This window comes from Poeciliopsis prolifica, unplaced genomic scaffold (genome assembly GCF_027474105.1).
Source record: "Poeciliopsis prolifica strain line A6 unplaced genomic scaffold, Auburn_PproV2 SCAFFOLD035, whole genome shotgun sequence".
NCBI lineage: Eukaryota > Metazoa > Chordata > Actinopteri > Cyprinodontiformes > Poeciliidae > Poeciliopsis > Poeciliopsis prolifica.
The window spans coordinates 5,143,147-5,267,046 of record NW_026562410.1 but is presented as its reverse complement, the minus strand read 5'-3'; the positions used below and the strand labels follow the sequence as shown (position 1 = coordinate 5,267,046).

Genomic DNA, 123,900 nt, shown 5'->3' with positions numbered 1-123,900 from the left:
AAAAAAAACAACAGAAAAGCTTTGCATTGATCTCAACATTCTTTTCAATTGTTTTACGGAGAACAGTGTTCTAATTTCAAGTGCACTGAAAGCGCTCCGTCTGAACTTCCAACATACTGGTCAGAACATGCCATTTTACAACCTGTCCTCAGTTTTGGAGGTTTTAAAAATGTACGAGACACTAGCAAGACACTCGTTTCACTTATTTCAGAATTAAAAGGCAGCCATTGGCATAATTTACTTAATCAATTTTAAAATTGGTTAAGATGAGGGGTGGGAGAGGGGACAGTCTGTGCTCTGATCACATGTGCTGAACCTTGTGGCACATAAGCAGGAACTACAACTATCATGACTTTTCTGAGTTAAGCACTGCTGAACTCTGGTTCCTGAAAACACATGACTGGATTTTATGCAAGTAAGTTCAACATTCCACAAGACCAATGAGAAAACTTGGCATGGATATCACATGAAAGAAATTAATGAAAGAACTTGTACTTGGTGTTGATTTAGAGATTATTAGAAATATATAAAAAAAAAATTAAAAAAAGAGAGAAAAGAGAAAACAATAAAAACCTGTGCAAAGCTAAACAAGATAGTTAAATCAACAAATACTAACCGTCTAATCGTATCTTCTGGACACTTAAATTCATATTCACAATTCATTGGACTGCACAGACAGCAAATATATATTGATCCCATTTAGGATTTGTAATGTAATTGTGAAATCTCTTATGTAATTTCTTGAAATATTTCTGGCAATATCCGCACAAAGAAGCAAAGCAGCTTATTGAGGACTGAAATGCACACTGAGTGTGTAAACCGTACTCAACGCTATAAGTCAGTGATGTGAAACTTCCATCGACAACAAATGTCCATTTTTTTCTTTCTTGTCCTTATACTAACCACTGGTCATGTCATGAGCCTGAGGCGATTTACTCTGCAGCACGTAGACCACACATGCATATGCGCATGCACACACTGCGATTGGTGAATTTCAGCAAATTAAAGGAGAGAAAAGAGAGAGTGTTCAGGCGGATCATGAGGTTTGTGGGTTTGCCTGTTTCCAAGGAGGCCATAAGATTTCAATTAGCAGCACAAGCTTCCTCCCTGCACTGGCAATAAAAGGAAGTTAGAGTGGCAGAAAGCTGAGGTTTCACCCACATCAGTGTTGTGAGTTTTAAATCACTTTGTTGGATTCTACAACGGCGTGTTTCTTGTCAACAGAAACCAAAAAAAGGAGGAATTTCTGCTAAAACAAAAAAGCAAAACAAACCAAAATAAAAACCAACAACCCTGAGATTGTGAGGTTAAGCTCAGAAATTTTCTAGAAAACAAAAAAGGAAATTTCAGAGTTTGAAAAGTTGAAAGTTTCCTTGAAAAAGCTAAAAATAAATGTCAGCTCAATCTCAGAAATTTACTAAGAAAAAACTATTGAATTTTCAAAGTTTAAAATGTTGAGTCGTTTCAACTTTGGGAGGTTTTTGAAGTTTGAAAAGTCAAAACATTTATTGAGATCAATATTAAAAATTCTGATTTGTTTTTTCCTCACAAATGTCCTTGTTTTTTTTGGGGGGGGGGACACGTCCCATCGCAGGATTCGCTTGTGCTTTGAAACACTTGCTGTCAGCCTTTCAGATTCAATCATTTACACTTGAACAAAGTACCAGGAATCAGGAGATTAGTGGATTCTGCTGGTTCCACACAATCAGAGAACCAGATGGCCTGGCATGTTCCAACTCTCTATCCTCCAAATCTTACAGGTTAAAAAAAAAAAAAATCGATCTGGTTTTTCCTCAGCCAAACCTTTTTTATTTCACATTATCAGCCTGTAAATCCTGCCGGTCGCCCCGGCAACGTGCCCTGACTCTGTTTTCTGGCTCCGGCTGGTGCAAAACAAACACACACACACACACACACACACACACGCACGCACGCACACACACACAAAAAGGGCTTGCTGTTTAACTGGAGAGGATTTAGGCAGCTGATGTAATGACACACAAATGGTTCCTGACTCAGTGAGTCTGTGATTCATTTAGAGAGAGGGAGACTCGAGGACCATGACTCAGGCTGGGCTGATCGAACAGCAAACTGATTAAATCACATCCTCTTTCCAGACCTGCGTTCCCCTTGGGTCAGCAGCTCCGGCTGGACAAAAAGGAAGGAAGAAAAAAAAGGAAGGAAGGAAGGAAACAAATGGATTATCTTTCCTCATATCAATCTAGGTATAAGTAGACACTTTTTTTTGTTTTTGCCACACAAAAAGCGAGTTTGCGTTGAACCAGCTGTGTAAAGCAACTGCTGAAAAATGATTTCAGGGAAGCCAGCAGCCATTGGGGTTGTCTTATATAAGGAATCCTGGCTAAACAGGATGGAACAGAGTCTTACTCCCACTGCTGGTGGATTTGGGTTAGTGCACACAAAGAAATATTTTATGCTCCCAAAACTCTTCTTTTGTTTTGGCCCGTCCAAAGTTAAATGCACAAAAAAACAACAACAACAACAACAAAAAAAAAACAACCACAAAACCTTACCAAGTAATTCTATGTCCAGTTTCTGGTGCAAATATCTTAGTGCACTTGAAATAAAGAGAAAACTAACTCACGAGTGACTTTTCAACAAGACGAGCTTGTTTGGAGTCAATAATTCCTTAATATTGGTCAAAAAGTATTTGTTCTGTTGGCAGATTATTTCAATTACAACATATGTTCCCTATGCGAACGGAGCAAGTAATTTTTCATCAATATTAAGGAATTATTGATGCTAAACAAATGTTTCATCTTGCTGGAATGTTACTTGTAAGTAGGTTTTGTCTGCAGATGTACTAAGATATTTGCACCAGAAACTAGACTTCCTTTTTTGTTTTTAGAGAACCATCATTTCTGTTCTCAGAAATGATGGTTTCTACAATAAAGGTAAACATAAAGTTTAGCAGAAAGAGAATGTTTTTTTTCTGTGAGGTGGAAAATGTTGTGAAATCATCTTAAAAAGTCCACAGATTCCAACTTGATGACAAGAAAAAGAAATTAGTGTAATTCTTATTATTCGAAGCAAACATTGCAGGAAAATAAATTTAAATTGGGAAGAACCTGAACTGTTTCTTTATGATTGTTATTTAAAAGATTTAGCTGGTCCTTTTGACTTTTTAGCCAAAGTTATTGAGAGCCATTACAGGGAATCCAAAGCTTCATTCACAAGCAAAAAAGGATAAACTGTGGAAGTTGTGGCACGTCTTGCTGCAGCTTTGAGTTACACGCATTGCTTCTGCAACTCAAAAGCGAACACAACCCCGGTTAAACTGTCAGGTTTTTGTGATGGGGCAAAAAAACTGAAACCAAGACCAATCACTATAAATCATTTTCTACATAAAATGTGACATATTCTGCATCTTTCAGAGAGAGTCATCATCTGGTAGTCCATTTACAAATTTAATTATCTAGCATGTTTCCGTCATCTTGCAGTATATAAATCATGCAGTTTTTTTTGTTTCGTTTTTTTTTCTTAAATCCGACAGCATTTAATAAAAAATCAGTTGTTAATTTCAACAAACAGTGCCCAGATTCATATCATCATCATCATCATCATCATCATATCAGACATTATGCTCATCAAAATATGCTATGACTATGCAGCCATTATGCAAATTATTAACAGTTTTCTCATAAAGACATTCTGTTTCTCTTAGAGTTGAACGTCTTGCGTCTTTGACTACCAAGCAGAAGGGAAACCAAAAGTAATGGGTGAAGTCAAACATCTTCAAATTTTGTCTGGCAACAACAACAACAACAAAAATCCCACCGATATCAACATGACGTATCTGTGATCCACATAAATGCTATATCATTTTTTTTGTCCAAGTTATGAAATGTAAAACCAAAAGACCTACATTTCACAGAGACTGAAGACAAATGACGTATGCGCAAAAAAGTATCTGGTGAAAAAAATTATAATAAAAAATAAAGGATACACATGTACTTAGTAAGTGATCAAAGCATCAATTATTTAAAAATCCCCCCCCCCAAAAAAACATAACATAGACAGATTGAAATCCAAGTTATGTTTAAATACAATTGAAATAATAACAAAATCAGGCAATAGAAACATTTTTCCAAATCAGTTTACTATAAAACAAAACAAAAGTTGCATGTCTGTCTAGTGAATTTTTGGTCAAAACATTATTGCTCCTCATTCGGTGAAATTACTGAGGGAAATTTTACTCAAGCAAGATTAGTGAGACTTCACAGTGAAACAAAAAAGTACACCACAGTAAAAACATTCTTAAAAATGCAGTTTGTTTCCAAAAAGTCACTCAAGTAACTGAGTAAATGTGACCACTCACTACCCACTTGTGGTTTGCAATTGTGCAACACTCAGCTGGACTGATGCCGAGATGAAAGGAAATCGGATTTTACATCAGAGTACCGGATGAAATGGGTTGAAAGTAGACACCGTCTGAACCTTTTGTGGATTTTCACTGCGTTTATTCCATTGAAACAGACCGAAACATGAAAAAGTTCAGGGGTTGTAGGATAACATTTGCAGGGTGCTGCAAATGACGGCCAGTCTGCTGAAAGGGAACCGTATGCATGAAGGCCAGTAGGAGGCAGTATGGTATTTTTGGTTGAGTAGCATTAAGTGGCACGGCACTCCGTTTAACAACAAACCTAACAATTTTATTAAAGCGGCAGAGCTTTGAGTAAAGGCTGAAGGGCACTTTATGCTGCATCTGTGTTCTTACAAAACAATTCGCCTGAACCTTACGGAAAAACAGCAAACCTGCTAAATCACACCTCCATATGATTTGTTACATTTGATGAGAAATAGTAACTTCATGCTTAAGCCTCTTCAGCTTCCTATCATGACGGACGAGGCCAGTTGTGTATTTATCCATGTAAGCCTTGGACTCAGAGGCCTGCTGTATCATAACCCACTGATCAATATCACACAGAACTCTGAGTCACTCACACTTGCAGCGTCTTGTACTAAAAGACTTTTTCATGCTACACTTACTGAGCCATAATTGATGTAAAGATTCTGGGCTTGTGTCCCGGAAGAGGATGCATCGAGCCGCTGAGCTGAGGGAAGCTTCCTAATGAAGAAAACCAGTGATAGATGTCATAAAGAAAACGTCCGTGTTCCTCGAAGAGGAGCTCAAAGTAAAACGGAGCCTCTCATCTTTATCTGGTATGGAACAATACAGAATACCAGCGGGAAAAAAAACTCATTCCAGCTGTCAAGCATGGAGCTGGACATGTCATGGTTTGACGATTCTGTGCAGCAATGAAACCTGATCACCTCATTAAAGACATTTAAAGAGATAAAACGTTCATCGTCATCCGTCAGACAATCCACTAATGTACTGGGCAATTGATCGCTGGTTGGTGCCCTTGAAAGAGCTCCATTTGGTTCAACCACTTCTAATTTTCACACTGGCCCTTGTTGTCCTTTACGGGCCGCTTTTCACCTTTTCAAGCTTCTCGCAACAGTGCTCTGCTGTTTTTCTGCTGTCTTTGGGTAGCCATCAACAGAGTCTCTCTTACGCAGCCAGTGGCTCTCTTACGCAGCCAGTGGCTCCACCACCTCGCCAATCAGCGACTGACTACCTCAGCCAGAAAAAGCTCACTTGAGATCCCAGCCAAGCAGGTTCCAAAGAAGGAGCTGGTACTAAGTAATGGTATTAACCTATTGGTAGGCACTGTAGTAGGCGACAAACTACTGTAGGTTTCATAGGAAATGGAGAACGAGTCAATAAAGAATGTGAGAGTATCCGTCTTGGATGAATCCAAGAACCGGATGAGTCCATCTTGGATGGAGTCGAGACCAGTTCTTTCAAGAATGAGACCAAGACCAGACTTTCAGAGACCAAAACTAAAACCAGACCTTTCGAGACCAAGACCAAGGGCAAATGTTTGGAACTTTGTCAAATATTTTAGGACATTTGGTTTTTGTACACCACAACATGCAAACAACATGGGAAAAATGTTTAATTACTCAAGCAAAATTCATTTTGTTACTTTACATGCAAGTAAAGTAACAGAGTTTACAGAGTTTCAATTCTGTAAACTCTGAAAGTGAGGAACGGGTCAAATGTTCCTCACTTTTGTCCAGTCGTTGCTTGTTTTATCTGATCACCCAGTGGACATGCCTCCCCCATGCACAGAGTAAAAAGATCACAGAGTAATGCTCAAGTTGGATTTAAAATTATACACAGATCAAGAAAGACATTACTTTGGTCCAATAAACTGTCAGCAAATGCTCATTTGCAGTTGTTAACTCCACGAGGCAGCAATATTTGTCATGGGGGATTAATATTTTTGTCGAGCATACATTTCATTTATTTTATTTGATAAATAAAACCAGGTGCTGTTTACAATAAAATGACTTGTAGAGCCAAACAAACAAAAAAACTAGATTAATCAATGAAGTGGGAGCACAAAAGCATGCGTCTGCGATGATCTGTCACATAAAATTGAATAAAAAATGTTGAAGTTTGTGGCTATGAGGTGACAAAGTGTCAAAAAGTTAAATCAATAATGATATTTGTTTTTGTGAAGCACCGTATGTTTTAGGCCTCGCAGCTCTCCTTCCCGGATCCTGGGTTTAACGGCAGCAGAGCGGAACGGCAGGGAGCAGCAGCCTGATATGTGGCTCGTTTGTCAGTGACGCAGGAATGCTTCGACCTTCCTGAGACAGGCGGGCTTTGCCAGCTCAGCGCTTTCTCTTTCCACGGCCAAATTACAGTCATCAGCCGCACAAGCGAGCGCAGGTCCCCCCCACTTCCCTAACCACTGCGTTTCACTAGACGCCAGGTTCATTTCTGCTGCGACCTGTTACAGAGGCAGAATGAGAAAAACAACAAGCAGGACGAGTTCGTGAGAAACTCCAGTCCACTGACGCATTGGTAGAAATTGAGAGAGCAAGGCAGCCGACAATGCTCTGAATAAGTGATCATAAAGGCAAGTAACCTCCGTTAGATGACAAGATAAAAAGGAAATCTGCCTCACTTTCAGACCAATTCAAGTTTTTCATGGCAGACTTGGACAGCTGTCTCTTGCCTTTTTATTGTTATGATAGATTTTCATGTCAAAGGAGAAGTCTTTGAAAAACGACTACGCATTAAATGTGTTACGATCCTGCAGAGAGATCAGTCATGTCAGCAAGACGCAGACGACCCTAACTCCACCAAACTGAGTGATGCAAATTTCAGCTTTCACCGTGAATCCAAAGGCATTGACGCGATCAGCAGTGTGCACAGTGATGTTAGGTTATGAAACTACATCCTGTTAACCTGCCTATTGTTGTCCACCTAAACTGACCTGCTTGGCAAAGATCCAGATATCTGGGGAGACCAATGCATTTTTATGCGTTTTGGCCTTGCATTCGCACCTAAAAGCTGTTTATTATTGCTAAAAAAAGATTCTTTATGAAATCTCTGACCAGAACAGAGTTGAGAAAACTCAGTTTTCGTGTTTGTTTGTTTTCAGGGGAAAACAGAGATTTAGGTTCCCGGCATCACAGTCTGCGACAATTAATGTGCTAATATGTCCAGATTCTTGCGTTTGCATGATTCCAAGTTGTTGTATTGTATTTAAATAAATTTATATTCTAAATACACTATTCAAAAGTACTTTGACCTACATGTCTTTCTATGCAAATGAGCCTCCTGGCAGAATGTTTCATTTCTAACAGGAAGGTATCTGATAGACTTTAGTGTTGTGCTACACTGCCCCTTAGGGGTTTGGCGTGTTTAAAACATGGATTGGATTTCTGTGATTTCACATGGAACAAAATTTTTCTAAACCCAACCCCGTGTTTACCATGACCAGCATGGAGGATGCGAGCCTCGTTTTATAGAACAAATGTGAACGTCGCCTTCCGAGAGGCAAATCATGTCGAACTCGAAGAGATGCACTGCAAAAACAAGCATCTTAAGCCACAGCATTTCGTCTGGAGGACAACCTTCACGCCTCACCGGGCTCCGCTGTGTACCCACTACCACAGGCAGGTTTCTGCGAAGACACAGAACCCCATGCTGCACTGCGAGGCCAGAGGAAGAGCATAGCGGTGAAACGTAATAAATGAAGTCACCGGTAAAATAAACAACACTAACCTTAGCAGGCTGCTCGCAGTATTCAGTTCTTTCAATTTTCTGACTCTGCAATATCTCATATTGAAAAAAGAAAATTTAAGAGTTTTAGCGGAATATCAGCATAACGACCAATGAGGGTGGATAAACAGTTTTCCTGTAATGTTAGCTTGTTTCTCCACCATTAGCACAGGTGCAGCAAACTGGCAGTCTTCAGCTCGTGCACACATACACAAGAATGATTGACAGCTCTTAGCGCCTCCTCCTGGCCCTGATTGGTTGTTTCTAACTGGGTGGTGTATTTCTGCAGGTGGCAGTAGGACCAACGAGTCGAACCAGAGGAGTTTTATTTTTTCACAGATTGTCTGTCTCATTATACCGTCAGGACATAGGTACAGTTTCAACAAATATGTAAAAAAAAAAAAGTTACCTACTGCCGCGTTAAAGCCTTGTTTAGTCATTTTTTAATTAAACCTAAGCCCCATCTACAGCCTGTGGACCAGCAGTAAAATGGTGTTGGTGCTAGACTGAGGGGAGCTGTCTGATTTTGAGTTGAACCACTTTCTAATCAAAACAAAGCGAATCTTATTTGCTCATATTATGAACTGAAATGTCAGGGAAAATTCATCTTAAGGGAGCTAATTGCTCCAAATTTTACATCAAAGCTCATTATCTTTAAAGTTAAGAGCGCCGAACAGCTTTACATAACACAGAGGGTAAAAAAATAATAAAATAAAATCATGAGTCCGGGTTTATTTATGAGTTCGGCTTCCTGTGCCACAGCAGAGGTATCCTGCTTACATAAGAGCAAGCCCTGCTGTAGGCCTGAAGTAGGTTTCCCTGCCGCATTAGGGATTCTGCTTGAAGACTACACTTCAGATCTCGGGAGAACGTCGCTCTCAGCTCTCGCTTCCTCAGCGACAGGCTGTGTGAACAGCACCGAGGACAGTCACGACCGGCCTTTCCTGCGCGTCTGCGTCAAGCGACGGCGCACTGATAACGGGAGCGCTTGCGAAAAGCAATGCGAGGCGTCTCCAAGCTGTCAAAGTGATTGTTTTTTTCACGTTTTACTCGCTCCTGCTTGGTTTTATGCACCTTTTTTTTTGGCTCAGATTCACAAGAATTTTCCACAGAAACAAAAGCGGGAAACGCGTCGCCTCAGAAGAGATGCTGGAGATGAACCTGTCTCTGAAGAACCTCAAGCAGAAGAGAATGGTAAGATGGGAATTACTCGACGCTGGAGACCGACGCTAAGAGCAAACCCTTTATCCAAGTAAACAGAGGCAGGGAGAGAACCCCAAAGTTGTCCTCAAGTAATATATTACTGCTTTGACATATTTTTACTCAAGTAAAAGTAAAAAGTAGCCATCCAGGAGATTTGTATTTGGTGTAAGTACTCAAGTACTGAGTAACTGGTCAGATTATCCGTCATTTACTATTGAAAAATGACATCATCAGACGGACCAAAATCTGAGAAATAACAGAATCAGGCAAAATCATTTTTCTTTCAATATAAAACTCACTAAATTTAAACAAAAACTGCAGGTGTGTGTCTGTGTCTGGTGATTTTTTTGGTCAAAACATTTTTGTTTTTCATTCAGTGGGTAGAGAAAATCCAGAAACTTTACTCAGGTAAGACACTTCATAAGAATTTGACTCAAGTAAGAGAAAATAAGTTGTAAAAATACTCCAGGTTGCAGTTTTACTCCTAAAACAGCCCTAACATGGGAGGGGGTGAAGCCGTCTTCAGGGAACCTTGGCTAAAAATGGTCAAAAATTTTACTCTAGTAAAAGTAATAGAGCAAATGTAACTAGTTACTACCCAAGCTTCTTAAGCTGTAAATAAAGTGAGTTTGACAAACTTAACTCAATTACACGGAACAAATTAACAGATTTGTTTATTTTTTTTCAGCTCCATTCTATTTATTTAGTTCTTAGTAAAAAAAAAAAAAAAAAGTTTACCCTGCTTTACTTTTAGTTTTCTTGTTATGGTTTGGTCGAATGTAATTTCTCCACAATCTGACAAATCAAATATTGCAAACAAGCTATTGCAGGGCATGTATGGCTTCCCAACATTGCCATTGTGAACTGTAAGTACCGAGCTAATGGTGCGAGTGACTCTGCTGAGATAGTAACGGAGCTCATTAGGAGTCCAGTGATGATTGTAAACCGGCTCTAATGAATGTGAAGATCCGTGGCTTCTTCATGTGCTTCGGTGTAATCGCCGCCTGTCCTGGAAGCCATTAAAACGACTAGTTTCACGCGCAGGCTCAACCTGTCAGCTCAAACTGGGTTAAAGTGCTGAGGTTTGCGTGAGCCTCACTCCCCAGCCGAGGATTTCTCAGCTATGAGTCACACATGGTTTATTGATGCGTCTGGAGCGAGTGGGAGGGGAAGCCATGTTGGGAGAACCTTTCATTTCCTTCATCATTCATTTAAAAAAGAAAAGAGAGAGAGAGATTTCCGGTGTGACGCGAATGAGCTCTGATCTGTCAGGGACGAGAGGATAAAGCAAAAAAAAAAAGAAAAGAAAAAAGTGGCAATATTTTCCTTTTATGCATTATTCTCCTTTTTCTTGGGAAAAGGTTCCCTCCAACATCATGACCGTTTTCTCTTCTCCTATAGGCTCTTTGCAGCACTTAACAGCATCTGCCATGTATCTGAGCCGCCTTCGCTAGAAAGTCTTGACTATTGCTTAATTTTGATCAGTTTGAACAAAAATAAATAGCAGGATGTAAAGCTCGGAGTGATAACGCCTCTGCTTTCAGGAAGGCTGTAAACACAATCCCGCCAAGGTGCGGTGAGCACGCTGAAAGCACCTCTGGTCTAGCTGCTACTTGTGCACGTGCATCACGTATCTTTTCAATTTCTGGCATGATCACACCCTTCAGCTTTTTACAAAGCCTCCCTGGCTCATTAACTTTGGGGAGAACTTTGCAGAATAGCCTCAGGAGTCTTGGCCACTGAACACTAGTTCAGTTTGAGCAGCATTTTGAAACGCAGCAGACCATCCACAGCGAGATTGCACACGGGCCATACGGTAAACCACAAACACTAGGATTCAAAACACATTTGTGGCTTTTAATAGTTCTGTTTGGGTTTTTTTGCTTGCAGATTTACATATAAAAAACCTCAGGGTGAGCACTAAAGCGTTCTGCTGATGTGCAGTAATTATGAAAAACAAGACGCATCTCTTTTGATGTCGATAGCAGGAGGACCAACGCTAATGTGTTCTTGCGGAAAGCTCAAGATGGCCTTTCTGTGCAGCAAAATGTAATGAATGGTGGAATCTCATTAACCCCTTTGGCACGATTTAATGCAAAAATGATTGAAACTCATTTCAATTTTTCGCCTGTTTTTACATCTGAAAGCCATTACTTATATATTTTATAAAACTATGACTTCCTCCTAATTTCTAATCTTCAATTATTAAACTCAGAATGTAATTAAATAAAACACATTTTAGTCGCAGTTTTTCTGGATTTGTTTTCTAATGGCATCTTACTTTGTTTAACATCTTACTTTGTTTAATACTTTCTATGAAATACCCCAATTACATAGCAGAACTTAAAGGTCACTTTTTGAAACTTTTTGCTTTCTGGCACTGCCACACTAACTGGTCGCTGTGTTTGATACATTCATTTAAGCTTCTAGTTTCTGCATTTTTGCGGTACTTTGTAAACGCAAGCACTTGCTTTTTGGAACCATCACTGACTTTAAAGGCACTTAAAATGTACCTTTTTGGACCCACTCCATCTTAAGTACAGGTTCACATTCTCAGGTGAGAGAGACTCGCCTGGTATAAAGTAAATTTTTTGGTACTGGAATTACACCAAAGATAAATTAGTTTAATCAAAGGACGTCATCAAACCACTAAACTCTGACAACTAAAGTGATAAATTTCATTGTGTCTCAAACTCTCACTTTCATAAAGGGTATCTTTGACAACAAATACAATGCTGATATCACACCTTTTTGTTTGTGTCCTTCTGGTTTTTGTTCACTATTCAGAAAAAGTCGGATAAAGCTGAATGCCATTCACACTGCCAAAGGAATGAGTCACTGACACTGAGTGTCTCCTGTTCCTCTAAGCTGGTGGTGCATCACTGTGACTGCGACGTTGTTAACGAATGTCACGAATGTTGTCATAATAGGATTATCCCCTGTTTCTAAATGGGATCTTCTCTGCGAAACTGGTCATGCTGATTGAATTTAATGTATGCACAAATTCACTCTCCCGCACACCATCACCATGTTCCATGTTTAACAAGGCAGCACCAGACAGGAAAATCTGTAGCAGATTGACAAATGCCTTCCATTTGCGCTGACCTTCTTCGGTTTGTTTTCCAATGAGCAATGCTTGTCGAGTTTCTTCAACTGTCTTTCGTGCTTCTTTTGTAACACCTCGGGATTGCCCCGGACTATAAATCAAAGGCAAATTCCTCCGATGGGAAGTCAATATTTCATAGTTCTGCTGTCTCTCTGTGCTGAATAATTCACCCTTAGGTGTGCAGATCTGATGAGTACGTTTCGCTGAATATTGCCTAACTGTGAAATTGGTTTTATTCAGTTGTTGGCAGGTGATTCTATTAAAATGACCTTTCACCATCACAGTGGTTAAACCCATTGAATTTTAAAATTCACAGACTTAGGTGTGATAGATGTGAGAAGAAGTAAAACTTTGGAAAAAAGGAAGTTAGGCTTGATGCAAAGCGTTTTACAAATGTCTCCAATTAAGATAGTTAATAATACTTTCTAATTATTGTTGAAAAATGTTTTCATACTTTTTTATACTAACTTTGCTAACTTATTGGTAGGCGAGCTTGCCAAGTTTATATGCTATCTTACTTACCAATAGGCTTATTGGTAAACTAGTTTACTAGCTTATCAATGATTTTACTAACTAAGGCCTAACCAATTTATTGTTTTGCTAGCTTACCAATAAGCTAGGTTACTAGTAGTTCTCAATGCTGCATATATATATATATATACATTTTTTTTAAGTATATATAGAGAGAAATGTTTTGCCCCCCCAAAAAAGCTGAATTATGTTGATCATGATTGATTTGCAAAAGCTACAAAAAGGATAAAGCATCCAAGGGGCTGATTGTCTTTAGGCAGTGCATCTTAATAGTAATTCTGCTAACATTAGTTTAATTAATGAGATACTTTACACTCATTCAGAAATGAGGTCCCATTACTGGGACCTGCAGCATAGTGCAAAAACCACTCATTTAAAAACAGAAAATATGGGCAAAAGACGATGTAAAGAAGGCATTACTTATAGCGGCGTCATTTTGAATCGGCGTGGAAAAGCTCAGGTGTGGTTAAACTTTCTCTCTCCTTTACTTGTTTCCCTGCCTCCTACTTCTGCCGTCTCTTCGTCCAACCTCTGGCTGACAAAGCGGGAAAAAGCAATTAGCATCACTGTCACTATCCATCTATTATCCACCGTCCTAATAGAAGATGACAAATTATAGCATGCAATATGGGACGCTATGCCCACCTCCTGCATGCGTGTGTGTGTGTGTGTGGTTGTGTGTGTGTGTGTGTTTGTGTGTGTGTGTGTGTGTGTGTGTGTGTGTGTGTGTGTGTGTGTGTGTGTGTGTGTGTGTGTGTGTGTGTGGGTGTGTGTGTGTGTGTGTGTGTGTGTGGATGGAGCAGAGTTGTTTCCGACCACGACTCAGATACTGTACCCTAAAAAAGCGGGCCTCTGCAATTTGTGCCACGGTTGTTGAAGATATCAGGGGGAATTACAAGGCGCGGAGGGCAACATCCCCTGACATACAGAACCATCAGCATTCTCCAAACTTGACATGAAGCTGAATGAGAAAAAATGTCATGAACGACGCGTGGAGTGATGCTGCCGTGACATTTCTATGAGCTTATAGTCTATCCAGTTGAATCCACCACCAAAACGTAACCTGATCACCAGTTGACAAGAATCTGGAAGATTTTTCCGTGACCGTGTTCACACTGAAAACGACAGCAGCACTTTAATAAGTAACATACACCTGCCGATTTTAAAGAAAACGTCTAATCAAAAGCTGAACCCAATTGTGTGTTGATTTTTCTGAAACTCGACTCAAACAGCAAAAGCGTTGAGTTGAGCAAAAGACAGAATGTGACATGTACTGAATATGCAACCAAAAAAAGTGTAGATTTTTTTAGCTTTGTATGGATTTTTGGAGTCTGAGGAGAGCTGTATTGATGTTTTTCAGTAAATAGAAATATATTTTATTGTCCCAAATGGTGGAAACTTCTGAGCAACAGCAACAAAGTTGAATTTGTTGTAGTCATAAATATTGACTATAAAAATATGTAGAAGCAGAATGAGAAATAAAAATCCGAAATTTCAACACAAATATCAGGTAGCTCTAAAAAATCAAATGCCAAGAAAGTAGCAGTAGGATCTTTTATATTATTCATTTACTGTTTACAAGAGTGTTGCCAACAATGTGAACAATTTTGGCAACAAAAAAAGTGCAACAGTTATATACATAAACATAAAAACTGTGAAACACACAATATGAAATGTAAACTTTTCTCTTTTTTCCCATTGTAAATAATGCGTTGGCTTACTACGTTCCTGCAGGAAACGTGAGTCTGCAGAAATTGTGTTCCTCCAAACTAACGTTTCACTTTTCTCTGTTTTATCTTGAGTCAGACTTCTTTGTATCCTCGCACAATATCTAACAACAGGATAGTTCAGAACCTTCCGGATAAAATGAGTCAGTGTTCATTGTTCATTTCTCAGGAAGTTCTTTTACATTACCATAACAGTGTTCTCACCCGACGGACCATGAACCTGAGAAACCTGCCCTCTCTTCATAGAGAGTTGAATCTTCCTCCAACCATTTCACAGAATTTATTTCATTTTTTTTTCCTGTCACGCCAGTACAGTTTGTTAACACGTGTGCACACTTTTGATAAAAGCCTCTCACTAACCACTAATCAGACTCATTGGTATTTGGACAAACTATCCAAATACCATATCCAAAATGGAAAATAAAATGACTGGAAACTGTTTTGGTTAGTTATATTTTTCAATGCACATTTTTTTTTTTTGTAGTTTTTTATTGGCATGACCTAGTGTTTTAATTGTTCATCCTTGTTTCCTGCAGGGTAGCCTTTGTCTGGTGCGCTACCATGTGCAATAATGTGTAAGTAACGATTGTTATCTGTCATGTTTTAATAGCTCCTCACTTACAGAAGAAACTTTCAATCCAGCTTTCCAGAAGAAAGGTGGATTTAAAGAGTCCAGTTTCCAATCCAGCGTTGAAAGCTGGATTCTTTCAGCGCCAGAACAACAGAAAAAACAGTATTACTTGAGTATGTCTTGAGTCTTTGGCATTTGCAAAAGGTTGGATGGTAAATATATTTGCTTGAGCTTTTGCCAATCTGATTCATAAAGATCACAGGACAATGGGAAATGTTCTCCAGTGCCTTACCAAACAAAATAACAAGGTCCCAGGGTGTTGCATCTCTGAGGTCAATGAAAAGTTTGAATTAAGAAATATAGCGAGGGAGATGGGAGTAGGCTAGCTATGCTAGCTTGACTATGAGAATCTTACCATGTAGATGTGCAGTGGAATTTGGTACGGTTCGGTTAAGTGATGTGCGTTTCTGCACATTTATTGACCGTATTCATGGCAGGTTTGACAAGTAGATAAAGAGAACAAAAGTTCATATGAGTGAACTAAAAACCTCTGAAGTGGTGTCTGACAAAACTCATGATACAAACTTTTGTTTCTGAAGTTCTCCTCAAATGCTAACAGCCCTTGACACGGCTTCTAGAAAGGTAATTAACCTTGCAGTAAGCAGATAGGCTCATCGGGAGGCCATTTATCTTGCTCCCCAACAACACCCAGGTTATCTCAGTGCCTGGCCGCATTATCACACTCGTTTCTGAAAGGCTGGATATGCTGTAGGAGCCGAGAAGGTGGCTACGCAATAGCATCAAACTGAGGCTAAGCTAAACAGCTTTGCTTTTGTCACTGTATCTGAGAGTTACATAACTGGAATTTTAGTGTTCTTTTTTACTTGGGGGACATCTATCCATTATGTCTCTTTTACTTAAAGATACCCACACATCCCTGTCTGGAGCTCAATGGAAGTATAACAATAGCAACAACTACTATTCCAACACCAACTTGTTAGTGCAGGAACATTTTTCTTACAAGCAAACTGTGGCAGTTGTCTGCATGCAATGTTGCGAGTGTGTCTGTGTGAGTATTTGACCCTCATCCAGCAGAGCATTCATGGAGTCAGGCACTGATGTTGGACAAGAAGGATGAAAATACATACCCGTTCATCAATTCATTGTTGAAATCCCCATTTTGTTTCAGGGACTTCATCCTTTAGTGAAGCAAATTATATAAGCACACATCATTTCCTTGAATGATTATCTGTCAGATTTTCCTCTGACAAATAATAAAAACATGACCTTTAAAAATTGACTATTACATCACACCCCCCAAAAAAATGAATACAGAAATGCAGCCTTAATGAAAAGTATGCTTAATGTCTAATTAAAGGTTGTCGATTTTCAAAGGATGATTTATTGAATATGGCAGCAACAATAACACAAATAATAACATGTTGTGCCCTATGCACAGAAAAAAAGATGTCAGATTCCTGAAACTGGAAGTGAGGCTAGAGGTATGACCAACTTTCTGACTGATCTGACTAAAAATGATCAGACTCCTAAATTCACACTCAGTCCATTGAGATCAATTCCCCAAGGATTGATCTCAATGGATTATACACTTTACACATCCCATCCTGATGCATTGCGGCACAACTTTGCTCCCACTAGACACGCACTATTGAAACCAACAAAGAAAATCAAATCACCAAAAAATACAGAAAAAAGACAGTCTTTGAATGCGTGGCAGAAAATGAACTGTTTCATTTCGTCTCGTCGGGAACTGCACAACAAGTGTTTTAATAACAGCATTTATTGTAAAGTAGGAAACTGTCAGGACAACTTCTGAACGCTGCATCTAAAATGCAACGTTCACCGAGAGCTCTTTTTTATTCCCTCTCTTTCTCAAAAAAGAAAAAAGACGTCAGTGGGTGTTAGTTCAGCGTCATGCCCAGGTATGCTGCTCACACAGAGGCACCAAGGTAAATATAGCATCTATCTGATTAATGCACTGAATTATTTGCTCTCTGGAGCACATAAATAGAAATCAATTCAACTCCATATAACTACTCATCCAACTAAACAACTCAGAACCAGTCTTTTTTTAATTGTTCCACAATAACTCGTCTTGATGGGAGTTTTGGCAGAAGATCGTGTCGTCGCATAACGATTACGAAAGAAAAGTTTCTGCATTTTCCCCCCATAAGCAGCAGCTCCAGTTTACTCATCCTAGCGACACGCTGACCAAAACTGATTGGATTTTCCTCCTCATGCTTGGATTTAGGAGGCTGTTAGAGAGGGAAGCATCTGCAACCAAAGCAGCATCAGGCCAGAACAGCTTCAGCAGGATGAAGAACGGGATGCTCCGTGTCCAGATGTCCAGCATCGTCCGGTGGCTGGACTGCAGTGATTCAAATGCATGTGTTTTCAGTGTTTGACAGAAATATGTATTCTGCTTCAGGAAACGTTGGTTGGCACAGATGACTAACAGGAACTCACCAGAATAGTTTAAGATCCCAGTTTATAGCTTTTCTCTATGAAGCACTCATTCATTTCCGCCACAGTTGTTTTTTTTTTTTTTTTTTTTTACCACAAAACGCTATGTATCTATTAAAGGGACAGTATTAAGTTGAATCAAAATCTTGGAGATGAACGTCACAAGTATCAAAAACATACCTGGAGTGTCTCTGTGATTCTTCTCTGCGTGTTTGGGAAATCCTTTAATCTCTTCTAATCAAGTTCCCACCTCACACAGCAGCCATCAGCTTCCTGCCACCTGCTGAGCTCACTATGCAAACTGCTCCTCAGCAGGCAAAAGGTGTTTCTAAAGGGTTAACAGAGGAGCGACGCTGTCGTGACTTCCTGAGGGCGGAGTTTCGGAAAAGTGCCAGAGGATCTTAAAGAGACACAGGTCCAATTTCAAGGCGATAAATAACGAAATCTTTTAGGTCATATTTTATATTTATAGCATTTTTTTTTATTAATAACTGAAGGTAATAGTTTATTGTTTGTGTTATAAAATGGTGCAGTGTGTGTGTGTGTGTGGAAAATACATAATGCAGCCCCTTTAACTTAGGGCCAGGTTATGAAAAAAAAAAAAAGTCTTGAGTCAAGAACTGGTCATTGTTAAATGTCACAGATGGTAGCCTACAACTCAACCTACCAATGGCTGTTCAGCTAATTCTGCTGACCTTAAGCCCAAAGAAGAAATAAATAAAAAGTAGAACCAGAAAAGCAAATTCTTTTACTATTATTATTATTATTATTATTATTATTATTATTATTATTATTATTATTATTATTATTATTATCATCTTGGTCCATAGATTTTCAGGGAAAGTTACAGGAAACTTCTTGCCAACATCCGCACCGTTTCTCTCCTCCTCGAGCTTTGCAACCCGAATCATCTCGCGACTTTTGTCGGCGGGTGTTAAAGTGCATTAAAGGGATGCGGAGCTGCTGATACTGATCTCAGTCTGTCCGCCACAAACTACAGCTCCCTGCCTCCCTCTCTCCTCTCCTCTCCCTCCCGTCGCCACTCACGCTTCCCCCGCAGCCTCTCTCTGTTTTCTTGGACTGCAGCAGAAAAATCCGCTGCATCGCACAGGAACAGAGAGCAGAGATCCCGGCTGCGATGTCTGCTCCCTCCGCATCCGCGTGAGTGAGACGCGAACCGGGGGACGGAGCCGTCGGACTCGTCGGGCTCGCTGCGATGCTTTCTGGCTCCCGCGGAATTGGTAAGTAAAAACGCTTCAGCTTTTTAAAAAAATTTTTATAATCATTATTAATATTATTAATATCCGCATATCCGTTTTCTCTCCCCTCCAAGCTGTATTTTTTGTTCCATAAACACATCCACCTGGATTTAGCCTCTCCTAATTTGAAGCTAACTTCTCATTTGAACGCGGCTGTAAGAATTAGGAGGATAGTGGTTTGTGGTGATTGACGGGAAAGTTGGTTTGAACTTTTCTCGCGCTTTCGTGTTTTTTGTTTGTTTGTTTTTTCCCCACACACTCAGTGTTTTTTTTTTTTTAGGACGTGCCACGCATTTCATCTGTCGGTTATCGAACCCGTCAAAGTTTCCACGAATAATGCTGCTCAATGGGATGGGGGGAGGAGGAGAAAAGGGGGGTTTCGCCGAACCGGTCCACGCACGAGCTTCTCCGTGTCCGGTAACCACCGCAGGACATCAGCTCCGTGTGGTCGTGGTGCGGCGTCCTCGGCGGATTGATTCCCCGGGGCAGCGGGACAGCGACACCCGGAAACTAATTTGTGGGTCGCGCGCGACTCCCGCCGCGGTGATTGATGCTCCCTCGTGGAAGTGACGCGTTCCGCTCGCGCACCGTGGCGCCGCTCCGCGAAGCCCCGCAGTGGAAACGCTGGAAGTGGAACAAAAGAGGCTGGGTGGGAGTGGGGGAGGGGGAGGGAGGAAAGTGACAGAAGACTCCACCAAACTTCTCCGTCAGCTGACCAGGTGTGTGTTTCCCGGCAGGTTCTTGTGGCTGTTCGCCGTTTGAACAGGTGTTTGTCCAGGAATGAGTTTTATGTTTGCTCATGTGAATCAATAAATTAGGATATACGTCCTGATCAGACTTGTCAGACTAATATAACCTTTTAGCAGGTATTAAGCGTACTACAAAATATAAGTATGTTAAGACATCTAATTCATCTCTATAATGTCTTTCACTTGGTGATGGAACTGCTAGCAAGGGACTTTTCAGTCATATTCTAATTTATGGAATGAGTCTGTATTTGCTGAGTATATTTGCTTTGATATAGCAAATATTGAAGACGCAAAAAAAATGTGGGGTCTGGTTGGGGCATTTGGTGAGCAGAGTGACCGTCGATGTCACCGGATTCAATACCATGTGTCTTAAAGCCGAGACGCTGATGTTTGGATATGTAAAATATATATATATATTATCTCTGCATATACATCTATCAACAGTTTGGTTTCTGTCGGTTCTGTAGAGATGCAAGCGAGAACAAAACAAATTTCTCCTTTATATTGACTAATAATTTAATTTGACTTATTTGTCGCTGTAGGAGCCATGGTTTAAAATGCAACAAACTTTGGCTCCTGTGTGCATTATTAAATATTTCATCGTATTTGACGATTGATCTGAATATTAGACCAGGTGGAAAATGTAGAAAAGCGGGTGATTGCATTCTTTTTCCCAGTCTGTCAGCCTGACGTCACAAGTAGCCACATTTCCCACACAGAAAAGTGAAATCACCAAACTGGCGATTAGCTACTTAAACCATTTGAAACACTACGTGTGACTCCCACTTTACAATTATGCATGTTGGTCTGAAATCACTACTGTTGTTCTGGTTTTGCCTTTTGAATGAATGGATGTGCAATTGAAGCAACATAGTTGTGTGTTACTTTTATCTGCATTCATCCTCACAACAGTAAAAATATCATAGTTCACTTGAAAGAAGGCAAAAGTAACTTGCATGTTACTTTTCAGCTAGACATAGGATTTTGTTTTAAGGCAATAATTATAAAATATTACAAGGCAGATTGTTTTCCAGGTTTTCTAACTTAACACCTTCTCGGGTGTTAATGTCCCGAGAAGGTTAATTTTGTTTCAATGTATCAGGCCCAGGAAGAGGTTTTGGTTATAAAATAAGTTTTCTTCTATTCTTTTTATCTCTAGGAGAAAAAAAAGAAAATCTCGATCTTCTAAACCATGATTAAACGAAACTATTATTTTAACTCGGAGCATCAGAAGTACATGCAAAACCTGTGACGTTTGAGTCAAGAAAAAAAAAATAAACTGAAGTGAAACATTCACACAGAAAGCCCAGAGCAGCTGGACAATCTCCTGCAGTGGGTAAACCCTCACAGCCATTATGACACACACGCAATCAAGCAAGTCGCTGTGTGTGTTTGCGTGTGTGTGTGTCCGCATAAACATGGGAGATCCCACACTAAGCACTGGCTTGTTTAGCGGCTCCCTCTGCGTCAGAGCAGCTGTTAATATATGAAATCGTGGGCTGCTGCCCTTCATTTGTACTCAGTGGATCTCTGGAAGGCATGAGGCCCGTGGTTAACGTAGTGTGCATTCATCGCTTTTCATCTAAACCCGCCCGCCGCTGGCACTCTGCTTCTCTTAAGGATGGTTGGGTTTCCAACACGATAACCGCACAGGGTGCTTCGAAACCTGACGAAGCTCAGCTCACGTTGTTTAGAGTTTTGATCTCGTCGAAGGAATCAACCTGCGTTCGCATCAAATGTCCCGAGGTGTTAATAAGTAGGCGTCTCTCCACCCATGTGTGATGTCTTTCGTTTCTGTTCTTTCGTGTTGTTTGAATGTGCTGTACTGAAAAAAATGTTGTTGCAGTTTTTTTAGTTTTTTTTTTATCCACTGTATTTTACAGTGCTTGAAGAAGATTGACCAAATTGTATGAGAATAGTCAAATTAATGAATAATGAAAAAAATGCAAATGCCTGCCACATGTTCACAAAGCTGGATTCGACATGTACATTTTTCAAACGTCTCTTCGTACGCTTCTTTTCAAAATTATCTTCACCTGTTAATGTCAAGAAAGTGAGAATTATGGCTCTTCTCTATTTCACTCTTTGAATCGAATGTAAGGATTTGCTCTTACAGACAGTCGTAAACTGGGAGTCCATCTGGGAGGACCTGACGCGAGAAAGCCTGCAGGTCTCTGTACATGCAACTGCACTTACAGATTTTCATCTAGTGCAGCCCAAGCATATGGAGAATTTCATCTGCGCTAAAGTTACATATTTAACATCACTAGTTTCTTTTGGTTGAGACCGTTTGTTTGCTTAAACCAGAAAAAAGGAAGAATGTAAAACAGATTTAAGGAGAATAAAAGATTTATCGGTTGATCTTTGCTCAATAATTGGCATCAGAAACACAGAAATATACTAATATCAGAAATGTTGGTGCAGCTTCAGAGAATGGATTGCTGTTATGAGACTACTGAACCAAGCCTGGTGGTGGCAGTGTCATGGTGTGGACATATTCTATAAATGAGAATATCATTGGAAAGCCAATTTATTGCATGATCTTTATCACTAAGTGAAATCCATTATCTAGACAAACTACACACAGATTGATGTCTGAAAGCCTTTATTTCTGTTCATTATGATAATTTTCCACTTACAGTCAATGGAAAATTTAAAATAAGTATATTACATAAGACCAGTAAAACAAAAATTTAATTTTTATAACAGAAATGTGCTTTTACTGAAAAGTTTTATACCGGCTTTCTGGTTGTGATTTTCTAAAGTTTAGACTCTGACAAATGAGACTCATCGGTGTGTAATTGATTGATTATGACTATTATTGAACGTGGCTGGAGGCAGAATGACTTTTTTGAAATGTTCAACTTTATCTTCAACTATCACAATTAGGTATTCTTTTGGGCCCACTGACTTCAAAACAAGAGTATGCAACTTTTATAAGAAATAATATTTTTCATGTATTTGTTTAAATTATGACTATGTTGTGACGGTAAACAGTCTGTGAAAGAACGGAGCTACTTCCCTGGCTTTGAATTTACAGAAGTACATCGCTTAGTCAGAAACAACCAATCAGAGCCAGGAGGAGGGTCTTAACGCTGACAAGCTACAGCAAGTTCTGCACAGTGGAGCGTGCCAAGAATGCTAAGGGCAGTTAGCAGGACGGCTAAAAAAATAGGTTTCCTGGATCGGTAATTTGTTCACTTGCTGTGTACACAAAGTTGACTGACAGTGCTAAGACCCTCCTCCTGGCTCTGATAGGCTGTTTTTGACCTGGAGTATTGCATTTCTTAATTAAGATGGGAGGAAGAGAAGTTAGATTTATTTATTTATTTATTTTTCCACAGATCATCTCTCATATCATACTGTCATGACATAGAGGCAGTTTGAACAAGTTGGTAAAAAAAAATATTTTAGCAAAAGTTACATACTGTAGTTTTAAGTGCTGAATAATTGGCAATTAAGCTTTTTAAGCACAAAATTGATTTTTACATATGACCATAAAACATATATACTCATGGGCCAAAGTAAAAGAAAAAAAGTGGATTCACAAATCAAACACTGGCTGCTCGATAATCCAGATCTCAGAATGACGAACCCAAACCGATGCGTCTCCCGTCCTGGAACATGTACCAGGGAACTCTGTGAGTGTACAAATGGCTGCATCTGCTGCATTTCTCTGTGTTATGGAAGTGATTTATGAAGGCATATCCACATAGTGTCAGCAGGCCACGACTGAACAACTACTGGAAAATCGTTTCTCCGCAGCGCAGAGACTGCTGATTCAACATAGTTCTGCTGATTGCTAAAATCCTATCAGAAGAGGGTTATTATAAGGTTAGCATTCGCTTATAATAACCTCAATCACAACAACACGGTGGGAATTGCCATCAAAGTGAAGTGGCCATAAACAATATTAGCTTGACTTTTTATGAGAAAAGACCAAAGAGTTGGGACGGAATAGGGTCGCTTCTCATGGGAAAGTTGGTATACAAAAAAAAAGAACAAATAAATAAAAATAAATAAATAGATTGGACACTTGGTCTGCACTTGCAGCTGTATCTCAAAATGCAGTGAAAGACTTGAAAATGTCATCATTAGCAGGCATTTCCATAAGAAGAAGAACGTCTAGCCCATCGTGAATAGTGAAATGTCAAGAGAAGAGGCGAATCTTTCATACTCTGAGCCTCTATCAAAACTCACACTTTGAAACTCTCGGCGCAGTTGGATAAGAACGTCAAAAGATGAGCAAAGGGGAGAAAAAAAACGTGTGAGAAAGACGAGAGACTGCGAGACTGACAGTCGCAGAGAAGGGATAGGACGGGGGGATTATACACAGACCTGGCTGCCTGTTATGCACCATTATGCATTTCCGCGACATCATTAAAAGTTCTCTTAGAACTGCAGAGCAGCAAGTTGATTTCATATTTTCTCCGTGGCCATATGCCGCAGAAACTCGCAGAGCATATCGTGATGCACACCTCAGAGACAATCCTTTGGTTAGAGATTTGAAGCATTCAGGTAAGAGAACTGCGCTGGTCGATATGAGTTTGCATAAGATTTCAGAAAGGAGAATATTTATGTGACTTCTGTACAAAATAATAATAATTAAAAAAAATTCAATCATCCCTCATACAAAAGGTTTATTCTACTTCACATTTTAAAAAAAGTACAGAAAAATAAACAGAACTGAGAGAAAATGACCAAATTTAATCATATAATCGGCATTGAAATAAAACTTTAGTTGATAGACTGTTCACCTCCATTTGCAGATACAATTCTTAAATCACACATGATAAAACTACAGAAACGTCTCTGATTTTTGTCACCTCGTTGCAGGTTGGTAAACCTGAGTCCATCCTTCAAACGCATGCTGTTGTGCACAAAACAGCCTTTGTTTTCACAAGATTTGCTCGTCATCTCGAGAAAACCATCGAGAAAAATGCGTGAAACGTCCATTGTAGGCTTCCGTAGTTTTTCTGGCTCTTGCTCTTACACACTGGTTGTGATTCAGCAGCGCAAAATGTGATCACATGCAACTTTGTTCCTGGTCTTAAGATTTTGATTTGACCTATATGTAATACAGTGTTTGGATGTGCATATATCAGAGGAAAATACAGTTATTGTTATTGCTAACACAAGTTAGCACAACAGTTAGCAAACCCCACTGGATTCCTGAGCGGTGCAGAACTCCATGTGGTCGGGTGTGATAAATTTTCCAGATGCGGTGCAAGTTCAGACTTCTGTGTAAATGCAGTGTTGCTTTATACTGAAGATGAATCATCGGTTTCCAACAGCGACAGAGTCAATGTTGAACTCGAGTTTAGTGCCGGTCCCATGACAAATAAAAGGAAAAGCACATTTATCCAGCAGCTGATGATAAAGGACTCTAATGCGGATAGAAGAGCAGTGAATATGTCCAATCTTACTATACTCTTATTTAGGAAATGAGAGTATTATTATTAAAAAGTTATTAATTTCAGCAACTCGCCTCACTAAGCAACATAAAAAGACATTACAAACAGGCTGTTTTGAAGCGTTTATTTCTGTTAATTGTGATGATTCCTCATCACAATTAAAGCTGATGAAAGCATGGCATGAAAGGTCCCAACAAAAACCAGTAGAAAGACCTTCATGAATATAGAAATGTGGACTTGTTGAGAAGTTTGCTTAATACCACCTGAATGGTCATTTTCAATAAAAAATAAGTCAATTTTTTTGTTCTTTTTTATAATGGTAATGGATGTTTCCGTAGAGTGGAAACACATCGGCACAATGACTTGGCCAGAAAAAAGTGTCAACTCTAAACAGTCTTTTCCACAAACAGAAAACACACTTTAAGTTCTCGTCCTTGGACAGTATCACTGCTACAAAGAAACATACAACGTGGACCTAGTTACTCATGCACACCAATAAAACCTCGTCAAACACCTCCTGTCTCACTTTCCACTCAAATTCATTTGCTTACCTTGATACACGCTTATAAAAAGCACATTTAAAACCGCTGTTGTCTGAAAACTGCTGAGCACAGAGAATTCTCTCTTTGGCTTCACGCACAGATGCATTCATAGCCTCAAGCGGTTTGAGTCCCATCATCTGGCGACACACAAAGTTAGTTAGGACACTTTTCATTTGGCTGCTGCATTGCGCCACGCCGTCTCAGGGCAGCTCTATGCCGAGCCCCTGGCGCTCGGATGCTCAGTGACGGATCCCAGGCGATATCTTATCTAATCCTGCCGAGCAACAAAGGCAACAAACCCTAACCCAGAAACGCCATTTATCAACCTGCCAAGCTCCAACTGGAAGCTAAACCCACGCTTAGCTCCTGTTTAAGACTTAAGATTCTTCTGGAAACATTGAATTGATTCAGAAGGATTCAGCATTTGGTAAAATACTAATCCATTTTTTTTGCACTATTCCTAAGAAGAGAAATTCCTTGTTTTACCTGCCTTCCACTAATAAAGTAATGCTGATGTTCCAGATTGCATTACGAAGACCTAATGCTTGATTATTTTCTTCCAACTGTAGTGCTCCACTGTGGAAACTAGGAGACACACTGATGTGTCGAGTTGGCAGGTTTTCTAAGAGGCCATGTCACTGTCATGGTTCAGAAATCCCTAAGGAAAACCACTTTTATAGACTGACATGCATTTCCAGTTGCGACATAACCCAGAACAGAATTTTACAGATTGGCATACTTCTGATCATTTCAAAAGAGGTTCTCATATATGCCAACTTGGCAACCTGCAAGACAGAACATCCATATTTTGTTCTGGTCTTCACTGTAGATCTTGTTAAGAATTTTTTTCATTGTAGTTGGTCCGATGAGAAATTAGTCATAAACCATAGTTTAAGTCTTCATTTACAGCTTGATGCTTTAATTAGTCTGTAGAAAAGATTCTAGCCAAACAACTTGAAATGTCTCCTTCAGTGCATTATGAGTCTGGCGGGCTGCCAGGCTGTTGCTTGAACTACAGGAGGCAATATCTCTCTTTCAAATGTACTTTCCTATGTAACTTGTCAATGAGGTGACAGTCATCGTCCAGCCAGCCAAGCGACCAGCGATATTTGTGCATGTGAAGTTTTGGGCTCTCACACATAGACTTGCACAGCGACATGACGCAAGAAAATTGAAAAATGTTCAGCTTGTGTGGGTTTCAGCTTTATTGGGTTTCAATAAATGATTGAAAGCCAATAATCGCTAAGACCGTAACCTTTCATGTCATGTGTCAAGCTCATTAAAGTAGATGCATTAAACTAGGCATGAATTGTGGATGCCATCTTTGAATCGAAATACACCATTTGGAAAGGGGCTCATTTTTGCAACAACAAAAGCATTTATAAGCCTTTATGTAAAACAGTAGGATTTAAAACGAGGACAACACAAGAAGCTTTATTCAATAAATCACATTTTAAGGATATTTAATTTAGCATACTCTTTATTGGCATTTTTTTTTCGTATTTCTTAATTTAGTTCACTTTTAAATGTGACCAGAATTAGATGGCAGGTTTTAAAATCCACTTTATTATAATCCAACTGAAGTATAAATAATAGATGTTCATTTGTTTTAATTGTGCTTTTTGTGTTTGCCATTTTAAGACTATAATTGGTGTTTAAGTATTGTCAATAATTACATTGTCATAATTCACATTTTCTTCCAACTTTCAACACATTTTTTAAAAACACAAAACCATATTGGTCCTCTGGTCGGCTGCCCATGCCGACCAGAGGACCAGAACCCGCTGAGGCTCAGCAACGTGTTAGGGGAAAGCCCTGAACATGAAACTGAAACTTGGAAAAATAAAAAAGTAAGAACCCCATCCAAGGACCCTTCATTTAGAGAGTGAGTTTGATGCGGTTCTTTGTCTGATATGCCTCACCATGTGAGGAATGCCAACTTTGGACAATTTTGTGATCTGGTTGGACAGAGCTGAATTTCTCTGCTGCTGCTCGTCTCACACTTTAAAGCGTCTAATCCCAAAGTGATAGTTCATTACAGTCTGTGATTAGACCCTCTCCCGTCACGCCATCAGCAAACTAATAACGTGTGAACGGAGCTCATCAGCGAGCTGAGCGCAAAGTGCAGCTTATGAGTAATTTTCTGAGTGCTGCAGACCTGGAGACGTTCCAGACGTTCTTCCAAGACACGAGGTGTAATTAGATCAAATTCAGGTCTTGGACCGTGAGTTTTACCGACATGAAAGAAACTTATTAATTACAGAGGTGCCTAGCTTGTTGGCTGTCAGTCACATTTTTGTTTGAAATTGCTTCTCATTTTGATTTGATTCTAATTGTAATGTGACATTGTTACAACTTGTGTACATTTATTTAATCACCAGGCATTTGTATACTGAATTATAAAAATGTCAACGTAAAACCTCACAATGCTGCCAATGAATGTGATGTAAAACTTTTCTGAGCCTTGTTCATCTTGAACTGCATTTTTATTAGTCTTATTTGAATTTTGTCTCGGCAAATTAGTAATATACCATCCAGCCATTCATCCCCACTTGAAAATATAAGGTGCTCACAGAAGAACACAAAGATACACACAAGCAGGCGACCATATTTTCACACATTCAGACACAAGTGCAAATTAGAAAAACCAATTAAGCTAAAAATATGCAGATCATAGAGTTAAGGAAGAACCAAGAGTACAGAGAGAAACAACCTTGGATCCACCTAAGCTCATTTCTTTATGATTTGTAACCCTGTACCTACTGCCAAGCACAGTGAAGGCTGCTTCATATAAGGATCTGTTTTTGCCAGTTCATTGCACAAAATGGGTGAAATATTGAACATGGAGGAGGATGTTCAAATTCTTTAGCTTTGGATCAGCACTCCAAATGTTAAACAGCAAGATCTGGGTATTTCATAACCATTACCACACAATTACCATTACTATTATAACACTATATCGTATCAATAACTATATCATACTATACATTATGGTAATTCCTAACTCTACCCATTGAAAATGCATAGACTTTGCTTAAAGGTTCATTAAAGGAAATTAAATCCATCTATTTAAATGGGCTCTTCTGCTTTTATGAACAGAAGTGTGAAATATTCATTTACGATCCATAAAGTTGTTCTCACACAACCTAAAAAATATATTGGCAATGTATTTTTTTTTTATTTTCACCAAAAAGTCAATGACTCCACACATTATGTTCTCAGTGACTCATTTCCTTTGCTTTTTTGTCCTGTCTCTGTACAATATGAATTGCTGTTAGTCGGCTCTTTCTATAGATTTCAATTTAAGGTTTGGCTTTCTGAGTGTAAAAATGCCCCTGCAGCTATTATAAGAGAGAAATGCTGCAATTACTGATTATAGAAACACCTTAGTCAACCTAAAATGTTTGTTTCTTTCTTTCTCTCCCTACAGATTCGCCCTGCTGAGTTCTGACCGGGCAGAATTCGGATAGGGTCTCTGTCTGAACTCTGTCTGGTAACTCCCATTCAATGGAAGTAGACATGATTGTTTAACCTTTACATACCTGGCTGCTGGTTATTTTCTCAAATCTTAAACAGCATCTCACCCTGTCTTGAGATAAATCATCAGTAATAAGCAAAGAGGTACTTTAAATTTACATTTAGTGCCAACTCTCCCTGTGCCAAGATGGATGAAGCACCTAACAACAGGACTTCCTTGGTCAAAGGTGCCAAGGACATCGCAAAGGAAGCCAAGAGGCATGCTTCCAAAAATTTCAACAAAGCCGTTGATCGTGCCTCTGACGAATACTCTGCCCAACGCAGCTACAACCGCTTTCAAAACGAGGATGAGGACAACTACAACGCTTACAATCAGCCGGACAGCCAATACGGTGACAATGCAGCCAACGACGACGACGGGGCGTCCAGCGACGCAACCGAGGGCCACGACGACGAAGATGAGATCTACGAAGGAGAGTACCAAGGCGTGCCGGCCTCCAACAACGAAAAGCCCCGGGATGACCAGGTGGCTCTGGGCCTAAAGAGCCTCAAGAGCCAAAAGGAGCTGGAAAACGAGAGGCAGGCGGACGAGGAGGAGCTGGCTCAGCAGTACGAGCTGATCATGCAGGAGTGTGGCCACGGGAGGTTCCAGTGGCAGCTTTTCTTCGTGCTCGGACTGGCGCTCATGTCTGACGGTGTGGAAGTGTTTGTGGTGGGGTTCGTCCTGCCCAGCGCCGAGACGGACATGTGCGTCCCCAACTCTGGCGCGGGATGGCTCGGTAAGTGGCCTCACTGAATGAACGTGTGAAACCACTGCAAGCCATTCTTCTTCATGTTACTCAGTGGATTTTAAAACGTCCACTGGTTTGTAAAATTGACTTTTACATAACGTTATAATATTATGCATACCTGGCATTACCAATGACATCACTGATTGTCGGTGATGTCACATTCAACATATTCTAGAGACAACATGAGTGCAATAACAAAGCACTTTATTAACAATCTGCTTTTCTGTAGTACAGACACTTATATCTAGATAATTTTTCTCTGAAACTTTTTAAAACCTGCCAAATGTTGTGAAAAGCTGCCCAAATTTTAACAACCTGCCCAAAACCATCTTTTTCTTTTTTTCAACCAAGCATTTTCAAAAGCCAGTGTTGATGATATGGCAAGTTTGTCAGAAAGAATGAAAACAAAGATCAGGACTTCAGGAATAATGTGTCGTTTCATACTGATGGCATCAAAACTTGACACTTGAGTCTATAATTTGAATAATGTAGAAGCAGCCATGGAGTTGTCATGGCACCAGGTATTTAGATACACGAGTAGGAGGTGTCGTCACTCTGAATGTGTGCCGCTCGTCTTCCTATTTTCTCACTGATATCAGAAATAGCTTCACGCACAATACTTTTTTTCCCTTCAGTTTACACTAATTTTGGAGTCTCTATACAGACAACAAGACAAAAAGTGCAATTTCTGTCGGCGCAGTGTTACAATTTCGAGGTCGTTCAGCGCTCCCCTCTCAAGAGCGGGACGGTTTGTGGTTCACCCGGACTGATCCTGTATTGTGACTCATCTCTCAGTGGGAGCCAGGAGGGAAAGAATAGAAAGAATGAGTCATTTTACCAGCTGGCTTACACACAGCATAAATAATGGATGTGCGTACACGCTCAGTTGTGAAGGATAAACCGAACACAATGGACTCGACTGGCGCTTTTATCACCGATCCTCTGAGAAGGTCAGCGACTCAAGAAGCGGTTGATAAGAGCATCTTCTGTCTGAAAGGAGTAAACAGAAGAACTGATGGATTACAGGGAAAGTCAGAGTTCATCCTGCAGAAGTGGTAGCGTAGAGTCAATGTTTAGCTAATGTCTAAACATTAGCCTACTGTTCATCCCAAGGAAGCATTTTCAAACAATAAGTTCTTGTTGTTATATCTCAGTCCTGTCACACATCCTGAGGAATTGATGCCGAATTATTCCATTTTTTTCCGTCAGATCTGAGAATCTTTGTTTTTTGTGCTGTAAATGTTTGGTTTTCTTTACTACAAAGACGACAGCGTCTGATCTAATAGTTTAGATCTAACTATTTCCTCCAACATTTTTTTCCATTTTTGGATTCAAACTTCATTTACATAATTTTAACTGAGCTTCACTGTTGTTTAGTGCGCTACCAATGCTGCTAAAATGCCTCTGTGTTTAGACAACTTTTTCATGTGAGCTCTTGGTGTAGCCATCTTGTCCAATTCTGTTTTTTTTTCTTTCTTTCTTTTTAAAGAACTATAAAAACGGACAAAAACTTTTTTTTTTTTTGATGAATTGGCAAGAGCGAGAAAAAAGTATTAATTTGTCAAAGGCATTTCTTTCTTACACTGCAAGTTATGGGACAGAGGTGACTACAAACAAAGTAAACAAAATTAATCTAAACATTTCTAATTTTTATGTTTAAAACTCTAACATAGCTTATTAAGTGTTTTTTTTAATTGTGTGCTCATTATTTTATAATTACTCATGTAATCTAGTTGCTTTGCAGAGTAAATAAATCAAAGAGAAAAAAATGATTAAAAAATTTTTTTTGTCCCGTGTAAACATTCGTCTTGATTTATTGTAAGGGATTATTAGCATTCATTCCTAATCGTTTTAAGATATGACTAAGACGCCTCTTCCTCATATTTTAATCTAAGTTGAGATACCATCAGATATCAGACTGTTTTCGTCTCTTCTTCTTGTTCTTGTCTTGTTTCCCCCCTCCATCACCCTCACAGTATAATCCACTTAATGCTCTCTCAGAGCTTCTCCGTCTCTCACAGCCATGCCGGTGATCTGACGATACGGGCTCGGGTTAATCTCTGCAGCATTGTGCTTTACTGCAGTTTAGCCATGGTAGACTGGCTCACGTACCTCCCTGGAGAACAAGGGGAGGGAGGGAGAGGGCTGCCTTCACTCTCCCTCTTTTTATCTGGTGCTCCACGACATATGGCTCGGATGTGGGTGTTTTCCTGCATCGCCATAGTCTGAACCAAGAGGAAGAGCTAACTTTTCTTTTTCTTTCTTTCTTTTTTTTTTTTTTTTTACAGAACTGTACATGTAATGTGGTATTGATTTAAGTGTGCTCTTAACCATAATAGAATATTATAATTTATCTCTGCCTCAGCACAACAAAAAAATGAATTGGGGGTGTATCAATATGAACATTCAACAACCTATATGTAGATAAACAATATTTATTAAGATCTATAAATATTTGTCACATCTTTACGTCCGTGGAATTACTTCCCCCACTTTTATTCTCTATTCTCAGTAATTGTTACATTTGTTGAGCATAAATCCCGCCTCACACCTTTTGGTTTTAGTTGGTCACCTGACGCTAGCTTGGAAAGCAAAGCAGCTCGGTAAATTAGGCTGGCAGCCAGTCAGAAAGATAAAACAATAATGTTCGATGAAATCAGAGTATTTCAATAATGACTGAAACAGAGACTAGATTTAAAAAACGTGTGTTGGATTTATATTTTTGCGTCTTTTCTTCAGGTTTTCCGGTTCTCCAGCGCCCTCCGGTGGCCCCTCTGCTTAGGACATTCGCCATAATCGCTCACTTTTTAAGTAAACCTGGATAAAGTTACACAACAATCTGAAATCATATTCAGGGTTTTGCATATGTGTGGATTAACGCTGCTGTACATGCTATCAATAGTCAAACAGTGCATTGATAGAACTTAGAGGGAGGGAAAACAGTAACTAAACCCCAATGAGGGGAAAAACAAATCGGCAGGTGTTAAAGTAATTAATATCTGAGGACTGTGACTTGCTCCTGAGGGGTGTCTCCTCTCTCTTACCGCCACTCATCTGTCTCACCGCCTGCATCAGCCCACCCATCAGTCAACGTGGTCCTCTGGGGTTCCCCTCAGCGCTCGCTTAATGTCTCGAGCGTTCCAGCTGAGGAAGTAAGCTCTCGACTTGCCTGTGACGCAGGCCGTCTGTTTGTCTGTGTGTCTGTCTGTCTGCCTGTGTTCTCCTCTCATCCATGCCAAGATGCTGTGTGGCTGCGTGGAGAGAAAAACAGAGCAGAAACTGAGGCGTCGGGAGAGACTCGCGCTCACACATAAGAGCTAATTAAAGTGGAAAAAAGTAGCACACAGGGAGACCGCTGAAGTCAGCTTACGAGCCGGCTAAAACAAAAACAAACCAGAGCTGTTGAGTGTTCATAAAGTTAACAAATGCACTCCTCCTCTTGCTTTATGAAAATATAATCAATTTACTATTTTTACTTGCATAGCAATGCTTTTATGAAGTCTTAGCTATGTGGAAACAAAAAGGCATCTTTTCGTCTTATTTCTGCAGTTCTTGCTCTGCTCCATCTCACTGGCCTCAGTTAGATTTTTGAAGGGGCAGTAATGAAGTAACTATGACAACTTCACTTGTTGCATATTAAATACAATTTAAAAGAAGTTTCACTTTCAACGCGTTTGTAATTTAATGCGTTGAAATTGAGCCTCTATCTCTGTAAGAAACTCCAGCTCTTTCTGAAACTCTGCCTTCAGGAAGTCGTCACAACCCTCTATTAACCCTTTAACTGTTTTATTACAAGCATTTCACTGGCATCTTGCACAGCTGATGGTTGCCATGGGAGATCAAAAGATGGCTCAGATATACATGAAAGAATCAAAGCAACAATCCATGTGTGTTTTTGATGAGGAAATAACATCATTGCAAGATGTAAAGCTCAAGAAGTAAATTTTATTTAAATAAAATTTGAAGTAACTGTAAACTGTCCCTTTAAAATCAGAAAGTCACCTGCAGTTTTAAGCTATGTAATTTACTTAAATTCTACATTTATGAACGGACTATTGGTTATCCAGATTATCTGGAAAGGTTAACTGCCTTATAGATGTGATGGACTTTATAAAACAGACAGGGTGAAAGTGTTTGCTTAACTGCGTCAAACACGTGATACTGCCACCGCTACTTTCTCGTTTCTTTAAATTTACCCTTGCAAATCTACATAAAAGCTTTCAAGGTCTGACCCCAGTTTGAACCCTAACAGGAAATCACAAATCCAATCTCAGAAGCCTTTTATGCTGCGTCTCAGATGCCCCATCGCTATAACCACCCCGCCGTCCTCCACCCCGACCCCGCTCCCCCCACACACTCTCATCCTCCCCCCTTCATTACACGTACAAACGCAGCATGAGAGCAGCCATAAAACAAACGAGGTGGTGCTCCGCAGATACCATCTCCTCCCGAACACACACCCGCGTGTATCTACACAAATCACAAGGTGCCAGCCGATTTTTTTTGCTTTTGCTTTTTTTGTGCAGAATGCAGCATTTTCAGACACTTGGTTTGATACCGTATCACACGGCCTCCTCCTCATATCCTGAAGGAGGCTCCTCCGCCGCCGCAGTGCATAGATTCTGTGACTGTCACCTGTAATGAATCACTCGCTCTCGGCGTGCCTGCGCAGCGTGATAAGGCCCCCCTGCTCTCGGTGAATCTGTCCCATCACCAGAGACGCAGCGAGCGCAAAAAGAACAGAAGACCTCCTCTCCCTTGCCAGCTTATTTTCTTTGCTGCCTCATCAAACAATCGCATCTCCGCTTCCTCTAGCATTAGCATTTTTATTAGCACACAACAGAATAAAGTGGGCCATTTACAGGCCTGGCTGCTCTCACCCCTGTCCATGACCACCCTGTAGGGGAAAAAATAAGTAAAAAATGGCTCCTGTGGAGGAGTTGCTGTGCAGAGAAATTGCTCATTTATGAACACTACAGCAGCTGTGTTTCCTTCACAAATGTGCTCAAAATCTTGTCAATATTCCGCTAATGTCAAAAGACAATGCGGTGTTTCCGTTAAATAAGAAACGCAATGAAAATCACACTTTAATAAGTGTGTTCATGCAATAGGTTATTAGAAAACATTCCACTTCCTGTCATCTTCTTCTTCTTTTCCACCAGTAGCAACATGATCACATGACTCATGGGATCCAAAAAAGTGCTTCCATTCTTTAGCTCAACTTTAAGTGTTTCAGTAACAAATATATGAAAGGAAGAATAGAAATGATGGACATTAGTCAAGTCAAGTTACATATCAGCACATTTCAGCAACAAGGCACTTCAGAGTGATTTACTCCATAAAAGCCAGTAATGAAACAAGCGATAAACATCAAGCAAATATACATCAAATATGTTTATCAATGTTCCAGTTATTATGTCTCAAAGCCAAATGGAAACAGGTGGGTTTTTTGTCTAGGTTCATAGGAAGTCAGCATTTCAGCTGTTTTGCAGTTTTCTGGAAGTTTGTTCTAGATTTGTGGTGCATAGAAGCTGAAAGCTGCTTCTCCATGTTTGGTTCTGGTGTTGTAGAGAAGACCAGAAACAGAAGACCAGAGTGGTTTGGAAAGTCCTTTATGAAAATACTCCGTAAACCTTTCAAAGTGTAATAAAAATGTAATAAAGTAACTGGAAAAAAAAGCAAAAAATGTTCTTTTTGAACATTTTTTGCCTATTTTTTGTAAATTTCTATGCTCCAACTGAGTGTGACAGGAAAGCAAAGAAGATAAAGAATCTGAACAAGGGTTAAATTTTTCTCACATTCTTTATTATAATCTAATAAAATGCCAGAACAATTAAAACCTGGCCACTAAAAATCGAACATCTGAAACATGAACGAACGCGTCATCACTGTGCCGTACAGAAGTTATTGCAACACTTTCCTTTGTGTTCCTATTGTGGTTTATCTGAAACCTGATCCTCACACTGCAGAGTTAATCCAAACCCAGACACATCGACTGTCATTAGACTCTGGCAGTGGAATCGCAAAACCCCCAGCGTAGTTAAAACACTGTCGGGGTGATCTACAGCGTCGTGGACTGGAGTCACAATGTGGTTCATTTTAGTGCTGTGAGCCGAGCTCAACTAATCGATCCTCTGTGTGCCATCAGTGTGAACCTCTATAGGCGTAGTCTGCTCTGTGTGTGGCTGGGAGCGACTCAGTTTAGTTTGGTTTGAAAAAAAGATACCAGCATCTCAAATGTTGCAGAGATGTCTTCCTGCGATTAAAATTTCATCTCAATATTCTGTGGTTCTAGAGTGGCAGCCATAAAAGTGACGAAAAGAGCTATTTATTGCTGCTTTTTTAGTTAACCATGTGGCTGTGCCACAGCAACAATAGCTCTATCCAGGTGTAAGTTTAAGTCACTTAAAGAATGGATTGATTTGTGTCACTACACTGCACACCGTAACTACATTTAATCATGATTTTAAATTTATTGCAGCTTATCAATACTTTCATTGAACAAACATTGGAGACAAACAGCAAAGCTATCAGTACGGACAGTTTTAGGTGGCTTTAAACATATTTAATTGGAATTTATCGTGACGGCAATAAATCAGAATTCCTATTTTGATAAGAAATTTATCGCGATACATGATACGATTCCCACCTGCTTTGCTTCTTTGGGTTTTTGCTTCGGCTACTGTTCAGTTTTATTGTTCTGATTAGCTGCCAACTTCACTGCAGAAACACAAAGTCTCACCAAGCATTTTTTTATATCTAATATCTAATGCAAATATCTTAGCAAATTTCAAATAAAAGGAAAACTAACTTACAAATAAGTTTTCAGCAACACATAGGAGCTTCTTTAAATTAAACAATTCATTAATTTTATTGAAAAAAATATGAGTTCCAATGGCAGATTATGTCACTTGCCAGTAGAACTAATACTTTTGAAATATTACTTAAAACAAGCTCCTATATCTGCCTGGAAAGGTTACTTGTAAGTTAGTTTTAGTTTTTCAATTGTCCTGAGATATTAGATGCAAGAACACACATTCTTGGTGAGATTTTGTATTTTTGAGGTTTCTAAAAGCTGAACGTGTAGAGGTGTTAGTAATTAAAAATCTGTCTTTTTGCTCTCTTTCTGCCTCCTCCTCTCTCTGCAGGCAGCATTGTGTATCTGGGTATGATGTTCGGAGCGTTTTTCTGGGGCGGCCTGTCAGACAAGGTGGGCCGCAAACAGTGCCTGCTCATATCCATGTCCGTCAACGGCTTCTTTGCTTTCCTCTCCTCCTTTGTTCAAGGCTACAGTATGTTCCTCCTCTGCCGCATGGTGTCTGGCTTTGGGTGAGTGCACTTAACCTTTACTTTTCATTACTTTCCCCGCTCTTCTTCCCTTCATACTCAGTGTAAATGAGATTCTGAAAGCTCCTGTGAGGATTTCCCCCTTCTATGCAGCCTGATCCTTCCCTCCGCTGCTCGTTGCTCTGCCGTCTCTTCTTCTTTAAGGAAAATGCACAAAACCGACACGTTTGCAGAAACAAACCAAAGGCAATAAGTGAACATCTGCAAGCTGTTGTCAGCTCGGCTGCCAGCTTCCTTGATAAATGGTTTGCCGTTCCTTCGCAGTTAACCAACAGCATGTTCATGCAGTGAATGTGCCTTTGGCGGTATTGACGTGAGCTGATAAGCTGCCGAAAAAGCAAACAGATTTGGTTTTAGCAGACTGGAATGGGTTTGTCAGATTGGTTTGAAAATGTTCTGTTCAGTTTATTTACGTGTGGAGAACAAATGTCATCTTAAAGCACTTCAAAAGTTAAACAGGCTATGTTCGTATTGCGTTAGCTTCTTGGCATGATTGCCGAAGTCATATTTTATGGTTCAGTATTATGTAAAAATCAACTCTTTTTAGATTTACAGCATATAATGATATTCTCTGATCAAAACATACCTGGAGTGTTGCTTAGATTTTTCTGTGCATGTTTGAGAAATCCTTTAATCTCCCATTGCAACCATTCAGCCGTGCAAAACGCCTGGGAGGACCCAGAACCGTCTTTGAGGACGAACCTCCTCCTCTAAGCTCCAGTTTCCAAGTTGCTGAGCACCCTTCCCCCGCTCGGCTCCTTCAGACTAGCCAGCAGTAATTAGCAAACACCTGGTGGAACGTCTGAGCTTATCGTGAGCTAATTTTCAGTCTAACACTGGTAGAAACTTTGCTGAAGAATTAATAGAGAAGCCATGTTGTGACTTCCTGAAGGCGGAGTTTCAGAAAGAGAAGAAGTTTTTAAAGAGACAGAGGCTCAATTTCAAAGTAAAATTTCTTTTAAGTCATGTTTTTATGACAAATGAATGTAACATATTTACTTGCTTGTTCTATAAAATGGAAAACAAACAAACAATGCTGACGTTGGACGCGTTTTGCACCGTTTGGATCTGCGGTGGCCTTTTTTCCGGAGCCGGGGACATGAACGGAAACGCTGAGGCGTGGAGTTTTGGAGGGTGTTGTCTCCAGTTTAACTGGATGCAGCTTGTTTCATTAAGCTTTTCCTTACCTCATTAACTTCGATTCCGTAAACCGCCTCAGCAAAACAGGAGGGAAGACTTAAACAGCCAGATGGAGTAAAAAAAAGAAGCACAGATTATGTTTGTGAAATCATTTGTAATTAGGCTGAAATGAGGGAACAAATTGTCTCTAAAGAATTAACCAATTCTTTAGAGACAATCGTCGGAAAAGTCCACGTTCGCCGAAACCTGCTCTGACATCCACCCCTCCAGACCAGGCCTGATACGTCCAGACACTCCAGCATGTGGAATATTCACATCTACACCTGGAAGAACGTGGAAAAATGTGACTGTCTTCACTTCCCTCACGCTCTCGCGAATTAACGTTCACTTCAAGGATGCAGTTACAGTAGAAATGACAGGAACACAGTTGGTTGCCCAAGCGAGCGAGCTGCAATATAACAGCTGGTTGTAAAGCCCAGATCAGGCCATAAAAATGCAAACTGGCCACGACACAGTGCACTAAAGCAGGTTTAGGCTGTTGGAAAATTTAAGTATTTAAAATTGGACATGTTCTTGTCCAAAAAAAAAAAAAAAAAAAAAAAAAAGGAACACGTCTGATTGGATAGAAGCCGACGAGGGAAAGAAATGTACCTGGGAACAGACTCACAACCCTTTCCAAAAAGAAAACCAACACCAGTAGGACCTTCTTCCACATTTCATCATGTTACAATGATAAACTTCCTTGTTGTTTTTTACATGTTAGAAAGTACATGTGAAAAAGCACTTTTTTATGATTAAGAGTCATAATTGATAGTTGTGAATACAATAAATCATCATCTAGGCTTGGACAACTAACAGAGCACTGTTCAGTTGGTTATCTGAGAATGGAGAGAGCGTGCTACATCTGACAGATGACAGAAAGTCGTAGGAGGAAAATGGTGAAGCATGTTTTACTGATTTATCACTTGAACAAACCTTTTTGTGTGTGATTTGAATTGCGTTTGTAACTTAATGGAAACGTCGCGTTTGCAAAATTATGTTTTTTTTGGCACTACCGGAAAATTGAAAGTTTTGCGCAGAAAGGCAGCAAGTGTTTGAGACGAATGCCGAGTGAAAGCTCCTCATGATGCACAGTGATCATCATACATCTTCTCTAAGATGAAATAACATCATTTGAAATGTCTGCAGCATGTGCAGCTGATGGCGATACAATGACTTTGCAGGATTGGCGGCGCGGTGCCCATCGTGTTCTCGTACTTTGCGGAGGTCTTGGCCAGGGAGAAGCGAGGTGAGCACCTGAGCTGGCTCTGCATGTTCTGGATGATCGGAGGGATTTACGCCTCAGCCATGGCCTGGGCCATCATCCCACACTACGGTGAGTCTCAGCTCTCTCAAACCTGATGTACCAGGATTATCGAAGAGTCACTTTTATGCGTATATTGAAAGTAGAGCTGGACTGTATAGCTGAAAAACTTATAGAAGCATTTCATATCGGTCAATATAGATAATTAGTGATTAGATTTTTGTTTTAAATGTCTGAAATATCTGGTGGTGTGACCTTTTTTATGTTTAAGCAAGTTTGAGGGATGGTGACAAAACCAGAAATTTCTGCTACGCACGTTATTCAACACTTTGCTGCTCGGTAACCAAACAGCAAGTGAGTCAGCCATTGTCGCCAACCTGGCTTAGCTAGCTGTGAAAGGTTGAGCGGTTAAAGACATTTCTCTGCCTGTAAATCTCCCAGAATGCCGTGCAGTTCTGGCTTGGAATTCAATGAAATTATACATAGTTCCCACATGTCTGAAGCAGAAGTAATCCGCCCCATTGAACCGCCATTTTGGTAGGCAAGAGCAGCACAACGTACCCAAGGCTTCGAGACCAATAAGAAAGTATATTGACACTCCTGAAAAATGTGCCAGAGAAAGATCATGTGTCTGTCTGTCTGTCTATCTATCTATCTATCTATCTATCTATCTATCTATCTATCTATCTATCTATCTATCTATCTATCTATCTATCTATCTATCTATCTATCTATCTATCTATCTATCTATCTATCTATCTATCTATCTATCTATCTATCTCTATCTATCTATCTATCTATCTATCTATCTATCTATCTATCTATCTATCTATCTATCTATCTATCTATCTATCTATCTATCTATCTATCTATCTATCTATCTATCTATCTATCTATCTATATCTATCTATCTATCTATCTATCTATCTATCTATCTATCTATCTATCTATCTATCTATCTATCTATCTATCTATCTATCTATCTATCTATCTATCTATCTATCTATCTATCTATCTATCTACTATCTATCTATCTATCTATCTATCTATCTATCTATCTATCTATCTATCTATCTATCTATCTATCTATCTATCTATCTATCTATCTGTGTGTGTGTGTGTGTGTTCTAAGCTCTAACTGAATGTATCTCTGCTTAGACTAAACTTAACCTGGTTTACATCTGATAAGATGACTTAGTTTATTTCTATTTGCTTCATGCCAGAGTACTAAGAGAAGATTTAGAGCTATTTGATAACTTCTTTTCAAAATTCAGAATTTAACTGTGGTCAATATGGTCACAATGAAGCTTGGATTAACAAAAACAAGATGCTAAGACTAAGTTAAAACATACCTGGTGTTACAGGACATTTTGGTTTTTAAAAACTCTAAATTATACAGCATATCACCTGGATTAAAACTGGTAAACGTTTCTAATATGTTCAACATCTTGTCAGACTTAAACATGTTTTTCAAATTTTATTTCATATACTGTTTATCAAATTGTTTACGGTCCCTTCCTCGACTTCAACTGAAGCGAAGAAGCAGTGTGTAAAAGTTCGAGTAAGACTAACACACAAGTCTTTTCTTCTGTAGTGAGCAGCATCATTCTCTGTCTATTGTGTAGCGTCCCCTTGGGTCTCCATCCTACACTGTAGAGATCTTTTACCTGATAATAAAAATCCATTACACTAACCAAGTATGAGGGGTGGAGGTAAAGCTGTGGATGACTTTTTATAGATCTGCAAATGGATGAAATACCTTGAGCAAAATAATACTGCATTAGTTAAGAATCAAGAGACAGAGAGAGAATCTAGACTGTTGGATAAGAGAGCCAGCGTGGCTCGAGCCTGCAGGAATAATATAGGACAGAATGAAATGTTAATGACATTCCTAATGTCTAGGATACAGACAAAAAAACAACAACACACATTCGAATGGGTTTTAATGTCAAACTGAAGTTCATACATTATTATATGACACAAAATATGTGGAGGGCATTGCATATCATTTTCCATTTGCAGGGATTATTTACAAAGCAGGCAGCCTTCAGGGAACAGATAGCAGGTGGCTGTGTAGGTGGAGCACCAGCAGCAGCAGCAGCAAAAGGCAACGCAGCAGACATGAAACACTGACTTGCAAAATATTCAGACCTTGAACTTTTAAAAGGGGCAGAATTATATAAAATCCAACTTTTTTGAGCTTTACGTCGTGTCATAATGTTGTTCCCTCATTAAAAACATACTTGCTGTGATTTTTTCATGCATCTGAGAGAAATCGTTTGATCTCGCATGGCGACCGTTCAGGGTGGACCTGGATGGACCCAGCGCTGCCTTCGAGGACAAAGCTCCTCCTCAAAGTCGCAGTTTTTGAGGAGGAGGAGGATGAAGGGTTACTATGCTTCAAAGTAACCCTCCCCACTCAGCTCCTTTAGACTAGCCAGCAGCAATTAGCAAACACCTGGTAGAACTGCTGAGCTCATTATAGGAGCTACATCTCAGTGCAGCGCTGGCAGAAATGTTGTCAAAGGGTTAATAGAGGAGCCATGTTGTGATGACTTCCTGAAAGCAGAGTTTTGTTAATTAAGTTAAGAAAAAAAAAACATGTGGAACTCATAAGCATCATTCAGGTGCTGTGAAATCTTCAGTTAGAGGAAAATGTTCAATGTCATTTATGCCTAATCAATATTTGTTACGTTGATTTCACGGAGATTTACGGAGCAGAATCAAAAAAAAAAAAAGAAAAGAAAATTATACCTTAGGTGTTTGTTGCTGCAGGGTTACGGATGAGGTGTGCGTCAGCTGATCAGAGCCAAACGAGCAAAATAAAATCAATCCGGTGCAGAGGGCTGAAAACCAAGGAAAAGGAGCACAGGAAAAAAAGATTAGGAGGATGAGAGCCGCAGCGTGTTCCTGATTTATGTGGCCCGTGTCAGAGATAATCGAAAGGTGAGGGTATACTGCAGAGGACTGAAGGGACGTAAAGAGAAAACAAACGAGAGAGAGGCTGTAAAAGGAAAGGAGGGGAAAGTGATGCATGAGGAGGAGTCTTTTCTGTTTTCAGGGCTGCGTTGATAGGATATAATGAACTCTATTCCTGGATCCTCGCCAGCAGCACGCTGACTCCGCCGGGACTATTATATGGATGCGTGACTGTAAAGATGTATTGACATCGCCGTGATTGAGTGGGAAGTGTTAAGTAAAAAACGTCTGAAGAAGTTTTTGTGGGTGGGCTGAAACAATGCCTGAAGACAGTGTTACATAAAAATAGCTCAAAGAGTCGGTGGCAGGTTCTTTTTGCTACTAGGTGTTCTGTTTTCTTCCTTAAAGCCAATTAACTCTAACGTCAACAAGACATGATGAGATCAATGGGAAACAGAGTGAATACAGTTTTACCCAACTCTTGCATGCATAAGCCACGTTGGGAAAGTTTTGTGCCAACAATTTCGAAGAATGAATTTTCTCACATCTGAAAGGAGTTTGATTTCAAATAATTCAAATTTCAAATAATTGCTGTGATAATTTTCAGCAGTTCTGATCCCTGTTTGAACAAACTAGCCAATGCACATGGAGATCAGAACTGCAACAAGATTAAGAGTTTATTCCACTGGTTATAGAATATAAAACTAAACCGAGTCATAATTGAGATTTTTAATTATTTTATTTTTAACATTTATTTAAAAAAATATTTAATGAAGTACTTGATTAACAAGAGAAATAAAGTGTTTAGCAATGGTTACAGTTCACCGCCTGAACTATTTGTGGTTCAGTTTTCATTAAATTAACATTGATTTCTGTATTAATTTGCAGAAAATCCACATATTGTCAGTTCTTTTTGTACAGGCTGGATAAAATATTCAAAACAAAATGCAGCTTGGGAAACTGGAATCCCAAAGCTAATGGTCCGTTTGTTACTGAGCCATAATACATGGAATATTGACCAACATATATGATGTGCAAAGATGTTTATAATGAAGACACTTGACAAAGTAGCAAAATGTAATGTTTGCGACTGGTTTCTGATCGCAGGTTGTTTTTATGACTTTTTACTGTTGTGTTTTTATGATGTAAAGCACTTTGAACTCCCTTGTTGCTGAAATGTGATGCACAAATAAATTTGCTTATTGAGACGCTATTGTTTGGTGGTTGCGAAGTAGCCAAAATAGGAGTGCTATTTATTTTCCTCGGTGCTGATTAGCTCATACTCCAAAGAGCAGTGAAAGGAAAGACTGTCAATATTTTGGGTGTTTCAACAGCTTTGTAAAGGACAGAGGAACTCTTGTGGTAAATAAAAAGGTTCTGATGAGTACATGTAGCAACAAAGACGTAGCCGACGTGTCTGCAACCAAACGTACAGGCTTCGTTTAAAAGCGCGCTGACTTTATTTGTGACGGCGGGAATGCAGAGAGCGCCTGCTGATGGAGGTCAATTGGTCAGACGCCAGTGTTTTAACACATTCTTTTTTTTTCCCTCTCTCGGAGATGCAGTGACGTGTGGGTAATAGGTTCCGCCGCAGTGCTCGCTGCATTGACTAGTGGACAAAGGCCAAATAGTATGCCAGTAAGTTTGAGAGAGAGAGAGAGAGAGAACCACTTTGTCTCTTTTGTTTTTTCTTTTATTATGTTGAAACTCACAGGAAACAAAAGGTTTCAGGAAGTAAAACATTAAATGTTTTGTGTTTAAGAATGTTTTTTTCTACCATTTCTCTGATGAACACCGCAATGATTAGAAATTAATCTCACACTGTGAACAATGGCCAAGGACAGTGTGTGTGTGTGTGTGTGTGTGTGTGTGTGTGTGTGTGTGTGTGTGTGTGTGTGTGTGTGTGTGTGTGTGTGTGTGTGTGTGTGTGTGTGTGTGTGTGCTTTAGCAACGCTCACTTCGGGGACATAAATCTTGCTGAGTTTCGAGATCAGTCAGCCGTTCCCCCCAGTCCATTATAGCTATAATTCCCCTAATGAGGTTTGTATTCTTACAAGCTACAGCAGCCGTCGAGGCTGCGCCTGCACACCGAAACGTTTTACTTATATTGCCTACATGTTTCTGCACTGCAGCTATTTCGGTGATGTACAGGTGGATTAAATCCAGACAGTTATTTTAAAATGAAAAAACTCGATGTGGCGTCCAAACCGTTGGAGGTGGAGGACCCTGAGTCTCCCCATCAGAGGCCACTTTTTTACTGGAAACTGTGTATACAAAAATAAAGTTACTTATTGGAAACAGTTTCCTGCTCATGCTTTTTATTTGTGTCTACTTGAACTTTAACAGAACATAAAACGTGTAATGTTTTGCTTCTTTTTCAGTGAGCAAGGCTACACCCTCAGGCAGAACGGTTATTAAAAATAAAAATATAACTCACTCATGGTGCAGTTTTATGCAAATGTAAATGCTCAAAAAACTAGCTAATAGGAGCTAATCTGCTCTGAAAGTAGGCTGCTTTCAGCATAGATGAAAGCAGCCTTTTTCCAAGGCAAACCTTTTTGCTGTAAACATCTTAAAACATATAATTGTGACATATCAAAGGGTGGTTTAATTATTTGCTGCTGTTGGTGGGACAATGCCTTGTGGGATACCTTCCTGACAAATCTTCACTGTCACATAAACTAAAATAAGTTCAGTTTAAAAACTTATTTTTACCTCAAAAGCTTCTCGACTTATTTAAATCAAGTGATTTTTACAAGTACGTTTAAAAAAAATTGAAGTTGAATCCAGTGAATTTATTTGATAAAAGCCGACATTGTGATTCATTGTGACCCAGAAATTCACTGGCCTTTGACAAAAGTCAAGTTATATTCACTCGTCTTTTTCAATTAAATTCAATGTTTTGATTTACAGTGTACTTGGTTCTTCTGGTCTTTTCTTGCTCAATGAGAGGTTTAAACATTTCACATTGAGTTACCCGCCGCCATTTAAGGATAAATATTACAGTGAACTGATTTTTTTTTAACATCAATATTAAAACCTGTTGTGTTCATGTCAGTATTAATTGGACAGATTTGTGATTGTGATGAAATTGACTGGAACATGTTATTCTTCTCTGCATTTATTTCTCTGTGTGATTCCTGCTAGGAGTTCTGGACATACTGAACCATTTTGGATGAACCACATGATAACCACATGGGTCTGCTTTGAAACCAATATTCACAGGCCTTAGTGAACACCTGAGGTAAAAATAAAGCAATAAAGGAAGTAGCAGAAGCAACTGCGACCCTTGAGTCAGTGCCGCCAACGCAGGTCCAGTTCTGTTGAGATTGAACAGAGCAGATGTTGCTGACCAGAGAGTTAAACTGATTTCCTCAGTGAGTTCGTCTGCTGCTTGGGCATCAAGAGGAGAGACGTGTGCTGCTTCTCTCCAAAACTTAACCTCATCCATGTTCTCTAGAAAAGAAAAACGCTAATTCATTCTGCTGTTTACTAATTTCTTTTACGTGTTCATGATAAAGCAATGAATGACTCGCTAATACCATAGAAATTCTATTCATTTATCTCACCTCAATTTGTTGTGAATTGTGGATCATTAGATGATGGCCTTCGTATCCTGGGTGTGTTTGGGAAAATGGCAAATTGGACTTAGAGACATTTTGTCCTGAACACGTCTTACAAAAATCTGCATGGTACATATAATCAAAAGAGAAAATTAGACTTTATACAACTGACACAGTTTTTCATTTTAGTATTTTTTTTTTTTAGCAATTTGTGCATCCTTTGCAAGAATTCAGAATGGGTTTTGTTGAGCGCAAACATGCGTCTTATATAAGTACAGGACTTGCAGGGCATGAAGGCGGTTCTCCTGACTTGCTGAAAAATGTCCAAATCGTCTAAAGTTCACTGCCTGTTTTTCTAAAATTCAAAATGTTTTCTACGTGCTTATTTAAAGTTCATTTATTGATTTGCTCGGTACAACATGGTGTCATGATAAAGTATCTCTTTCTACAAAAATAACCTCGATAAAGGTAAATAACTCGTTCATGTGTAATTTAGATTGAATGGATATTTTTATAAGCTACTTTCGTTGACGCATATATGCATAAAAAAAACCAGGTTGAAGCAGAAAAAAAATGATAATTTTTTTTCACCATTTATACATTATTTATTTGGTGGAGTCGCATACAGCTCCACATCATCAAAATTACTGGTTTGTTAGTTTGTGCAAACAGCTGCAATAATCACTTCCAAAGCCAACAACAACAGATTGATGACAGTAATAAAACATCTGCATCAGGCCTGATGGTGTGAATCTAAGGAGAAAAAAAACAACTAAATGTGCTCAATGTCTGCATGAATGCAAAGAACGTTGCTGACTTAAAGGTTAATTCATCTGAGGATGTTTCAGAAAGCATCTGTCTGTGTAGGATTCATGTTAAATTTTGCAACATTTAAAAAGAAATAAATGCTTTAACGCTGGCTTTTTTTCTGATATTATCAATTTTACTCTCAAATGACATTCTGCACATGCCTGGCTCTGTGTACAGGGTGGAGCTTCAGCATGGGGTCAGCCTACCAGTTCCACAGCTGGAGAGTGTTTGTGGTGGTCTGTGCGCTGCCATGCGTCTCCGCGGTGGTCGCTCTCACTTTCATGCCCGAGAGCCCCCGCTTCTTCCTGGAGGTAAAACTCACTCAATACCAGCAGCTCCAACATTTCGTTTTAACGTCGACGAGTTTCTATGGAATTAACTTTTTCTTTTCTTTTTTTTTTTTTTTAGCATCAACAACTTTTGTGAAAAGGCTAAATATAATGAATCAATGCCACTGGCAGTTATTGGCTGCGTTTCCATTACAAATTCACACAAAACTGTGTCGATATTACGCTAATGTGAAAACCCGCCACAATTTTACAACTGCAGTATTTCCATAAAGTGAGAAACACAATTAAAATCACACATGAATAAATTTGTTCACTGAGTTAAAAAAAAAAAAAAAAGTTGTCCAACAACTGCTTCCTGTCGTCTTCTTCATCATTTCCACCAGTAGTAACATCCGGTTGTTGGTCACACGACTCGTGTGACGTGAACAAAGTGTTTCCTTTGAAGTTTTGAAAAATATACAAATTTTGATGCCACTGAAAAGCTACCTTATTATCCAAGTGCTAAAACCTTTCATTGAAAACCAGATTTTTTTTCCCAGAAATTTCCATTGTTCCAGTAAGCAAATTTATTTTCGTAACACCAATTGTGCAATTTGGCTGCTACGGAAACACAGTGAATGTCTCCTTATCTTTGACTGCTTTCAGTTCAATCATATTTGTAGCTTATGACTTATGTAACTTTTACAAAAAAATATATTGTTATACATATTTGTTAAAACTTGCACTATGCCAAGACAGTATGGTATGATGCAGGTAATCAGTAAAACATTTTTTACTATTCAGAGTATGTGTGTTTTACCTGCTACATGTGTCCGTCTCCCAGACAGGGAAACACGACGAGGCCTGGATGGTCCTCAAACACATCCACGACACCAACATGCGGGCCCGAGGAGAGCCTGAGAGAGTCTTCACCGTAAGCATGCTCACCGTCCCTGAGCGCTCAGCGTCCACTGCAGCGCTCAGCAGCTGACAGATGGGTGTCGCCCCCTGCAGGTGAACAGGATAAAAATCCCCAAACAGCTGGACGAGCTGGTGGAGATGCAGAACGAGTCGGCCAACCCGGTGCTTAAGGTCCTCTGCAAAATCAAGGCTGAGCTCAGAGGGGTATGAAGCTGTTTTCTTACTTGATCTGATTAATTTTGAACCTTTAGGATGTGAAAGATGTCACATTTTTTTTCTTTTTTGCCCTGGCAGATATGGCTGACTTTTATGAGATGCTTCAGCTACCCAGTGAAAGAAAACACAATGAAGCTGGCAGCAGTCTGGTTCACTTTGTCGTTTGGGTAAGAAACAATCCCCTTCAGTTTTCCGTTGACAGACTTTGTGTTTTTATTGCCTTCACTATGTTTAATGATGCTTTCTACGGCCCTGGAGTTGATACTTAACTGTAGCCATCACTACTTCCCGACCTATTAACAGTTTGTGTGAAGAACTTCACTCTAAGGTAGTGAGTGCATCACTAAAACGCTGACCATGGATGATAAGTCATTTTTACAGAATTTGCCTCTTTTTTTTTCTTTTTTTTGGTCTGTTTACCCACATGCTGTCATTCTCAACAATAAAGAAAATCATGTAGCTGTTCCTTGAGACAATCAACAAATCCATAAAATCAACTTTAAAAATCTGCATTTCGTCGTCTACACAGAATTTTCTGCACGCACAAAGATGAGTGCTACTTGCTGAGTCATGGCACAGGTCCCACTCTGTGCACAAAATGGGCACTGGAGATGTAGGTGTTGTTCATTTAGAGCAGCGTGCCATTGCAGGTTTTACGGGCTGTCGGTGTGGTTCCCCGACGTCATCAAACACCTTCAGGCCGACGAGTACGCCTCCAGAGTGAAGATCCATCACAACGAGCGCATCGAAGACTTCACCTTCAACTTCACACTGGAGAACCAGATCCACAGAAACGGAGTCTTTATGAACGACAGGTACAGATAAGACACGGCCTCATCCACAGGCACTGGGCTGCCCACAGTGTTTGGGCTTTGGTGGCATCACATCAAACCTTCTGCACCACGTGACAAAATCGGCAAATTTAAAGCCAACTCAGGACTTCAGTCAATGCCATGGATATCTCTCAGGGGCCAACATTTATTTATTTATTTATGTTCAGTTAATAATGCAAATGAATTTCTGTTGAAACTTCTTTTGTTTTTTTTTCAACCTGCTCAGCAACAAATTAACAAGGATTTTTAGAAAAAGAATGTGAGTTGTACAGTTTCCTAACCTTTTGGTCAAAATGATCAGTTTTTAGTTTATTCCCCGCAACAACAATGATGACCCTTAACAGTGTGTAGTTCATTTTAGTTATTGGGTGTGATTAATTCTGTTTCTGCGTAAAAAGGCAAAGCGGACAAAAAGAAAAAAAAACTTGTCTAATAAAACAAAAACACCTCTTCTGTACCTAAAATGTTCTTAGATAGAACATTTTAGGTACAGCTTTAAGATATAAATTTGTCAGTTTAAAGCAAAGAGCATTACTATGTGCTATTTTATTCAAATTAATTTGCTATAGAAATTGGGGTGAATGTTAATTTCTAAAGCTTCATGGAATGAAACGTCGATCACCAATTAGCTCCAATCTTACCTAATCAAATACAATGCAACGCTTTGGATGCATCAGTGTAAAGCATGCTGCTGATTCACTCCAGAACAGGGGTGCCCAAAGTGGGACCTGGAGGGCCGACGTCCTGCATGTTCTAGTTCTCTCAACAACACTGTCTGACCTCACAAAAGCAAAGTGCATGTAGACATCATGTTATTCACTGATAGTTGGACAATTTTTTGTCCCCCTTTTTTTTGTGAGAAAATGAGTTTTAAAATACCACAATTGTTTTTAAAAGAGTGAAACAGCTGATTGTTATTTATCTCTTACATATTTTCCAAGTATTTAATGATTTCTGGTGCTAAAATAGCACGTTTTCCCTTCTAATCTCTCTTTACTAGAAGTTTGCGATTTAGAGCGCCGGATAATATCTTCTGTTTCTTGCCGTATTCCCAATGTGAGATATCCATGGCATTGACTGAAGTCCTGAGTTTACAGGCCAGCTTCCTTGAATTCCTGGTTTTCCAGACAGAAAAATAAATGCAGCCGCAGCGTAGCGCACTGCACCGTCGTCAAAGGTGCTTGTCCTGAAGTGGTACAGCGGCGCTATTTGTCATTCCCTCGAACGTCCACAACAGGTAATATTAATCCTGCCTCCTTTATCTTCCCCAAACACCAGGAAATTAAAAGCCTTATCACATTCCTGGTCCATTTCTCTGCCCTCTTCCCTCTCTCTCTATCTGTCTCACACACACACACCTGAACACAAGGTTCATTTACAGAAAGGGCAGAGAGATACGGCAGGGTAAATGCACACCAACACAACCATAGTGGGGAACACTACATGCAGCAGATTGTATTATTTAATAATAATAAGTTGCTTTTAAATATTGACTTATTTATAAAGGTCAATGCATATTAATGGATGTAGAATGTTGTAAATATACTGGATTTAGCAAAATGCTAATTCACCTCCATTATTAGTTAAAAAAACAAACAAAAAAAACATAAGATATAGACATTTATACAATTTCATAAAAATAAGGAAAACAGCTGCAACAAATAAAAGCTATATATAGACTGGAAAATTTGCTACAAGAAGTTTATGCCAAAATAATTTTTTTTAAATCCTAATACATGAAATTAAAAAGATTTAAAGATGCACTAAATAAAGAATTAAGATACAAATTATGTTTGAGTGGAAATGATTCCTGAAATATTAGATATACAGTTAAATCAGTGAGAACATGAAAGTTACATGTGCTGCATAAAATAGCAACGTCTTTTTCTGACAGTGTTTGTTTGTTTTTGCCTAAAGCTTATTTTGGAAAAAAAAAAGAAAATTTTTTTTCAGGAAGTTGACAACTTTGAGGGCATTTCAAAATTATTCACATCTCTTGGAGCTTTACGCATTTTTTAAAGTTCTAATTTATTTACGTTTTTTTTTGTAAATAGAAAAAAAGTATGCATTCAATGTTTTGTGGCGGTCGCGTCACAAAATGTGGGGAAGTTAGAGGAGTAGGAGAACGCCTGCAGTGCATTGCACCACAGTTTCTGTTCTCAGCTAGCATCGCAACAAGCTGTGCTGCCTCTGAGTCACGGGCCGACGTCGATCGACGAGTGGGGAGAAAAACTGTGTTTCTGTGGAGCGATGGCTGAATAAGGACAGAGCAGTTCTGAACATGAAGACCATGTGGAGCCTTTAAAGAAATGCTTGTACTGAAGAAATGCTGTCTGTTGTTCTGGTTCCACTGACAAGTCACGATGCGGTTTTCTGCACCCGCAGCAGATGAGACAGCAGAGAGTGAAACATAGATTAAAGGGGAAGTTGAAGTCCAACTTTCGCTCCACGCAGATTGTGTTCTAGAAATGATTGTTTTTATGCAGTTTATCAAAAGGCAAAATACGTTTTTCATCTTCACAAACATGAACTCACCTTTAAGTTTCAGTTCTTTGTCCAACAAAAACATATAGCAACTGAAATGTCCCTTAAATTTTTGATATTTTAAAATATTTTACAGTTTCCAGGAAGACTAATCTGCCAGTATTAGTCTTTGAGAGGGTGAATCTACATTATTATGCCATTGTCAATATAAAAATGGTCTCAAATATTATTATAATTGCTGGGGCATCATATAATCCAGCGAAATTTGTTATCATAACTTTCAATTTTAAATTCAAAAATAGTTTATTGACCCCAGAAGGAAATCAAATAATACATTTCAGTCTAAATGTCTAAAAAGTAAATTTCTAGAAATTCTATTGAAGCAATTTATTCAGAACTTTGTGTTTGATATCTGCACATTTAGAGAAAAAAGCAACTCTGCATTTCGGTGATGCAAGTGAGACACCAACACGCTTCCTTTCAAGGGGAAATAATTCTGTATCAGCACCGGCTGGCATCCGCAGAATGTCAGATATCGCTCTTTTATTATTTTTATTCCCGCTTTAATGGATTCTACTGTCGTTTTCTATCTTCTCCCAGGTTTCTCAACATGAAGTTCAAGGCGGTGACGTTTATAGACTCGTCTTTTATCAACTGCTATTTCGAGGATGTTTCCTCTGTGGGATCCTCCTTCAAAAACTGCACCTTCGTGGACTCTTTCTTTTACAACACGGGTGAGTTTACTTCTCCAACTTGGGCTGTTCCTCTAACAAGTGCAGTGAGTCAACTGAGATGTTTTACCTTTCTCTTATCTGTCTTTGGCATGTTGGATTCTGAAAAACACACACACACACACGCACGCACGCACGCACACACACACACACACACACACACATCTAGGGAGGCTCCATTGGGGGTTAGTATGCAGGCCTGTCGCAATAAGCAATAAATCAATTTATTGCATAATAAATTAAAGCAAACTCAATAATTTCCATTTGCATGATTTATCAATGTTCTCTTTTTCTACCAAAACTGGATGACAAACGTCTTCAGTCTAAATGAGCCGTTTTCTTTAAAGGACAATTGTGTTTTTCATCTTTCATTTTACTTGTTGTTTCTATTGTTTTGTTGATTTATTTTGGATATTTAAAATGTCTTCCAGTTTCAGTGTTAAATGTTTGTTATAATTTAAAGTTTATTGATCTTTGGAAATGTGTTCTTGCATTATTTATTATATTACTTGAAAAAGGTCTCAAAACAGCGATATTGTAGTTTATCACAACAACTCCTTGGACAATTTATCATCGAGCAAAGTATTGTGACAGGCCTATCGGTATTTTGTCCTTCAAGGAGACATGAAGACAACATTAAACTGAAGTGAAACATTGACGTGTGGAAACATCATCAAACGATGGAAAAACAAGAAAGAAGCCAGACCGTCCCAAATACAAATCCAGACAACACAGACTGATTTTAGCCTCGTTTGTATAACCTCTGTTTGTTTTCACCAAGACAGATTACTCATTGTTCACAGACAACAGATGAAAAACAACATTCTGGCCGTTAATTAATGTCCATTGTCCCTACCAAAGTAAATGAAATTAAAACGATGACACCTTTTTGTGTCATAGTTCTAGATTTTTAAATTTCCCTTTATTTGGGCGGTTAAGATGCAGTTAGTCAGCGTGAGGTGCAGCATCCTGCTGCACTGAGCCCATGCATCTAAACGGTTGTTTACAAAGTTTGAAAAGGACTGGCCTTAGCCGTATTATGAGAAGTCGATTAATCGTTTGCATACCTCGTACCTTTGTCTCAAAGTGGCAACAGAAATGAAACATCCCTGTTAATTCATCACTTAAATTCCATGAAAGTTACCAAAATAAAAGTCAAAAGTGAATTTTTTTCTCTGTTTTTACAAGGTTCTGCCTAGTCACTTAAAAGCTTGCGAAAAACACACACACACGCATACACACACACAAAAAAAACTCTGGACTTGAAGCAAAATGAAAGCAGCAGAGGCATGAAATGATCTGAGAGAAGCGGAGCTGAATCAGACCTTGTGGGAGCACCATGCGAGAAAAACCGTTCCCCCCAGCACTCTGTGAAAGCGCTGAACATGGAAACAGCGAGGCCATGTCAAGTTTGCCGGTAAAGCCCTCTGGGAAATGAAGTCTCATTGCTCCCAGCAATACGTCGGGAAAAAAATATGTGAAGAAAAAAAGACGAAACGAAGAGAGACAGGATAAGATCGGACGGTGTGTATGCATGTGTGTGTGTTTAGTGGTTACAAAGGTGAGAAGCTGGAATGTTTTCTCACCGCAGCAGCAGCTGCTGAATTATAATGATGTGCAATTTTCCAGCAGGCAGGTTTGTTTCATTCCTCATAATGATGACAGGAAAAACACCAGCACATTACGGAAGATCTATAAGGTTCCCTAGATTCTATGTTTTCTGTGAAATTAGGGTATTTTTCCATTGAGTTTACCTTTAAATATGGTTTATTTTAAAAAAATAAAAAATGGAATGTCTCAGTTGGCCTTAGTTGCCTCAGAGACTCGTACGGATAAAAATGTGCACCTTTAATGTACCGTTAAGCTTGGTGGAAATGCATTTTTTTCTGGACTCAATGCTAGAAATTCATGTTGATTTTAATCAATGGACCTTTCAGCTGAACATTTCTGCTGCTTTCTACAGACGTAGATGATGCCAAGTTGACAAATTCAAGAGTGATCAACAGCTCCTTCCACCACAACAAAACCGGTTGTCAGATGACGTTTGACGATGACTACAGCGCCTACTGGGTCTACTTCGTCAACTTCCTGGGAACGCTGGCCGTGTTGCCGGGGAACATCGTGTCCGCTCTCCTCATGGACAAGATAGGACGCCTCAGCATGTTAGGTAGGTCCAGGATCCGCTCTGACCATTGTGCAAAAATGACCCATTGGTCTCTGGACACCAGCCTGGGCGTCTGTAATGGCCTCCAGTGACACAAATATGGGCCATTTGGAAAGGATGTTCTATACGCTGTCCTCCAGGAGGCTCCATGGTGCTATCGGGAATCAGCTGCTTTTTTCTTTGGTTTGGCACCTCCGAGTCCATGATGATCTTCATGCTCTGTCTCTACAACGGTCTCAGTATCTCTGCGTGGAACTCCCTGGATGTAGTCACCACTGAGTTGTACCCGACAGACAGGAGGTGAGTTACACTACTCGACTAAATTTAGCAGTACGACTTGATGAACGAGTGCCAAGCCTTGTTTTGTACATTTTAAGTACGAGTGGTTCACTTACCGACATTCTATGACGGTAACCCTAATTTTCTCTCCTGGTGACCGCAGCATATCAAAAATGACAATATGGAAGACCACACACTTTCTGTCCCCAACCAAGGTACAGCTATTAATGGGAAACAAGAATCAAACTAATGGTTTCAGTCCTGGTTTGTAAAACTTTGTCATCACCAACCTGTATTCTGTGATGTTTTTTTTTTTTTATAGAAGTCTAAAATATTTGAAAAAATTGTTTAATTCAGCTTCACAAACTGAAATACCTTGATGCAGTGCTACTTGACATGTTAATGTCTGGCGTTTTCAAAACAGCCAGATTTGATATTTTCTGACTTCAGATTCTCTTCGTAGGTAGTTGAGGTCGCTGGCCGCTGCCAATAGCGGGGGTCCCACTGTACACCGTCAACTCTCATGGTATTGAGACATAGTGTAACCAGTTGAGAACTCATCAGTTCAGCCACAGAGTATTAGGTTAGCTAATATCACAGAGTGGAGGACAGCCAAGTGTAAGGCGCAGTGAGCAAAAATCAGCAACATCAAAAGTTTCCATGCCAATACCTGCAGACCTCCGAATTATATGTGACTTTCAGATTAGCTCAAGAACAGAGTGTAGAGAGCCAAACTGTTTCATTCAAGCCTTGCATCACCAAGTGCAATGCAAAGTGGCACATCTAGTGTACAGCATAGGACCCTAGAATAGTGGAAACAAGGAAAATTTGTAGCTGCATTACCACACTGTGTGAAGTGTACAATTTGGGGAATGAGGAATTACAATGAAAGGTTATTCTTGAGGGCTTGTCTTGGAGAGTAGTCCCATTAAAGGAGTGCAAGTTGCTTTGCTAGGAAACCACAGAGTGAATCGATTTGTTGTTGCCACATGAGAGATTGAGCCGCTAAAGTTTGTCTCCTTCCTACATCCCCCTGAATGCTGTGTGGATTTGGATTGGAGTTCAGTAAATATTTTATATATCTGAACATTCGATCAGACGTATTAGCTATTGGTCAAGGGTCTATTGCAATATATATTATTATTGATTTATTGTCCAGTCCTGTTGCTCCTAATTTTGTGGAAAAAGATTGGGGATGGTACTTGCAGTACCAACATAACTGTACACCACTGCATAAAGCAAGGTCTATAAGAAAATGTGAGCTTTGGTGTAGAGAAACTACACTTGACAAATAGCTCAACCTTCTGGAGGATCTTTGGGATGAACTCCGAAGGAAACTGTGAGCTTGGGTTACTCACTGACCTCACAAATGCGCTTCTGGAGGAATGGCCAGCTGTTCCGAGCAACACATTGGCACTGAATACTCAACAGATAATTATTAAATACAGTCACATTAAGTGATGTTGGCAAAACAAAAGACACTGGCTACCCTTACGTAAGTCCTCAGTAAGTAGTTGGTACTTAGTATAAATGAGTGACTGATTATTTGATCTTTTTGATTGTAGCTAAGGATGCATATTCTGTTCATGGCTGACTTTGTTTGTCTCTTGATTTTTCAGGGGTACAGGATTTGGCTTCTGTAATGCCATATGTAAGTTGGCAGCAGTTCTTGGCAACCTGATTTTTGGCTCCCTGGTTGGCATCACCAAGGCGATTCCTATTCTCCTGGCGTCAGCTGTTTTGGTTGGTGGCGGACTGGTGGGCCTCCGACTACCAGACACACGTTCCAACGTCCTCATGTGAACGCCGGCCAAGAAAACGGGGTTACCAGGTTTTTACTCAGCCTACTGAACACTTGGTTCTCAGCTATTGTTTATTTAAATGTCACTGAAACAGTTATTGCTGCCATTGCCCAAAAGTATTTCATTTCAAAGAAACAATGCTAAGCATCGCAACTACTCAAAATTACAGGTAATGGTTGTTCAGTTGATTCTGAGTAAAATACCTGCTGAAGACTCGAAAGCAGTTTTACAGAGCTGCAGATGTACAGAGAAAGCTTGTATGGAAAATTGTCGTACAGATGCACCAGATGCCAGTTTTACTTTTTTCCAGAACTGTTGGTGTTTAAAGCAAAAGGCTCAGCAGCTCATTAGCTACAAGCTTTTTCACACATGCAAGCCACAAAGGTGTGTACAAAAGCTGCAAAAGACTTGGGGTTTCAGCAACCTTTCATATCATCCCCAGTATTGCTCAGAAAGAAAGTACATGCAGACACAATTACACGGCTTTTCAGTTAGTGCTGCAAACGATCACCAAAACAACATTATCGTCAAACATTTTGTTACTTTTTAAATAATAATTTTCCACATATTGTTGGAGTTTATTTTTTTTATATAGTATCCTTACAACGACATCAGTAGTAAACATTATATTAATATTGCAAATGTTCATCAACAAACCAAAGAAACTTTATTAGATGTTGGATAGATTAAGAATTGCAAAAGATGACTTACAGTGTCAATCTTCTTACAAAACCTTTCCATTAACAGCTGCTCTGTTTTATTATTAATTTATCATTTATTTGTCATAGCAGGAGCAGCTGTTATGGTCAAAATAAAAGTCAATATAACAAAACTTCTCCAAAGCAATCCTTTATAAGGAACCTCTAGAGTAAATTCCATTATTCAGACATTGAGCCTTTATAGTTTTGCACCGATGTAGCATCTCATCATTTGAAAAGACGTGAAAGTTACAGTATGGTGAAAAGAGGCTTTTCTACATGTCTCCATGTTCTACAGCCTGTAAAGTGTTTACTGACTGCTGCTCTAGTGTGACACCCAGTGGTTGTTTTTTGGAATTGCACATTATGACCTCAGATTTGAAAAAATAAAATAAAATACAAACTAGACCCTGGAAAATTCAACCTGAAGATATGATTTAAAGAAAGTGCACAACTGAAATTCAAAGGTTTTACTATGTTGACGTATTAGAGTCATTGTACATTAAGTTCAGAAATAAAAAAAAAAACAAGGACATTATCGAGTTCAAAAAGTCAAAAAATGAGCAACTTTTGGAAACTTACTGAATTTCAAAAGTTGCAAATGTTTGACTTTTGGATCTTAGAAATTGTTCCTAGAAAATTTCTAGAAAACTGACTCATCTAAAAATTTCTTGGGCAGAATATTTCTTTGCCTTTTCCATTTATTAAGACCCAAATACACCATCTTATTTTGACACGTTTATGGGGTGGGCTTCTCACAATCGTTCCCATTTTGACTTCATTTGCTTTTGTTTTCCTTTATGAATACTGGTGGAATCACTGGTACGCTGAATAACATGGCGTACGTTGAGAATGATAACAATCCTTTTATGCAAATCCAACTGCAAGCTCCTAAACCTCTCATTACAACCCTACATAGTTTTAGCCTTGGGCTTCTTTACTTGTGCTTCTCGTCACCAGTTAGAAACTGAAAACATGTTCTGCATATATTTAGTGATGAACATGTAATGAAAGGTTGATGATCATCAAGTCTTTTGACGCAAATTGCAAGACTGACAAAGTCTTAAGGTAAAAACAAAAATTAAAAAAAAAAAAATAAATAATGAAGTAGTAGTTTAGTCAAAACTGGCAACTTCTGCAGCTACATTTCTAAATAATGAAAAAAGTTTACATTTTCTGCTTTTTACTGTGGAGACTTTTGGGAGTCGAGTCCTTTTTTGTCTGAACGCTTCCTGTCTCTTCCTCTCTTCGTGTCTCTGTGCGCGTAGCGGCGTCAAGCTCGCCACGAAGGGCTTCGCTCTTCTGTAAAGAATCAACGCCGCAGGACGCTTCTGTCGATGTCTGAACTTGTGCTTCTCTTTCTTTCTATCTTTCTCCTGTCGGTTTGCTCACGGTGTCCCTTGGCCCTCTGTGACCTTTGTTTACCTCCTCTGCCTTGCTGCTGCTCCCTGTGAAACTCAAAAGCCTTTCTCTGAACTTGTGCCTCTCTCTCTCTCTCTCTCTCTGTAGCCCAGCTCTTCCAAACCTCTGCTGGACGCTTTTGCTGCTCTTTCTTGCTTTTCCCCCCCCTTTGGTCCCTTATTGATGTGTGTGGGTGTATGTGTGCGAGCGTGAATGTTGTGACACTCAATTTTTGATTTATTTTTGTTTGTACCATTCAAGTGTGCTGCACAAAAGGTTCAGTTAACATCCTTTACCCACAATAAAAGCCATGTCGATGGCGTTAGCTCTCAGAAACGTCTGCAAATTGTATTTGCGAAACGGCCGACTGTTTTAGTCTGCCGCGCAAATTGTTCTTTTTAGATCTCAGCACAATGAGAGCAAATGTTTAAATGTTCTGCGAGTCTCGAGCAAGTAAATAATTTTAGAAATGGTTTTGAAGTTTTAGGAGATAACTGTTACAACTCAATTTGAAACGCTGCTATTGTACTCTTCCTTACAGGATGCCTCCATTTTTATTGAATGGAGGGCCTTTGAGTAAACTGTAATGATCAACAGAGCTTCGGTTGTGCAACAGGATTCAAGGATAAACCATCATATCTGGAAATGTTCAGTAACAACGCATTTCCTAATTTGGTAGAGCTTTCATTCTTAATAGTTTCTGCATTTATTTGTCATTAATAAATCCCACTACAGCACGTTAGGGCCGTGGTAGTCAGGAACCAAAGAAGCACATTTCCTTCAAAGCACTCAGAAATTTTGAGCTTAATGTAAGAAATTGTCGAACATTGCAAAGAAAAACTCAGAAATGTTTGACTTTTTCAAAGTTTTCTCTCTGAATGTTTTTGGAGTAAATTTCCTCCCTCGTCTATAATGGCCCTCGTACATCGAACGATTTTTCTTTCTTTAGACGTTTCACCTGATTTAAAGACTTCTCCTCACTGCGTTTGGCGCTTTTACCCTGGCAGCTCCAACTTGTGCTGAACAAACGTCTCTCAAAAATCCTGCATGTTTGTGACTAAAGTCTCCATGTTGTGTGCGCCCCTCGCCCCGGCTCTCCAGCCATTTTCCCGCATCTTCGTTGTTCCTCTGCGCGGGTCAGGAGACGTGTTTTCCCGGGTCGATGAATGTACCACTTCCTGCGTGTCGTCAGACGTGTCATGGACGGAGGCTCACGGAGCCGCTAGAAATGTACGTCCCGCAAACTGTCCGCCCAGCAGAGGCGCTCGGGTCTGTGTCCAGAGTGTTCTTAGTTCGATGGATTGCCACATTCGGGAACACGTTGCCGGAAACGAGCAACAAAGATTCGAGGACCTTTGCTGTCGAATAATGTGTGAAACAATTTACGTGTCCTTGATATGATTTATTTTGATAAGAAAAGAGAATGAGGCGTTACAGGTGGATTCCACAAACTGAATAAAGAGTTTCATTTGAAGAGTTGTGAGGCTTTTTATTACATTCTTCTAACAAACCACCAGGTGGCACCATGTGAATACAATTAATGGAAATGGCTTCCTCTGTTTGTTGACTATTATGGGCTTGTGCTCTCCACAAGGACTATAACTCAAATTCAAAAATCAAAAAAACTCAAGACTTCAAAGGTGAATCCAACTCAAAATGTCACCTGGTTCATGCAGTCAGGAAGATCAAAACGCAGTTCTCTGTTTTATTCCAGTTTCAGGAAAGCAAGTTACAAGATGCTGCTTTTTCCTGCTCCTGTTCTCTGACTGGAAAGATTGGTAAAACAAAAAACCTTATGATCACCCACATGCATAACAAGCTGCCCAACACCGACCTGTTTATACCGCGAAACACCCAAACTGAAATCAATTAACTAATCAAGTGAACAGCGAACCAGAGAATTTATTTTAAATAACAAACAAAAATTCTAACTATAAATCAATGAGAAAATAAGCAGATGAACAAAGCTGGAGAAATAGCTCCTGCAGACGGTGAGACACAAGGAGAGATTTTCTTGCGCTAGGCCAAATCTTGAACAAGATGGAACATCATGTCTTATTTGGGTCAGAAGAAAAATGGCTGAACTGTTGTTGGTCCAAAGTTTAATATAAAGGTTTAATGTAAATTTTATATCTCATTTGGGAATACAGAGTGTAGAACAGTATGAGAAGATTGTGTATACAGATGCCTCTTGCCAAATGAATAAATTCGGTGTAACATTTTGCCTTGTAACAGAAGCAATTTCTGCCATTTCCCACAGCTTCTGCTTTTACTTTTCTCTGGTAAAAGCAGGGGTTTCGAAATGTTTTGCTCGAACACTTCCAGGGAGGTCTGTTATGTCTGGTTGGGCCGCGTACAGCTGTTCTAGTGGTTCGTAGTAGAATAACTCTGACATATTTTGAAATCACGTCACCGAAACATTCATGAGCTGAACAGGAAGTTTTGTGTTTTGAGGTGAAGACATGAGACAGACATTAACAAGTTTTTTCCTTTGTGGACGACGGTTTCACAAAATGGAATAGTCACAAATAGAGAAATGTTTTAGTCCTGGCTTAGTAAGGTAGGGTAATGAGCCTCACAAACTTAAAGCTTGAAGCACACACATGCTGTAACAGTGCAAAAACACATCATTTCTTCCCCCTCTGAGCAGTGCTTTCAGTCCCACTTACATAAGAGCCATTCTCCTCGGACTGGCCCGTCGATTGGTCAGAAAGAGAGGCAGATGCTCATTCTTTTCTGCGGAGCCAAACTGCCGCGGAGACGGGCGTTAAAAAAAAAACTTATTATGCGCAGTAATGTGTTTGAACAGCACAGCAGTCTGTTTTGATGACACCTTTTGTTCTGCAGCACCAAACCGCCTCGCTTGGAAACTTTGGCTGCTTCGTTTAAAGTACCATATAACATTAAGCAACAACAATTCCTCTGCAGATGATTTAGTGAAACTGACGCGCAGCACAGACCTCAGAAAATAAAATTAAAAAAATAATAACTTGATGGTAAAGAAACACATAGAGTGAGGAAGTCCAAAAAAAGATGTTTGCTTAGTCGGAGATTAAATGATGCAGGGAATGCTAACATGTGAAATGCAAAGAAATGCCAAGAACTGACAGTATTTCCATTAAAATCAGAGGAAAATATGTGAGAGATTGATGGCAAAAGCTTACAAATATTACATGTCAGCCCACAGGTGAGAAAAGAAATGTTTAGTCTGAGACACGAGGAATGTTAGTTTTGAGGACATAAATGCATCGCTGTTTATTTTGCGAGTTTAGGTGGGAACTTGAAGAATCATTACACCAAACAACAGCCAAAGTGATGTTGCATTAAGTGTTTTGTCGAAAAATTCTTCCCGCCGTGTCAGGGAACGGGCCGAAGCTGAACAAGCATTTCCAACTCTCCACCTTTTTCACGTGACGTCACATCACGAGCCAGAAAGTCCAGCGTTTGATCTTATGAGGCAGACCAAACGGCGCGCCGTGAAAACGAGGTGACAGATGGACACGTCCCAAAAGTTTCACACAATTCAGCACACGCAGTAAATTCACTTTCTAACACTCTGAGACCAGGACTGCAACTAACGGTTATTTTAGTAATTGATATTTCTATTAATTAACTGATGAAAACAGAAAACGGCGGCAAATTTTGCATTTTTTTCATTTAACCACTTCAGGCTTTTTTATGCAATATTTGAAGTACGATAAAAGATGCAAATAATTCATTTGCTTTTGTGAATAAGAAAACAAATAACATAGCATTCCTTTCAGCAAATGGCCATTTTTTAAAAGCATGAATAATCAAGTTAACGATTAATCGATTGCTAAGTTAGTTGACGATTATTTCATTAAATGTTTAATCACGATTAAGCTGATTAATCGTTTCAGCCTTATCTGGAACAAAGATCCGTTGTTCCAACCAAACAAGTGGGCCGGGTTCTGACAGTAAACATCAACCGTCTTGAGTGAAATGAACCACATACAACTTCCAATGAAAATCACACATATTGATGAATGAATATAATTTATTTCATCATCAGTGAGCTGTACAACATGTTGGGTGAAATACAGAATAACTTTTAATAAAAGGGGCAAAGGAGAGCATCACAGTAAAAAAATAATAAATACATTTGTAAAGAGCAAAGCAGAAGCCAAATAAGTGCTGGATTTTACTCCGTATTTCATCTTTGCTCGTCTGATGGAAAAAAAACTTATACAAGATGGATCTTCACATTAAACCGGGACATGTCGGTGAAACTTTTGACCAACCCAGTGTTGTTGTTTTTCTTTTTTTTGGGTTTGTTTGTTTTTTTTCTAGTCATTAAAACTGCAGCCACATGACATGTCCAGCAAATATGCGCTGCTGAAGAACAGGATGTATTTTCTGATCATCACACCTACCACAAATCGGAGAGTGAGATAACAAGGGGGGCGTGTCAGTCGTTCCATGTACTCAAAACAAAGATTTGTCCGAGCTGAAGATATTTCGGAAAAATCAAGATTTGATTTTGGCTTCTGTCACAAGAAACAAGGTCCAGGTTTTCAACACGATAAACTGATTTACTATCTCGCCAGTATTCTGCCGCTCTTGGCCTGCTGGCTCTACTTCCAGTAGCAAGCTTCATTTTCAAGGTCACGACTTTCCTAAAAGGACAGTAGCTACTGGCTGCCCTAGAACCTGGTGAATGATGCCACTATATACAGAATGATCCACCTGCAGGAAGCCGCGTTTCACGCCGTGCAGAGAGGACGAAAAACAAATTCAGGAGCCGTACCTCGTCAAAATGAGAAACGTTTCTGTTTAAGGAGATGCAAAACTCGCTGCACAGAGGTTTACTAAAGCCAAAGAGTCGTAAACCTTCGGCCATTGTTCTTAAATCCAAACAAAATACTGTGATCAATCATTTTAAATTACATTTAAGAATGCTTTCAACTATTTTGTAGTATTAACATCAAACTGGTAATAAAGGTGCAGGTTTCATCAAACCAATCTGTCATAAGCATTTCTTGTAAACACAAGTTCTACTTTTGAAACAGCCGTTGCATCAAGGCTAACGCTCCCCTCAACCGAATTGCTTTCTCTTTGGGAAAGCATGAAATTTGTCAGTTTCCTTCAAAACACGTAGGGTGCATTCACACCGGGACTGTTTAGTCCACATTAATTGAACTCCAGCTCATTTGCCCCGAAAGTCCAATTCGTTTGGGAAGGTGTGCAGGGATTAATCAAACTCCGCCTGAAAAAAGTCTCAGTTCTGTTGAAGTGAGCTGCGGCTCGGTTCGAATGCAAGCAGACATGAGATTGCTCCAAAAGCAGGAAATGCGCTATAGCGCAGTGCATTCTGGGTCAATAGAGCCGAAATAAACGGCGAGAGAAACGGCTCATGGTCTTTTGCCAAAGACAAAAGGGACGTCCTTCATTTTTGTTTACGTTTTGCAAAGTTGTGCTTTTGTAATTCCCCTCAGCGGTTCTTGGTGCAGCGCCCCCGCAGGTAAGGAGGTAAACAGCAGGTAAACAAAGGGCTGGGATTGTTTGACACAGTTTAGTGTGAAAGCAAACCGCACCCGTTGAAAATGTAACAAATACAGAAAATTGTTGCCCCCGAGTCTGAAGGACTATCAGGTGGGAAAACGCCATTATTGTCTTTCAGAATGACACACTGAGGTTCGTGCCTTTGAAGGTCAGAGAGAACATTTTGGATCCCGCAGACCTGGACATGAGGATAAAGAAGAAGGGGTCCAGGCAAGCGTGGAGGCAGCAGAGACACACCGCCATGTTGAAATATTCGTACAGACTGTCTGCCCCTCCCGCAGACAGCTGCACATAATGGAGGAAGTGCAGGACGCCAACGGGAAGGAAGCACAGCAGAAAGATGGTGAACACCAGAGAGCTGGACTTGATGTACATCGCCCAGTCGTAGTGCGACCGGTTGAGCGCGTTGAGGATTTTGACGAAGCACACGGTGGTGACCACCATGGGCACCAGAAGGCACAGAACCGCCAGAGTCAGGTTGCAAAAGAGCAAGAACTTGTGAGAGTCATAATTCAGGGGCATCACGTCGTGGCAGGTGGTGCGGTTCAGCTGGGAGACCCAAAATGTCTGTTGGACCAACATCTGGGGGACGACAGAGGCGCCGAAGACCAGCCACAGCGCCAGGACGGCCCAGGCTATGCACCTCTGCTTGGGCAGCGTTTTGTACATGAACGGGTGCACCACCGCCATGTAGCGCTTGACGGCGATGCAAGCCAGAGTCAGGGCCGAGCCGTAGAGGTTACCATAGAAACAGGCGGTGACCGCCTTACAGGCGGCTTCTTCGAGCACCCAGTTGTTTCCGAGGAGATGGTAGTGAGCCTTGAAGAAGAGGGAGACGAGCAGGAATAGGTCGAAAACGGCCAGGCTGCAGTAGAGGACGGCGGACGACACCTTCCTAATCTTGGTGGCGAGCAAACACAGGATGGTGATGTTGGTCGGGATCCCGACGATCACCGCCAGCAAGTAGATGATGGGGATGACTCTGGTGCTCAGGCTTCCTTTGAGGTACTCTATGGCAGAGTCGCTTAAGCCCACCAGAGACGGAGGACCGGTGGAGTTGGGAGGCTGGGTGCCACCGACGTCAGGCTGTGTGGGAAGATGTCCTAAAAGCACTCTGGGCTGAGGGAACACTTTCTTCCTTTCTTTCTTTCCTCCTGCAAGAAATTCAGACATCCTGTCATTTAAAAAAAAAAGCTTGTTTTGACGTGCATTTGCTGTTAACCTTCGGACTACAACAAACAACAGACGGCATGGCAACTATCTCCTCTACGATCCAATGCTTTGAATACACAAAGCGCGGTGGAGGACACTGTTGCTTTCCAAAAGCAAGACTTTGGGATTAAAAAAAATCTGTAAGCTCATCATAAGATGAGCGTTGCGTCTGGCGAACTTTCCACAGCAAAGTGGAAGTTCAAAAAGAAGAACACGAGCCGGAAGGAAGGAAGGGAAAAATGGAAACCAGGGTAAAAACTAACAGAGGGAAACATTACGTCTGCAAGCACAATGACTAACATACCAAAAAAACAAACACACAAAGGACATAAAACAACTGATCAAAACCAGAAACTAGTTCTAACTTAGTGGAATCATAACAATCCAACAAACTATTGATTTCAATTAAATCTATCTGCCACACCTATGTTGCTTGACCTGTTATTTCCATACCAGCTGTTTGAGTGAATTTACTTTACAATTATTACTTAAACGTATTTATTGTTTGTTTTTTTCTGTAATCTTAACTCTTCTTTTTACTCATTTAACTGTTCGCTTTCGCACCTCGGTCCTTCAAACTACGAGCGTTTCCTTTTAATGCCGAGATTGCCTTCAGTTCATGCATTTCTCCTTTTGTTTTTTGTTTTTTTGATCGTTCCTTTCATTTCACATGAAGCGCTTTGTGAATTCAGGTCGCCTGACCCGTCGACAGTGACAGAATCGTCTCTCTCTCTCTCAAACCTCACTTCAAAGCATCTCTTACCATGTTTCTGAAGTGTCCCGTGTATGAACAGGGCAACCAGGAGAAGGAGAATGAAAAGTTTCCTCATGTTGTTTTGCCTTGTAGTGAAATCAAGCTCTTCTCCGAAGTGGATCTGGCAGCTTTTAGTCCGCTGAGTTTCCCCTCTGCGCACTGTCAGCCCGTGTGGGAGTGCTCAAGTGAGAAGCACCACCTCAAACTCACATACCGACAGCCGGGTGAAAAAACAGCATCAGTTAACATGTGGGGTTAGCGTGTAGCGCCGCAGCTGGCTCTAAGTTTCACTTTTACCCCATGTGAACCACCTCTGCCTCAACTTTTTCATTCCTCTTCATTAAACCAACATGTTTGTTTTTTTCTTTACTCTTAATTTTCCTTCTTACTGACCAGCAGCATATTTGAGGAGCAGACTTTTGCAAAGGCAAATGTTTCAATATTCCTCTTGTCACACGGGAAACGACGATTCATGTGAGAGGAAACATGACGCAGGGCAGGAAAGACGGCCAGACAATTATTGAGGAAACGTCTGACCGGGGTTGATAAGCAGCTTTGTTTAGTCTCAACTCGCAGTGCTGGAACTCGGAACGACGCACTTCATTGTCGCAATAAAAGCTTTATCTCTTCTAGTGCCACTGGCTGCTGCTCCTGGAAAAATATCCAAACACGCTGCCGGGGCGAGCAAAGCAACCTTTTATGCTAAATCAGCCATATTGACACCCACCTGAGTGGGCGCGGCGTTGGCAACGTTCGCCCACTTCAAAATGTGAGCAGGAAAACCAACGTCTGAACCGCCGAAACGTCAACATTGATGTCAAACTTCACTCGAACTGAACATTTACAAAACAACCGAGAAAATCAGCGCTGATCCATTTCTGCCCCGCACTCAGCATGACACCCTGACCTATGTGACCTATGTGACCTATGTGACCTATGTGACCTGTGTGACCTGTGTGACCTGTTTGCTGCTTTCCTTGGTGTTTGCGATGCTGTTTGATCGCTAACTTGATCGCTGAATGACCACAAACTGCATCACTGGGTTTTGTATCCTACTTTTTTGTCTATTAAAGTGTTTCATCAATAAAAATGAAAAAAAAAATAATTTCTCCTGCTTTTTAACTACGTTCCAGTTTCTGTTGGTCCGTCACACGCAGCTCCACAGGTGAGGACAAAAAGTGAAAAGGTCTTGGCTCTGTGAATGTTTCGTTTTTCAGTACTTTCTCCGACCAAACGGACGGTTTATTATCTCTAGCTGCAGCCTCCAGCTGTCGGCAGATGTCTCGGTGTTTTCTCCGAATCCGTTTCTCAACTGTTTGTGTGCTCAGTTCACACTCGACCTCCGCAGTCTCTCTCTCTCTCTCTCTCTCTCTTTTTTTTTTCTCAAGAAGCGAGAACGCTTCGCGTCAGTGACGTCAAGCTGCGAAGACCACAGAGACGTTCAAAGCAAAAGTCGACCTGCTCCACGGCGGTTTCCGGCTGGTTGGAAGTAAAAACAAAACATAAATAAATAAATTTCTGCCTCATAAGAGCGGCAGGCTCACAGAGACAATGGAAATCAATAAACGCGTCTCCGCGGCGTCGCATCCGTTGGCCGCCATCTGCTTCCTGTGTCTCTTTACGACCACTGTTTCTGTTGCCCATAAAGTCAAACAGAATTAATAAATCTGTTTTTTTTTTTCTTTTTTCCCCTAAAATAAGAACTTTAAAGGCAGATCCGTTCCCCATGGGTGAAGGATCTCCTAAGAATCTGGGGCTTTGATCCGTTCATTTTCCCAGATAAAATGACGACGCGGCAAAAAACTCCGGTCGATTTGAAAAAGCAGAAAACGAGTCACAGTTTGTTGTTGGTTGTTCATCATGGTAAACAGCCTCATTTGGATCATTTGAAACACGCAACACATTAGTGTCGAATCCATTTAGAATCCATTGAAGCTGCTCCAAAGACTTAATGTTGGCATGTTTTTGGTTATGAAGTGTTTTTATGTTTTCCTGCTGGAAAGTCCAAGTTCAGCCCCTCTGAGAAAACTAAAAGAACCACAAATGTTCTCCAGAGTTAAGCGAGTTTATTATCACCAAGCGTTAAGACAGTGCTTACCATGAAAAAGCTCTTTCTCCAACTCAGCAACAACGTGTTCAGCTGAAGTGTGCAGGTGCTGACATGAGCAAGCCAAACGCCTTTCTGGGGGAAATATTTTGTGCCAGGAGGACAATAAGGCACAACGATGAGACGTCTGTCGAGATGAAACTTTTACACTGCAGAACATTGGACCGAGTGTGAAGCATGGCAGTGGCAGCATGATGCCACCGCCCTGAAGAAGATTCAAATTCTTCAACTTCAAGGAAAGTTTGACCCGTCATCCCCAACGATCCCAACACACGCATTTGGATTAAGCAACTTCTGGAATTGCACTGATCAGCAGTTTGTTTTCAATTCTTAAAGAGACAGTATCGTGTTTTTCCCAGGCCCATTGTGCCATTTTATGACACAATCCAGTAACTATTGTTAAGAATTAAAAAGAGGAAGAACTTGATTTAGCTCTTTAATTAATTCTTTGTCCCGAATTCCTGTGTCTGTGTAAGTGTGCAGAGAGAAAAGAGCAATCATACGACGTCAGACTTCAGATATTCAGAGTTTTATCCAGAGAAATTCAATCCAAGAAGAATGTTACAATAAGCCTCTCACCTAGAGCAAAAGTCCAAGATATTACAAAACAGAGACAAAGAACTGAGTAAAAAAGACAAAAGAATAACAGAAGATGCATCCTCCGGGAAACTCTCACTCAGCACAAAGAGATTCCAACTTCTGCTGTGAAACAAACCATTTTTTATAGAATGTGTATTCTCCTCATTTAAATATATGCATTAGGAGGTGTGTTCTTTTCCTTTGTGTGGGCTGTCTTAATGTTAATTTTATTACCTCTGAGACCCAACCTCCGTACCAGGCTCCGACCTGATTTACAGCGTGGAACTGGAACGTTATCTCTGCCTCAAGATGCTTCAACAAGAAAGTAGTTTGTATTTTTAACCAAGCTTGCACAAAATGTAATGCTAAATAATGACTATAAGTTTGGATCTAAGAAGTAACTAATTCAAAACATGCTTAAAGAAATATAGTTAATTCTAATATAGATAAAATTATTTATATAAAGTTTTAAGATCCTAGTGAACTTTTGAACCATGCTAAGGAATTTGTTAATTGCCTGGCAGACAGACTCTCTGTGTAAAGAGATTCTAGGCCTGTCTTTTCTGTAGAATCCTCCCTAAGAATTTATATAAGTTCAGAGATTCAGCAGTTGTTTAGTTTGGATCTTTATCTAAATTTATGTGAATGTAGAGTGTACTTTAACTTTCTATGGTATATTTCATATGTATCAAAACTATCCTGTGCAGTATTGTGCTAATTTAAAATATTATTTCAACACTATGTTAACATTAGGTGTCATAAAAATGCTATATGTCAAATTTGATGTAAAAGAAATTTGACTTTGTAATTTAATGCCTTGAAATCGTGTCCCTGTCTCTTTAAGAAGCTTCTGCTCTTTGTGAAACTCGCAACATGGCTCCTCTATTAACCCATTAACAACATTTTTACCAGCGTTTCACTGAGAAGCATGATGAGCTCAGCAGGTGCACAGCTCCACCAAGTGTTTGCTAATTGCTGCTGACTAGTCTGAAGGATCTGAGAGGAGGAGGGCTACTTGGAAACTGTAGCTCTGAGGAGGAAAACAACAAACTTAAGTATGGCGTCCTCAGCAGGACAAGATTATAAATAAAACTATTCAAGTGAGTTGAATTTTGGAAGCTTGTGGCTCATGCAGAATTCATATTTAATTATCAACATTGATTGTGAATAAAACATTTAAGCCTTTCTTTGAACTGTTTGCGTATTTGTATCATTTATTTGCTTGTTTCAATATCTGTAGCTTTAGAAGCATTTTGCTTTTTTTTTATCTGTGAAGGTACTATAAGTATAACAATAAGTTATTTATGTAAACCGCTGACTGCTGCCTTATTGAAGAACAATAACAGAGTTCACTTTGTGTTTTTGAAATGATCCGACTTTTTCATGCAGGCGTTTCTCTTCTCTGAACTGGACTGAAATCACCAGGAAGTTCCTAATTCTCTCAGAAGATGGCAATATTTCCCTGTTATGATGAGAAACTGCTTTTTTCCCCCCTTTTGTCATCTTCGCTCCGTCTTTTTATCTCCCACAATCGTGGCTTGAAGAAAGTTATTTACTCTAATGGACGTTTCCTACTGGTTTTCCCCGTGGAAGCTCAGATAAACTCGCCTAACTTACGACTTCCTGCACTTTCCCACTTCAAAGCGAAGCCGTCGCTGCCATTCGTGTCGTCATCCTGACTCAGATCTGGGAAAGTTCCTGGATGAAAACGACTCGCTTGTTTTTCTTTCCACAAGCTGATCTTGTCTTGAAATCCACGCTTTAACGTTCGTGTCTCCACCGACTCACATTCAGGGCATCATGGGAGTCTTCATGAAGCTTCAAGACTCCCTTAAGGACAATGGATCACATTTTGAATCTTAGTGACATGCTTTAGGACTCAAAGGCTGACTCGTCCTCACAAAGCAGCTGTAGTTTTCGTTGTCAATGTGTTTCATTCTGATTATATGCAGACCTGCATAAATGGGATGTATATGGTTTTTACATTATCTTTTTCCCATATAAAACTCTGAAAAGTGTAGCATGCTTGTGTGTTCAGCGTCACGCCGTGGGAGTGTTTTTCTTTAGCAGGACAAAAAGAACGTTTTGCTTGCTCACTGTAATGTGCGTGACCGACTGAGGGAAAGGGAAGGAAGAGATGAGCAGCGTGGCGAAACGCAAGCGTGTGTCATCGTGACGTTTGATCGTTTGCTGCCGTTTCTTCCAGCGACTGTTAAAGGTGAGATTTTTTTTCAAAAGAAAAGAACTTCCAAAAGTATGTGCAATAGAGAAATTCCTTATCTGTCCTCCTTTTCATTAAATACAGATCCTATTCTGTCACGAGTTCATGACACAAATGACCCTGAGCTGGGAAATGAATCGTGCAAAAGACTGAATAACTTTGCAAAAATAATCAGCGAGAGTGTGTGTGTGTGTGCGTGCGTGTGTGTGGGTGTGTGTGTGTGTGTGTGTCAGCATGCAGTGGCTCTCTCTACCTTCAGCATTCAGATACTTTCTGAACTCCTGCTGCAGAAGCTCGACAGGAAACGAGCACAGCTCCTCCACACGGACCAGCGCCACCTTCTGGCCGGCTGCTGACGTCTCTCTCTTCTTCAGCAGGGCGTAGCAATGCTTTCCAGAGCACAGCGCCACCTTCTGGACGCTAATGAGAATGAACCAAATGTTTTTCAGAGAGCAGAGAAACGAAAGAGGACAGAAAAGATAAGAGCTCTTGGAAAAACAGATCATAAGTTTTGAGATTTCTTCATATTGATATATCTGTTAACATTTCCTTAAAGCCAAGACCAAAATCACGCACAAACAACTTTACAGGCTAAGTTGCTGTAGATAAATTTGGGTTCATTAAAAAATATGTAACAATAAATATGTTTTCATTCAAACTTAATGAGTTTGCCCTTTGATCTACTGACGCTGTGACATCAATTTGTATTTAGTCAGTGAAGAGTTCAAATATTCCAGGCTTGTGTTAAAACAGACGAACGATGACAGAAATGAAGAACATCTCTGAATTCTTGAGGGAAATTAATACACAGTTGGACAAGTTAAATGATGACGTCAATGAAATAAGAATGATTTTGAAAGATCGAAACATAATGTCTACTGATGATGATATCGTTCAAGGACTTGACGATCTTCTTCCAGACGACCATTTTGACATCAGCTGCTTAGAACCAAGACTTTGGAGAGCAGCGGAGGACATGGACAAACTCCAACAGCTCAGCTTGATGGACAAATATTCAATTAGAAAAATTGAAATATAACAGGAATTACTTGAAGAGGGCAATTTAAGTTTAAATTCCAGACTTAATAGAGCAGTGAAGGCCGTGCACAAATTGGAAAAGCTGGACAACCAGATAAAAGACGTTCGGAAGGAGGTGATGAAACTCAAGAACGACACAGAGACAGAGAGAGAAAAGGAGGACATGGAAATAAATAAACAGTTGGATAAGTTAATTAATAACGTCTTTGAAGTAAGATACATTTTGAAAGATTAAAACATCATGTCCGCTGACAATTTAGCATAAGGACTTGAGAATCGTCTTTCAGATGACCATTTTCACATGAAATGTTTAAAATCCAGACTTTGGAGAGCAGCGGAGTTTGATGGACATCAAACTGACGTTTGATGGACATCAAACTGACGTTTGATGTCCATCAGTTTGATGGACATCAAATCAGAGGCTCCGATGCTGAGAAAGGTTTCGCCAACTTCAGGTCAAAGTGTCAAAAGCCTGAGCAGCTTAAAATAACTGACAGTTTTTATTTGTGTTTGTTGCATCTCCTGAAAACGTGCAGAATTAGCTCAAATGCTAAAGTTTGCTAAAACGTTGCATATAGCTTGAGTCCACTCCATTTGGTGTGCAAGCATTAACATGTTAAAATAAGCGAAGACGCTTAGGTCAGCTAAAATGCTATAAATGGCGTGTGTGCTATTACTAGCATGTTGACTGACATTGTCTTTCTCTATTCGTTGGACTAACTGTAGCCTTTACATCAAAATTAGATGTAGCGCTGTTGGCGTGAGGAATATGACTCATTCCTTCCAGAATGAAAGTAGCAGCGTATATGCTAAACTCAGCTAACGCACCAAGGTCAGCTTCATTGCTGCCTGAGCTAGCGCTAGCATGTTCACTAACACTGACATTGTGTTAAAGCCAAAATGAGCTGGAGTGCTGAAGTTTGCAGGTTGATCTCTAGTAACAAACTCCATATAATATGGAAACACGAGTGTGTGTGAAGGTTAGCTTCAGTGGTGTCATGTGTATGCGGCCCGTCACTATTGTTCTGACTCACTACATTCGGTATAAAAACTTGAATGTACAACCTCAAGTTATTTATAATTACACTGTGGTGGCAGTGTGTGGAAGATGTTTTTGGACGAGGGCCGAGTGTCTAGCAGGTGACTGGCTGGCTGGTGGACGGTTCGGGTCGCTCTGTGAATGCAAAGCCGTCCCATCTGGCCACATTTCCAGCTCACAGAACTGCTGAGCACTCACTCTAATTAACGGTCCCACTGCTTTTACAGGATGCAACGAGGCGTTGTGTCACCATTAAATATTCAGCCATCACTGATTTGAGGGGAACGCGCATGAGGCAGAGGCCTCAGAGCTGAGCACACACACATCTCCACGAGGCATTGGAGTGGAATGAACGAATCCTTGTCGAAACGACGATCAAATCAACATGCATGTAGTTTTAAGTTTTGCGGCTCGTAGTGCAACGTGCTTTCACGCTCGCTATATGATGACATCACCTGGCCATTACATATCACTGGGCTTGCACACCGCACACTCCACCATATCACTGACTTTGTTGAATTTAGTTTTCAAATGACAAAAACAAATCCCATGTGACTATTTGAGTGAAGGCTAAAAATATTGTGAAGAATGAGGCAACCACTCAAGGCCTGTCATAATAAAAAAATGTTGCTGGACGATAAACTGCCCCAGAAGTTATTGTGATAAACGATAATATTGCTGTTTTGAGACAGTTTTTAAGTGATACAATGATAATGGCATAATAGTAATAATGCAAGAATACCTTCACAAAAGTCAATAAACTTTAAATTGATAAAAAAAAAACAATTTTAGAAAACACAATATGATTAATTTTGTAATTGACAGGGCCCCATTTTATTTAATTTCTATGGAAAAAGAAATTGTGGAGGGCCCCCTGTTGGTCAGGAGCCCTTGGAATTGTCCTAACTGCCCCCCCTGTCCAGCGCCTCTGGGTAGCATAACTTAATTTATCACTCAGTTTTTAACAGTTATATTTATGGGCTGGCTACGCTGACAACATGCTAAACAACGCCAAAACAACAAGTTAATGGTGGGTAACTATGGCAACCAGTGACAGTTTAGAAGCCCACTGATGTTTTCTGATGTCCGGGTTCGCGCGCATCAGCCGCTCTGAATATCAAATGAAACTGTGACATCACAATGTGACATCACAATATAACTCCAAAAGCAGAATTCTGACATCACCAGTGACTACATAAGCTCCTCAGATTGATCTACTTTCATCACAACCTGTTAGCAGCCGTTGTTGATACGTGTCTCTTGAGAATTTATTGAGCAGTTCACAGTAAGACTTTCAACTTTGTTTGGTGCACATTTCTTGTGGAGATTGACATCAAACTTAACACGAAATCTTTACTGAGTTTTTAGAGAAGTGATTTATCTTAGAACCTGAAACAAGCAGAGGTCACAATGCAGTCCATCCAGCCTAGAGTTGAAGAAGTTTCATCCAACAACATTATCGAAAGGGAATTACAGCCACCCAAGCCAACCAAGCACAAGAAGAAGAAGGTGTCATTTGCAGTCTGGTGGGAGCTGTACGCACCTGAGGAGTTAAAGATTTCTGCTGATAATATCAAACAGCAGGACGCTTCACTGGTGGTTGAAAAAGAATCGACTGCCACAGCACAGGAGACAGTGGACCAAAAAGGGGACAGACCAACACCTGAGAGTGAGTCCAATGAGAGGAACCAGGTACCATTTAAAACCTGGTCGGAGGAACACGTCTCCGTTGACCAAGAGATTTCTGCAGGAAACATTGAAAAGCAGAACGACTCACTGGTCAGTGTAGAAGAGTCTACTGCTAGAGTGCAGGAGACAAATGAAATAGAGAAGGAACAGCCCTCTAAGTCTCAGGAACAGCCACCAAAGACCAGGAAGAACAAAAAGAAAAAGATACCTTTTAAAATCTGGTTGGAGAAACAGGCCTCAGCTGATCTAATTATTTCAGCTGAAGGTGCTGCAACGGAAGACGTTTCACCAGCTACCGAAACAGCATCAATCTCCCTACTGCAAGAGACCAATAGATATAGCAGAGAAGGAAGAGTCCTTCAAGTCTTCTGCTCAAAATGTTAATGAGCAATATACTTCTCTGCCTGAAGAAGGTGGTGACCAGGAAGATTCCTTGAAAAAGCAGATTTGTGCCAAGGAAACACCACTGGTCACTGAACCGGAATTAATCCCCAAAGCACAGGAGACACTAGAACCACAAGACGACGAACTTCTTCTTGTGCCACCAATGACCAGGCGCCGCAAGAAGAAAAAGATACCCTTTCATATCTGGTTGGAGAAACAGGCCTCTGCTGATCTCAGGGTTCCATCTGAAAGTTCTGGACCACAAGACGCCAAACAGGAATCGATCACTGAAGTGCAGGAGACAGCAGAGAAGGAAGAGTCCTTTGGCTCTTGGGCTCAAAGTGTTATTGACCAAGACACTTGTCTGCCTGAAGATGGTGGTGACCAGGAAGATTCCTTGAAAAAGGAGATTTGCGGCACGGAAACGCCACTGGTCACTGAACCGGAATTAATCGCCAAAGCAGAGGAGAGACTGGAACAGCAAGACGACAAACTTCTTCTTGTGCCACCAATGACCAGGCGCCACAAGAAGAAAGAGATACCGTTTTATATCTGGTTGGAGAAACATGCGTCTGCTGATCTCAGGGTTCCATCTGAAAGTTCTGGACCGCAAGACGCTTCAACTGTTGCCAACAAGAAATCGATTACTATAGTGCAGGAGACAGCAGAGAAGGAAGAGTCCTTTGGCTCTTGGGCTCAAAGTGTTAATGACCAAGACACTTGTCTGCCTGAAGAAGGTGGTGACCAGGAAGATTCCTTGAAAAAGGAGATTTGCACCAAGGAAACACCACTGGTCACTGAACCGGAATTAATCGCCAAAGCACAGGAGACACTAGAACAGCAAGACGACAAACTTCTTCTTGTGCCACCAATGACCAGGCGCCAAAAGAAGAAAAAGGTACCGTTTCATATCTGGTTGGAGAAACAGGCCTCTGCTGATCTCAGGGTTCCATCTGAAAGTTCTGGACCAAGAGCCAAACAGGAATCGATCACTGAAGTGCAGAGACAGCAGAGAAGGAAGAGTCCTTTGGCTCTGGGCTCAAAGTGTTATTGACCAAGACACTTGTCTGCCTGAAGAAGGTGGTGACCAGGAAGATTCCTTGAAAAAGGAGATTTGCGGCACGGAAACGCCACTGGTCACTGAACCGGAATTAATCGCCAAAGCAGAGGAGAGACTGGAACAGCAAGACGACGAACTTCTTCTTGTGCCACCAACAGGACCAGGAGAAAGAGAAAGATATAGAAAAAAGTCTGACATCTCTCAGGGTTCCATCTGAAAGTTCTGGACCGCAAGACGCTTCAACTGTTGCCAACAAGAAATCGATTACTATAGTGCAGGAGACAGCAGAGAAGGAAGAGTCCTTTGGCTCTTGGGCTCAAAGTGTTAATGACCAAGACACTTGTCTGCCTGAAGAAGGTGGTGACCAGGAAGATTCCTTGAAAAAGGAGATTTGCGGCACGGAAACGCCACTGGTCACTGAACCGGAATTAATCTCCAAAGCACAGGAGACACTAGAACAGCAAGACGATGAACTTCTTCTTGTGACACCAATTACCAGGCGCCACAAGAAGAAAAAGGTACCGTTTCACATCTGGTTGGAGAAACAGGCATCTGCTGACCTCAGGGTTCCATCTGAAAGTTCTGGACCGCAAGACGCTTCAACTGTTGCCAACCAGGAATCGATTACTGTAGTGCAGGAGACAGCAGAGAAGGAAGAGTCCTTTGGCTCTTGGGCTCAAAGTGTTATTGACCAAGACACTTGTCTGCCTGAAGAAGGTGGTGACCAGAAAGATTCCTTGAAAAAGGAGATTTGCGCCAAAGAAACGCCACTGGTCACTGAACCGGAATTAATCGCCAAAGCCGAAGAGAGACTGGAACAGCAAGACGACGAACTTCTTTTTGTGCCACCAACGACCAGGCGCCGCAAGAAGAAAAAGGTACCGTTTCATATCTGGTTGGAGAGACAGGCCTCTGGTGATCTCAGGGTTTCATCTGAAAGTTCTGGACCACAAGACGCTTCAACTGTTGCCAAACAGGAATCGATCTCTGTAGTGCAGGAGACGGCAGAGAAAAAACAGTCCCTTATGTCTTGCTCTGAAAATGTTAGTGAGCAAGACTCTCTCTGCCTCAAGAAGGTGGTGATCAGGAAGATTTCTGAAAAAGAAGTCTTGTAGAGAAGAACCTGTGATTTTAGCTTCCTTGGAAAAGCAGTGTTATTCCAAGGACCCTGTGATTTCCACATCAAGTCAAGCAAAATGTGCGTGTCAGACCACATCTAAGGAACCTGAATTGGGAAGTATTGAACTACAGAGATACTTAATGAGGCAGTTGGATGAAATGTTTGATGTAAATCGTAAATTAAATGCTAAACTCAAATACTATCAAGATCAGTTGAGGAAAGTACACTCTGAGCAAGGACAAAACAGGAAGTCAACTGGGTGGGGCCACAAGTGGGTTGAGTGATTGGCGTGAATCGGGAAAAGAACTACAGTTGTTAATTGGACATTATAGATAATATTTAAAAAGACAAGACATCAGTAGTCATGTTCATCCATTGTCAAATCTTTATTTCCAGTTCTAAACAAAAAAGAAAACCAAATTTATTCATTAGAGGGACAATTTAGAAAAAGAAAATGTAAACAACGTGGAACAAAGAGCCTTTAAGAAGTTTAAACCTATACAAATTGGTAAAAATGCAAGTATATGTAAAAAATTTATATATATAAATATATTGTATATATATATATATATAATATATATAATAATATATATATATATATATATATATATATATATATATATATATTGATAAATTCAACACTCAACACTCAAATAACACAGTTGAGTGTTCCCTTTATTTTTTTGAGCAGTATATATATGGAATATGGACTGGAAACCCCAAGATCAAAGTGGGAAACACCCCCAAAGGTGGTGGAGAACGCCAGAGCTAAGATCCTGTGGGACTTCCAGATCCAGACAGACAAATGGTAAGGGCGAACCAACCAGACATTGTCGTAGTGGATGAACAACAGAGGAAAGCCGTTGTGGTAGATCAGGGGTGCTCAAACTTTTTGAGACCAAGATCTACTTTTTCTCTCACCAGCCAGCTGAGATCTACCTCATGACATGAAGACATACAAATTATAAATGAAACCCTATTGACTAATTTTCTATGCAAATATACATCAGTTTTATCAGAAATGATAAAGTGATAGAAAACCTAATGCAGTTTCTTCCTCAGTGAGATTCTGACACTGGGAGCAGGTTACTGGTTTCTCAGTCAGAAGCTGGTTGCAAACCTGAGGCCAGCAGGTGTCAGTCAGTTCTGGTATATCCGAAATTTGGTTTGATGACGTCAATATGCGAAACTGCAGACTGATAGGAGGAACCAAAGAGCTCTGCAGAGGTACAGGCAAATCTTCTGACTTTGGGATATAATTAATGTTATTTGACATTGTGGTAGAAGCCATTTGTTTGTTAAAACTTAATCAAATATATGTGTCCTATTTGATGTTGGTTGTGACGTTTACCTCAAACGAACGAGGTAATTAGTCCAAGTCTGTCGTTTATTGAACGTTCAGAAACTCCAGCGGCTGTGATGAACCACAGCGAAGGTAAACAAAGGTAAAATAACCCGAACAGGTAATCAACTCAGAACCACTCGCACCTTTTTACTCTCTTTCTCTCTTTATCGTTAAGCACACCCGTTGCCATGGCAACCGCCTGCGCCCCGCAAGCCGAGCAAAGATTATGTTAAAAACGTTCAGTCCGTTACGATATCAGGTTTCAGGCTTTATTATATTTTTAATGAAGCTACAAACGTTTTGGATCTTAGTGAATATTTTGAAAAGTCTGTCAGAAGAGGAAGTGCTGCTCTCAGCGTCCTGCAGAGATCGACTCAAAACCTCCCCGCGATCGACCGGTCGGTCGTGATCGACCGGTAGATTGCGATCGACGTTTTGGGCACCCCTGTGGTAGATGTAGCAATACCAAGTGATTGCAACATCAGGAAAAAGGAGCACGAGAAACTGGAGAAATACCAGGGCCTCAGGGAGGAACTGGAGAGGGCCTGGAAGGTGAAGACCACAGTGGTGCCTGTGGTAATCGGGGCCCTCGGGGCAGTAACCCCCAAACTGGAGCAGTGGCTACAACAGATCCCAGGAACAACATCAGACATCTCAGTCCAGAAATGTGCAGTCCTTGGCACAGCCAAGATACTGCGCAGGACCCTCAAGCTCCCAGGCCTCTGGTAGAGGACCCGAGCTCAGAGGATAAGAACCCGCACTGGGTGCGAAGGGAATTTTTTATATATCCAGATAGGTAGACTTTATTCCTCCAGAGCTGCTTCGAGGGGTAAGAGAGCCGGCGCACGTGCTAGGCTACAAGCTAGCCGTCACAGACCGGGCCTCCCCAGCCTCTTCCTCGCCAATGGAAGTTTGGCGTCATATGTACACAATGCCTGGTGTTCAGCCACACACTCTGTCAGCACGCCCTGCTCTCCTGACTTGGAATATCTGGCGGTGAAATGCAGACCCTTCAATTTGGTGAGAGAACTCTCGTCCGTTGTGATTGTGGCAGTCTACATACCACCGCGGGCTAATGCTAAGTTAGCATTAACGGAGCTGTACTGCCGTGATTGTGACGGGAGACTTTAATCACGTGAAACTGAAGGCTGTGCTTCCCAAAGTCCACAAGTCCATAAACTTTCCCACCAGAGACAATAACATTTTGGATCAGGTCTACTGCAGTACCCCCGGAGCCTAAAAAAATCAAAATCAAATCAAATCAAATTTTATTTGTATAGCACATTTCAGCAAGGCATTTCAAAGTGCTTTACATCATAAACACAAGAACACAAAGTCATGCAACATATAATAGACAATACATTGTTACATATTACATTTCAAAAACAGTTCTAAACAGGTGTGTTTTTAATTGCGATTTAAAGAAAGTCAGGGTTTCCGCTGTTTTACAGTTTTCTGGAAGTTTGTTCCAAAGTTTTGGTGCATAGATGCTGAAAGCTGCTTCTCCTCTCTTGGTTCTGGTTCTGGGGATGCAGAGCAGACCAGAACCAGAAGACCTGAGAGTCTGGAAGGTTGATACAACAACAGCAGATCTTTGATGTATTGTGGTGCTAAACCGTTCAGTGATTTATAAACTACCAACAGTATTTTAAAATCTATTCTTTGAGCTACAGGGAGCCAGTGGAGGGACCTTAAGACTGGTGTTATGTGGTCTATCTTCCTGGTTTAGTGAGAACGCGAGCAGCAGCATTCTGGATCAGCTGCAGCTGTTTGATTGATTTGTTGGACAGGCCTGTGAAGACGCTGTTACAATAATCAATGCGACTAAAGATAAACGCATGGATGAGTTTCTCTAGATCTGGCTGAGACATTAGTCCTCTAATCCTGGAGATGTTCTTCAAGTGATAGAAGGCTGATTTTGTTACTGTCTTTATGTGGCTCTGGAGGTTCAAGTCCGAGTCCATCACTACTCCCAGGTTTCGGGCCTGATCGCTAGTTTTTAGTTGTAATGAAGCTGTGCATTGACTCTAGATCGTTCCTCTTTAGGTCCAAAAATAATGACTTCAGTTTTGTTTTTGTTCAGCTGGAGAAAGTTTTGGCACATCCACACATTTATCTGTTCTAAACATTTATTCAGTGATTGGATGGGTTCAGTCACCTGGTGACATCGTAATGTAGAGCTGTGTGTCATCCGCATAGTTATGGTAGCTAATATATTTCCTGTTATAACCTGAGCTAGTGGGAGAATATAAATATTAAATAAGAGGGATCCTAAGATTGAACCTTGGGGTACCCCACATGTGACCTTTGACCTCTTTGATGAGAAGTTTACAATTGAAACAAAGAAATCCCTGTTCTTTATGTAAGATTCAAACCAGTCGAGCACCGAACCGGAGAGTCCGACCCAACTCTCCAGTCGATTCAGTAATATGTCATGGTTGACAGTGTCAAAAGCTGCACTGAGGTCCAACAGAACCAGCACCGTTCTCCCACAGTCCGTATTTATATGATCATTGAATACTTTTACGAGGGCAGTCTTCGTGCTGTGGTGAGCACGAAAACCAGACTGGAAAGTGTCAAAGCAGTTGGTCATCATGAGGAAACTATTTAATTGTTTACACACAGTTTTTTCAATAACTTTGCTGATGAATGGGAGATTTGAGATTGGCCTGTAATTCTGCAATAGTGATTTGTGACGGGAGACATCTATCGTTACATCTACGGTATTACAAAAGTAGATATATATTTTGAAATGAAGGGCGTGTTCAGTTCAGTTTATACATTACACATTACACCAGGGGTGATCAATACGTGGATTGATCACCCACTTTTTTAACCACTGTTAAAAAAGGTTGTTCTTTTTTAACAGTGGTTTGATGACTGCTGTTTTCAAAGCCTGGGGGAAAACGCCTGATGTGAGCGATGAGTTTACGATTTGGATCAGATCAGTAGCAATAACAGGTAGGACTTTCTTAAGAAAGTGTGGGAAGGACATCCAGACAGCAGGAGCTTGAACTTAATTGACTTATAATTTCTTCTAGGGTTTTATAATTAAGTAGTTGAAAGTTGGTCATTTTTTCTGTATTTGTTTTGTTTTGGTACAGCAATGGTTCTGGCTTTGAAGTTGATGTGCAGATTAATTCTCTGATTTTTTGAATTTTCTCTGAAAAGAAGCTGGAAAACTTGTTCCAGGCAACATTAGATTGGAGTTCAGGTGGAAACGTCACAGGAGGGTTTGTGAGTTTGTCAACTGTTGCAAATAAAGTTCGAGCATTGTTGATGTTTTTGTTTATGACATCTGCAAAGAAAGCCTCCCTTGCATGAGTGATAGTTACGTAGTTTTTCTTTATAGATGTCATTATGAACGTGAAGTTGAGTTTTACGCCGTTTTCGTTCTGCTCTGCGACAGAGTTGTCTTGCAGATCGAACTGTTTGTGCTTTTCTCCATGGAGATTTTTTCATACCAGACACAATCTTTACTTTAATTGGAGCAATGGAATCAATGATATATGAAACTTTAGACTGAAAATCATCTACCAATTTATCTACATCATTACAGCTTAAGAGTGAGGAAGAAGAGTAGATTTGATTAAATGTTTCTGCTGTGTTTTCTGTGAAAGAACGTTTTGTGACAGTAGCTGTTTGTCCAAGTGGGTCAAAGAATAAAGAACCTTCAAAGATAACAGCAAAGTGATCCGACAGGGCGACATCAGTTACAGAGACATTGGAAATATTCACACCCTTACTGATAACCAGGTCCAGTGTGTGTCCTTGAGTGTGTGTTGCTTGTTTGACATGTTGTGTTAAACCAAAATTTTCTAAAATATCAGAGAGATGTGGAGCTGCTACAAGGTTGTAGCAGCTCCACATCTGGGCATGTCTGACCACAACTAAGGGGAGCTGATTCCTGTCTACAAGCCTCTGGCCTGCAGAACTAAGCCGACCACCAGAACAGTTCAGGTCTGGACCGAGGAAGCCTCCTCTGCACTTCAGGACTGCTTTGAGCATACAGACTGCAGAGTCTTCAGGGACGCAGCAGACCTGGAGGAATACTCATCGTCCGTTCTGTCCTATGTTCAGTTCTGCACCGATGCTGTCCTCCCTGTTAAGACCATGAAAGTGTTTCCAAACCAGAAACCATGGCTGGACAGCACAGTACGGGCCCTGCTGAAAGCCCGGGATGCTGCCTACAGATCTGGAGACAGGTTGGCTTATAGCAGGGCCCGGTCGGAACTGAAAAAAAGAAATTAAGCAGGCCAAGCTCCAGTATGAACACCGGATCGAGGAACACTTCATCAACAACAACCCCCGAAGCATGTGGAGAGGCATCAGGACCATGACGGACTACAAACACAGCACTCAGCTGACCAGCCGCGACCCCACCCTGCCTGACACCTTAAACAGCTTCTTTGCCCGCTTTGATACGGCGGGCAGTAGAGAAGCTGTACATCTACCCCGACTGGAGGAGCAGTACCAGCCTCTCGTCCTGCAGCAGCACCAGGTGACGTCCATCCTGAGGAGGATCAACACCCGCAAAGCTACAAGACCGGATAAGGTGTCAGGCCAGACGCTGAAAACGTGCGCCGACCAGCTGGCAGGAGTGTTTCTGGACATTTTCAATCTGTCCCTGCAGCTCACCATGGTTCCTGAGTGTCTCAAGTCTTCCACCATCATCCCTGTACCGAAGAAGACGACCATCACCAGCCTGAACGATTACCGGCCCGTCGCTCTGACCCCGGTGATCATAAAGTGCTTCGAGAGGATTCTTCTGAGGTACATCAGACACTTCATCCCTGCAGACCTGGACAGCCTTCAGTTGCCTACAGAGAACCGGTCAGCAGAGGATGCTGTCTCCATCACTCTGCACACAGCCCTGTCCCATCTGCAGCATCCCAACACTTACGTCAGGATGCTATTTGTAGACTTCAGCTCAGCATTTAACACCATCATCCCAGACAAGCTGGTGCTGAAGCTGCTCCAGGTGGTGCTGCCTGCTTCACTGTGCCACTGGATCAGAGACTTTCTCACCAACAGGCCTCAGGTGGAGAGAATAGGTGGTTCAAAATCGCCCGCACTGGTCCTCAACACAGGAACACCGCAGGGCTGTGTGCTCAGCCCAGCTCTCTTCACCCTGTTTACACACGACTGTGTAACCAGGACGTTAGCCACAGCCCCCTCCCACACATATCATAACCTCGCAGTCACACATACACACCTCCCACCCCCACACAGCCATACTGTTCTACACTTTGCACTTTGTCACATCATCTGCACTTTGCCATAATTGGACCTGCTGCTTCTTCTTTGGTGTGGTTGGAGTTCCTTTTAGATAATTTTAGTTGTTTTTATATTGTTATTGTTGTGTGTTTATTTTATTTATTGTATATATTTGACTTTTTGCACGGGAGTTGCAATGGAAATTTTGTTGAATCCTGTTCAATGACAATAAATGCAATCTATCTATCTATCTATATGGCTGCACAGTGGTGCAGTTGGCAGCACTGTTGCCTTGCAGGAAGAAGGTCCTGGGTTCGATTCCCGGCCCGGGGTCTTTCTGCACGGAGTTCACATGTTCTCCCTGTGGGTGCGTGGGTTCTCTCCGGGTTCTCCGGCTTCCTCCCACAGTCCAAAAACTCTAGGAGGTAATTGGTCTTTCCAAATTCTCCTTAGGCGTGAGTGTGTGTGTGTGTATGGTTGTTTGTCCTGTAAGCTACACGCCACGCAGCAAAATACTTACAGACTGTTGCATTGTGGGTTTTCTCCCACAAACCCGTGTTCCTCGGCAACGCCTCTCCTCCATACTTTAGTAACAGGGTCAGAAGTCACTGGAGGTCATGAGTTAACACTGTCAATCCAACACCTCTGGATAACTTTACACATCCGACTTCCAACTGCACCATGACGCAGAGGCATTTTATCACCGCAAACTGCCCAGGAGGGTATGTTCGCTTGTGTGTGTGTGTGTGTGTGTGTGTGTGTGTGTGTGTGTGTGTCGCCTTTCCTGTCCTCAAGTGGCATTTTTTTATCTTGCATTTTAGGCAATAAATATTTGTTTTTTTTTAAAAAAACCCAAAGAAAACAGTTGAATTATTTGTTTATCTACATGTTCTAAATCATTTTTAATATCGCATACAAAAAACTTGAGAAGTAAAAAAAAATCTGCAACGTTCCAATTTTTTTAAACCAATTAATCAATTAATCGTCAGATTATTTGACGGAATAACTGATCACTGATTCAAGTGTCAATCGCAGCCATACGTGATGCTGGCCTCTTGATTCACAAATTATAAGCAAAAATAAAATAAAGAAGATATGCAGATATGAGCATATTTGGGTGAAATGACATGGTCATATACAAATGATCCAATTTCTGCTGAAGAGGAGACTCCCAGCCGAGTGAAATGAGAAAAGAGTTGCATTCTACGGTCCAATAAAAGGCCGACACCCTCGAGGTGCCGTGAAAAACGTCTTCTGGATTATTTAAAGCAACAGACAGAGCGGATGAAGGTGTTGCTCAATGGAAACAGATGGTTTCTCTCCTCTTTCTGAACACAATCCAACAACGTTAAGAGGGTTTACTTGACCAGTCCTCCCACATAACACACACTCTCGAAAAGGCCTCTTGTTCCCAGGCTCGGTGACAAAAAATTAAAATGCCTTCAATACACAGAAACTATTCGGAGACAATCTCAGCGTTGCGTTGACAGCAAAAACAAACCAACTTTTAATTTTAAGGAAAAATGTTCAGTAGGGAAAACAAATATCTTCTGATGAAGTAATTGGTTTTCAAAAAAAATTTTTTTAAAAAGCTGTCGCTTTAAAAATGTAATCTTTTTTTTTTTTTTTTTAGTAATCTATGACTTCCTGCCTCCACAAGTTAAAAAAAACATAACATTACCCAGATGCCCTTTTGCCTCAGCTGCCCTCTATCAGGCTGGACAATAATCCACATTTACCCTCATCAATGTTAGATTTTTTTATTTTTATTTTTTGTAATATCAAACTGCAGCTCAGTTCACGCTGCAGGTTTTGTTTTTGTCCCGATTTCCAGCTGGACATTTTTCTATTTTTTAAGCGAGTCTGTTGACTTGCCAGTGCGTAAAAGGTTCAGAGTTCACTTTTGTAGATAAAGCCGCTTATTTGAACCTCCTTGTTGCTCTGAGCGTCGTTGGGAAATGACGCTTCTCTGCAGGCAAAGTACCTAAAAAGACAATGAATACCGTGAAGAGAAGCCGACACAATGAGCTGACAGGCAGCTCAGGGAGTGACATCATTTCCTGGACGTGTGTGTGACCTCTTTCCTGTGCGTGTTGATGCCCCCCACCTGCCTCGCTCCCTCCCTCGTCTCTCTCCCCCTTGCTGATATAAAAATGTTCAAAAATCTTCAAAAGTGGAGGTCAGCTCTTCCAGGCCGCAGTGTTCCCGAACTCACTGTGAGCTTCAGGGAGGAGGCAGGATGCAGACGGTGAGAGATAAAGTCACAGGCCCGGTTCCAGTTGAGAGACGAACCAATAAAGGGTTTGCTGCTTTTCCGTCTGCCTCTTCAGAAAGTCCTCGTTCTCTCCTGGTTGCTGTTCAGTCTGATCAGGCCTCGGTTCAATCCAAAGCAGAAAGGGCAGAGGAAAACAACGGGAATTCCCCGACTGGATGAAACGTTAGTTTATGAGCGTCGATGCTGATTTGCAGCAGTTACGTTATGAGTTACATTTTGGCTTCATCAAATATGATGCGACTCCTGCTTGAGGCCTCGCAACGGAGAGACGCCTTCGATCAGGTTTCCTGACCTCCTGGATGACCGGGACATTTTGGTCAGTTCACGGATCCAATTTACTGTCGGAGAACAGCAAGTTGTGCAAAAATGACTGAATGGCTGAACATTCAGAAATTTAGCGGAGGTCGCCTTCAGCTGATCTGTGAAGGTTGCAGGTTCATCCTGAAACAGGTGAAGAGTCCTGACTTTTTATGAGCAGCGCATGCATATGTTTTTCAGCAATCAGACTATTTTGTCCATTTTATGAAAATGGATAAAATAGAGTTTACTGCAGGTAAAACAGACAAAAAACACAATAAATTCTCACTTGAATTTCGATAAATATCGGATATTTCCAAAATGCTTAACGCAGCCGCACACTTGCCCAAACAAACCCCGTATTTGCCACAGGTTCTGTCTGTCGACGCGCCTTTCCGGACTGAGACTAGAACAGCGGACCCTCAACCCCCCCATGAGGCGCCAGTAGAACTTATGAAGTACATAATTCAGAGACTGAGGTCCAGACAAAAGTCAGGGAGCAAAAACAATCTTTAATACATCTGCAGACAGAGAGCAAAAATACACTGCATTAGGCGAAACTCATTCTGCTCTAAATAACTCAGAGTTCCTTTATTCACCTCTCTCTGCTAACAGAGGCGGAGACTCAATCTTCGAAGACCAAACAAAAGAAACAAAGGAAAGCAGACGGAACAGTTCAACCTTATTCACTATCATGTCTACGGGATGCAAAAACTAAACATTCTATTTCCATGCAGGGAAGGCCACAGGAAAAACAGCAAGTTCCCAAATAACCCGTCTGGGAAACTTCAACAGACACATCTTGTTCAATTAGACATCAGCAGGCAGCTGCAGATGTTTTCTGCAGCTGCCTGAAAAAAACATCTCGACTATGTATGATGCAAATAAAAGATTTTCTCTTTAAAGAAAAATCTACTTCACAACTATCTCCCCTTCTAAAAAACCCAAATTTGACTGGATTGTTTGTTGTTATTTTTTTGGAACAGTAGCACGCATCACACTAAAGTCCTTCTAGTCAAAGTGAAGTTAAAGAAATTTCTTAAGATGTTATTGCGTAAGTAATTTTGCATTGGTTGCCAGAACGTTATCAGATAGCAGACTAAATGAGGCTCCGTTGAAAATGATGTTATCTTTCTAGATGCTTCTTGGTAACTGACAGCTTCTTACAGGAATGCAGCGTGTTTCTATTTTTGGGTGACTAAATGCCTCAATAATGAACGCTCTTCGGTGACAGCACAAAATACTTTCCCAAAAGCTCGTTTGTTGATTATGGTCACATTTAGGTTTGTTACTGTATGTTGATGCGACTCTCCTTGCCACATTTATAACATTTCTGAACTTTCTGGGCCAATTCCCTCTGAATTTTGAGAACCTTTCAGTTCCTCAATTTCATTCAGTTCAGTTTAGTTCAGTTTATTTCCAGTTCACAGTATCTGCATCTTTCACCTTGTGGGGGAATTAATCTTTCAGAAATGTTTTGACTTTTCCTATTCATCAGTTCCAGCAACGCCTCACTACTCATTGGACGTTTTGGCGTACATAACGTGATGACATCTTGTAGAGAGCATATGGGCACCACTTCTGCAAAATCTTTACAGCTGCAAAACCAAATATTGACTTGATTACCTTGTCTTAAGTTGTACACTGTGCAGGAGCCTCACTCACATCGGAGTGCTGGATGCTTGAAACAAAAAGTGAAGGCCTTCTTTTTGAAGGATCTGACCGATAAATTCTTGGTCTGCCATGGGGAAACTTCCCAGCCAAATGCTTGAGCATTAATAAATGAAATAAAATAAGACGGTGATGTCACGGTAAAGGAAGCACAACCTATCCTGTCAATGCACAGTGCTTTAAATTTCACAACACCGATCCCAGTGCACAGGCATTATTCGCAACAAGAGGAGAGTCGAAGTTAGCCGCAGAGATTAAAGTTCGTCTCCTCATTTTCATGCCTGCAAAACATGTTTTTAACACACCAGCAAGAACAAAACATGAGGAAACAAAATTCACTGGCAAACTGGTTGAAATCAGGTCCCAGTTGGGTTGATCTAGAGTTTCCATTGTTCTGTTGCGCAGGCAACAGAGAGGCGATGTTTGGATATTTTTCGAAAAATCCCTAGGAAACGCACAAATCAAAAGAAGGGTTGCAAAGCAATAAATTCTGCCTCGAAGCAGAGACCATATGCCTAATGGAGGAACTGGCGATGACTGGGAAAGGGGCCGTCGTGATGAGTAACAGGTGTGGAATATCTAAACGAATGGGAGCCATGAATAACGAGCCCCGGTTTATTGTCGTTTTTCGGACATACAAATGAACTTGAGAGCAAGCAAAAGGGAGACGGGTTAATGAGAAACAGACAACCGGTTGATAGAAGCGTCTGGGAGGAAACGGATTTGCATGAACGTCAGGGAGCTCAGACATCAAACCCCGAGGGAGTCCAGGCTGTCCGTGTAGACGAGGCCGACCGCTCCCAAAACCTCCACCCGTCATCAGAAACTCACTTTCCCCCCCTCACACTGAGAGAAAACAATCAGCAAACACTTTCTGCTGCTCGTCAGTTCTGACTGGTTTCTAGTGACTCCGGGGCCGACTGCCATCTTGGGGGTGGAGTGAACTCTCCTGCAATGTGATCTCACCAAAATTAGACGTGTTTACAGTCTCAGAAATTAGTTTACATAAGCCATAAATAAACACTTTACAATGGACAAAAAAGGAAGAAGTCCAGGAAGTCAATTCCTGTGGAAATGCCTTGAAAAAACACTTTTTTTTTCTTTTTTTTTAAACAGCAAGTGTCCTGAACATTTTGTTTTTGATCCTCATCGTGAGCTAGCAATATGTTCCTAGATATGATTCAGCCAGAAAACTAGATGGGAAGACTCGCGTGAAGAATGATAACAATTAAAACAAATAAAAAATAAAAAGTGGTCCATTTTTTTTCTGCTGCGTATTTAACGGTTTCTCCTGATACGATCTGCTGTCTGCCACAAGCAGAGGAAGCCCTGCGACGTCAGCAGGGACAAACTGAGGCTTGTCTAGTCAACGACGCTGAGAATGAAGTTCTGTTTATGGAACAAAGCCTCCCATCCTTCATTCTCTGAAAAACTCCAGTCGCTTTTACTTTTACCAAAGGAAAGCTAACGTTTGTCAGACTACGGTGAAAGGTTTTTCGCTCCAAGGCCAAGTAAACCTCAGATTGTATGTGAGATAAAAGTCCTTCTGTTGGACGAATCTCTAATCTGGTCCAATTTAGTCACCAAAAGCAAAAACTGAAGATGGAAAAAAAAAACATTTAACTTATTTTCCAGACAATGAGTCACTTTTTTCATAGAAAAGTCCATGACTTCCTTCCTTCCTTTTTTCCTTTCTTTCTTTCTTTTTTCTTTTCTTTACTTCTTTCTTTCTCTCTTTCTTTCCTCTAACGCCATCCTTCATCTGATTTTGGGATGTCTAAACTTTGCAGGACTCCTCTTCAGACTTTGACGTTCCTGATACAAAGGAAGTGAAGGGGAACGTTTCTGTCTCGTACAAATACGGACGATTTGCCTGAAACCTATGGGTGTAGGTTTGGTCTTTGACATGGAGTTGTTGTGGTTTTTGTGTTTTTTGTGTGTGTGTGTTTTTTAGTTAACCACGAAAACTCATTGCAAGTTTAAATAATAACATAATAAAATGAGTTCTGAACTTGTTTTGGCACTTTCCTGTTTTGAAATTTAGTAACGTGATAGACCACATACAGTTAAAATTAAAATAAGGTGTTTTTTGCACAAGATCTTCAGCTTTTATGATCCTGCACTTTGCTCAGCACACATTCCCTCCCTCATTTAGTTTGTTTTGCTCTTGCTTAAAGTTTCACTTTTCACCCTGATAATTATCAAATCAAAATATTAGAGCTCCTTTCTGTGTTTAAATCCAGAATTTCATGAACACGGATGAGAGAGGTGGGTTTTGGCCCGTGTTGTTCCCTGTAGATCAGGCGAAATCTTGGGAATTATTTCAGATTTTAAGGCTCTGTTCATAAGGTGTGGTATTATTTATGTATTTACATGGTCGATCTTTGTAATGGTTTCCTTCTGGTGGCCTGTTACTATGAGACCGGAAAGGTGACATCAGAAGAAAGGAATGAGAGTGACGTGCCGGACATGGGGAGGGGAGGGAGATTTAAGGGGGGAAGGGACGGACGCGTTTGGGACTAAACTTGGGCGGAAACTAAAAAGTCTCCGGGAGTCTGATAAACAGCAGAGGGACGTGGGAGAGAGACGCGCAGAGACACGTCTGGTGGATGTTCCTGTGGGTTTGGATCCTGGGTTTCAGCGACACGATGCTTCCTGGGGCCCTGAGATCTGTGCTGCTGCTCTGCTTGTTTTCTGCTGCTGCTGCAGGCCCTTTCAAAAGAAACGGTGAGGAAAAAACACACACAAAAATACATTTCCGTTTTATCCAAATGAAATGAAGCGTGCGTCAAAAAATACTAATAATAACCTGCTTTTTAAAAAACATAACTCGTGGCTTTTCGCACACAAACAAGCAGGAAGAAGCATTTGATCACATCTTCATGTTGGAGGGAAAAACATGACATTAAATAACGGGGCGGTTCATTGTAAAGTTTATTTCCCCCCAAAAAAACTGAAGCATGTACAGTAAATTAAAGACTACTTTTGAGTGATTATGATTTTTTTTCTGCATTTTTTATTTTTTATTTTTGTGTGTGTGTTAGAAAGTTAGCAGGGCCGGTCCTAGGTTGAACGTGGCCCAAAGTTATCTGCAGCTTTTACAGTCCAAGGTGCCCTTTTCATCCTCGTGAATGGAGTCTCTTTTATGTTTTTGTCAAAAAAAAATCAGTGTAAAAAAAAAAAAGATATAAATACATTTTTTTTCTTTTTTTGTTAAAAAAATTATTTACTGTTTAAGGTTGAGGTCTTAAAAATAATAGTCATACTGAAATTAATTTGCCTTTGGCCCTTCATAATGACTTTGTATTTCTTTGAATTAATTCTTTGAATTGTAAATATTTCAGTTTATAGCCATTTGATCCTCATTTGCTTGTTTGTTTTTTCTTTCGCCAGGCGCTAATCCACGGACCTTTGTCCTTAGTCCAGCAGCCACAGACGAACCGATCGATTATGTTGATGAAGATCAACAATTGGTTCCTTCAAACCGAACCGCAAGGAATGAAACGTTAAAAGGATCCCTCTCTGAGGAGGCGAGACAGTTCCTGACGAGCCCCATTTCCACGGTACTCATGCCTTCGTTCTACACCTTTGTGTGCTGCATCAGCGTTCCCATCAACCTCGCCGCCATCGTGGCCTTCTTTAAGGGCATCCAGCCAAAGAAGCCGGCGGCGATCTACATGCTGAACCTGGCCTCCGCTGACCTGCTCTTCGGTCTCATGCTCCCCTTCAAGATCTCTTACCACTTCATGGGCAACGACTGGATATTCGGCTGGCTCCTGTGCAGGGTGGTCACCGCCAGCTTCTACTGGAACATGTACTGCTCCGTCCTTCTCATAGCCTGCATCAGCGTGGACCGGTTCCTTGCGGTCGTGTACCCCATCGACTCCCTGGCATGGAGGAAGACGGAGAACACCGTCAAAGCCTGCGTGACCGTGTGGGTCCTGTCCTTCGCCGCCTCCGTTCCGCTTGTCGTCTCCGACCAGACGGCTTACGTTGAGGGGCTGAACATCACCACCTGCCACGACGTCCAAACCACAGAGGCGATTTTGTGGTTGAAGATATATTTCATTGCCATCTGTCTCTCCCTGTTTGTTTTGCCTTTTCTTGTCACGGTGGGGTCCTATACCAAAGTCATCTGGACGCTGAGCAGCGTGGCACGCGGGCTTCAAGGACGATCGCGCAAAAAAACAAGAGCGGTGGTGATGATCGTGACGGTCCTAGTGATTTTCGTGCTGTGCTTCATGCCCACCAACTGCTTCCTACTGGCACACTACTTTCTGTTTGAAGGATCCAACAATGCTTCGAAGGCCACCGACAGCTCCTACGGGCTCTATTTGACGTTTTTGTGTTTGGGCAGTCTAAACTGCCTCCTGGATCCCCTCCTCTACTACTTCGGCTCTTCCCAGTGTCAGAGACAGCTGTCCGGCATGCTGTGTCGATCGTCGACTAAGGGTCGAATCACCAATTCGTCATCTGACTCGTACAGATCCAGCACCAGACCCATTCTGAAGTCCGGCCGCACCGAATGCTCCACAATGTCTTCATCGGTGAGCAAAACGAACTCAATGGAAGCAAACCTGAACAGCCAGTACAAGAAACTGTTGGTCTGATCACTGTGGCGCTGGGCACTGGTTAGTACATTTAAACGCAGAACCACAAAGCTGTAAAGTTAAGGCTACTACATAAACTGAGCACTGAGTTGGGATGTTTCAATTGAGATTCACTGAAATTGAAGGTAACCAAACATCCTGCAGTAGTAGAAACACTAGAGATCTCTTGTTTTTGGGGTGGTGAAGTTAAATCTGGCATAAAACTGAGTGTCGAACCGCAGTTTACTTCACCCTTTGCTGCGTATATTTACATTTTTACACTGAATGTTAGTTATTCCTTCAGCTTGTTATATTTAGCCCTTTGTTGTTGTTGTTGTTTTTTGTATATATAAGCTTTCACTATATCTTTTCAAAACGTACAATATTTTTTTGTATTTTGTGGTATTTCTGTCTCTTAATAAATATTTGAGACTCAACTTTGGTGTTTTGACTTCTGTTAAATGAACTGAATTAACCAGAGGTTCCAGTCAAAAGGAAAGTAGTTGAATGCTGCCACCTGCTGGCCAAATATGTGAATCACTAAGTTGGCAGAGAACTTTCCATCTTTTATTTTTAATGCTATGGGACACTTTATATTTGACAAATATACCTCAGTAGGTTTTGTTGATACTGACAAGGGAATTGATTGTAGTAACTTTGCTCATGAAATGAAAGTCAATCAATCAAACCTGATTGATTGATTGTGTTGAAGTGTGGGAATGCCCTTTTAAAATGAGTTGAATTCCTATAATGAAGCGGTGCACATTGATGGCGTCATCAAAAAGACATTCAAATAAAATGTGAGTATTAGGGGGAACATCGGCAGAATTGGCTACAAATAAACGCCATCGTAATGTCATGTAAACGGAAAACATGTCGCCAAAAAGGTGACGCATGCGCACCGCAAAACTTATCGTGTCAAGTGTTCTTACTCATCTGCGCCGAAAGGTGGTGCTGTTTTACCGTTTATTGAGGAAAAACGTCACCCTCGCCGCTATATAGCAACGCCGAAGAAGAGACACATTGGTGCGCAGATAATTATGAGCTACTTCCTAAAATCATTTGTTAGAAATATCACTAAAATGTCAAAACTGTCTTTGACTAAAGAGTCAAAGATAACCTGCATGAAAGAGTCGGAAGGAGAGAGAGAGAAAAAAAAACATCAATTTGGCTGATATTCTGTTCTCATTTAGTGAAGCAACGTCGCTTTCTTCTATCTTTTTTGGGGGATGCACACACCATCATTTAAAAAGAGAAATTATGACTGATAACAGTCGCAGATGGCGTGGATCAGTCAGATTAGAAGAGTCATTGCACCGACTTGTACTCCTCTGATAAGCTCCATGTGTAAAACACAGTAAACCAGTTCAGTGAACTTGTTGTGTTCAATGACAACCCCGCGTTCCTGGAAAGCAGGGCGACACGTTTTGACACGAAAACCTTCTCCTGATCACCAGGTCAGTCACCGTCTTGGAGTGGGGGGTGTAGTCACGTGACGCACAGTGACGTCACCCAGGTGTCACGGAAGTGAGCTCTCGCGACCTGTGGAGAAGAGACGCAGACCGCGCCCGCTCTCTATCGTTTTCAACCTGCGCGTCTGTCAACTCAAACTCTCGGTCATGTCGATGTGCGCGACGACAGAAGGTAAAGTTTTATCTCCTTTGTGCTTTTTTTTTCTTCTTCCTGTTAAATACCTCAATGAGCCGTCCGTGTGGAAACCCAGGACATAAACAGGTAGGTGTTTCGTGCCGTTAGGTTGAGACACCTCTAGGTGGAGACAGACCGTCTCTACCAACACTACGTTTATTGTATTGAATTTCAGGTGGGGTTTTAGTTGTAAGGTTTAAGGTTAATAATAGATGTTTGGTTTTGTACTTTGTGTACATTTTTGTCCCATTCTGGCCAGAATGTCTCCAATTGCAGTCCAATTGGACGTAGGAGTTTGTGTCTTAAAGTCAACTGTTTCTTGTTAGGCCGTCCTGCTGGAAGGTGGACCTTTGTCCAAGTCTCATTGGACACATTCAGGGATGGAATGTTTTTGGAAGCCAGTCAGGATGTTCAGTTCAAGTCTTTTAGTCAGAGCTCAAAAAGCACCAGATGATCGAAAAGCAATTCGGAAAACAGTGTCGTACGGCACTAACGCCATAAGACGCCAATGAACCATAATTAGAAAAACGTCCAGCACTGGTGAGCCTTTCCAGAAAATTTTTGGGAAGTGTGTGCTATGGTGTGTCAGACAGTTACTTTTCCCCAGAGGTCCAGGTTGTTTTGGACAGAATTTGTCCCTTAATGAATGAGGTCATTATTTACTCAGGTTATCTTTATCCAATCTTATAAATTGCATCATGATCTGAAAAATATAGTGTAAAAAATAAAGAGAAGAAACACTTTTAGAGCACTGTATCTCTTTTTCAGGTCATGGTTATGCACTACCTTATGTTGGGTATATTTCATAAAATCCCATTGAAGTACACTGACATCTATGCACTGAATATGAAAAAGTTAATGTTTTATAAGTACTTTTGGAAAGCTCTAAAAAATAACACCTGTTGTTCCTTTGCTTATCCTTTCATGTTTGCAGCCACAGGAACGAACAGAGGCTTCACTGGGACAGAAACGAATGATGGTGTGTTTGTTGGCCCTGACACCCAAGCAGTCCTGACAAGCCCTCTCACAACTGCCTTCCTCCCAGCCATCTATGTCCTCGTGTTTCTCATTGGGTTTCCCACCAATGCCTTGGCTCTATGGGTTTTCCTCTTCAGGACCAAAAAAAAGCACCCGTCGTCCATCTACATGGCCAACCTGGCGCTTGCTGATCTGCTTTTCGTCATTTGGATCCCTTTAAAAATAGACTACCACCTCAATGGCAACGACTGGAAGTATGGAGATGGGCTGTGCAAGGTTCTGGTGGGATTCTTCTATGGCAACATGTACTGCTCCATGGCCTTCATCGCCTGCATCAGCGTCCAACGTTACTGGGCTGTAGTCTACCCAATGTCCCAGCATCAAAGGAGCAACGTTTTAGCAGTCTCTGTCTCTATAGCGATCTGGGTGCTGGTGTGGCTCATCACCATTCCTCTCTACTGCTACGATCAAGAAGTAAACATACCAAACATGTGCATCCGGACCTGCCACGACGTCACCAGGCCAAGTCAAAAGAAGACTGCGGCTGGATACTTCTTGACGATGGGGACGCTGGGATACGTCGTCCCGACAGTTGTGTGCATCATATCGTACGTCCTCATGCTCAGGGCTCTCCAGAACAGCATGGGGGACCCTACCATTGCCAAGAAGCGCCGCAAGGCCGTGGTCTTGATCATTACAGTCCTGCTCATGTTTATCGTCTGCTTCACCCCCAGTAACATCATGCTGCTGGTGCACTACATCCTCCTGCTAGGAGAGGTTGTGAACAACGGGTACGGGTTTTACATCACCACCCTGTGCCTAGCGAGCCTGAACAGTTGCGTGGACCCTTTTATTTATTACTTCATCTCCGAGGACTTCAGGGAGCACGTGAAGAACACGTTTCTGTGCAGGAGTCAGAGGGCAGTCGAGAGGAAAAAGGTCTCCTTCAGCGCTCTGAAGTTCTCCAAGAAGAGCGGCTCGTACACCACCACCAGCAGCAGCAGCACGCGAAACACACAGAGCAGCGATTGCTGATGGCGGTGTCATTATTAACCCTCCCCTGGTCTTAGCGCGACGCTCTGAAAGAGCGTGGAGGATGTCGAGGCGGGACAGCGGGGAAGCGGAAGGGTCGTAAAATCGCAGGCGGTGTCAGTGCGACCCCCGTCAGATCGCTCACGTAGCCTTAAGAGTACAGGAGTTGAAGCAGTTCAGAACAGGTGTATGATCTTCTAGAGCTTTTTTTGTGTGGTCAATATTTGTTTTTGAAAAATAGTTAGTACAGTTTTATTTTATTCTATTTTTTTACATATTTCTATGTATTCTGCTATGTGCCTCATTATTTTGCCATTTTTGACCTTGATCACATAGAAGATACTCATGTTGTGGTTTTAGATAAATGAATGTAGCCTTTTTTGTGTGTGACAAAACTGTAAATCAGTGACATCTTTTATCTAGTAATTTATGTAAAACTACCTTAATAATTGACTTCTTATCCATATATATATATTTGATATTAACTGGCTCTGAGTGAAGACAAGCAAAGAGAAATCTTTGTAAACCAAATGCATTCAAAAGCTGAAACTCCCATTTTGTTTGGTCTTTAAACTCATCAGTTTGGGAAAACTCAGATTAAGAATATTATGGATAAATGGGGAAAACATTGTAATTTTATGTTCGATTCAAAGATGACTTATCAAGAAGAGTGTGAATTTTATCATTTTATGCTCAATTATGTGTTTAATAATAATAATAAAAGTTTCTATGTGCTGAACACAACTCCTTCTGATGCCTCCAACACCTTTATTTACCCCAGCTTTGTTAGTCGTTCGTGCAATACACATTATGCATAGAAAAATAATAATAAACCTAGCCCATTTTTTAGGCTGCTTTTGTCAAGCAAAAATGATCAATGTGTTCAAATTCACATTTGACTCCTTTTAAGGGTTTCTGGGTTTTGCCTTGAAGTAAAACCCAGTTAATACTCAACCTCTGGATGGTGTAAAGTTCAAACAATGTCTTTTACAAGTTTTTAAAAATGTTACTAGAAGATTGCAGTGAGATTAATCAAATATTAAGCTGCTGCATGTGGAACTAAAAAAGACCTTTGTAGCTGAGTGTGTATTGTGTGGCGGACTGTTGGAAAGGTCAAACTGGTTGTTCCTTATTTTCATAACACACATGTTTACCATTTGTTCCCATTCAGGGTCAGTCAGACACCATTTCAACACTGTGAGTATTACATCACCAAAACCAATTATTGCCAAACTAATTAGCATCCTGACCAACTGTGACTCTGTATAATTTTTTCTTTCTACCATAGATGGATAGGCAGTCATTGTAAAAATAGTTAGCTACTTCATTTTGAGTCTTCTTTAAATTCTACATGTCTTTCCTGCCCACAAAAAGAAATGTGACTTTGTATTTTACCGCCTTGAAATTGGGTCTCTGTCTCTTTAAAAAAAAAAAAGATCATCTGCTCTTTCTGAAACTCTGCCTTCAGGAAGTCATCACAAAATGGCTCCTGTTAACCCTTTAACGAGATTTTCATCAGCGTTTCACCGAGAGGCAGCTCCTGTAATGAGCTCAGAAGTTGCTGTTCCACCAAGTGTTTACTGATCATTACTGCCTTGTCTGAAGGAGCTGAGTGGGACAGTCACAGAGGAGGGGTGCTGAAAAATGTTCTCACTTAAGTTCCTCAAAAAAAAAAAGCTTGGAAGCTTGGAAACTGCAACTTTGAAGAGGAGCTCCGTCCTTGTAGGCGGAGCTAGGTCCACTCAGGCCTTTTGCACAGGTTGCCACGGGAGATTAAAGGATTTCTCAAACATGCATGAAAGAATCAAAGCGCTACTCCAAGGAAGGTTTTTTTTGACGAGGGGACGTTGTGACATGACATTAAAGCTAACAAAAAAAAAACACATTTTCTACACTATGCTTCCCCTTTAAAAAACAAAATTTAAGGAATGGCCAAAATGCCGGAGGATAAAACCTGTTGTACAGCCTGTCCATGTGGGTGTTCACAGTCGGGACACGTCCAATAGTTCATTGGTTCAAACTGATCAATAACTTGCAGGGAGCCTGTCATGTTCTCATGAAGAAGACGCTGGTCTTTTTGTTATTTGTGGCTTTTAGTTAAATAGATGTTTCTCAGAAACCTAAAAAAAAGTGCTGGTTTCATTGTTTGCACATTTTAATGACTAATGTCAGGACACACCTAGATTTCCTAAAATAAATGTCTCACAATGTCATCACTTAGAAAAACTCTTTATCCAACACGTGGTTCCAGCTGCGGGTAATGCGGATGTGTCACTATCTACTGAACTGTAGTTGCAGTTCAATGTAGTTGCAGCATTAATGGAATTATCGAATTGCAATTATTAATAATAATAATTATTAATTACAATTAATAATGTGGATTATTATTTATTTTTATTACTACTACTAATAATAATAATATATGTAATAATAATATATTATTACAGCATAATATATTATTATAATATAATATGTTATATTATTATATTATAATATAATAGTATTATTATATTATAATAATATGTTATTATTATTATTATTGTTGTTGTTATTAAAATATATATACACTTCTTTTTTACTGGGGTTGATCGATACCAAGATATTTATTTTTTCCACGCTTAAAAATAAATGTTTCAAACTGCAGTATTTAAGTATTTCCGCATTCAAAAGCTTTTATCTCAATCATCTGTTTCTTATTGATAAAGTTGGGTACCATGGAAACCGGAGGGTGGGGGGAAATCCGCGCGCGTTACAGAAGTGACGTATGCGCATGCCCGGACTCCGGACAGGTAGTCTCTGGGTGTGTCCTTCGGAGACACAGACCTTAGCAGACATGTTTTAAGACGAAACATCAAGTGAGAGACGAGCAGAAGTTGCTTTTTGACTCTGGAGCGCGCAGACATGGATTCAAAGTGGATTTCGTCGCTTCTGCTGCTTGTCGGCTTCGCTTCTGCTGTTCATGCGCAACGAGGTGAGTCCAACACCGTTTTTCTCTTTTGTTGCGTCGACGTTTCATGGACAAGAGAGGGTCGCGAGGCACGACTTTTATTGACCACAGAGCAGAAAGGCTGCAGTGATAATGTTCAGGTTTTATGTCAGGACGTCATGTAGGTGGTCTGGACCTCGTAGAGATTCACTTGGTAGGATTTTATGTTCCACGTTTTTGACTCGGTAAATTACAAAGAAACTACAATTTGCCTAAGCAAGAAAATAACTATAGTAACTACTGTTTATTAAGGAACTTTTTTGTGTGTGTCTTTTAGAGTTTTACAGTATTAATGAAAACAGCCTACAGCTTTTATTTATTATATATATATATATATATATATGTGTGTGTGTGTGTGTGTGTGTGTATGAATATATAAGAAAAATTTATGTAGAAAAGCAAATGATACACTCCCTGTCATCAGCTGACCTAATAAGTTACTTTTAGGTGATTTATTTCAATGTCATCACTGGTAGATTGTTGACATGTTCAGCGTTTGCTCAAAAGATTTCCCTATACGACCTTTCACTTGATTCTATTTAGGGTGCACTGATTGCAGTTTTCTGATCACTCACACATTACCAATCTTTAAAAAAAAAAAAAAGCCCAAAGTTGACGTCCCTCTGCATGACCCAGTTTCTCCCAAGTTTCAGCTGAGAGTCTGGTTCCCTTGCAGAAAACCTCGCCTCCTTGTTTTCGGAGTCATGGAAATGTGCACCGTGTCTTGTGTCTGGAATTCCAGCCCATATCACGCCTCTATCGCCACCATTCTTTTTCCATGTTCCAAGGTGTTTGTGTGGAAGAAGCCGGTCATACTTGTTTGACGCTTCTATGAAATAGTGTCTTAGACTGTAACCTGAGACGGATCTTTATTTTCCTCTCAAATTCTTGATAGGTTTCATATTTCCTAAATAAAGAAAATGAAGTATATTATGTTTAAAAAACTACAGTCATGTGTTAAGCATTAATGGAATGTCATTTATAGGTAATGTTTTAGAAGTATTCTTGTCATTTTGGCTGAGAACTTCATACAAGTCCTGTTTGAAGGAAGAGTGCCAGACATTCGGTCTTCCACAACCACCGCAGAAATAATTCTGTTTCTAGTTACTTTAGGGATTAACAACAAAACCTTCTTGACTGCCTATAAAAAAATATGAATCAATCAATTGAAGTCAAGAGATTAGAACTGAACAGCTGTTCAGAAGAGAGAAGTGTACCATACATGAATTGCCTTTTACACTAACATCTCTTTTATCTTTGTCTATTTCAGGCCGAAGTTTTATTGGAATACAGACTGAGAGTGGAACCGTTATTGATGATGTCGCATTAGATGTGCTGCAGAGCGGCCTTACCACCGTCTTCTTTCCGATTGTCTACACCGTTGTGTTTGTGGTGGGCCTGACTGCAAATGGGATGGCCTTATGGGTGTTCCTCTTCAGAACCAAGAAGAAGCACCCTTCCTCCATCTACATGGCCAACCTTGCCTTGGCTGACCTGCTGTTCGTTGTCTGGATGCCTCTGAAAATTTCCTACCACGTAAATGGAAACAACTGGCTCTATGGGGAGCCCCTGTGCAAAGTCCTGGTGAGCTTCTTCTATGGGAACATGTACTGTTCAGTGCTGTTCATCACCTGCCTCAGCGTGCAGAGGTACTGGGTCGTGGCAAACCCGCTGAGTTCGCAAAGGAAGAACAACAAAGTCGCTATCGGCGTCTGTGTGGCTATCTGGGCTTTCATTTGGATCACCTCCGTTCCTCTGTACCTGTACGATCACACAACTAAGATCAAAGGCGTGAACATGACAACCTGCCACGATGTGATCGTCATAGATTCAAATGCCGACGACCTGTACCCTTATATCAAGTATCCATTCTTCTATTTCATGTTCATGGCCACAGTCTCATTCTTCATCCCTTGCATCGTACTCATTGTGGCATACGTGTTGCTGCTCAAAACTCTGGGGAGCAACACGGTCGACAGCAGTGCAACAAAGACACGGAGAAAAGCTGTCGTGTTGATCCTGGTTGTCCTGGTCACCTTCCTCATCTGCTTCATTCCCAGCAACGTAATGCTGGTGGTGCACTATGTCCTGGTGAAAACCAAAATGGTGGACAAAGGCTACGGCTTTTACATCACGTCACTGTGTCTGGCGAGCCTCAACAGCTCCCTGGACCCTTTCATCTACTACTTTGTGTCGGACGAGTTCAAGGAGCACGTAAAGAACACGCTGCTGTGCCGCAGCAACAGAACCGTGGAACAGGAGAAGGCCGTGTACAGCTCCATGAAGTACTCCAAGAAGAGCCGGTCGTTCATGTCCGGAAGCACCAACACGGAAAGCAGCACCTGTTAGCGACCGAGCCCGGACTGTTCCACGCTGCGGGTGCTTCCACTCCTCTGCACTGATGTCATCGTCCATCATGAACCCGACCAAAGATGAACTCTGAACCTCGATAGCACTGCAGCTTGTGATGTGTGACTTTATCAGGAGCTGCTCAGTGTTAAACTGTGAATCATTATATGTTTTGTTCAATGTTATATTATGTGTAAATGGATGTAAACATGTCATATCAACTGTTAAAAAGGCTGATATTTATGGCATGGGATGCATTAAGTGGGATTTTCCTGGACAGCACAGATTTCCAATGTTTAAGGTCGGATCTGATGATTCAAGTGTGTGTTTTTTGCCAGTTGTGAATCAAACATGAAATGAAAAGAAATATTTCTGACCTTTGCATAGACACAGAAAAACGCCCTGAGAAATCCTGATGTTGGTTGATGAGTTTATAGACGGGGAAAGGCGGACATTTTTATTTTCAACATCTGATTGAAATATAAAGACAAAAATTCACTATTTATCTATTTTTATAGCCAGTCAGTGCATCTTTTTATTTATACTATCCTGGACATAATGCAAGTTGTATATATTAAATGGCTACAATTATTCAGTCTGATTGCTAGAAAATGTATATAAAAAAATATGTTTTTTTACACATTTGTCATAAAAACTGTTCCTGTCGTTGTTTGAATTCATTTTAAACCTTTTGTTGTTGAGCTCTTGACACTGTTACGTGTGTTTGTTCTGCTTTCTTAAATAAACAGAACAAAAACACGGTTTCTGTGAAACTCCATTGTCTCGTTGCGTCATTGTGCCGTCCTGAGTGAGTCACGGGCCTCGTTATCATCCGGCAGATGGACATCCTCCTCTTAGCTCACTTAATCTTTTGAAACCCTTGGAATTTCTGGAATGTGCTGTGTTGAAATGTGGAGCACCGCGGCACACCGAAGAGCAGGTCAAAGATCAATTCGAAGAAGGGTTAGTAAGCTCCGGGTTGAGGAATGTCAGAAGGCGTGATGAGACACATTTTACAGACGATCTTGGGAAGTCGTCATCTCGCTGGTTTCAGTGTTCGCTTTTTTTTTTTTCCTGCAATTGGAAACTTGTGTCTAGTTTCATTGTTGGATCTCTGGTCCTGATGCTTGTTTTAATGTTACAGCTTCTACTCATTCTTTCCCGAAACAACAAAAAAAAAGGCCTCAGTGCTTCTTATCTGGTCATTCACGTCAAGAGAATCGGCAAGCCTTCACGTTCTGGCGCTCGCCACACTTTTCACAGGGCTCCACCGTCCCACAGAGCCGCCAGGTTCCTGTTTTAACGACCGGTCGGGGCAGAGCAGTGGGTAAATCATTGGCTGTAGAGTGTCACCTTACCCTTTGTCAACGCTCCGGGGCAGAAGGCCTTCCTTTCAGAGCGGAGCCACACCCTGGTCACGTTACCCCGCTGACGCGGCTCCTTTCCAAGGAACAGTTTTGACGTAATGAAAAGAAAGTGCTGGGCGTTATTTAAAAAAAGGAGAAGCACTTTGCTGCACAAACACACCAATGCAAAACAACCTACTTTATGTCAAATACCAACACAAAGTGGCGTACGATTACGAATTGGAAAGAAAATTACACGTGATTCAAAACATTTTTTGAAAACAAACAATGAAAAGAAGGGCTTAGTTTTGGGATGGAGAACATTCGCCTCATTTTGCTTATTTTAATTTGTTCAGAGAGAAGAAGCTATCCAAGCTAACCCGGCCTCTATAATCTCCTCCACAAACATAATAACTGGTTCTTAGATACCTTGAGGCGACAAGCTTTTTTAATGACCGATATTCATCTGTTAGCCTCCATGCAGAGGAATTTTGACCCAGTCTTTGCTGTTGAACAGGTTTTATTCGGTATCACTGGATTTTTTTTCATTTTGGAAAAGTTAAGCTTTTTTAAAAGAAAGTGTCACAATTGGACTTTGATTAGGTCATTCTAAACCCTTTTGTTGTATTGTGTTCTTTTGTGTTTTGAGCCACTGAGACATGAACTGCTGTATAAACTCATTATCGTTGAGCTTACAGGGTCATGAGCTGACAGACAGACAGACAGACAGAAGCAAAGCTAGAGGGCAAAAACAATGACTACATAACGTGAAACTTCCAAAAATATCGGCACCGGAAAACAGAATTATGACTGAAAAATCTTAATATTGACTCTGAAACAAAAAAAAACATACGGTGCAGAAAATGTTGCATAGAAAGTGAAAAGGATCAACTGAAACTATAGACAATAAAAAAGATCTTGTTTTCACACTGAGTCTTTCTTTTCACTGACTGTTTCTGAATTGTTGCTGTGTTTTATTTCAGTTCTCTGCATCGTGTTGGCAAGAGCGGGAAAAGACGACGAAGTCACAGAGGTTCGGTTGAAAGGCTCCACCTTAACCTTGCACACCTTTGAGCAGAAAATGTTAGCGCAGTCAGCATAGTGTCTGCTTGTGTAATCAATCCACATGGCAAGTGGTCCTGAGGCGCCACCACGCCCCGCAAACCTGCCCACACACGCTAAAAAAAACTAACAAAAAACAGTCCAGATCATTCAAACTGAAAACCCGCAACACTGAACAAACTGTCAGAGAGGAGAAACTGTCATGAGTTTTCTGCTATATTGTAAATACAGTACCTGGGGTTTCGTTACCAATTTTTGTTTCGCTTTCAGCACTTTTCAGTGCTTCCGGTTAATGTTAATTTTAAAATGTCAATATTTCTGTTCATTGTCATTCTTCAGTTTTGGCATCGTTTTAGCCCCATACAAAGTGGTCCCACTGCCATTATAATTGTAACTGTTCCTTTTTGTGAAATGCTGCTACTTTTACACTCAATGTAATGGGAGACACACCTTTGAAAAAGTTTGTGCCTGATCCCCTGACAATTTGTCATGTGTTTCTAATCCATTGTTTCCACCAGAGGCATATTTTTGCACATACTACTGCTAACATTGCATCATGTAATGGAGGCTCCTTGCTCTTCAGATGTAGCTTCACAATGGCTGTCAGAAAGTCTTTCAGACACACCGACATGTCCCAACAGCTTCCCACAACACCAGAAACCAGTTCAACCAGTTCTGACCTCAGTCACCACGGTGGCATGGTGGTAAACAGCCGGTGGTGCGGGGGTTTCGATGGCCTGTGACTCATTTATATGTTCCATGAGTCACTTAGTTTATGTGCAACCAAACATGGTCTAAAATTAGGTATGTGCTTTTTGTTATTCAGGTTAATTTGATAGTCAAATTTAGGGACTGGAGTCATTTTATTTTATTTTTTTAATGCGGACATGTGTGTATGTGTGTGTGCAGGGAGGGTGACTTCTGCTGGTTCCAGAAAACAATGCAGGTTTGTGGAAAAGTGGAGAAACCAATCAGTGTAAATATATATATAAATCAATATATTAGTATAGTATATATTATAACCAGTTTCTTTTGATATGAAACTAACAAAAACTGCGCCTGTGTCTGGTGAATTTTTGTTTAATTCAGGAATATTGCTCAAGTAAGAGTAGCAATACTTCATGGTAAAATTACCCAAGTAAAACTTCACTGTACAATGTAGTAAAAAATACTCTTTTTCCAAAAAGTTACAGAAGTAAATGTTCTCTGAAACTTTGTCTCGGAGTGAGAAATGAACGATCCAATTAATGCTGCTGTGTGGCTTAATTGCATGATGGGGGGGGGGTGGAAGCGACTAACATACACATGGTCAACATGAATCCTGGAGATTTCTGCAGGTTTAAGTTTCCGAAACGTTCCAAACTAGTTTTACTTCCACTTGCAGACTGAACGTTCCTGAGACCCCTCTCTGTGAGGAGCCTCATTAGGAGCTCTTCCAGCCAGAGCATTTTGTCTGGGAAGGCAGATTGATGGATTAACATTGCGACCACGCTTGATGCCGGGACGCGGCTAAAAGACCACCATTCATGTGTGCAAGCTGGAGGAGAGAAGAGGACGAGCGTCCGCGCCACCGAACGCTCGAGATGAGGCACTAGGGAAGGTTTGACGGCACAGATCTGATTTGAATGCCTTGATCTTTCCCTTCATTTGCTTTTGATTGGTTTTGCAGATGCACAACAAAAAAAAAAGACAGCCTGAGAAGGAGGCGAAGAGAGAAGTCTTGAAAATGAGTTTATTTCTTTGAGCACATTTCAGAAACAAGGCAGTTCAAAGTGCTTCCCGTCACAACAACATCATACAGTCACCAACTGTGAAACAGGAAATAAACATTACATTGTGTCAAATCAGTCATCAAAATCATTAACACACATCTAATATGCTGATCAATGTCCCACTTCCTACTAATTGATAAGGCAAGTAGGAGTAATATATGCCATCCCTTTCCATTAATGCAGACAGAAACAATCTCTTTACATTTTTAGCAAACAGTTTAAGTGCAACAGAGATTTCCAACAAATTCAGTTAGTGAAAAAACACAGAAGATCAAAGAAAGATGACAAAAACTGGGACAAGGTGCAAAAGTGTAGATAGAAAAAAAAAAACAAGAGTGAAGAAATGTGAGAAGGTCCAAAAGAGTTTGAGTCAGTGAGAGTCTGTTAGTCCTTTTTCTCTTTCATGTCTTCTGGCTCTTCTGAGGCAGATTGGCCAGAGGCAGTTGGCGCCGTGTTGGTTCCCCCGAGCCAGTCCCAGTGGGAGAAAAACGGGGCAAAGTTGGTCGCCGGTCGCTGGTGATGAGCGTCATGCTTGGGGGCCCCGCCCCAAAGGCCAAAGGGCACCAGGTTGTGCATGGCCCAGGGGAAGTCGTAGCCGCAGTGGTCCTCAGTGGAGACGTAAACGTTGAAGACCATGAAGCTCCACGTGGTGAGGCAGTGGCACCTCAGCAGGATGGGGTCCACCGTCGCCCAGAATCCCACGCTGAACAGCTCCCAGCCAGAGAGGTACTGGGTGACCAGGCTGAAGGGCTGGTTGTACTGGTGGTGGATGGCGTGGAAGGTGCGGTACAGCCAGGGGACCCGGTGGTGCAGGAGGTGCCACAGGTAGTACTGGAAATCAAAGACGATCATGCAGCCCAGGATGCCGAGAAAGAAGCTCAAGAGGGAGGGGGCCTCTGGAGGCAACGGGGTCGGCGGCCTCCACAGCCACTGCGCAATCGCTGCGGGGAAGATGAAGAACAGGTGGTTGTGGACGGTGACGCCCAGGGTGGTCCAGATGTTAGGCCAGGTGATGGGTTTGTCCGGATGCAGCCGGTAGCGGTTGACGGAGGGCCAGGTGGGAGCCAGCAGGTCCAACACAGTGTAAATACCAACCAGGACGAAGTAGGTGGAGACGGAGAGGACCACGGGGAAGAGAGGGCTCCTGAGCAGGTCGTGGTGGTTCTGGTGGAGGTAGTCCCAGAGAGGCTGCAGGACCAAGGTGTGGGACTCACCCTCGGACAAGTTTCCTACAGCCGTCAGCCAAGACAAAGCCTCAGTTCTCAGCAACCTGCTCGCGCTCATCACTGTCGTCCCGTTTCTCATCCAGAAATGACCGAGCCAAGGGGTATTTTTAATTTTCTTACAAACCCCGAAAGAGGGTAAAAAGAGGTCCTGAATGACTGAAAAGATCCAATTGAAAAGGTTCAGCAATAGCAAATTGTCTGGTGACGCCGTGCCAAATTGGACTGGCGGACTGTCTTCGCCTCTTATGTATGTTAAGCCCCACCTCCCTCCATCACCACCACCCTCTGCATTCTAAGAGAAGGCTGTGTGTGAAGGCCCTTTTTCATGGGTGCCAGGACCGCAGCCAGGACTCAGGAGCCGGGCCACAACAGCTCTCATTTTTGACCCAAATCATGGAGCGAGAGCTTCCGCTTTTCTCGTGAATCTGACTTTGTCGCAAACGAAACCAATTGTTTCGATTTCTGCTTACATGAAGATTGACTAACGATTAAACACGAATCATCAGGTCGTATTTCACTCCCCTAACCATTCGGCCTGTCAATGGATCTGTCAGAATCCACACACACACACACACACACATGCTCATACACAAACATCATGAGCCCCAAAGAGTCATTAATCATGGAGGAAGTTGTCATGTACTGAAAAGAAGCGGACAGAAGTGGAGCAGCGACTGCAGCTCTCGTCTCTATGGTGTCACAAATTAATCCTGCAGAATTTTGACGTTTTGATGAATATCGTGTGATCCAGTGCGCTTCACTGTTTCTCCACTTCATGTTGAAATCAATACTTGTCACTTTAGGAGTATTTATTTTTCAGACAAAAATGGACCTAGACTGCGTGTGTTCTGTTGCACCAAAACGATGGCTAATCTGTGGACCATGTGTCATGTCTGTCTATGGATTAACTCTCCACTCTTTCTGCACGGGAAAAATATAACTCACGTTTGATGAAGGTTGTTGATTAAAGTGGCTGTCAAAACAACGACCGCTTAACATCCTTATTTCTTTTTGTGAGGAATTTTTATCCATTATTTATCAAACAGTGACATTGGCAGCTGATCACAGACCAGGCCATGTAATTTGTCTCTCTGAGCAGCTTTTTGTTTTTCATGTCGACCAGCAGAGGGCAGCAGAAATCCACTCCTGAACAAATACCGGCGCTGATAAAGTTTTCATTTGTGAAATAAATTAAATACAGAACTCAGTGATTTATTATTAACTGATCCAAATGCTTCCCAAAGGTGAAGTGTGTAACTTTTATGTAAAAAGTATGCTTTGTTTCTCCTTTTTTACATTTTTGTTCAAATTGTCGCCACGTTGTGACTCTATGTCATGAGACTCCTGACCTGAGAAAATATCCATCTCCTCCACCACCGTTGCTGCAAATGCACCGCTCCCGACCAAAAACAACCAATCAGAGCCAGGAGGAGGGTCTTGATGCTCATTTACACCTGCTGAATGCGCTGATGGCAAGAACCAAAAACAAAACAAACAAACCAAAAAAAAACGACTTACAATTACAGGAAAATCGTTTAAACGCCACAATCGGTGACCAAGCTAACTGTCTATGCCAGCTGCAAAACTGTGAAATAAGAAATGCATAACGTCATTATGACTTTATATTCAAGAATCAGTTTTATTTCTAAATTAACAGCGGTGTTGAAAAGTATTTGGAGTGGCGCGTGTTTTGTTTTCTTTAGCTTTAAAGTCTAATCCTGCAAGTGTGCTTACTGGCACATGCAAGAATCATGCACTCAACACTGCAGTGAATCCTAAACATCAAGCAAATAGTACAAAGTTTAATGAATGTAGTAGGAAGTATTTCACTGAGTCTACTAGTTACTCTCGGGTGAACCAGTGGCTGTTGTTTTGCATGCAGGAAGAAACTGATCAATTTCTTCTTTGCTGAATTCGATCAATGTTTAACCTTCCCGTCAACTGCATGCTGAAATCTGTCATCGCTCAGAGTTGATTGAGTTTTGCTGCATGCGTTTGAAAACATCTCGGTACCAGTGCTCGGGTTCTGGACAGGTCGCTTCCTGCTCGCTGACCCTCTGCAGCTCTGAAGGGGAAACTGTTTTGTCACCTTTGACAAATGGAGAACGATTCCCTTCATGGCAGCGGGGGGAGGAGAAAAAACATAAAAGGAAAAAAAAAAGTTGAAGTTGAACAACTTCCATCTCTGCGGAGCAAGACGGAGGTGGTTGAAGGCTGAGGAGGGCGTTGCTCTCCACCGTCAGCCGTGACACGGTGTCAGAGGAGGACCGTCGGATACGAAATGACAAAAGGAGGCGGGCTGGAAAGGCTAAAAATAAACCCAACAATGAGAGCATGGCGACTCGGAACCACAAGGTGAAACCGAGAAAGCGGTTCGATAGACCTGATGACACGTCCCTCTGGTTTCCATGGCAGACGTGAGGAAAGGCTGGGCAGGATTTGTAAAACCGCTGAAGATGATTGAGGAGGAATAAGTGTTGAACATGCTGTGAGGAAGATGCTGGGTTGAACTGAAGCTAAGAAAAATAAAACATATAAACAAATGATGTGGAATAACTAAAATAATAAATATGGACTCGGATCAAATGGGTAGAGAAGTTTGAAAAGTTACAATCCGTGAAACTATTTGGAGGAAGTGAATCCACACTCTCACATGGGCCACCAAAAAATGTCTTTACAAGATCTTATTTTGAAATGCTTTTATAATGTAACAAAAAAAAAACTTCCGCTTTTGTCTGAAGTGTCATTATAGAAAACTTTCCCTTAAGTTTGTTTTATTTGTTTTCGTCTTTTGATGTTTGCATCATTCCAGTGTTTGTGACGCATTTCGCCATTCGTTGCAAGTAACAATAAAAACAGCATCACAGTCTTTCCTCAGGGGCGTAGTCAAAGTCCAGATTCAAACCCGGAGGTGTACGGCTATAACAAATTGCCACATGAGTTCAACTAACCACAAACTCAGACTGTTAGAAGAGACATGAAGCATGAATGGAGGTGAGTGGAACATTGGTAATGATCGTCATCATTGACAGCAGGAACAGGTCTCAACCCATCCTCCCGTTGAAGAAGTGTAGGAGTCACGTCTGGGATGTAGCAAGTGATGCAGACGTGTGTGTGTGTGTGTGTGTGTGTGTGTGTGAAGGCCCCTGTGTGGCTCAGGCCCTGATCAACTCCCACAGGCTCTCCTGGGTTGCGCCGGTGCATGTTTTGTTTTTCACTTAAGGGCACTAATTAAATCTGGAAAGACAGACAGTTACCATGCCCTTCTCACCTGTGGAATTAATTATCTCAGCAAAGATAGAGGATCGCCCGCCCGGCTCCTTCTCATTCCCGAGCAAGACAGCTGCGGCGCGACACTTGAGAAGGATTCTGAGCAGGTCGGCGGAACGTTTTCTCGTTCGCGAGTGATCGACTTATCTTTCTTATTTTGACCGCCTGTCCCTTTTTTTCTTGTTGTTGTTCTTGTTTGTTTCCAGGGGCCCACAGGAGTTATCTTCCAGCAGAATGCCGAGCCAGCTTGAGGGTGCCATGGGCGCGCTGATAACGGTTTTCTACAACTACTCTGGGAACGATGGAGATAAGCACAAGCTCAACAAGGGCGAGCTGAAGGAGCTGCTGCACAGCGAGCTCACAGACTTCCTCACGGTAAAGTAGACCCATGGATGTGGTGTCCTCTCCCCCCCCCAATTTTTATGTAATGCATCAAAGTTCTTCCTTCGGGTTGCAGACTTACCCAACTATATGATAAGTGCAGTAACATGCTCTAGGTTTATTTGGCTCTTCGGTGGAAGCGACGGCGTTTTACAGATAATTTACCATTCTGACCTTGCGAGAGGAAATCGATTTTCACCGATGGCTATCCTGCAGTCAGAGTGGACTCGCTGCTCTCACATCATCGCGTGTTGACAGAGTGGAAGGGCGGGGCGGGGGGAGACAAATGGGGTCAATTGAGATAAGTCCCCACTCTGGGCCGGAGTGATAGTGGCACGGAAAGCCTGCAATTCCCAATGATTGAAGCCTGAAACGACCCGAGCGCCTCAAACCTCAGACACCTTCAGACGTCTTTCTCTCCGCCGCTCCTTCTCCTTCCGTCCACGTGGACGGGAAGCCTCAGGTGCATATAAATCACGAGTGGCCCCCGTATCGACTCCAAATATAGACGTGATGTCACCGCGGCCCTGTGAGCCACACTCACCCTTGAGAGAAAGACGCAACCGGGGACAGGACGTCTACCGGCGGCTCGTGCCGAGAGAGACGTATGACCCCCACTTGTCCCATGAGACGCAGGACTTGATAGATTACCATGTGTTCAGTTCAGCTGCTGATTAAAATGCTTCTAGGTGTTTTCGTTTTATGTTTGCTGTTCGGTTATCCTCTGACTTCCCCTCCGCCGACGGAGCTCAGTACGGATTTGTCGGAGTGCGGGAGACGTGGCCAAATTTGATTGATCGATCTTAAGGGCACTTGCAAATGATTGGCTGTCATTCGCTAAGACGCAGTTTGTGGACGGACTGAGAAAGCAACAATTAAATTAGTAACGTCTGACGGGAAAGTGACGATTCCTCACTGCAGTTTCTCAAAACATACTTGCCAATTCACTTAAATTGTTTAATTGAGATGTTAAACTATTTAAAACTCTCGCTGAAACCTTGAAATCAAATGTAGTGGAACACTCATTCACAATTAACACATTTTTAAAAATGATAAACTTATGGCCTGAGTCAAAGTAAGAGGTCCCTGATGGGTCAGGGGTCCGAAGCTGCAGCGTAGTTTTTCGGCTCCAGTAAAAGAGCTAACACAATTTCTTGGTCAACAATTTTCTTACCCCTGAATGTATTTAGAAATAATTTTCATTCAGTCGAGAAACGCTAACGATGCCTGGTAGAAAAGGAGACAAACTTTACGCTGGACTGCATGTGCTCAGCACAAAAAAATATATATATATATATTAGATAAAATTCTAACTCAACTTCAAGACGATTAATTAGTGATATGCCACACATCTTGTGTTAGCCTTACTGCTCTTTGCCAACCAACCCTCCAAAACTCCAGTTAAATTCTGGTGAAAATCATTCCTGACGTCTGTTCATGAAAACACAGTCACTGTTAGAATTTGTCCGTCTAATAAAAATGACATTTGGAAACAGATATACCCCAAAACGAATTGGTTTAGAGCAGACGAGCTTCAACAACTCGAACTGTCTCGATCAAACATGACTTACAGCAAAGTCACATCCCTCGCTTCTACAAACTGTTACATCATCAGCGACATTCCTCCCTCATGGTTTGTGTTTTTTTTTTTTTTTTTTGACACACTTTGTGCAGAAAAAAATGGAGCGTAAGGCACAATTTGACATTTCTCCGAATCGCCTTCTGTGTCAGCTTGGACCTTTGGTGAAATGTTGAGACTGCCTCCGAGGTCAGGAGGCTGAAAAAGGAAATGCGTCTCTGGGGCCATTCGACAGCATTTTCCCTCTGCTCCCTGGTGGACAGAGATGACAAATTTGTACCAAGTCCTTAATTCCAGTAATTAAAACCAAAGCGGCGAGACGGCAAGACAAGAGAACCCTGCAGAAGACAGTGAGACTCTTCAAACCATCAGGCTACCAAAACGGCAACGGCAACAGTCATAGCATCAGAGTAGGGGGCGCTTCTTTCTACACAAAGTATCTACATTTGAGGACCTACGTATCAATATTATTCCTATTTAAAGCCTTTACATTTCGTCCACTTAATTTAAAACAGTTTTATTTCCAGTCAAATTTTAGTGGAACTGATTTCTTACTACACTTTACATATAAAGATTTACATTTTCAATGAAACCAGTGGTTGTTCCATAATGACATTTACTACTTTCCTTCTTAGCAAACAACTAAAATGCAGCTCTTGGACTTGCCTTTCATACCGGAAACTCTGCATAGTACAATTATCGACTATCCACCTTGAGGTCAAATCGACGAGGGACACCGGGCTAACGCAGCTTATTCGATGTGGCGTAGTGACATCATGGGGTGTAGCCAATACCTTATGGGTTAATGTTATTTTTACTTTAACTTCAGTACACTCAGAAGATATCAAACTGACTCTTATGGACGGCTTTGTGCAGGGTAAACACCTTTTTCATTTCCGCAGTGTGCAAGTTGTCCATTGACCTCTTCGTCTGGAAGTCTCCGTTTAGATGAAGCTGCTCTTCAGCAACCTATTTGTTGCGATCAAAGTAGCTGTGTGTTTACATGACATCAGTGACCAAAGTCGGTCACTGGCCACTTCAAAGTCTGGTCACTGGACTCTGAAGCCTCCGTGTGAAGTTCTCCACTGGTGTGAAGCATACATGAGCAGGATCACACACTGGCAGATAAAAACAATGGAGGTTCGGATAGAGCTGTGCTGTGCTGTGTAGACTACTCACTTCAACACAATTTTGGTTAATGAATCAAACATTGATTCATTCATTATTACGATGACATGCTAAAATCACAGTGCCATATAGTGGCCTGGCATGACACCTGCAGCTCGAGGTATTCTTAGCAGTGGCGTCTCCATGTAGAATACATGTAGATGTTGGTTTGAATTTATGAAGAATAACTCGTTGAAGGTCTTGAAGGTTTTTTTAATTGGTAATTAAGGGATCAGACCGATTAATATTAATGTTTTTTTTTTCTCCGGTACCAATAATTAAGTAGGATGAGCGAAATGTAATCAGGTTTTTTTTGGTTGGGGGTTTTGCCTCACTTTTTTTGTCCTTATTTGTGTTTGTTCCCAGTCTCAGAAAGATCCCATGCTGGTGGAGAAAATCATGAACGACCTGGACTCCAACAAAGACAACGAGGTGGACTTCAACGAGTTCGTCGTGTTGGTGGCGGCCCTGACCGTGGCCTGCAACGACTTCTTCCAGGAGCAGAACAAGAACGCCAAATAGACACCTGGAAACAAATGCAAATCTCAAATCCGCAGCTCAGTCACTCGCGTCTTGTACTAGACTCCTTTATCTGCTTGAAAAAAGAGTAGTTGCTACTGCTGATTAGCTCCGTGACATTTCCCTTGGAAAAAACATCGTCGCCACCTGAAACGACGTCTGCATGTCCTGATTGTGTCCCAACAGATGCCCCAGTCGATGCGCTCTCCTTCTTCCTCAACTGTAAATGTTAAATGTATAATATCTGATATTTTCCCCGATGGTTCATTAGGCAGGAAACATTTTTCTCCCCTGTCAGTTCAGCTCTCAGCTCCCAGGAGAGGCTGGAGTCATGGAAAAGTGTACGTGTTTAGCATTGTTCCCTTCTGCTGTGTGTCCCGGCTCTTGTTTAGACGCTCGTGTCTTTCCAGATGCTATTTGGTTTTTTTCAATAAAACTCTATGGATTTGACTTCAGTTCCGATTTGTTCTTGAAAGCCGCTGCGTTCACGTTAAGCCTGAGTGAAGTTACCGCATCATCTCTACCATTCGCTGAAAACAACCAGAATAAAACTCCCAGCCAAAATAAAAAAAAAAAAAAGGCTGTGATTAATTTTTTTAAAAAGCGCAGGGAAAGATTTGATAACAAAACAAAAACTCTGTTTCATATTTTAGTTTTATGCCTCTGATAGCAGAGTTTGATTCTGTCTGTTGAGGACCTGAAGGTAAAAAGACATGGAAAAAGTTAAAAAATTCAATAGTAAAAAATATATGACTTTTGGAACAACACTTCCAAGCTTTTCTGCATTTTATTTTTACTCTTGAAACTCAGAAATTTTCAAACCTGAACATGATTTTTTTTTTTTTAGATTAATTCGGCAGTTTTTCGGCAAAGTTTTTGCTTTTAATCAGCAAAAGCCCTAAACTGCCATCATGCCTACACAGGTGCGTATGTCTCCAAGATTTAATTCAAGATTTAAACCTGAGCAACACAAGCAGGTTCATACATACCAACTTTGGTTGACATTTGAAGCAAAAATATTTAAATCTTTCACACATATGTCTTTCAGAAGGACCACAATCCGAAACACTGATTAAAACTTGCTTAAATAATGTCACAATTCTTTCACTCCTATTAAGAAATAGAATTTTTACCAGAGATTTCCAGTGGCTTCGTAGGTGACAAACAAAAAAAAGAGAGTAAATTTTTTTTTTTTTTAAATGCAACTAAAAGTTTAAAGTTTAGACGTTTTAAAACAGAAACTTTTCACCTGAGTGAAGTTGCTCCCCCCAACTTCTTCAAATCAGACAAAATGGGTGTCAGACGTTTGTGCTGCGTTTATGCTGGTATGTACAGCAAAATTTTGTGTTTATGCTAAAAGGTCAACAGGTCAACCAGTCCCCTCCCCACTTTTATGAAATCAAACAAAATTTGTCTCAAATGTTCAATTTGAGACCAATTAAATTGAGGGTTTAATTAAATTTTAATTTAATCTAAAGGTCAACCAGCCTTCACTGACCTTTGATGACCTCTGGAAACATTTTTCGTCATATCTTTAGAATGATAGCAGCACAAAGGAAAAATTTTTGCTGCACAAACATAGTCGAGTTGATTGACACACATCTTCACTCAACACGAAATTTTTTTTTTTCCCACAAAAAGTTTCAAAAATTGAGCTTTTTTTCTTAACAAATTTTCTATCACTTCAAACTCTAAAACTTCCACATCTTTTCCTAGAAATTTCTGATATCTCAAAAACAAAAACAAAAATGGAGGATTTTCTTTTCCATCTACGTTAGTGCTACATTCATGCCAGCGAGCAGTGGGGGTAAACCTCCAGCCAGAGCTAACTGCTCAGCCTTCATCCCTCCGTGGACGTCTCTCGAGGTGAGAAGCCTCGTGTTCTTCGGGAAATAACTTGGCAGCTTGAACCAGTGGAGCATGGTGGTCTCGGTCCTCACGGGCCACCTGGGTCCTGCTTCACCAGCCAAACGAGCCGACGCGTCTCCCCCCAGCCCCTCAAGCCAAGCTCCTAATGTCCCCGGCTCAGCGAGGACAAAAGTGACTCGGGCTGTAAGGGTTTTCCTCTGTAGGTCCATTTCCCAAAATACCGAGAGCAGACGGCTAATTTGCTCTGACATTCTCGGCAGTGACGTGGGAGAAAACTATTGAAACTAAAGCATGAGTGTGGCGCTTTTATCCAAACAGATGGCGCCTGCATAAAAAGAAAAAACAGCCCTCCTCTGCATTACAATGCAATTTGTCTGTGATTGACAGCAATCAAACGGAGGATAATCGTCCCTGGGAAGATGCCATGAAGTAATTACGTTTTTTTTTATTTGCATTTATAAAAAGGTTGTAATCAATGCCGTGAGTGTCGATTCATGATTTTCAGATGTGGATATTTATATTCTCAGTCTTGTGATTGCCATCCTCTTCCTGTGGACGTCACGGTCCAGGAAAAAAGAAAAAAAGAGAGAGAGAGAGAAACTTCCAGAGTTCCGTCTTTCCTGGAGATCATAAAGTTTGAGTCATGGACGCCTCGTTGCTTCCTGGGTCACTATAATCGTCTTGTTCGTGTGGGAGGAAAATTACTCCAATTACACGGAAAAAGATCACAAAACAGCTCGGGCTGTTTGCACCTGGATTTGCGAGAGTTTCTAACCACGAGATGCAATTTAAGAATCTAGAAGGAGAAAGGATGGAGTCTTTTTTTATTCCAACAGATGTGGGATGCTGATGCAGATGAAAGACGACTTGAGAGGCAAACGAGCTCAAGAATATTCTAAATAAGTTGAACGAATGTTTGCCACCACAAATCTCCAGAGCATCCTCCTTGTTGTCTTCAAACCATTTCTGTGTGGCATTAGCTGGATGCTTTAGGCTGTTGTCTTGCTGGGAAATAAATGTTCTCTTGGTCTATTCAGATGGAAACAAATGGTCCTCTAGTACTTTCCTATGGTTTGCTGTTTATTTTACCTTTTGCCTTTACAATCCTTCCAGAACCCGGCACTGAGAAGCGCCCCCAAGATTCGATGCCCACCGTGCTTCGATGTGGACGATATGTTTGTGGTATCAGACCAAAGAACTTCCTTCCACTTGTGGAAGAAATGACTCCTGGTCTTTTACCAAAGACATAACCACTAACATCTGATGCTTGTCCGTTTTTGCTTCCATTTTGTGAGGGATAAAGTTGCGCTCATTTGGTGATGGTGATGCTGATGCTGGTGCGGGTGAAAGCAAACCGCGCCAGCTGAAAATGTGACAAATGTTGCAACTTTGGTCGAACCAAGTCTACCAAACTATCAGGTGTGAAAACATCCTTAATCTCCTTTGGTTCCACAAAACCCGGGGTGTATTTCGAAAGCTCACATGTGCAAGAGATCGATTGCTTGAATAGGGACTCATAAAGTACTGGGCATAGCTGTGAGAGGGGAAGTCTTTCAGACGTTCTTATGAAAAGATTTTGTGTTTTGTGAAACGGGCAACAACTGCACTCCTCTGAATATTCTCTCATCAAAAATGTCAAATTGGGTTGAGTCGGACTGTTTAAGCTGATTTTTGCCTCTGGCTTTTTGTACAAGCAGAAACATTTCCCTCAATCCCTTCAGAGTCCTGATGATCAGCCTAAAGCGTTGTGTGTCTTTGTTGGTGTCAAACCTTTACACTGTCTTCACTTTGAGCTTCCTCCTTTGTACCGACTCCTGGAAACGTTTTGCTTTCAGAAGCAAAATGCTTCCAAGAGTCGGTGGAATTTGCTGATGATGGACTGGTGCTTTCGTTTGACTCCGTATTCTCCCCCCACCCCCGACCCTCAACCTTGATCCCCGAGGTTTGTGCAGTGAGTTGATCGACTGAGAGTTGTTCCCGCTTGCATCCGTTCGGACAGCAGCTCAGATGTCAATATAGAGACGGCGTTCATTTCCATCGGGTGGTGGCCCCCGTTTCAAAAGTTACGAGGACAGTCTCTCCTTCCTACATGTGACATCCGTCCAAACGAAGCTGCCACCTGTGACAAATGTCTTTCAAAAAGGCCTCCAGCCTTTATCTCCCCCATGCTGTCCGTTCTTCTGTTTCGTCACTTTGTGCGTCATCGCTTGTTTCGTAACTCATTAGGAGTGACCTGCATGTTTCTCCTTCTGTGTGCGCGTGCAAAGCGCTTTCTTTTTCTTGGCTCATACGTAGGACTGCTTGGTTAGTTTAGAAAGTGGGAAGGTTAAATGTGGGAGGTCACTGAGCTCCTGAAAACATCCTGAATGCAGCCGGAGGCGACTGATTGGTTGCCAGGTAATTTAAGACCTCACAGATGAATCGCACAGAGCTAATTACGCAGAGGACGTCTGCGCTGAGGAAAACCGTTGACAGCATTCGTATCGTCTTCCTGCAGTTTACAAAGAAAATCAGAAGAACATAAAACTGAAAAGCAGGACATTATTCTTTATTACTGTTTTCTCATTGTGGGTGTTTTTACAGACAATAAGTGTAATATTTCCATATTTAAGTGCAGTATACAAAACATGTAAAAACAATAGCCATAAAAAGTAACAAAAATTAAGAAATACAGTACAACAGATTGCATGTCATAACAGGCAACAGGCAAAAAAATCTGTAAATAAATCTTAATTTCTCTATAAAAAAAACTTAATTTGTGAGAAAACAATATTCTAAGATGGAACTACATCCTAACTAATTGTACCTCAATTGTGAGGTTTTTTTTTATTTAGTTAAGATTCATTTCACCAAACAAAACATTAAGAGCAAGCATTTATTAACATTTTTGAAGACATCAATAAGCAGACAGAGTTTTGATAACTTTTGACCCCCCAGTTCCTGGTTAATTCAACCTTAACTTAACCAAACATACGTCAGTTTCACTGTAACGCACTAAAACCTTCCATTCTTCTTCTTATTTCTACGTATGCATGTATGTCAGCAATAAAAAAAAAACAGTGAAAGATTTGTTTTAAAGTGTGTTTTTAAAGTGTGAAACTTCCTGTGAATATGAATATGTATTTAGTGGTATTTTGAGACGCACAGCATCGAGCGTCTGTATCTGTTCGGAGCTCACGCTGAGAGACAAATTGTTGATAATCTTCCCATCAGAGATGCTGGATTCAAATGTCAAGCCTAATTTCCTCAATCTGCAGCGCAGCAGCCAAGCTCAGTGCAGCTACCATCACCGACAGCAACCTGTCAGTCTTAAACACGGCTCTGTCTGCAGTGATTAAAACATTTCAGTTAACGAGATGTGACTGATGTTCGGCTTTAGGCCACAATTTAAATAACTACATTACTTTTAGATATAACGGCTGGACCGCAGGGCAACCAGTAAATCCCATTGTCTGACGGTCGGAATGGGCCATTGAACGCCTCACTGAGCGTAAAGGGAAGTATCAGAAATTCGGTTTATTTCTTTCATTTCGGCTTTTTATACAACATACATCATCTAAAACCACTTCATATGAGGAAGAGCTCCAATTTGGCTACATTGCGTTGAATTCAGCCTATGTTCGTTTCATTTAGTACAATTTTCTGAAATCCAATCCAGTGGAATCAAATCTAGTCGCAGTTTATTTTGGGAAAAATGACAAGCCATGCCAATCAGAGCTTATTCATTCATATGTATTCTTAAAATGACAGTTTCTTAAAGGTTATCTCCTGAAAGAAAACAGCAGGTTGGCCTGAACTGAAACGTCACTGACACGCCTCCGAGTCAGCAAGCACCAGGTGACAGTGGGAAGGAACAGGTTTTTCTTTTATTATTATTATTTTTTTACTTTCTGAAGGAAAAAAATTGCCTTGTTATGAAACAACATTTTATAGAAATGTGGATCTGTTCGTATTAAGAAAAAAGAAAACAAGAATGAAGCGCTGTTAAAAGGAAACAAGTGTTTATGTTTTCATTGCCTTTTACTGAACTTTCTTTTCTCCCCAAAATGCACAGACCCATTCAATAAATTTGAATATCAATAGTTCTAATATTGTGAATATTCCTACGAACATCAGTAAGCATGCTAATAGTAAAATAATAGTATTTCATCGCTAATATCTGTCATTTTGTACTAATCTTGGTCAAATATTTTACAACACCCTGCAGCTGTGTTGTTATTGTTTTTGTAAAATAACAAGCTATTAAAAAACATATTTAATATAGAGATTACTTTGATTAATGATGGCGGTCAAATACATTAACAAAGGACTGACAGCAAAAAGTTGATTTACTTCTATTTCTTTGTGAATTCAAATCATTGTATTTACATAGCCCCTATTCACCATTTTAAAGCACTTTACTGAAATCTGAAACAAAATATGTAATGGAAACCAAAATAATGTGTGTAAAATGCAGTTGATGATGATTTTTATTTATCTAAACCTAATACTTTGAAGGTGGCCTAAAATCAGGTATTAATCTTTTTTATTTTTTTAAGAATATTTAATGTTTTGTACATGGGAAGCCATTAAGGTGAACAGGGGGTTGAATATGGAATAATTCCCGTCATACTCGGTCTGCTTCACGGCTTAAATTCAATGCAACATCAGACCAGCAGAGGGGAGTTTCACAGCACCAAAAAGCTGTTTGTTTCGTGCCGTTCACCCCAAACCGCGGCTGCAGGCGTCCGTCAAAGATAAAGTTCCTGCAGGACTTGCGCCGCGTCCGCCTCCTCTGGTCGGAGATCAGCTCCTGCTTTCACCTGCTGCCACAGTGGGAGGAAGTGATTGAGCAGAAACGGTCAACGGTGACGGCAGCGTTGTTCGTCGTGGCAGGAGAAACTCCCTGGAAACCCGGAGAAGACCAGAGCACCGACACAAAGGCCGACGCTTAAACCACGTCTGTCCTTTTCATCGATTATTCATGTTTCACTGTCCATTCTCCACAATCCAAAATGATAATCTGCTTCTTTTTTTTGGTTTGTCTAAGAATTGCATTGTCTCTGCGGTCAGTGACCATTAAATTGCATTCATTTCAATGTTTTGCCAAACGGATTGAGCTAATGCAATGCCTGCAGGTGTTCCAGATCAGAGATGCATAAAATAATACAATTACGCAGGAGGACCTTTGGCTGAACAATGAAAGACGCTCGCCATCCATTCATCCTAAGTGAGTGTTTTTCTTTTTCTATTTCCAAACTTGGAACGCTTTTTCTTTGAGCATTTCGGAAACGCTTTGCTCTTAAAACCCCTGTGAGGAGGTCAGGACGCGAGGTCAAGGTGAACCGTGGTCTGTACCTTTAAGTGCTGAACGACGCCACATGTTGAAGGTGCGAGAAAAATGAGGAAATCCCAAAGATGCGACACTGAACCGCTCCGAAACGCCACTGGAACAGAAGCGCGGACAACCTTAAAACAAAATGCCTTCATTCACAGCCACTAACTTAAAAAAGAAAAAACGTTGACAAGCTTTTAAAACTTTGTTGTAATTTTCATGGAATCTGGCTCACAGTTTTAGTGGTTATGAGCCTGAATTATAGCTGAGGACTTGATTGTCTATATGTTACCATCCATCACTCATTATGCTGATGATATTGCTTTTGCATCACATCAAGTTTCCTTTGTGCTACGTTCAATAACTTTTTAGATTTGTTTCTTATCTTTACAGAAGTTAATAGGAAAATAATCTTATTTTTTTGCAATTGAACTCAAATTTTTGATTGCTCTACCGCTCCTCTTACTAAGCCTAATATTTCGTGTCAACTGAAATAAGACAGCCACCACTGAATGCTTTGCCATGCAGTATAAATTTATTACAAAAGTGTGTGTGTTTTTTTTTTAAACCAAATTTAACTGCATAATGGCGCCAGATACTCACATTTCTTTTATTTCGCTTTCTGCGCCACATGAACGGACTCGCACAAACCGGACAGACGCAGCGCTCCGTTTAGCACCATTCATCTTAAAGGATCACAATGATCCCACGTCGATAATAAATACACGTTACAAACAAGGCGTTAAACCAAAGGGACAGCTGAGATGCTACAACAGTGAGCCATAAAAAAAAAGATTTTTTTAAAAAAGTATTAAAATGAGAGAATAGGGGGAATGAATTCAAAATGCCAGTGAATGTCACAACCTTATGATATTTATTAGTTTTCATTTTTACTTCAATCTCCTCGGATTTTAGTCTGGGTGAGGGGAAACAAAAAAAAAACAAACAAAGAAAAGGAAAAAAAAAGTGACTTTAGAAATGTTTGGCAGTCAAGCGATGCGTGTGACGCCGTGAACCCCCTGCCGGGATCAGTTGCTGAAACAGAAATCTTCCACGTTGTTGAGTTTGATCGTCTGCAGCTCCTGGCCGTCCAGCAGCCTGTAGCTGAAAGACACACGGCTGACGAAGCGCCCGCTGGACACCATCCTCACCACCGTGTTGTCGCAGCCAATCTTCATGCGGGCTGCGCGGGGCGGGGCCGGGTGGGGCGGGGCGGGGCCGGGAGAGGAAGAAGAGGCGATGCGTTAGGTCTGAGCGGGGTCAGCGGCGGCGTCACATCAGCTGCGTTTCCGTTACACGCGTGTGCAAGACGTTAACGTCGGGCGGGGGGGGTTGGGGAATAACGCCAGTGTCTCCGTGCAGTTAGAATCACATGTGAATACACTTGTTCACATGAGAAGTCGTTAAAGAACATCCGGTGGTCGATCGTGTGGAGACCACCTCATGCTGGCGCCAAAACTTTTCAAAATTTCCGTTAAGGGAATTTGTTTTCAAAATGTCAAATTGCAATATAACACGGCCAACGGAAACGCAGATAATGGCAAATTAATGAGGAGGGGAGGGAAGCGCGCGCTTACTGGGTCCAGTGAAGGAGATGCAGAGGTCTGTGATGGGAAGCAGTTTAGACGTGTCGATGCCACTTCCTCCCAGCAGCTGCACGTAATCCCCGGATTCTGCACAACCAGGTAAGGATCTCTGTAGACACCAGCACATAGAAATTGTGACCATTTCAGCTCAATTCAATTCAGTTCATCTTAGGGATGCTCCGATCTGATATCGATATTTGTATCGGCCCCGATATTGGAAAGAAAAAGAAAAAAATCTAGAATGGGTTTTGGCGATTTGTGGTAAAAATGATCCTACCTTGAAAAGCTTTGGACAGACACCAAAAGCAGTGGTAACACCAATCTCAGAAATGTCCCGGTGGGTTACGTGAATTCTATTTTCTGAATCTTGTGCTGCTTGCATTGGGTGGAAATGTACAACACAGATTAGTCGCATGGGACACGGAGGCTGGAGGCGGTGTGCCACCAATGGTCTTCCTGTGTGAAACAAGAGCTGCTTGATATGAAAGCAAGGCAGCAGTCAAAAAGACCAAGACAGTTTTAAAATGCCTTTAATTTAAAATCAGACGGCTACACTGCCTCCAGCCGCCATCTTGGTTTCTCTGTGATGCTTGCATTAACTGCTATGAAGTGTTTCAGACTGGATTTGTTTTTAGAACAAAAGCTTGTCCCTCCCTGACGAGTTTTTGCTTTAGACTCTGCGAATGTTTATGGATTCAAACTAAATTCAGATGCAGAGTTATGTCATGCAGGGGGGGAAATATTAGCTGCTTTTAAACAAGCTAAAAAAATTTAACACTACCATAACAAGCAAATATAACTCACTAGAAAGAGTCAAAGACAAATACATTTTTGTGCACTTTCGTCTTCCATCCAC

The 123,900-nt window shown here is 41.0% G+C and overlaps 8 protein-coding genes across 9 annotated transcripts in view; 5 read left to right on the top strand and 3 right to left on the bottom strand.

Moving 5' to 3' along the window:
• Nucleotides 1-18,721: 18,721 nt before the first annotated feature.
• LOC129374175 (synaptic vesicle glycoprotein 2C-like) lies at nt 18,722-60,315 on the top strand. Of its 2 annotated transcripts, XM_055052439.1 has the most exons (14): nt 18,722-18,970; nt 29,124-29,949; nt 37,110-37,290; nt 39,672-39,823; nt 47,221-47,354; nt 48,157-48,246; nt 48,327-48,437; nt 48,528-48,616; nt 49,100-49,264; nt 52,367-52,500; nt 54,461-54,664; nt 54,802-54,961; nt 55,104-55,155; nt 56,560-56,678. In XM_055052439.1, exons 2-14 carry the CDS (start codon nt 29,358-29,360, stop codon nt 56,581-56,583), a joined length of 2,088 nt encoding a protein of 695 aa, XP_054908414.1. In that variant the 5' UTR covers nt 18,722-18,970; nt 29,124-29,357; the 3' UTR covers nt 56,584-56,678. The 2 variants fall into 2 exon arrangements, with proteins under 2 accessions (XP_054908414.1, XP_054908413.1); XM_055052438.1 differs by lacking the exon at nt 55,104-55,155 and having other exon boundaries at nt 56,560-60,315.
• Nucleotides 60,316-62,841: 2,526 nt separating this feature from the next.
• On the bottom strand, nt 62,842-66,500 carry LOC129374192 (proteinase-activated receptor 3). Its single transcript, XM_055052463.1, has 2 exons — nt 66,340-66,500; nt 62,842-65,518 (listed from the first exon to the last, which is right to left on the bottom strand). Exons 1-2 carry the CDS (start codon nt 66,404-66,406, stop codon nt 64,479-64,481), a joined length of 1,107 nt encoding a protein of 368 aa, XP_054908438.1. The 5' UTR covers nt 66,407-66,500; the 3' UTR covers nt 62,842-64,478.
• A 24,403-nt stretch (nt 66,501-90,903) lies between these two features.
• LOC129374184 (proteinase-activated receptor 1-like) lies at nt 90,904-93,398 on the top strand. Its single transcript, XM_055052453.1, has 2 exons — nt 90,904-91,099; nt 91,766-93,398. Exons 1-2 carry the CDS (start codon nt 90,982-90,984, stop codon nt 92,980-92,982), a joined length of 1,335 nt encoding a protein of 444 aa, XP_054908428.1. The 5' UTR covers nt 90,904-90,981; the 3' UTR covers nt 92,983-93,398.
• A 1,090-nt stretch (nt 93,399-94,488) lies between these two features.
• LOC129374193 (proteinase-activated receptor 2-like) lies at nt 94,489-97,362 on the top strand. The gene is made up of 2 exons (XM_055052465.1): nt 94,489-94,605; nt 95,543-97,362. Exons 1-2 carry the CDS (start codon nt 94,581-94,583, stop codon nt 96,619-96,621), a joined length of 1,104 nt encoding a protein of 367 aa, XP_054908440.1. The 5' UTR covers nt 94,489-94,580; the 3' UTR covers nt 96,622-97,362.
• A 2,069-nt stretch (nt 97,363-99,431) lies between these two features.
• f2rl1.2 (coagulation factor II (thrombin) receptor-like 1, tandem duplicate 2) lies at nt 99,432-104,226 on the top strand. The gene is made up of 2 exons (XM_055052459.1): nt 99,432-99,589; nt 100,875-104,226. The coding sequence occupies exons 1-2, from the start codon at nt 99,520-99,522 to the stop codon at nt 101,951-101,953; spliced, it is 1,149 nt and encodes a 382-aa protein (XP_054908434.1). The 5' UTR covers nt 99,432-99,519; the 3' UTR covers nt 101,954-104,226.
• A 1,855-nt stretch (nt 104,227-106,081) lies between these two features.
• On the bottom strand, nt 106,082-107,554 carry ch25hl2 (cholesterol 25-hydroxylase like 2). Its single transcript, XM_055052471.1, has one exon. It carries the CDS (start codon nt 107,436-107,438, stop codon nt 106,518-106,520), a length of 921 nt encoding a protein of 306 aa, XP_054908446.1. The 5' UTR covers nt 107,439-107,554; the 3' UTR covers nt 106,082-106,517.
• A 2,578-nt stretch (nt 107,555-110,132) lies between these two features.
• On the top strand, nt 110,133-114,730 carry s100z (S100 calcium binding protein Z). Its single transcript, XM_055052482.1, has 3 exons — nt 110,133-110,736; nt 110,836-111,004; nt 114,123-114,730. Exons 1-3 carry the CDS (start codon nt 110,618-110,620, stop codon nt 114,276-114,278), a joined length of 444 nt encoding a protein of 147 aa, XP_054908457.1. The 5' UTR covers nt 110,133-110,617; the 3' UTR covers nt 114,279-114,730.
• A 7,241-nt stretch (nt 114,731-121,971) lies between these two features.
• The window catches only part of crhbp (corticotropin releasing hormone binding protein), a 5,092-nt gene continuing 3,163 nt past the window's right edge, over nt 121,972-123,900 (bottom strand). The window contains exons 6-7 of the mRNA XM_055052470.1: nt 123,036-123,153; nt 121,972-122,641 (exon numbers count right to left, since the gene is read on the bottom strand). Coding sequence (XP_054908445.1) covers nt 122,487-122,641; nt 123,036-123,153 — 273 coding nt within the window. The 3' untranslated portion in view covers nt 121,972-122,486. The remainder of the gene's footprint in view (nt 122,642-123,035; nt 123,154-123,900) is intronic.

Coding starts and splice junctions, on each gene's coding strand:
- LOC129374175 (XM_055052438.1), top strand. CDS start 29,358: ATGGATGAAGCACCTAACAACAGGACTTCCTTGGTCAAAGGTGCCAAG. Junction 47,355..48,156: donor GCCCCCGCTTCTTCCTGGAG/GTAAAACTCACT, acceptor TCCGTCTCCCAG/ACAGGGAAACACGACGAGGC. Junction 48,247..48,326: donor AGCCTGAGAGAGTCTTCACC/GTAAGCATGCTC, acceptor CGCCCCCTGCAG/GTGAACAGGATAAAAATCCC.
- LOC129374192 (XM_055052463.1), bottom strand. CDS start 66,406: ATGAGGAAACTTTTCATTCTCCTTCTCCTGGTTGCCCTGTTCATACAC. Junction 65,519..66,339: donor CGGGACACTTCAGAAACATG/GTAAGAGATGCT, acceptor AATTTCTTGCAG/GAGGAAAGAAAGAAAGGAAG.
- LOC129374184 (XM_055052453.1), top strand. CDS start 90,982: ATGTTCCTGTGGGTTTGGATCCTGGGTTTCAGCGACACGATGCTTCCT. Junction 91,100..91,765: donor AGGCCCTTTCAAAAGAAACG/GTGAGGAAAAAA, acceptor TTCTTTCGCCAG/GCGCTAATCCACGGACCTTT.
- LOC129374193 (XM_055052465.1), top strand. CDS start 94,581: ATGTCGATGTGCGCGACGACAGAAG. Junction 94,606..95,542: donor GATGTGCGCGACGACAGAAG/GTAAAGTTTTAT, acceptor TCATGTTTGCAG/CCACAGGAACGAACAGAGGC.
- f2rl1.2 (XM_055052459.1), top strand. CDS start 99,520: ATGGATTCAAAGTGGATTTCGTCGCTTCTGCTGCTTGTCGGCTTCGCT. Junction 99,590..100,874: donor TGCTGTTCATGCGCAACGAG/GTGAGTCCAACA, acceptor TGTCTATTTCAG/GCCGAAGTTTTATTGGAATA.
- ch25hl2 (XM_055052471.1), bottom strand. CDS start 107,438: ATGAGAAACGGGACGACAGTGATGAGCGCGAGCAGGTTGCTGAGAACT.
- s100z (XM_055052482.1), top strand. CDS start 110,618: ATGCCCTTCTCACCTGTGGAATTAATTATCTCAGCAAAGATAGAGGAT. Junction 110,737..110,835: donor TTGAGAAGGATTCTGAGCAG/GTCGGCGGAACG, acceptor GTTTGTTTCCAG/GGGCCCACAGGAGTTATCTT. Junction 111,005..114,122: donor AGCTCACAGACTTCCTCACG/GTAAAGTAGACC, acceptor GTTTGTTCCCAG/TCTCAGAAAGATCCCATGCT.